The 140,860-nt window shown below is 42.0% G+C and overlaps 2 protein-coding genes across 7 annotated transcripts; both read left to right on the forward strand.

Annotated features, from left to right (window-relative positions):
* The first annotated feature begins 30,590 nt into the window (after positions 1 to 30,590).
* On the forward strand, positions 30,591 to 104,322 carry LOC130683411 (uncharacterized). Of its 4 annotated transcripts, XM_057500634.1 has the most exons (5): positions 30,591 to 30,878; positions 71,232 to 71,266; positions 96,885 to 97,019; positions 99,557 to 99,648; positions 104,104 to 104,322. In XM_057500634.1, exon 5 carries the CDS (start codon positions 104,116 to 104,118, stop codon positions 104,320 to 104,322), a length of 207 nt encoding a protein of 68 aa, XP_057356617.1. In that variant the 5' UTR covers positions 30,591 to 30,878; positions 71,232 to 71,266; positions 96,885 to 97,019; positions 99,557 to 99,648; positions 104,104 to 104,115. The 4 variants fall into 4 exon arrangements, with proteins under 4 accessions (XP_057356617.1, XP_057356615.1, XP_057356616.1 ...); XM_057500632.1 differs by lacking the exon at positions 71,232 to 71,266; XM_057500633.1 differs by lacking the exons at positions 30,591 to 30,878; positions 71,232 to 71,266 and adding an exon at positions 71,276 to 71,342.
* On the forward strand, positions 104,226 to 118,397 carry BCL9 (BCL9 transcription coactivator). 3 transcript variants are annotated; one of them, XM_057500628.1, is made up of 7 exons: positions 104,226 to 104,416; positions 105,415 to 105,731; positions 106,907 to 107,096; positions 108,126 to 108,225; positions 110,830 to 113,071; positions 114,447 to 114,707; positions 116,028 to 118,397. In XM_057500628.1, exons 1-7 carry the CDS (start codon positions 104,364 to 104,366, stop codon positions 117,143 to 117,145), a joined length of 4,281 nt encoding a protein of 1,426 aa, XP_057356611.1. In that variant the 5' UTR covers positions 104,226 to 104,363; the 3' UTR covers positions 117,146 to 118,397. The 3 variants fall into 3 exon arrangements, with proteins under 3 accessions (XP_057356611.1, XP_057356612.1, XP_057356613.1); XM_057500629.1 differs by having other exon boundaries at positions 116,064 to 118,397; XM_057500630.1 differs by having other exon boundaries at positions 105,415 to 105,509.
* The last annotated feature ends 22,463 nt before the right edge of the window (positions 118,398 to 140,860 follow it).

Raw genomic sequence — 140,860 nt, forward strand, 5'->3', positions numbered from 1 at the left:
AATAGCCTCTTGCTTTTACCCACTCCAGAAACTTTGGGAGAAAGGATATCTTGACCAGAGGTCCTCCTGGCCACAGAGAAGTTGATTTGGATAGGAAGAGAATGCTGAAAGAGTTTTAAAGCAAACTCTCAATCACTGGATTACAGAAGAGAGAGGTTGAAATGGATATGAGAAAAGGGAGGAAGAGAGAAACAAAGAGTATATGTGAGTTGTCAGGTGAGCAGGGGAGTGATCAATCCTCCTAAGTCATCCTCTGTTCCCTTGACAACAGCCCATCCCACCAAAGCAGGATGTCATATCTGGACAGCTCCGAACAGAGCTGGGTGTCCCATTCTCATCCAGTGTTACTTACTCAAGACATATATTTGATCTTTTATGGTTTAATTTGGAAATAGGGTTGCTTATTCAGAACCATTCCTGAGCTTAGAGGCCAAAATCGGGGATAGTCTCAAGGGATTTAAAAAAAATGTCTTAAATCACCTCTAGGGGTATGTTGTGGGAAAGTCAATCACTATTTCAGCTGGTGGTTTCAAATTATAAAACAACCACACTCAGAACAGTAAAAACCTCACTGGTTCCTTCATGTAAGGGGAGGGTATAGAAATGTCCTCTTCTCCACTTCAACACCCCTTCTTTAGACTAACATCCTTTGGTACTTCTTGAAAAGGTCCCTGCATATTCAAGAACCTGAAGTTACCCGTATAATCAGAAGGAGAAAGCACTTAATGTGATCTATGTTGAGCCCTCCATACCAGGAATGGACTAGCTTTTATGCTATAGAGGATTGCTTATCCAGAAGGTAAAACCCTGGAAGCATCACTGTGCCTATACTAAGTTTTATTTTTTTTAATTGTTCCATTCATCTGGATTTAACATATGTAACCTTCAAACTAAGTGCTGGTTGGATGCTCCCAGTGAACGTTCCTCCCTTACATTCACCTGAATGCAGGCACCTTCCCCTCCTCTCCGTATGACTCTCTTTCTCTACTCTGCTCTCCCTCCCTCTGGCCTCCCTGTGCAGAGCCTCTTTCCAACAGGCAACCCCCGTCCTAGGCCCAGAAGCAGCATTGCTTGTATGATACTTAGGGTGCTAATCTTACCTGCACTTTGTCTCTGTTTTTACTGTGCAATTTGAGGAAGTGACAGAACTGTCATAATGTGTATGTTTAAGTCTCTGAATTTTAAATTCAACAGAGAGGAAAAGGAGGGAGCTCAAAAAGATGAGAAGGGTAACAGACAGACACATTTTATAATTTTTCAAGATATTAGTCCTACAGGCTCATTTATTTCAACCCCCGAAAATCCTTGCATGACAACTAGATCAAATGATGAGCAGTGACACCTTGGAAGGCAGCCAGTCTAACAGTATTAGAGAGATAATACAATTTTAGAACTGAAGAGGGCCTCAGACCTGATTTAGTCCAGCCTCTCATGTTAAGATAAGGGCATGGGGCCCAGGGAGGTGTTGTGACTTGCTCAAGGTCACATAGGGAGTTTGGTCTAGAACCAGCCCTCTGGACACCCAAGGCTACACTATCCAGACTCTGACAGGGCTTGAGTAGCAACAGGAGGGGGACAACGGTAAAGAAAGTAAGGGTACAGGGTGCTGGGGAGAAAAAAAGTCAAGAAAAGTCACAGAATAAGATGCTTAGAAGCACAGTTCCAAACTGAATAGTCAAGCTGGAGACATCTGGGCATGAGAGGTACCAGATGGGCCTGAAATGGACAGCAATCAGGCACTAGGAAACTCACTGGGAGTCAAGGCAACCGGAAGGCGCGGAGTCCAAGGGGCTGTTTGCAAACAGCACAGGGCTCTGCATACAAAAGCCACAGCTGCAAACTCAAGGACAGCATTTAGATTTGTGGAATGTGGATAGGACTCTTGGTCAGCAGTCACCTCAGCCAGGCCTGGGAATCACAGCCAGATCTAGATGAGCTGTATTCTTGACCATGATAATAGGAGGGTGAATGGTGGCTGCGATTGCCTATACTACACTCAACCTTTCACACAGCGAGGGATTTTGATCTGGCTAGCCTTTGGGCCAGATAATGATGACCCAGACACACAGTGATCACTGTGAAAAGAAGCAGCTTCAAAGACAAAGCGCATGCTGCACAGCCCTGTGATTGAGGCGCCCACTTTGTCAGGGGTCAGAGCCCAGGGTGACACAGACTTTAGTGGGCAGGGGTAGGGAGCAGAGCAGAGAGCTGGAGAATGGAGAGAACGAAGTAAACTATTTTCATCTCATTGATTCAGAAGGTATCAGTGGGCCAGTAGCAAAATATTGATGCCACTGATACTCAAATGGCAAACCTCTAAACAATTTCCCTGCCAGTATATTCAGAAGATTTTGGCACAAATCTTGAGTAAGTCATGTCACTTTGCTATGTGCCACACTAAATCAACACAATGCAAAAAACACATCTGGTTGAAAACGAAATGCCTCTTTTCAGTTGTCTGGGTGTTTTGTCTACCTGGCATCAAACAGCTGGTCTCTTGTAAACATTTGGAAGATGCACTGAATTTTTCATTTCTCATTCAGATCACAAAATTGTAAACTCCAGCTTGGCAGTAACTTAAAGGTCATCTAATCCGTGATATTTGGCATAGCCTCAAATGACCTATTTTGTATTATTGTGCAAATCAAACACTAAGATATGGGTATGTGTTATGTCTAATTATACATATTGTATCTTATTTAAATACATGTTTACTTTAACATTTTGTTCTCTTTGGCTGTTTAATTGAATTGTAAATGAATCATTTACAGGGTAAACTAAGATTATTATGTGTATGAAAACACAATGAAATCCCATAATTAGCCTAGACATGATTTAGAAAAAAAAAAATTCTGCAGGTGTGTAAATGTGCGTGAACCTTGGTGCTCTCAGCACAGAGCCAAGAGGCTGCGTGAGTTCCCTTCGCTCCTAGAGCTACCTGTTTAGCTCCATAAGGAGAGCAGTTTGCAGAGAAGTTTGCTTCACCCCTTTTTCTCTTGCTTACTTATGTCTGCCCTTTAATGAGCTCATACCAGGTAGCTTTTGGCAAACAGAGAATGAAGCAAAGTACAGTCAAAGGACTGCGAAATTCATTAACTCAAGGATCTGTTTCAGCATCTAAATCCTTCTCATCCAGATGGCCGAGGCTTCAAGCCACCCCAAACCCCCTCTGTATTCAGAGAATTCCTTTCAAAACATTCAACCCAAATACAGCTTCACAGAGAAGATGAGCTAAGGAAGCTTTCTCTCCCATAGATTCAGCTTCTGGTCTAAAGTATGTGTTTCATTTCTCTGACAGTCTGCATGGAGCTTTTCGTTTTTTACAAGTGGTTCTTTGAGCCATTGCTCATTTACACTGGTAAGCTCCATAGAAATGGGTACAGCCAAATTAAGATATAAGAGCAAATGGGAAACATTTTCCAAAACTAAATAATGTGTGCCCTGAGTTAAAATGATAGTCTGGAGAGAAAACGAAGTTAGAAGGTCCAGGAAAAGGAAGAAAGGGTGAAATGAGATGGTGAGGCAGTGAGGCAGGGAGATCTAGGAAGACTGTTCTGGATGGCAGGAGATGTAGATCTAGAGGTTCTTATAGTTGCAGTGATGAAAGCTTATAATAAGATGGATGGTAAGTGGTAGTAAACCAGTCAGTCAGTCAGCCAGCAGCATTTGCTGGGTACCCACCATGCACAGAAGCATTCTCAGCACTAATAATGGCCAGGAGTTAGCCAGGCTCTAAAAGACATTCCAAGATGAGCTTGAAAACTGGTGGAAGAGACCACCACAGAAAAACAGCACTTCTGCAAACTTATAAGCAAATAGAATCATACTGAATCATGAAGATAGCTGTAACCTAAGCAAGCAGCAATACAACCTCATACACAACACAATAGCTCAAGCAATCTAGATAGTATAGATTCAGTACATATGTATGTCAGAGTTAACATTTAATGAGTGCTTACTATGCAGCAGAAATTGTATTAAGCACTTTATACACATTACATCTTATATATGGGAAGTGTGGACAAGGCTAGGAAATCTAAACATCAAGTAATATGCTCATTCATTTTAGTATGAAATTAAATAAATGAAAGGATACGCAAGTTGAGGTGTAGGAACAGGCTTCAGCATGTAAGGATTTGATATAACTAGTCGTGACTATTCATAGGCATCCCTAAAAGAGTAGGACATGGATTAATTTGTCATTTTCTCAGATATGAGGATGACTTATCGTGGGCAATGAATCTCTCAGCTTTTGGGAGAAAATTGTTCACTGCCCACTGTCTACATCTCTGCTCTCTCTGTTTCGGTGAGTTTGTCATCATTCTTTTGAAATGATGCTTTAGTGTACTTTATGGGGCATAGAATAAACTATTGTTTTAACTGAGAGTTTGAAGACTTGCAAAGATCTTAAGAAGTATACTTCACAAAGGAAAAGGTTCTCCTGACTTAGAGAGTTGTAGAAATAGCCCACTGCATGTGGGTAAATTCTCCATTGTCTCCCTGTTACCTAGTTCTAGGGTAGGGTGGTAGTGGAGTCAGAAGGGTCTGGATCTGAAGGTATGTTAGAGCTGTTGCACAGGCAGCTATGTCCTTCTTAAATCTCCTGGGGAGTGACATCTCAGTGTTACTCAGGGTTGTGGAATGGAGAATTATAAGATGTGTTTTGGATAGGCCAATCTTCTCTTGGCTTCTTCCTCCCATCTCCTGCTGTGCTGAGGGGAAAAAGTCCTGGGCTGTTCCTTGAATGAGGACAACCATGTTTTCTACCACAGAGCTTGTTCTCTGCCCTCTGATCAGATGCATAGTCAACTCCTTGTATAAAGGCAGCTAATCCGTTTTGTCAAGTAGCCCCAGTAGTGCGCAAAGTTCTGCAGCAACAGAAGTGATGATTAAACAGGGCAATAAGATTCTTTCAGGAATTTAAACAGGGAAACCCAAAAAAAGAATCAATCAGTACCATGAGAAGCATCCAGAAGATGAACACAGATGAGTAGCTTGAGAATAGCCTGGTCATGCTTGTGATGAACAATACAGAGCTGAAGGCCCACCTCTGGGGTCAGATACTCCCAGTGCCCAGATGACACTTCATTCACTGTGTGGCCTCTATTGTCAGATGCTCTGTGATGTGTCCCTCTTCACAAGTATACTCTGGAAACCCCATTGACTGAGGTAGGCAGAGGGAGGGTGGGTTTCTGGAAAACAAAAAATCTCAGGCCTGTCAGAGCTAGTCAGGGATCATCTAGACCGCGCTACTCAAAGCATGGCCCAAGGACCTGTGGACCCATCACTGCTGCTCCAGCGCAGAGGAACTAAAACAGAAACTGAAAGTAAGCACTGAAAACTTTAAGTGGAATTTGACCTTGCTCCAACATCCAGTCATATGTCTGTTGAATTCATAATGAAAATTTGAGCTTGCATTTTTATAAATCTGTGGGTTTATTTTCACTCCATTTTTCTAGTAATTTATTTTTACTGTGTTTTACAAGATTATCAGTATATGAAGGACTGGAAATTGTAAAAGGACTTAAAATTGATCCTTCACAACAGATAGCTTGAGGAGCAGTGACCTAGTCCCCTGTTTGCAAACTGTGAATCTTTAGTCTATGAGTGGTGGCAACCCATTAATGGATGGTGAAATCCATCTGTGCAGATACTAGCATTAACAACAGAAGAGAAGAGAAAATATCAGGGTACAATGCATATACTCAGGATAAGTACTGTTTTACAAAATTTTTATTTTTATAAGTGTATGTACACACACACACCAGGGAGAGGAAGTACACTCACGTGTTTGTCAAGAGTGCCTCTGCTTGGTTTAGGAAAAATTTTGAACATCGCTGAAAAACTATGTGTTGTCTATAGCGCAATGTTTTGTGTCTTCTGATTTCGATTCTATGAGAGCTACTTTATAACTCTGCAAATTGTAGATAACTGATAGCATGGCAAAGGAATTCTTGTCTATAGACATGCCATCTTGCCAATGGGTTTCAGCCCCAGGCAAGTTCGCTATGGATTCACTGTGACCACAGAAATGATAGTAGAATGTTCTTGGGGCGAAAGGGTTTAATGCCCGGCTTGTTCTCCCTGTGATAGGTCGAGCACTAGAGTTACGTCTGCACCCAACAGTCTGCAGGTCTGTGATCCTCCATTGTCTCAGTCTCCACCCAAAACAATGGGCTGAGCTCTCTATATAGTGACTCAGTCAATAATAGCTTATTGCCTACAGGTGTGGAAGCAATGACCTAAGAACAGGCCTGTTACATCATCAGGTGGTTTAGGTTTAGTGAGGATCCTAGTCATAGGAACCCCAACTTCCCCATACATGCAAATTCTGTCCCTTCTGGTAAAGGTTTAAGTGACTCCCAAGCCCCTGTGAAAGAAGCCATTTTGCCTCTTTTTGCACATTCATTGCAATATTCCTGATCTAGAAATGGGCCTATTTGTTCACTTTTAGGTTCTCTTTTGAATGAGCTGTAACAACACCTGCCTAGTTCCTCATACATTGAATTATAATTTCTAAGGTGTGTTCATTTTAAATCTGAGAGTCATGATTCTACCTTTTCTTGAGAACGATCTTTTAACAGATGTCCCAGGAGAGCCTTTATACGACCACCAGGTTGCGGTGTTCACTCAAACTCGGGTGAGTTCTGATGAGATGGGATCCCTCCACAGGAAGCAGGCTTGGTCCCCAGTGAGGCAGAGGGGCCTCCTCCTGGGTTAACTTCCTGCAGCTGCCATAACAGCAAGCAAAAGGCATCTCAGTTGTGAAAGATCTTTCATTGTGAAAGACCACAAGCTGTCAATAATTTTGATTGCAGCTCTATAATCTCTCTCCTACACCTTATTCCCATATTTTAAAGTCCAGGACTCTTCCACTGAAGTTCAGAAAAATCTGAAGATACAGTTTAATACAGACTAGGCAAATTAGAAGTATAAGGTCTCAGATACAGCAAGAAGGAACACTGGCCTGAAACATCAAAAATCTAGATTTTTGGCCCAGCTTGATCCCTAATTAGCTGATGATCTTAAACTCTGTGGGCCTCAGATTCCTTACATGTACATTGACCTAATAGCTTATATTTGTTTGTTTTGGTACAAGTCTTTTAAAAAGAAAGTTTGTACATAGTCCCAGTTTGCAAAACAGCAACACTGTTTATTTAGTAGGGTCTCTGCTTGGTTCCGGCTTCCCACATTATGGCTGCCTCTGATTGTGGGGGCCTTCCAGGACTCTGAGGATTCCATGATAGCACAGTCTGAGAGGCATGGAGCTCCAGAGCACTAAAGTGTTATGTTTATACTTCCTAATGCTACAGTGTTATATCAATTATTTTGTCTCTGTGTTAAGAGTATTAAAAATCTTTTCCAAGGTGTTCCACCCTTTCCTTTCTTGCCCCACCCCCTTGACTACCTCCGATTTTAGTTCTGACCTTTGGAGCCATCTCCCACCCTCAGTTCCTGCAGCCCCTGGGACCCACCCCATAGCTTCAGTTCAAAACATATCCATGGTGTTTTAAGAATCTGTTTAATTATCTGCCTCCCCCACCAGACTGCAAGTTCCCTGAGAGCGCAAGTCCCATCTTCTCACTTTTGTTCCTGAGCCCAGCACAGTGCCTGACCCTCTTCTCCTTTCCCAGCGAACACCCCCGGCTTCTCTCCCCCAGCATGTCTTGGGCTCAGATCTCTCTCCTGAACTTCAGGCTCACATATACAACTACACGCCAGACAATTCCACTGTGATTATCTCATAGGTTCTTCAAAAGCAACATACGTGGAAGTGGAAATAGCTTCCATCCAGAGTCCTCACCTCCTCCTCAGTTCCCATTTCATCAAAGGCTGCTGTACCCCACCTGCCACCCAAACCAGAAATTCTTGACAACTCTCTACTTTCCGACATCCAACCAGTCAGCATGTGCCTTCAATTCCACTCTTCAATTCCCACTACCGTTGCCCTACTTCAGACACATGTATTAAAACAGATAGTTTTGAGGGTGCCAGGTGTTGTAAAATAAATAACAAAATCCTCTTCATATATCAGCTCCTTTGCTGTTTATGCCTGCTCTGGGAGGTGAGTACTGCTAGTTGTCCCATTTTACAGTTCAGGAAACTGAAGCTTAGACTAAATAAACTTGCCCAATCTGGGAAGTGTTGCAGCTGGAACTTAAACTTCTATCTTTCTCATGCTAATACTCTAACCCTTAACCATTATTTCAAAACAAATATTGACTGGCATGTGTCCCTACCATCAGCCTTGCTCTTTGAAGTTCTTTCTCCATTCCACAACCCAGGAATTGCTTTTTAAAAGTAAGTCTTACTATGTTGTCTGGCCAGTGGGTTTCAGCCCCAGGTAAGTTCACTACGGATTCAATGACTGAAAAATGACAATGAAACATTCTTGGGGTGAAAGGGTTTATACCCATCTTTATTCCCATGGTGGCAGGTCAGTCACTAGAATCCCGTCCACTCAGAGCGAGTCTGCGTGCAGCAAGCCAGTCTCTGCCTCTGGGCCCCACCACCCCACAGCCGTCTCAGCCTCTGTCCTCGGCGCTACCACTCCAGCCTCTGCTCTTCTGCAGCCCAGAGCACTAGGTGGAGCTCTCTATATAGAGTCAATAGGAAGGTATTGCCCACATGTGTATAGTGCGTGAGCAGACCAGGGCCAGGTGAGAATCTTAGCCATAGGAACCTTCACTTTATCACACCACTTAAAACTGTTTTTCCTTTGCCCTGAATACAATACAAACTTGTATTTGCTCATGAGGTCTTTCATAATCTGGACCACATTAACCTCTTTAGTCTCTCTTCTTGCCACTGTCTTACCTGGTTTCAGTCACACTGAATCATTTGCTATTTTGAAGATGTACCCTGCAGTGGTGTCTCCCATTTGCACCTCTATGCCTCCTTCCTCCTCCGCCTGGCAATTCTCCCCCAGTCTCTACCCAGCCAGCTGCTAGTCAGACTCCAGTTCTTAGGTCATAGACTTTCAACCCTAGGAGGCATTCTGTGACCAGTCCTATTGTCAGAGCACCACATATTTTCCAGTGATACCACCGTCACTCTCCACGGAAGTACCTGTTCATTTGTAGGTAACTGTCTTGCCAATGGGTTTCAGCCCCAGGCAAGTTCGCTATGGATTCAATGTGACCAAAGAAATAACAGTAAAACGTTCTTGGGGTGAAAACGTTATATCCAACTTTATTTATTTCCACGGTGGCAGTTCAGTCACTAGAGCCTCATTCACTCAGAGCGAGTCTGCATGCAGCAAGCTAGTCTCTGCCTCTGGGCCTCTCTGCCCGCACAGCCACCGTCTGGGCCTCTGTCCTCGGTGCTGCCACCACTCCAGCCTCTGCTCTCCTGCAGCCTTGCAACCGTACCACCGTATTGTGCAGAGCACTGGGTGGAGCTCTTTATATAGAGTCAATAGCAACATATTGCCCACACGTGTGTAGTGAGCTAGACGACCACGGCCAGGTGAGAATCCTGGCCACAGGAACTTTGATTTTATCCACAGTAACCCCCACCAAAACAAGCTCCCAGAGGGTGGCCACATCTTTTTTATTCAGCATTGCTCTTTGCCATAGTTGGGTTCCTCAGAAGCAGAGCCTGAGGTGAAGATTCTCCTGCCAGTGATTTATTCAGGGAGTACTTTCAGGTGAAGTATCTAAGGAGGGAAACAGTAGGGTAAGGGGAAGTCAGCTGTGGGGCAGCTGAAGTAAAGCTTCATGCTGGGATCTTGACGCTACCACAGAGTTGTCCCACCTTGGGGCAAGGCGGCTAAGCTTTTATCTCCACCCCCAACAACTGCTTGTTGGCTGCTGGATGCCCCCAGGAGTATGTGTGGGGTGGGGTGGGGCTGAACCTAGCAAGCATCACTGGAGGGTGTGCTTCCCACCTGCAGGTCTCCAGGAAGGGGTGTGTGGCTGGCTGATGGAGAGACCCTCTGGTTAACAGGGCTTTACTATACACCCCAGCAGTTGCAACCTATCCTGTCACCTCACATTCAGTAAATGTCTAGGGAATAAATGACAACTTTTTTCTTCATCTATTTCTCATTTATTCCTGGCTTAAAATTTTTTCTAGTGAATTAAATCGCCTGATTTTTTTTTAAAGCTTTCCAATTTGTTTCAACCTTCCCTGAACTCAAACCACTATACAGTGTTCCCAAACTTGGGTAACTCTAGTTTCTCACTTAATGTGTTTTGTTAAGTACTAAGCAAACAGTGCATGAGTGTTAATATTTCTATGACTTAATTAGCTGTCAAAGGCCTGACTGGTCTCCAGCTGGAATGTACCATCTTCTCAAATCAAGTAGGATTTGTGGGGAGCTTTCTTCATACAAGCAATTGTGGGTAAATTTGATTTTTAAATCATTTGTCTAGAACAAGTCATTCCAGAATATCTACATATATCTTAGTTGGGATTCTATCTATATACGTCTGTCAATTCTCCATAATTTGTATATGCATCATCCAGGCTTGGGGGCCTTTACCTAGTAGTGAGCTGTTGCCCAATCAGATAGCTCGACATTAGCAGCCCCTCCTGGGAAGCTAGGGAAACACCCGTGCAGGGAAGGAGAGTTATTCCCACAGGAAGGTTCCCTTTTGCCCAGGTGGGCTACAACCCTGACTTTGTTCCTAAAGGCATTTTTGTCTGGGAGAAGTTTCAGAAGTCTGTCTGAGACTTATGACCCAGCCAAAAGTTAGGAGCCTTAAAGACAGAAACTAGGTCTTATTCATCTTTACATAAAAACTAATAATATTTCACACTCTGCTGTTTAAAAATACTTCTATATATAGTATCTCACTGACTCCTCAGTGAGCCAAGAATTATTATCCCCATTTTACATATGAAGAAACTTAGACATCTGGAGGTCAAATGACTCACCTAAGGTCACAGAGCTATTAAGTGGCAGAACTGCAGTTCAAACTTAGGATTGCTGATGGCAAATATGATGATCTTTTCAGAGCCTCCTGCATAACATGAAGCCTGGCGTGCCATATGCCCTCACTCGCTGTTTGTTGTGTTGAATTACCTATTTCTATTATTATTATTCATGTCCAATGCTCCCCTTCTTTTTTTTATTGAAGTAACATTGATGTACAATCTTATATTGGTTTCACGTATACAACACAGTTTCAACAGTGACCCATATTATTAAACCCTCCTCCCCGCCCAGTGCAGTTACTATCTGTCAACATAGGAAGATGTTACAGAATCATTGGCTGTATTCTCCATGCTGTTCTACTATCCAGTGACCAATTTATATTATGGTTGAGAATTTTTGTGCCCCTTTATCCCCCTCCCCCTCCCCACCCTTTCACAACACCCCCTCCCCCATAGTAACCACTTCACTTCTCAGTGTCTAGGCAGTGCTCCTCTTCTTTTGTATAGATAACAAGCGGGGCATCATGGGCCAGTCTGTGTCAGCTATAGAATTGTGCTAATGAGGGTCAAGGTCATTGGTTCAGTTCTCAAAAGACCAGTTACCTTTATTGCAAAAAAGTAGCAATCTTAGTTCCAGCAATACAGGCCACACTCCTAATCAGCCATTTTGCCTATGAGTGCTATGCTCTACAGCAAGGAGGGGGCAAAGGAATTTTTAAAGAGCAGGACAAATCCATCTGATTCCACAGAGCATGGGAAAGAAGATCTTATTTTCATCTTTTCCCAGGAGAAAGGATAGAGAATCGCTGGAGTAACCCACAGAAGGCTCTGCATCAGTATTCAGTGACTTAAGTGGATAGAGCCCCAAAAGGCTCTACGGAGGAGGGGATGAGCCAGGTGCAAGGGCACGAGAGGAGATGACCAGCTTGGACATCCAGTCCAGTATATGTCAAGCCTTCAAAGAGAAAGTGACAGGGACATTTTCTGTTAGAGATACACTTGAAGACTTCGAAGAGTAGGAAAGTATGATGGTTCCAGGGGGTAAATTTAAAATCTGGAACTCCAAACAAAACCTTCACCCAAGTTCACTTTTTCTATCCCTACAACTTAGCCTATGGTGCCAACAAAGCACAAACGCTGTCAAACAAATGCTTGAAAACTGCAGAGCTCTTATTGCTAATAATGTTTCTACCATTGAGTTCAGTGAACACCAGCTGACAGGCCTGTTTTACGTCCACTACTCCATAAGGCCCTAAGAGTGGGATGCATGAAGTCTTTGCCCTTAAGTTATCATCTAAGGAGTGACAGCTTTATAGTATAGAACACAAATCAAGCAAAAGTTAGGTGCTAATTAGTGATGTGCTCTAGGAAATGACAGGGAAAGCTGACTGTGACCTGACTCCTTCGGGAAATCACCATGAGGGAGGACTGGACAAAACTTTGCAGGGTTATTGGGATCTGAATCTGAAGGCAGAGGGGAGCAGAAAGACAATCCATCTTCTGAATCCAATGTGCCACAACGTTCTCTGGGCCCACTGTACTATGTCAGCCATTTCTGCAGCAAGCAGCTTCAAGCAAGGGGAATCTGGCGGTGCGGGCAGCTTCAGGCGCACTGAGCAGCAATCGCTTTCTGCTCCTGGCTTCCCTGCCCAGCAGGAGCCTGCTGAGCTGTTCCGATACATGTGCACGTGTGTGGAAGGTAACCCCCAACCAACAACCCCTGATCAACAGGATGCAGAAGCGGGCACACTAGTACTGCCCTCTTCCAGCCTTCGGGCTGCCAAGTCTGAAATGCATTGGACAAGGGCTCTTCGGAGGGTCCTCAGCAGGACTGAACTCTGTTGGGTGGGCCCCTGTGATGATCAGATTGACAAAGTCATCATGGCTTTTCTTTCTTTCTGGTTTCATTGTTCATAGACCCCCAAATTCCCCAACCTATTCCTTAGCATCATTTCCCAAAATTAACCACCTGCACACAAGCCCCTGTCTTGGAAAGAATCTGGACTAAGGTTAAGAATGAGTTTGTTGCTTCTTCTCCACATGTCTGAGAAGCAGCCCTTCCAGGCAGGAGCAGTGTGATGCAATAGCATACAGGGCGTGCTGGTTCTCTCTACCACACCTCCCAGGCCTCTGACCGACTCCCCTTTTCTGGGTTAGTCCCACAGGGACTTTGCTTAGAGCCACCAGGGGTCCTCAGAGAGCAACCTGAGGCCTGAGTGATGGGGACTCCCACCTCTGAGTGCTTCAGGACACTTCCCTGAGGGGAAAGCAGCCAAGCCCCCTGCCCTGCCCTCCCCTCAGACAACTGTGAAAGTTGAAAGGGGTTCTTGTATTTCCGGGCCCAGAATCACGAGGAGAGAAGAAAGCTGAACCTCAGCCTGCCTACCATACCCTTTGTGAGACTCCTGGACACACCTCCCTTTCCAAGTCCCCAGCTCTCCACACTTGGGAAGAAAGGCTGAGAACTTCCCGGGACCTCCAGCCCATCCCCAGACTGGCTCTTGCTCAGGCTGCAGTCAGGGTCCCCAGACCACTCAGACCCATTGTCCCCAGGAGAAAGCATGCTCAGAAGCGCCATCAGGCAGCTCACTCCGATCTTGGCAATAGGCCCGATTCTTTCTGAATGTAGACTGTGTTGAGTTTTGTGCCCCACAAGTGAAGTGTGGTAATAAGAACTTGGAAAGGATCTTACAGGGATATGAGTTTGAGAAACAGATCCAGGCTGAATGCCTAGAGGAGCAGGGGTGATTTAACTTAGTGCAAAGGAAAGTTGTGCAGGGCTGCTGGCTGCCCCCGGGTCTCAGGCAGACTGATGCAGACCAGAGAAGAGGGGCATTGTACAAGAGACTGAGGTCAGGCAGAAAGTCCCCCTTGTAGGGACTGTGACTGTGAAGATCTTGAATTTGATGAGAAGATTGTCAAGGAGACTGAAGAGACGAGGGTCATTAAACAGTGTTTCTGGTAACTATTCCTTAGCATCATTTCCCAAAATTAACCACCTGCACACAAAGAGTTGAGGCATTTCAGGATGAGGAAAGCCACACCCAGAGTCACTGGCGGTGGTGGGCTTCTCCCCCTCAGCAGTCTCTCTGGCCCTGAGTGCCTCCATTAGGGCTAAATTTGACCATGTGCACTTAAAGGTGCAAGAAAGTGCTCAGGAAAGGTGAAAGGGAGAGAGGATGGTGGGAAAGGAAAAGTGAAGGAAAGACATCAACAGTTGCTGATGGGTCCACAGGTGGCCCACCGCCAGCAATCCTTACAAGGTCTGCTGGGGGCTTTAAGATGGAATCCGTCCAGGAAAGCAGTGCGGCGTGGGGTTAAGAACACTGGAGTCAGACCAAGGGTCCCAGCACTGTTTTACACACACAGGCTGAGCCACCCTCACTCACCAGCTTCTCTCCAGCCTCAGCTTCATCTAGCACGGAAAACCCATGGAGACAGGGCCTTTGCCTTATTCACTGTAATATCCCTAGAGCCTCATAGGGCACCCAGCAATACATATTTTCTGAATTAATAATAAATCTATAAAATGGGAATAATGTTAACACTACTCCATAGACAACAAAACAGTAATAAAGGACACGGAAAGTAGAGCCAGACTCCCTTCACCTGAATTCAGACCCAGACACTTCTACCCCTTCCAGCACTGCGACTTTAGCAGGTTAATGAATTTCTCTATGCTTCTCTGTACCTCAGTCTCCTCATCTGTAAAATGAGGATAATACTAGTATATTTTCCTCAACAGGTCATGATGCAGCTTAAAACAAGTTAATATACGTGAAATGTATAACAGTGCCTGGCTATATATTTGTTAGCTGTTATTATTGCTCTGAGGATTCATTGGTAAAATCCAGAAAAATGCCCACCATTTAGTGTTTTTTTTCTATCTACTCCTGAATGACTCAGCTCTCTTATGATGAAATGTGGTCAGATACTGTTAGTACATTTTTTTAATATAAAAATAGTTTTAAGCAGTTAGCTCATCATCTACCACACTGCAGTCTCTCACTAAATGTTGGGCTGTATTGCTGATGTTCTCACTGTTAGTGTTACAAGAAAGTCATTCTGATCTTACCAGATCTGCAGGCTGATGATTAAGGCCAAAGGTTTATCCTCAGGGCCAACTTGGAACAGGAGCAGCAATGGCTCTGAAGAAAGATCCCCAGGAAACCTGCTATTGGCACAGAATAGGATGCGAGCAGTGGGAACTGGGAACATAGCTAGTTGGTTGTAATGTTTAGCCGTGGGCTAGAATAAAAGACTTGAACAAGAGTAGAGCAGGAGAAAACAGTGACGTGAAGAAGCACAGACACTGGGTAGAACTTGTAACACACCAGGCCAATTTCTTCTTCTGTACAGTTTGTTACTCCCATTACTAGTCAGAAAGTCTGGTTCAATTCCTCAAGAAGTATTTGCAAAATTTGTACTATTTTTTTCAGCACTGTGTTTGGGGTTGGAAAATAGAAGAGCTGCATAAGGCAGACTTTGCTCTTGGGTTTAAAGTCTCTCACAGAGAGAATACATTAGACCAAAAACAAGATCATATAGGAATACATCCCAAAGTGGACAAAACAGGTAACTGCTACAATAAGTTAAGACCAGGGAGACATGGATTCATTTGTTCATTCCTGCTTACATTTACTGACTCATTATTTGGTAGACACTTACTGAGCCTCCACAGTGCTGAAGGCCGTAAGGGATAGGGAGCTCAGGAAGCTCTTGCCTGCCCTCAGGGAATCTGCACTTTAATGAGGAATTGGAGGTGATCTGTTTACGAGCAGCTCTAATAAGAGGGCAGAACATGATCATGCTTAAGAGGCTTGCTTGTTGTCAGCATTATGAGAAGCACTTAGTAGAGTAGTCTCGTGGGGCTTTCTGAGGATGGTGAGACTTGATTTGATTTGAAGGCTTGGTGTGATCTAAACATATGGGAGCAGGGGATGGCATGCCAGGCAGGAATACGCTAGTAGGAAACTCACTGAGAAGCAGAGATGAATATGGCTTTTATTTTATTGCTTCATTAATGCACTGGACAAACTTTTTTGGAAATATCTATTATGTGCATGAAAGATAAATAAGACATGCTTTCTTCAAACAGTTTATAGTCTAATGGGAGAGGCCGACACAAAAAGAAAAAAAGGCATATAGTATATGTATGTAACAATTGAGGTACATGTATGTAAAGTAGCATGCAGAAGGGTGTCATTCTCCCAGTCAGTGGGGGGGGTATCCAATGGGTGACAAAGGAGCCAGGACATTGGGACAGGGATAACATGTGCAAAGGCTCTTTGGAAAGCACATTGGGTGACAGTGTATAAGGGCCAGAGGAGAGTGATGGGAACCAAGGTAGGCAGGTAGCGATCAGACCATCAAGGCACGTAGAGGACAGTCTATGGAATTTGGGATTTGGAGGACTGGGCAATCAGTGAAAGTCTTCAGGGGAAAGGATGTACCACACTCACATTTTTGAAAAAATAATGATTAACAAAGTCTACATTATTTAGGGCCAACTGTGGTTTATAAACCCCAACCTCACAATAACCTTTATCATTCCAGAGAGATGTGCAAACTTGCCCAAGGTCACTAAGTGGTAAGGAGCACAGAGGATTTCCTGTTTCTCAAGGCCAAACTCTTAATCCCCACACCAGGCTACCTCTCCGACTGCAGTGTGGGTGGATGGGGCGAGATGGGGAAGGGCTGGCATGGGAAGAGGCAGAGCTGAGTGAGACAGAGTAAGACCAGAATTAACGCAGTGGGGTGGCCATATAGAGAAAGAGCTAGAGTCTAAAAATATTTAGGAAGGAAGCTCTGCTGGCCATTGTGATGGAGGAGATGCGGGGAGAGGAGGGGAGGAGGAACCGGAACGACTCCCAAGTTCCTGCCCCTGTGATGCGCACACATCTCACCGGCAGAGAGAGGGGCCACGGGAAGTGAGGCAGGCAGGCGCAGGGACAGCGGGTGAGGTAGCTGCCTGGGGGACAGGCCCAGCAGGAGCTCAGGAGCCCGGGCTGGGCTGGAGGAAGAGACTGGGAGGTCTGACAGGCTGCCTAGGATGAGTGGGGCTCGTGCCATCCAGGGTGCCAAGCTGACAGGATGACCTATGGCCTTGAGTTTGAAGACAGTAAGGAGATGCTGAGGCCCTTTGACCAGGGAAGCAACACAGTCAGTAACAGTGTCTTAAATGTAAACCCTCACCCCAAATATCTAAGAACTAAGACAAAACTATATCTCTAGCCCCCATTCCATTCTGTGGTGAAAACAGCATTCAATGAGGATAGATCAGCACCTCCATGCTCAGGGTCGAGACCAAGTTCTGTGGGGCTGAGCAAGCACTGGGGAAGGGACCTGGTCCCCGGCCATTGTCACCCTCCCTGCCAACACCCCTGAGACATGCTCGGTCCCGAGGTCTGCAGGCCTGCTCCACGAGGGTCCCAGAGATATGCACCTTGTCAGGACGGGGAGGGCTCTCCTGGGCTGCGGTGGCGAAAGGCCTCAGGAGTCCTAGCATGCCTCTTCGTTTCTCTTGTCCCTCATACCACCCGGTGACTGAAAAGTAAAGGATGTAAAGAAAGGTTGGGAGATGAAATATTATCCTGCCACATAATAAGACTCATATTTGGGGAAAAGCAGTTTACAACACTGGGCAGGGTTTAATAAGGTGAGCAGAGAGGAGGAACAGGGAGACCAGTTAAAAGGCCACTGTGGGAGCAGGTGTTGTATGACTGTACAATCTGTGGTGGACTTTTACCTCCCCTTTGATTCTCACAGTGATTGTCAGTTGCTCTTATTATCCCCATTTTACAGTTAAGACAACTGCGAGAAGTTAAACAAATTAGACAAAATACCTGGCTAGCAAAGAGAAGAACTCAGGCTTAAAACCTTGGTTTTCTGATGAAAATCTTTGAGAAAAAAAGAATCCCTAGTGTGTTCATCACCCATACACATCCTGAAACCAGCTGTCCCTCCAGGAATAAAGTGCTCTAAACATCAGAAGGTAAAGGGGCGCGTGGAGACTCTGTCTTGAGAGATGATCCCGCTGGGACAGAGGCGGAGCCGCCTTGGCTGTGGAGCCTTCCTGCGGCCTCGGAGGGGACGTCCCACAGAGCTGTCCCAGCACTCAGCCCTCCGCGGGCTTGACGCTGGCTCTGGCAGCCACCCTCTGATCCGTGCCCAACGGAACCCTGGTGCACGCTGTCAGAATCTGAGAGGCAGGTGCGGCTCCCCCTGACGCTTCCAGTAGGAACTTGTTCAGATCGCGTAGCCTCTCTAGGAACAGGTTTTCAAAGGAGGGGTTTATAATTTCTTGTCTGTAGCGGGAGCAAGGGCTGGACTCGCGGGGAGGGAAGAGGAGGTACTGATAGGGGAGGCAGAGAAAGAGACACCACCCTGGGCCGGAGCAGCGCAGGTCAAAGGAGAGGGCGATCCTGGCTTCTGGAGATGAGAGGCTGGGGAAAGCGCCTGTGAAGGTAAAGGAGAGAAGGAAATGGGATGTGGTAGGTGGAGCCCCCTCTTCAGCGAGCACCGGAAGACACTTCTATTTCCCCACAGGACGGCTGGTATTCAAGGCTCGCTGGCCCCACGCTCACCCTCTGCCAAGACCTGGACTTGAGCCAGGCCGCGGCTCCCGGTCCCCACCCCCGGCGTCCCCCACAGCACCTTCTCTCTCCGCCCTTTCCTACCCCTATGCATCCCCTCACCGGGTTTCCCTTCTGGCATCACCCTTTCCCCTTTGCTCTAATCTCATTGATCAGCATCAAATTTAAACACCAAATGCCTCAGGAGTTTGACCTGACTCTCCAGCCCCAGTGGTCCCCATTGCCTGCACCAATGGTTCTCAGACTCTGGCCTGCATGAGAATTACCTGGAAGACGTTTACCTGGCTGGGACCCCCAGTTTCTGACTCAGAAGGCCGAGTTGGGCCTGAGAATTTATATTGCTAACAAATTCCTTAGTGGTGCTGATGCTGTGGTCTGAGAACCTCTTATCCGTATCCTTCATTTGGCCTTCATCATGCACTGCCCTGTATTGATACTGAATCGAGTGTGCGCATCCTGGTTCCCAGGTCAAAACTGAGCACTTCAAAGGCAGTGATGTGGTAAGTACTTGGCTGCATCCCGCACAGAACCTGGATGGCCTGTACACAGCAGGGACCCAAACTCAGTGCAATTTATTCATTGGTGTGAAGGGTTAGTATTGCTTTTAGGTAAAATTATGAAATAGGCAGTTTGCCCACAGGAAGCTCCCATTTTCCTCTCCTCTCCTCTACCAATTCTGGTGCCACTTACTCTTCTTCTTCCAGGCTGCTGTCTGGCCTCCACTAAAAACATATGCCCACCCTAACAACCTGGAGCTCTCTTGTCCGCCCCTCAGAGTTTTATACGCAATTCTTATAAGAAGCTTGATTGAGAAGGAGAAAGGGGGGTGAGGCAGGAGCTTGAGGGGGTTACAGGCCCAGGAGGTGTTTTATTTATTTTTTTTAAGATGAGGGAAACTTGAGCTTATTTGAACACTGATGGAAAGAGCCCACAGAGCAGGACGGGCGGTAGCCTGGAAAGAGGTGCAGTGATAGAGGGAGGGCTTTGAGAAGGAGGGTGGGTTGGATCCAGAGATGGGCCGGGGGAGGATTAGCTTAGACAGGAGCAGGACACCTCTCCCATTGCACCAGGAAAAAGGAAAGAATGGTTTCAGATGCAGGAACAATGAGGCTTTAGACTCTAGGTGAGTCCCAGCTCTGACATCTTTTGATTCCATGAAATTAAATCATTATGGTGTCAATTGGTTAATGTGTCACCTCTTGTAAGTAATGTGGCAAAACTTTAACCCAAAGAAATGAATCTTTCATGAGAGACTCTCAGGCTATGGGAGACAAGCCCATAGCCACAAGTGGGGCAGTGGGGCCTTCACAGTGGCCTCAGATACCCACCATCCTGCTACACAAAGTAGAATTTCAAAAACAGGACAGACATAGCCAACTATGACAATGTAAGGTCTACAGCAAGGTCACAGCGCCAATAAGGAAGGGCTGGAACCAGATTTAGAGCACTTCACCTGACCCTAGCAGCCATCTAGTCCACCCATCCATACTCATTCTTTCTCCAACCACCTAAAATTGTAAGAAAGTTGGGGAAGTGTTAAGGACAGCTTCTCTCTAGCCCTTGCAATGGAGACTTGAGATGCCATGTTCCATCCCAGGTCCCCACAGCTCCAGTCCATCTGTGGGACTTTGAGAAACACCTGAGGGGATAGGAATAATAGCAGCAATAATGACAAGTTATCAAATGCCTCCTCAATTAAATTAGCATGCAAAGTGCCTGCTACATTGTACCAATACCTGGATCATCCGAAGAGGTCAATAAATATAAGTTGTTATCATTACCTACTTCCTCCTACTACTTATCATCATCATGTCACTGTGTGCCCAGGCACCATGTTATGTATTTACATATATTTTAAGTATATGTTTTTCCTAATTATAAAAGTAATACCCAGTGTTCAAAAGTTCTAATGAGAAATGCACAACCTAAAAAGTGGAAAGCACTGGATTCAGACTGCCTGTATTTACATTATGGTTCTACTGATACTGTGGGATTATGGACATGTTGTTTAACTCTTCTGTGGCCCAGTTTCCTCATTTGTTAAATAAGGGCAATAATATTTCTTATATCATAGGGTTCTTGGGAAATTTAAATAAGGTGGTACATACATAAAGCACTGAGCACAGTGCGTGGCACATAGTAAACAGTCAGTATAAGGTGGTTATTATTGATATTATAAATGTTGCTGTTTTATAAAAAAGGTTCCCCACAATTCATATCTCATAAGTAATCAATAGTGAGAGCTCTTTGCATGTTTTTTCAGGTTTTTTTCTTTCTATATCTATGTCTCTCTATCTCTCAATATAAGATAGGATCCAGAATATGTATACTATTTCACATTTCTTTGTTCGCTTGATAAGTATCATGAATGATTATCAAAACAACCCTACACAGTACATATTGATACAGCATTTTCTATATAAATGGATATTTGATATATCCTCTCTGAAGGTGGTATCTTCACATCCCAAATATTCAAAGGAAACCTCTGTAGGCTGAAGTATAAGGCATTGGTCAGTGACCTTTATCTGCAAAGGGCCAGACAAAAATAGTTTAGGCATTGCAGACCATATGGTTTCTGCTGCAACTACTCAACTGAGTGGCTATAGTGTGAAAGCAACTGTAGACAATACATCAGGACATGAGGGTGACTGTTCCAATAACACTTTATTTATGGAGACCAAATTTGAATTTCATATAATTTTCACATGTCATGAAATATTAATCTTCTTTTTGTCTTTTTCCAGCCATTATTTAAAGATGTAAAACCCATTCTTAGATTGCAGGGCGGTCTGTACAAAAATGCAGCAGGCTGGATTCGGCTCCCAGGCCATAGGGAACAATGCTAGCCTGCCCTTCTGGAGCCTGCCTGAAAATTAGAGAGGCAGCAAAGTGTAGAAGTAATATCTTAATAGAATCTCCTGGCCTTCTCAGCAGGAAGCACCTTTTCCTCTGCTTGAAATGTGTTATTTTACCAAATCTGCTAAAATTATGCTCAAGGTTTAGATCACATGCCACATCCTCTGTGAAACCTTCCCCAAATTTCCCTGAAGAAATAAATGTTGTTCTTACCTCAGGTTCTCTTAGCACTTCTTTTACAGTATGCATACTATACTTCCTTCCCCTACCAGAATCCCTATAAGGCCTCAAACTCCCAGTGAATCCAATTTGTTTGGTGCACATGCAGAACTAGTACGGCGCTTGGCCCCTGACAAAAGTTAACTGTTACTGAGCTTTGCTCTCACTCTGGTGGGTACAAGAAAAAGACACCATTAGAACTAGCCTATGGGGTCGGGGGAGAGAAAGGGGGTTACTGAGGATCAGGAACATTAAGGAACCTATGTTCAGGCAGCCTTCACCAAGCTAGAGCCATGATGTCCAAAGCTGACAGCCAAGGAGCACTCTTTCCCCCTCTCCTTCCCTCTCCCCATCTCTCTCTCCCTCTCTCTCTCCCTCTCCCCATCTCCCTCTCTCTCTCCCTCTCCCCATCTCTCTCTCTCAGGCCACATGGACTCTCATCTCTACCTCTCTGAATAGGTTGATTTCATTACTTTTTTTTTTCTTAATCTCAGCAGTCTCTCAATTCAAGAGCTAATAGAGATCAACTAGCTTCTATGAGTCCTAATCTTAAATTTCTGGGAGAGGGAATCTTGCTGGCCAAGGGAACTGGTTGCATGATATGAATGTAAGAGCCAAAGCTGTCTGGGGGTTATTCCCCAAGAACCGAGGGAATGTGTTGAGCTGACCCCTCAAAATGCCTGTAATCCTTGCTGGCTTCATTTATCTCATGATGGCTTGTGTTGTGGTAACTTGCACACATCTCTCTCTTTTTCACTGTCTAGATGGTGTGTGCCTTTAGAACAGGGACAGAGTCTACTCATTTTGGTGTCTCCAAAAGGTCCTACACAGAGCTTTGTACACAACAGGTAATAGGAAATGCTTACTGAATTAAATTGAAAACACCACCTTCTATTCAGTCTTTAATGCATCTTTCATCGTTATGAAAGGTACACATTCCATTGCTGGGCAAAAGACATACAGCATAAAAGATAAATTTCTTTTTCCTGACTTCAGTATTTTTTTTTCTTAAATTGTCTTTAGCTCAAATCATTGCATTATTTCCACTGCAAGCTTCCAGAGGTCAAATAACCTCAGGTCCAGATGTACTATGAATGTAACTATAATAGTTGCAGAGCAATTATCTCCTTCCAGCTCCTCAGGGCAGAACAACTCGAACTCTGGAGGCAGGCTAGTAAGAAATCCTTTTATATGTACCCCTCTCCGAGTCAGCCCAAAGTGAACTCAAGGCCACTTCGAGCAGAGAATTATTTAGCTGTGGAGAGTGGCGTAGGGAGCTGCTGCCTATGCTAGCTTCTAGGTAGACCTAGGAACGACTGAGTGCCCCAGATCACACCTGAATGCCTCTGCCCATTAACCAAAGCCGAAGGCTCAGCCTCTGCAGCTGCCAAGGTCAGTCAGGAGAGGCAGTCCTTTCCCGACTTCCTCTGTGCCTGCTGGAGACTTTCTCTCCACCGTTTATTACATCTTCTCTGATCTGCTCCCTTGGGGGAGAAGTTGGCTCATTGTTTACCCAAACCAGTTGTTCCCACTGGTAACTCGGTGCCTCTTTCTGCTGATGAGCTGCGAGCTTCACGCGGAAGCAGGTATCGGGAGGGGCCTTACAAACAGTGCCCAGGACAAGCACTCTGTTTTGCGTTTGTGCCTTCCTTGTCTTGGCCGACAGGACTCCTGAAGCTTTTCTCCGGGTCTCTAAGCTCCCTTCCACATCCTGATTAGAAGACGGGGAGATAGGACAAAGTGGCAAATATAATAGTTGTATTATTACACACAGGCTTTGTTCATAATAGACAGTCTATGACTTTCAGTTGAGGTACTTAATGTAGATCAAGGCTGATCTTCCTCCCAAGATGACTGTGTGTGTGCACATACGTACGTGCAACCTCTCCTCGTGAAATGCATAGAACTCCAATTTATCATTAGTTAAACTAATGACAATTATAAATATGAGTCAAAACCATATGAACTCAAGCAAATCTCTGATCATCCTTTACCATTTAATCAGCACCCTTTAAAAGCATTCATAGGTCTTTCACAACAGTTAGAGCTTTTTCAGAAAGTTACTTGGAAAAAAAAAATTTAAGTAACTGTGCTTAAAAAATTGTTGTGTTAAGGCCTTGGAGTATTTAATTGTTGGCCACTTCCAGAATGGTTTTCCTCTCAACCAGCTCACATAGGAGCCCATTCTTCTGACTTACTGTAGTTTAAAAGAATAAAGAAGCTATATTATTTTATGCTGAAGGTGAGGGGAATTCCTATTTCTCACTACAGTGATGGTCTCTTTTCACCTGCCATCTCTCACTGGAGTTCAATAATTCAAATCTCCTGTTAATACATACTTTTAAACTTAGCTGTGTTCCCTTAAAGTATTATCTTGTCTGTAAAACTTGGAGTTCTGTATTTTTCCCCATCTCTTGAAGTTTAGGGGGGGAAGCATATTACAGTTTGTAGATTACCTGGACCCCTTGTTCTTTCTTCTGCAGGGTTAGTAGCCTTTGCCCGCTTAATGCTCTTTATTGACCTGAAGCTTGGTTGAGAAAAATAAGATGAAATTTAAACTAATAATATTTTAGTTTTAAAACCAGTGCTTTTCTCAGATGCTTGACCTCTACCTTGGATTACTTTGAGGGATCTTTTCAAGTAGTGTTTTCCAGTGATAACGTCATTTTTGTAAGATGGTCTGTATGGAAAATATTTTCTAATAGTGTTTATATTTCCAGACTAACAGTTCTAGTGGGAAGCTAATAAAGGTTGTCCTTTCAATTACCTGTGGTTCAGAAAAATCAATGACAAGATAGGCAATATAAAAGAGCAGTAAACAGCTGGTGTTGGCAAAACTAGACAGCTACATGTAAGAGAATGAAACTGGATCACTGTCTAACCCCATACACAAAACTAAATTCCAAATGCATCAAAGACCTGAATGTAAGTCATGAAACCATAAAACTCTTAGAAAAAAACATAGGCAAAAATATCTTGGACATAAACATGAACAACTTCTTCATGAACATATCTCCCTGAGCAAGGGAAACAAAATAAAAAATGAACAAGTGGGACTATATCAAGCTGAAAAGCTTCTGTACAGCAAAGGACACCACCAATGGAAGAAAAAGGCATCCTACAGTATGGGAGAATATATTCATAAATGACAGATCTGATAAAGGGTTGACATCCAATAAAGAGCTCACACATCTCAACAAACAAAAAGCAAATAATCCAATAAAAAAATGGGCAGAGAAGCTGAACAGACAGTTCTCCAAAGAAGAAATTCAGATGGCCAACAGACACATGAAAAGATGCTCCACATCGCTTGTCATCAGAGAAATGCATATTAAAACCACAATGAGATATCACCTCACACCAGTTAGGATGGCCACCATTCAAAAGACAAACAACAACAAATGTTGGCGAGGTTGTGGAAAAAAGGGAACCCTCCTACACTGCTGGTGGGAATGTAAATTAGTTCAACCATTGTGGAAAGCAGTATGGAGGTTCCTCAAAAAACTCAAAATAGAAATACTATTTGACCCAGGAATTCCACTCCTAGGAATTTACCCTAAGAATGCAGCAGCCCAGTTTGAAAAAGACATATGCACCCCTATGTTTATTGCAGCACTGTTTACAATAGCCAAGAAATGGAAGCAACCTAAGTGTCCATCAGTAGATGAATGGATAAAGAAGATGTGGTACATATACACAATGGAATATTATTCAGCTATAAGAAGAAAACAAATCCTACCATTTGCAACAACATGGGTGGAGCTAGAGGGTATTATGCTCAGTGAAATAAGCCAGGTGGAGAAAGACAAGTATCAAATGATTTCATTCATCTGTGGAGTATAAGAACAAAGAAAAAGCTGAAGGAGCAAAACAGCAGCAGAATCACAGAACCCAATAATGGACTAACAGTTACCAAAGGGAAAGGGACTGGGGAGGATGGGTGGGAAGGGGGGATAAGGGCGGGGAAAAAGAAAGGGGGCCTTACGATTAGAATGTATAATGTGGGCGGGGGCACGGGGAGGGCTGTGCAACACAGAGAAGACAAGTAGTGATTCTACAGCATCTTACTACGCTGATAGACAGTGACTGTAATGGGGTTTGTGGGGGGAACTTGGTGATGGGGAGAGCCTAGTAAACATAATGTCCCTCATGTAATTGTAGATTAATGATACCAAAAGAAAGAAAAAAAGGGAGACCTGCACATAAAGAAAAGACTGAAAGTAAATCTATAAAATGTATTTGTAGTTTTATGTTGAGATTATTGGTTGGTTTTCCTCCATTTACTTTTTGGTGGTATCATATTTTATTGATGGGAATATTTTACTTTAATGATGGAAATAAAAGTTTTTGAAAGAAAGAAAAAAAAAAGGAGCAGTAAATAGCAGGGGCTTTGGTTCAAATAGAACCAGATTTGGGTCCCTTATATTTATGAGCTGTGTGACCTTGGGCAAAACACTTAATCTTACCAAGTCTGTAAAATGAGAACAAATTTAACATCTAACATTTGTTGACAACCTTTTATGTGCTGGGCACTATGCTAATTATGTCACATGCATTCATTATCAGATTTCATACTCAAAATAATCCCCTGAGGAAGGTACTATTACTATCCTCATTTTATAAATGAAGAAACTGAAACTCAGAAAGGTTGAGTAATTCGTCCAAAATCACAAAGGGGCAGAGCCTGTGACCCAATACCATGTCTGTCCGGCTCGAGAGCCACAAACCTAAACACCACATTATGTAGTGTCTCTGTAGTGGCACTCTTCTTGTAGGGCAAGTCGTGAAAATTAAATGAGACAAGGCATGTAAAGACAATGCCTAGCATTTAGTACTCTTTTTCTTATTACATGTTATTACATATTACCACTGAAACTTTGTACAGCACTTTATTGTTTAAGAAGTCCATTGACATAGTAACATGAAAGTATCATGGAATTGTAGCTCTGAAAGGTTAAAAGACATGGCCAAAGCCATTTAGCTTTGGGTGCACTGATTTCAGAACTCAGATCTTTTAATTTCAGAACCCAGTAACTTCACCCTGCCTTTTAATCATTGAGGGGTGGCTGTATTTTTATATAATTTATTTAATTTATTATTAGAAAAGGTAGCTATTTTCAGATCAGGTGAGTTCAATCTTGCCTGCCTTTAAATTTCTGCTTTATCTTGGTAAATCTTGAAACTTGTTTCTCTATTTTCTGCTTGACTCTCTCCTTTGTGTCAGCCAATTCATCTTCCAGATATGTGGAGGAAAAAGAAGCCCCTTTTGTCTGACTCCCACATTTTTCCCCACAGTTACATATACACAGGTAGAGACCAAATTGTGAATGGGCTGGGTTTTTTAACATTAATTTGTAAGTTGGTTGATTGGGAAGCTGAGCATTTTCTCTCATAAAAACCATATTTAAATGGAACCTAAGCCCCATAATGACCCCATATCAGAGCATGTGCCAGATTCAGAGAAATAAGGAGAGAGAGTGAGGAGGGAGATGAAGCAAGGACCCTTCTTTAATTCCAGGCTTGCTCAGGTAACGCTTCAAGCTCTTTACCTTTAGTATTTCTTCACCTTCTCATAGTTTATGTCACCTCTTAATGCCTCTGATCTTCTCTTGCTCTGTGCAACTCCTAAAATAGGCCTGCCTTACACCAAGTGTCTTTTAGATTCCAAAGCTATATACCTGCTCCCCCTAGTCTTTCCACCTTTTCCTCTAATCTAAATGGCTATTTGAAATGAACTGGTGCTGGGAGGGAAGTACCCTAATGAAATAATTCACACTAAAGTATGAAAGGCTGATTCTCCTTATCTCATCTAGAAGTGTTTGCTTTTTAAAAGGATTATGAATTTTGCAAGTGGAATTGTAACTAAATTCTAGCAGTGAAACAAAATAGAGAGAAAAATAGCTAGTATGTAAGAGGTATTTTGGAAGAGGTATGTCATAAAAATATGGGTTGACCAGCCCACCAAGGGTCTTTCTCGATCTATCCCTTTGTGTCACCACCTTCTCCGGTACTCATATGCACACAGGTACCCAAACACACATCTCATTGGCTACCTTGGCTTCTAAATCCTTTCCTCATCAACTGGATAATTACTCAAATAATAGCATTTCAGAACTGGAGAGGTTCTGCCATTAGCTAACGTTATTAGTTCATTTTATAATTGAGGAAACAAAGCTCAGACAGGGCCTAAGTCACCCAGGCAAGCAGGAGAACCAGTGCTGGAATCTAGGTCTTCTGCCCATGAATCTAGGGCATTTTCTTTTACACTCCATGCTTGGCATTCAGAAGTCTGGTAAGATAAACTTAGAAACACTCATGCATTGACCTTGTTCCCTTACGCATGTGGATCTTCTCTCTCTTTGAAGTTGGCAAGTGGAAGCCATCAGTACCAGAGGTAAGATAGTCCAACCAGGTGTTCCTACCAACATGTCCTGACCCAAAAGCTGGGGATTTTCTGTCCTTGGCTAGGTAGGACTGTCGAGGAATTGGAAAACTGGGGCTGTTTGAGGGCCCTGGCACATGCTTTATTTGTTAGTTACTCATAGAGATACCATGTGAAGCTGTTAGGATTGTTATTGCCTCTCTCCTCTTATTGCTACTTTTGTTGAACATTTAGATTGTCACTCTAATAATTGGAACCACTCTTCACTCCCTTGACAGTAGAGCACAGGGGTGGTATCATTCTGTCTGGAGAGGCAGGCTGCCTGGGGCCATATCCAGCCAGCGCTTTCTGGCTTAGTGAACTTAGCATGTACTGAGTCTCTGTGCCTCAGCTTCTTCACCTAGAAAATGGGGGCAGGAATAGTTTATACCTTATGGGGCCGTTTAATATATATACATGCTTAATAAATGTTAGCTGTTGTCATCATTATCATCAACAACTTGTAGGTGTTTTTCCTTTGCTTTTCTAATTTTTTTCAGGAAGGGAAGCCTTCCTGGTCTTAGCTGCCTTCCTACATTGCTAGGCAATCTGTAAATCGTGCAGTCATTAAAGGTTAAGTTGACCCTTTATGCAATTCTTTTCTGGGAGGCCTCATTGTGTATAGTGAGTCACCACCACTGAGAAGTAGACGGTGAGTCAGTAACCATTAAGGGGAGGTCAGAAGGTCTCCTGGCTCCAAGTGAGAGGTTCCAAATTCAGCCCCTGGGGTGCAGAAAGCAGCAGTGCTCTTCTATGGCTGAGTGAATTTGAGGTACTATGGAGAACATGGGCTACTCTGGTCAGAGGGCATAAAGAGGTGGATAAATGCTGTGGCTTCAGAATCACACAGACCTGAGTCTGATTTCAGCTCTGCCTCTATTTTCTGTGTGACCTCAGGCAAGTTAATTAACTTCTCTGTGTCTCATTTTTTTATCATCTGTAAATGCAGATGATCATAACAGAAATGACTTCATGGCATAAATGTTTGGGAAAATGCTGAGAATCAAGTAAATACTCAATCAAAAGTAATTCTTAAAGTCATTATCATCATGAATAGCAATCAGGACAGACAGCTCCAGAGATCAGCCATAACAGAGAAGCAAACTAAGGGGAAAAGGTAGCAGGAACAAGGATGTGTGAGTTTAGGTAGTGACAAGCTATTCATCTAGTATTAAATACAAAAAGTCATAATTTATTCCTTACTGTATCGCTATGAAGGAATGAATGATGTGTACTCACATAATTTGCATTTTGTAAAGGAAGATTCTGAGGCATTGAGTATAAGCAACCTTCTTACAAAAATCAGATGTGGTCTAGCTCCTCTTGGAGCTGAGCTTCCATTCAGATCCTGATTGTAGAGGGCTAACCATCCTGGCCTAGGCAGAGAAGACCTTGTCAGGTCTGTGACTCTATAGTGCACTGACATATGAATGTCACATAACTACCTATGGTTCTTCCTGATCTCAGCTGGCCCTCCTGGTTTCATGCCATCTGCAAACGGGCACCTTCCAGTGCTTCTTCCTGCTCACGCTTTCTGCCCCCTCTGCTGCCTCATTCACTCCGAGTGCCCCGCTATCTGGGCTTCCATTTTTCTTCCTTTTTAATGCAGTGTTTTGTTTCTCTCTTTCTCTTTCTTCCTTTACACCCCCATCTCCCTCCTTCCTCCACACCAATCAAATTCCACCTTGCTTCTTGCTGTATTCATTATCCTACCTCATTCCCCCTCATTCCTAGAAAACAGCTCACAGAGGCTCACCCTCCCCCTTCCAACTCACAGTGCCCACCCTCCATGAATTCCAGCAGCCTGGCAATCAGTAACTTTAGCATCACACCGCACAGCTCTCAGAGTTTACGCTACTTGTTACTACGCTCCTTGCTACTGCTCTCCAGGGTTTCTGCTTTAAAAAATCCACTTCAAAAATATCGTTGGTACAAGTTGAACCCACAGTTAAGTTTACTGACACATTAACACATTTCATGGTTTTATTTAATTAGTAGCTCAGGTCTATGCTCAATTATGCAGTGAAGAAAGACTAGATCCCTAAGAGACACATTTATTTTCTACTATAAAGAAGAAAACCACCTAAACATTTAACAGAAACTCCAGCCCTGAGTCCATCCACTCCTTTATCTCCCCACTCCTCCCACCCCAAGCTGATGGGACACTGCATTTTCCTTTGTGGAGTCATTTATTTCACTCTTCCTGGAGCTCAGACCGCTTCCCAGTGTGTGCGTGCATGCACACGTGTGTGGCCACTGCTGTTTTTGCAAAGGGCTTACCTCTCTTCTGCCATTTTACCAGGACACAGGAGGCAGCTCTCCCTCTCTTTCTCTCCCTGCCCCCAACTCAGCCTGGGCTTTTTCCTGTCCTTAACTCCACCAGTGCAGCAGCAACTAGCTGAGCTGCTTTCGTGCGTGCGTGCGTGCGTGCGTGCGTGTGTGTGTGTGTGTGTGTGCATGTGCAGCTAGGCCAAGCCTTCGAGTCTGCCTGTCATTGGAGAGTTTTAGTTTGCATTCAGAAGAAAGGAGGAGGAGAGACAAGGGGGGAGGAGGAAAGGTGGAGGGGGACGGTGTGGGGGGGCACGGAGAAGGGAGGGAGAATGTCTTGTTTGTGGCTTGTCAGCAATTGCTTGAGACAAGCTTCCATGTGTGAAAGCTACTTGGCATGAATGCCTGGGCCGTACCAAGTGTCACCGCAGCAAGAGGGGGAGTCAGAAGAAAAACAGATCAGACCAGAGCAGACAATAGGCCCCTAAAGTGTTCCCCCTAAGTTGCTTTGATGTTGTCCTAGTGTCTTGATACAAGGAGGCCAGGGATTGCAGGAAAAGGGTCTTTTTTGTCTTCATTCACTTTCCCCCCTCAGTTTCTGAAATGATTCTCCAGAATTTTTCCTCATAAAAAAGGTAAGAGCCCTAACGATTCCTTCTGGGGCAGGCTTGTTCGCCCGTGCCGGGAAGTGGGGTTCTCATTCCTGCGCCGCCCGGGAGGAGCGCTGGGGTCCTGCGATTGGAGCTCTCGCCTTGTCCCTGGAAGTCTTTCCCGGCGCTCGGCGCTGGGGATGGCCCCTCTTTCTCGGGAACCCCAGTAACACGATCTGTGCCTCTGGGTTGGTGGGGGAGAAGGGGTGGATGGAGATGGGCGGGAAGAGGGTGTGAGGGCAGAGGGTGTGAGGGGAAGAAAAGAGAGAGAGAGAGGAGCCTGAAAGGGGGCGAGAAGGGCAGAGCCCTGGTGTTGAGCGGCCCCAGCCCGGAGCCCGAGGAGGCCTTGCAGGCTTGGAGCCGAGCGCCTCGGGCTGAGAGAGGGCTGCCTGGGGCTCTGCTGAGCGCCTGCAGAGATTGCGTCGCGCTTTGTGTGTGCGTGTGCCGCTGGGTCTGTGCGTGTGTGTGAGTGTGTGTGTGTGTGTGTGTGTGTGGACTTGCCATACACTGCCCTGGAATGCCTCGTGTGCAGGGGAGGTACCCCGATCCTCATCACCCGGGCCCAGACTCTCCGCGGGAGAGCGGCGTGGCGGACAGGAAGGGAGAGCAGAACTCTGCTGCCACACAAGCCAGAAAACTTTTCCAGTCTCAGGGATTTCTCTGGTGGCAGATGCTGTAAAGGAGTTGTGAGGCACCTTGTGCCTCAGTCTCCTCATCTGCGAAATCCAGAGAGCTGGCCGGGAAGGCTGCACGCCTTCCAGGGATTTGGTGAAGCAGAATAGATCATTACGTCTAAGAGGCGTGGAGAAATCTTCAAGCTAGAAATGCTGTGGAATCACAAAGTAGAAGGGTTATCATTATCCTTGATCATCATCGTCATGATAATAAAAACCTTCATCAAAGACACCCCGAGACAAGTAGACCCGGGAACACAGATCAAATATCCGAGCATTTCTAAGGAAACAAAAAGCCTTTTTCCACCTGTTGGCTTCTGTCCTTTTCTCTTGTGTCTTTTCGTTAGATTTATTGGGCTATTTGTACATATAGAACGGGGTGGAAGGCGCTGGGCTTTTCCCTTCCCTCCTCCCTTGTACATATTTTTATTCTTAAAGTCGGTCAGTGTAAGATGTTTGAAGAGAAAATATGCCTTCTGTCGTTCATTTAAGACCTGGTTGCTGGCAGGGTATGCAGACACATCGGTAAACCCTACCTTGGAGGTTAAAGATTTTTACTGTGGCTTTTAGAGACTAAATGAGATTTATTTACAGTTGCAGTTTATCAGAGAATAAATATCACTCTGAGTTTGTGAGAGTAAGGATGTGAAGGCTGTTTACTGATGGTTTTGTGGATAAAACCTTTGGCTTTTTGAAATGACATTTGGAGAGATGGGAGTAAAAGGCTAAAATCAGTGCCTAATATTCATCTTTAAATTTCTTTAAAGAAAAATGGTATCTGCTTGTTTTCTTGAATTGTGGATATCCTTTCTTCTCTTCTTACCTGGTGATTGTTTGAAAGCTCTCAGTTGTGGCTCTCTTTGAATTCTCCGGGGGAAATTTCACTCTCTTACCTAATCCTAAGCTTTCTGTGACTCTGCTACTTGTCCAGAAAAATCTGTGAAAGTCTGGGAGGCGCTGCCTCCTTCCATTCTCGCTGCAAATGTTTATCAGACTGACTCCCTGTGATAGCTAGAGATTGAAGCAAAGGGCCAGTCCTGGTTGAGAATATTTATGTTCTTACTATAGAGGCCTGGAGAACCTGACTTCTGGTGCGGGAAAGTATGAGGGAGAGATATTAATTGGTCTAGACCTGGCAAGAAGCACCCTCCCATATAATGTTTCCCTGGAATAGAACTAAACATATGTGAAAGCTTAATTGTTTTCCACTTTGTTAAGCAGAAGGTCTTACCATGGTTTGTCTCTTGCAAGGTTTCAAGGGTCAATATCTTCATAAAATGTTAGAATTTCAGATGTGCATGGGAAAAGAGAGGTTATTCATCACGTTTTAAATGAGGACACTTAAAGCCCAGGGAAGATCAGCAATAATCTGAGGGGGCTTGATGAAGTTCTGCTAGCATCTGGACTGCACCCTGGAGTTCAGAGTGTCCTGAGGGTCATCATGCCAGCCACTCTAACATGTCCTTCACATTTGATTTTGTATGGTTTGCACTTGGGCCAGCCAAAGATAGGCACCCTTTGGGATTCTGCTGGCTGTGCCGGATTATAGCAGCACACTCAGGCTTGCTCATGGTGCATGGCACAAACATGGCAACTGCATCACAACATGAGTTTGCATAAATTCATTCATCTATTCATTTGTTTATTCGACTCGTATTTTAGGGGTGTTTGCCTTGCTCAGGCACCTTGCTGGGCACTGAGGACATAGGAAAGAACAAGGCATATGTGCCCTTGTTCTCAGGGAACTTGCAGTCTTGATGTGTTATAATCAACATTAACCACCTCATCAAACAAATTAGTGATTATGATATTGATAATCTATATTGAACAGCATGCAGATACTATAATGCAGGGTATAAAATTGTATAAGTAATCAACCTGAAGTTTGTAAATAGACACTTTTCTCTTTGTGGCTGAGTTCTTGTCCCAGACAACTCCTATTCCACTGGTGGCATTCCTACTCACACAGAGTTCAGCATTTCCTCTCTTTTTTCCTCTCTCCCCACACGATGCAACAGAGATACAAATAATATCTGCTGATGCTTTACAGGTGTGCTATTAAAACTTCACACTCACTGTACACCAGCCTACCTAACAGTCATTATCTGGGTGATTCACATCAGCCTCTACATGCTGTTAAAACCCTAATGGGCGCTGGAGAAGACATGTTAGTGAGGCTCTTGTCTCACTTTATTTATTCCATAGTTTTTCCAGCTGATACTAAAACCTTAGCTGCAGGAAACTCCGCCATTATCACTGATATGTTGGAATTCCAAAAACAATAGTATAACGAAGGGGCTTTTCTCATCCCTCCCAATAAGGACACATATCTCTGAAAGGAGAAAATGTTTAAAAACCTCTTTAATGGGTCCCATTTGGGTTGGGTTATTAAAATTTTACTGGTTTGATGAGATCAAAGGTAGGAGCATCACCCACCCTCTATTTATGGTCTTACTTGGAGAGAATATATAGTTGAAATGCCAGTCATTTCCATGAAGGCAGATCTGTGTTGATGCTTATATCCCCATTTTCTACATTGTGTCTTTCTGTGTCCTTTCACTCAAAGGAGTACTGTGTTCAGTGTTATCAATCCAACATTTTAGATTAATTTAGTAGTTTGAAAGGAAGACAGACATGCACACCCACACATAAATCATAGGTTTATGTGCCTATACTTTGGGAACCCACACTGGTTGTGTGATTAAGTCGAGCGATGAGCAAAATAATAGTCATTTCTATGCGTTCAAGGTTGTTAGGCAGTGAACGTAGTGAAGTACCCAGCTCACCTTGTAGTGACAGCCTGCCCAGAGCTTGCCATCCTCATCTGCGTTTGGCACCCGGGGTGGTTGCCTTCTCCGGTGAGCTGTACGGCTTCATTGACAAGTCTCTGATCACTTCCAACACTCCCCCCACTCAGTTTGTCACTCACTGGGGAGCTGCCTCTGGAGGAGGCAGCAACTGAATGGGCCTTGGAAGAGTGATCCAGGGAGAAGGAGCCTGTGTGCAGAGCTAAGATGCAGAAAAAACACGGATCTGGTTGGTGGAAGGATTTAACAGAACTGGGGAGCCAGACAGCAGTGACTCAGGTCATCCTTGACTCCAGGGGAATAAAAATGAAGACATGATGACATTTAAAAAGATGCAATGTGTGGGGACTGTGTATAAATAGAAGTTCCAGAGCCTTTAGTCCTATTGCAGGTAAAACCCACACAACATGCAGGACATTCCCCAAACTCCTTGGTTAAAAATACTGCTTGTGCATGTAATTTTACTGAAGGGAATTTTGTGGATTTTCTCCCTGCATGAGACATAAATATAAGATGTAAAATGGAAAAAAATCCCCATTTCTTTTAAGCCTTGACATTTTAATGTACTTTAAAATGATATCTGCTTAGTCCTTTCTTATAATAGCCCTATGAATTAAGTAATATTGTTATATTTGTGTAAGGTTATGTGACTCACCCAAGGAGTCACCAAAAATAAGGCGTGAGATGGCTAGCTGATTAAATCTCCCCATTAGGTCAAATCTCTTCAAGAAAAGAGAAGCAAAGAAGTGAATCAAGCACCATAATATTCTGGTCAAAGGTACTGTGTTGATGTGGTAAAGTAATTGCCATAGTTTTGACATCTTTTTTTAAACACTAAGATTTAGAGTGTTGATCAAAAAAGAGGGACCCCATTCTAATCCAGTAATTATGTATTTTTTTATAAAGTACATTGGACCAGTTTCTGGCTTGGGTTTTGCCAGTCTATGATCTAGGCATCCCCATTCTATTTCTCTGGATCTGGACCTCTTTTAGAAAGGGGATTAGACTAAGTCATAAACAAGGTTCTTCCCAGTTCTGTTATTTAGTATTTGTCTGATTCCATGAATAGGACCTTCCATGAATCTAGTCTTTTTGGTCACCTTATATACAAGGTACAGTTCAAGAACTATGGTAACCAAAGGGAAAATGTGAGTTTTGTGGATGTATGAGATTCATTCCTGTATGTCCAAACTATGCTGACATTTGGAAGAGAAAAGCAAATAGGAAAAAGTGGAATTTTAACTTCTGGATTTTAAGAGAATTTGCCAGTCAGCATGCCAGGCACATGTGCAAGGAGACTAAAGAACCATTTTCAAAAGAATAGGCTATTTTGAATGCATGTCTTTGTGTTAATAAGAATGAATTTAAAATGGATGGGCACTGGGAACATCTTTTAGCTTCACCATCCTCACTGCTTTTTCATAGAAATTGTGTTGTTCCTTTTTGTATTATGCTTGCATATTGTTTTGAGGATGCAAAGGACTAGTTTAAGCAATCATAGCACTGAGGATACATGCTCTGCTTAACACTATGCATTTGGGGGTGACAGAACTATTGACAATCCTTATGACATACATCTCCTGAAGGATATTGCTGAAGACATGCTGATATGGTGTCATATATAATATAAATATACACACATATATTACATACCTTTATAATATTTTAAATATATATATATTATGTACCTTTAGGATGTGAGTAATAAATTGCTTCTGAAATGCGGCCAAGAGTGGGCCAGACAGGGTAGAAAGTGAATGATATTTTCATTAATCATGTTTTCTATAAGCAATTCCAAACACCAGTCATTTAAAATTTGTTAAATCTTTGAAAAGACACAATTTAAAAATTGTACATGGTAACTCTTAATGCAATTTTTAGAACCCCAGAGGAAGTTCTACCATGTTTTAGGAATATCATCTTAGGCAAAGGAGACCAGTTCAAGACTGATTTGATGATTCGTAAACCACTGACTCTTTGAACTGGTCTTTTTTTTCAAGAGTTAAGGAGCAAAGAAGTGTCTTAAAAAAGAAAACACTATGTAAAACATCATTACTTTCTAACTGGGGAAGAGAATTTTGAAGATCACATATAATGATTTTTTTTACTCTTATGTCCCTTATTCTTGCTTGCTTAAAATTCCTAATATTAGATATTTTGCTGAACTTCATAAAAATCCTAAGTAAATACATGACAGAAATGTATTACTGACTTAAAGATAGGAAAACAGGAATAGGTTTGTGAAATGGTATACCAGCAAACTTTTTAGAATGTAGAATATAGTCTGCAGAAATATGTGAAATATTTTGTTATTGATAAATGCTGAACTATAAAGGAAAATAAAAGCATATTCCATATATTATTGTTGCCAATCTAATTTTTAATGATCTAAGTAACTCTCAAAAGTATTTTTATGTTACTCACTTAAAGATTCAAAATGCCTCCAATCTAAAGCTTTGGAGAACTTTATGATTTCCATATGAACCATAGTCTCTCTTTATCTTGAAAAATAAGCTCAAAATTAATAGTTATTACAGTTGAAAGAAGCCAAGCCATCTTTTGCTCAGAGGAGAAGATTGTGGACTTTGAGGTAACTTTATCTTACCTAATACTAGATCTATTTGACTTTCTATTATCCTTGGGGCTTATTTAATTAGTATATGTTTGAGGAGAAAATTTTTGCTGAAGGTCTGTGAACAAGTTCACCTTTCTGAACTTGGGTCAAAGGCATACTTGCTCTAAGGATGTCTGGATTGGCAGTTTATTGTATAAAAGTCCATGACGTACTGGGATGTTTAAGGCAACCACAGTCTGAAGAATGAAGGATTTTAGCTCCTGTGCCAATGCCCAGGCTGCTCCCTCTCTCTCTGGAACATCCTTCTGACTTGTCTTTTCCAAGCTAACTCCCACTGCTCCTTCAAGTCTCATCCTGGGCATTTCTTCTGGGAAGCTTCTTAGACCCATACCATCCTATCTCAGCTCCACTGCCTCCTGGGCTGGGTGCACCCTTCTGTGTGGCCCTGGAATCATCTGCATCCTGTTCTGCGTTGTGGCCCTCTTGAGGGCTGGAATTGTCTTTAGTCTTTGTATCCCTAATGCCTAGCACAGGGTGAAACAGAGCAGGTGGTCAATAAAGGCTGTTGAATGAACAAACAGTTCGCATTGAAACATAGCTTATTTTATTGAAACATTGAAATATAGCTTATTAAGAATATGGCTTATTAACATGGCTTATTAATAAGTTTAAATACAAAAGAATGACAGGTAAAAATCTTCTATCATTCAACCTTATGTTCCACATATAAAAGGACAGTTCTTATATTAGGGTATTCATCCTTCTTCCCCTTTGCAAAGAATAAAGTATACATTTATAACTATTTTGTGTATCCCTGAATCCTCCCTTTTCTTATGCCCAGCATTTCTCTCCTAAAGCTTGTTTGTGATGTTTCCCATTCTTGGGTTTTGTGGTTTGCTTACCTGAGAGTTTATTTTTTATGTCAAATAATCAGAGGATAAATGAGTTGGTAAAATTTGCCTTGATATTTAGGTAATAGTAGAGAGGTTTCTTCTATTTCAGAAACAGAGAACACAGAGAGATCTTTGAGGATGTCTGGACAATAGAGGATAGTAAGGTGAATGCTTGGCTCCCGGGAATCTGCAGTTTTGACCCATCTGGACAAAGGGGGAGACAATACAATTTAACTTCCATCTTTTAGGAAAGGTTGTAAGTGTCAAACCCTCTAGATAAGTTGTAGTTGCCAATAACTGACTCCCTGAAGTTTCAGCAAGAAAAGGGAGATTCACTGTGAGGGTGTGCACAGATGGAACCTGAAATCAGAACCAGAACTCCTTCAGCTACTGAGGCAGCTCTAGGGGCCACCTTGTCTCCTCTATCCATCTTCTTCTCCCACTGTGTTCACTTTCCTTGGACTCCTTTTGCTACCTGCTTTTGGTCTTGTGGCTGTAATTCTGAGTAACCACTCTCAATCTCATAGCTTTTGCTTACACCTAACTGTTGCTTCTTTGATTTACCAAGACACCCATGTCCAAAACTCTACCCTCTCTACTATGCCCCCTTTATGGCTTCTTCCTCATGGCTTCTTTCCTTATATTCTTTCATTTGTAGTTTCCCTTAACAGTTGCTTCATTCTCTCAGCATTCCCCAATTCCAATTCCAAGAAAGAATCCAACTAACCTAACTCACCTTTTTATTGCCCTAATAGGTCCCTAACCAGCATTGCCCAAGGGTCAGAAGTGCACCTCTTTGTCCAGGATGCTGTGGTAAAGGGAGGTGGGTAGGGGAAGAGGGGTTGTCACTTGGTATAAAACTAGATTGCCTTTTAGTAGGAACTACCGAAGGATTATCATTCCTCCCATGTTGCTGGCAACACATGTATTTGACATAGCCAATATAAATCCATTATAGAAGTCTAAGAAATTAAGGATAACCAGGTTATTAAAAATTAAAATGTTTCGTGATGACAGTTAGTATAACTGAGATAAGAAGACCATGGGAACAAATAGCAAATTTATAACCAGAGAAGAAATTAGGAGAAGGAAGTATATTAGAGTTAGTTCTTTTTTAAAAAATTTATTATTATTATTATTATTATTTTTAATTTTAGTATCATTAATCTACAATTACATGAAAGACATTATGTTTACTAGGCTCCCCCCTTCACCAAGTCCCCCCCACATACCCCTTCACAGTCACTGTCCATCAGTGTAGTAAGATGCTGTAAAATCACTACTTGTCTTCTCTGTGTTGCACAGCCTTCCCCGCCCTTATCCCTCCCTTCCCACCCAAAAGACAAACAACAACAAATGTTGGCAAAGTTGTCCAGAAAGGGGAACCCTCCTACACTGCTGGTGGAAATGTAAATTAGTTCAACCATTGTGGAAAGCAGTATGGAGGTTCCTCAAAAAGCTCAAAATAGAAATACCATTTGACCCAGGAATTCCACTTCTAAGAATTTACCCTAAGAATGCAGCACTCCAGTTTGAAAAAGACATATGCACCCCTATGTTTATCGCTGCACTATTTACAATAGCCAAGATATGGAAGCAACCTAAGTGTCCATCAGTAGATGAATGGATAAAGAAGATGTGGTACATATACACAATGGAATATTACTCAGCTGTAAGAAAAAAACAGATCCTACCATTTGCAACAACATGGATGGAGCTAGAGGGTATTATGCTCAGTGAAATAAGCCAGGCGGAGAAAGACAAGTACCAAATGATTTCACTCATATGTGGAGTATAAGAAAAAAATAGAGTTAGTTCTTAGATGAGTGATATCATTTCATACATTTATTAAAAAGCAAGAGTGGGTGAATAATGAAAACGAGAAATATTGATATGGATCCAGAGGTTAGTTTGAAAAGCAAACAAACTTGGAATTGGGGACCAGGCTGAGGAGGACAAATAGGAATACTAAACTTTCTAGGGAGTTCCTGCGTGTACCTTCTTACTGTGTTTCCTTTCTCTATTTCCCTGTTCTGTGCTTGATCCCTCTTACATTAATTTCTGGAACAATCTGTCACGAACCAATGATATAACCTTGGCCTGATTTTTATTATCTCTGAAATTTAATTTACTCATCTGTAAAACAAGGAAAATTGTTATTTCAATAGTTTGTTATAAGAATTAAATTAGATGGCATATATTTAAAGAGATTGATTCATATTACCTAGGATGTAGTAGGTACTCAGTCAATTGTAGGAATTATTCTGGCACACAGGAGGGAAAGAAACATTGATGAAACAATGTCCTGGGTAAAATTTTGCTTGTTGTATAATTTATTCCTTATAACAATCCTGAGGGGCTATATTATTATTTCTACTTTATGAATGAGGATATAATGACAATAATTGAGTATTTGCTATGTGCAAAGCACTAAGCTGAACCCTTTTATGTGTTGCCTTATTTAAACTAAGGTAGGTGCTATTAATGGCTCCCTTCTCATATTTGGGGAAAAACTGAAGTCTAGAGAGTTTAACTTCCCCAAAGTTGTACACTAGTAAGTGACCAGCAGAGCTTGTGTGTACGTCTGTCTGAACTAAGGTTAGTCTAATTCCAGCATTTTCCAGAGTCACGTAGTTGATGAATGTGAGTGTGACTGAGTCCAGATTCAGGTCTTATTTAGGGCAGTACTTCTGCATTTATCTACCAGAGATACATGATGACTGAATGAAGGTAATGGTTGGCGCACACACACTTATGCTACACCTGAATCCAAGTGTGATGGCAAATTTTAGAAAGCCTACAAAGGAAAAAAATTTTTTTAATTATCAAACTATGGTCTCTTAGACCTGAAGAAACGATTTAACAAACATACATTGAATGTTTATTGTGTGTCAGGCAATGAAAGATGAGCTTGTCATTGTGGGGATGCAAAATGAGTATGGCTGAATATCTTTAAGGTGCTTTTATTCTGGTTGGGGGAGTTAGATCTCACACAACTAATTGTAAAGCATATAGCAATGGATCGAAGAACTGTGGTAGTCAAGGGAGAGAACAATTACTTTGGTGGTAGAAAGCAGCAGCAGAAGCAGCTGGGGAGGCTTCATGCAGGAGATGGCATTTGCAATGGTCTTTGAGAGGATGGATACAGAAGTACTAGAAACCTGTTAAAGTTTCCAATTTCTTAGCATCATTGATTTTTAAAATGGGTAGTATAAGGTAGCTAACTACTGTGGTAATATATTGACAGACAATAGTGTTTTCAAAGATTAGGTTCTTTGACTAAAAGTGGGGAGTATCTACTCATTAATCATAAGAATATATTGGCATTTTCCTATTCTGTACTTACACATATTTCTAATGAAAGAGTAAAAAAATGGACTCCTGTGTTCTAATCATTCTAGGTTGGGGATCCATAGCTGTCCGGCAGTCCCACAAAGCCTACACATCCCTCAAGTGTCTAGATGGTACAGCAGTATCAGCTCTTAGCTACGTTGTATGGTGTTGAGTAGTACTAAGGTATTGGCAGGTGGGTCATTTATCCATCTACACTTGGATTGGAGACTTTAGTCTGTAGTTCAGAGTCCCCAATTTTCACTACACAGAATACCAGGCTTTCTGAATGTTTATTTTGGACACAGTTCTAATTTAAATATTCTATGTTTTCCCACAAGTACATTCATGATTGGTAGCCTGTGTGTTCTGATTGTTATTTCAGGTTGTTAATTAAGTTGAGTTTCCACATCCTAATCCTGTTAAAAGAGGGCCAAGCAGACATCTTCTACACATAGACTTTATCCATATGCAGGGAGAATGCACACACTTGTCTTTATGCTATAAGGCAGAAACCCAACTAAGAGCTCTTGTTTTAGTTTGGTTTGGTTCTTTACTCAAGTTCCCTTTTCCCAAACTCTGTCAATGGACATTATGCTCATCCTTTCTTAAAGGCCTGGTTCAAATGTCACTTTCTTCATAAAGTCTTTCTCAGTTTCTAGAGACTCAGGAATCTCTCCAGCCCCACAGTGTCCGTGTTATCTTGTACTTTTCTTGGAACGATCATAATAGTTGTATGTGTTCACTATTATAAATCCCTTAGCAGACAATAAACAGAGGCAGGGCTTTAGGCTCTACTCACTTATATATCCCTTAAAACACCCAACAGAGTCCCTGCCTTTCAAGTGGTTGGTGCTCAGAGATGTTTATTGAACTCAATTGAATTGAATTCTTGGCTTTGGGTATGATAACATTGATGTCTGAGCCCCAGTTCTCTTTTGAAAAAGAAACATTGCTTTAGAAAAAAGCATCTTAACTGATTTTAGAATGAAAGAAACCGCATAATACAAACAGAAATTGTAATTATTATTAATAAGCTTCATTAAAATAGCAGGAACTGATAGAATTATTTCCTTTGCTTGCTTTTGCAGGTAGAGTGGGCAAGCTCGATAAACTAACTGGTCTTTTCCATCTCTAATGTCTATGATTCTTTGAAATTTTATGCAGACAAGTGCAAGCTAATGTACACTGGAAGGGACAATTCAAACAGCTCATACTCACTGATGGGCTCTGAATTACTCTACTTATAAGTGCTCAGGAAAACGATCTCAGATTCATTGTGGATTGCTCAATGGAGACATCTGCTTGCTGTGCAGTGGCAGTCAGAAGAATGAATGAGATATAATAGGCTACATTAACTTTGAGAATGGGATAAAGAATAATGCAGAAAATAATATAGTGCACATAATTTGTCATTGACTATTTCTGTAATTACAACAAAACATTTTAATGATATACATTGATGTTATGACTTCACCTTAAAATCAGAATTCGGCATTGGGTCCTTTCGTTGCAAAGAAAACAAAGCAGAAATACAAAGGATCTAGAGAAAAACAACAGATTGCCTCCAAGATATATAAAGGATTTGCCTGTAATGAGAAACTGAAAAGACAAGAACATTTTAATCTGGCTAAAGGGAAAAAAAGTGATATTGTACAAATTTATTTAAAATTAATGAAAGTTTCAGAAAATTGCTAAAGGTATCTTCGGATTATCCTTGGTAATGGAAGTCAGAGATAGGCAGGATAATTGAAATCCCCAATAATCTCCAACCCTCATTTTAGCTTTTAGTTGCAACATCCTGTCCCTATGAACAGTTTTCACAAAATAACAAATTCAGGAAGACGTTGCAGGCCAGGGTTTGTGAACTGAACAGCCCATTAGAAAGGCAGCCTGGGGTGTTGGGAAGCACCCAGAATTTGGAAACGGCTAACAAGGATTCTAGGCCCTATGCTGTTTATCATCTTTACAAACTTGAGTGATATGCTGAACTTCTATGAGACCCAGTTCCCTCACTGTAAAGTGGAGATAACAGTAGTAGTGATTTTAATGGATTTGTTGAACTAAATTAAGTAATTGGAAGTTTTTGGTGAGCTGATGTATTATGTTGAGTGCTGGTTGTTAACAGTGCCTGCCTACTCATTTGGCTTGCTGGTCTCAAGAGCAGACATAGCTCCAGGTACCAGGGGGCTTACACCACACCTTCCCTTCTCTTGAATATTCTACTGCTGATGTTCATGGCAGGAGATTTTAGAAAGATGCATGCAACATTTCTTTCACATCCACAGTCATTCACAGCATGCCTACTCCCTTGCTCCCAGAAAGCCTTAAGATATGTTGCATATGTTTTTATTAACGCATGATTATTTAAAGGTCATCTCCCATAATTTTTACAATAACCCTTTGAGGTATACACTCCAATTATCCTCATATTCCAGATGCAGAAACTGAGGCACAGACAGCTTGCTTAAGGACACACAGTAATGGCTGAATAAAGTCAAATCTGTGCTCTCTTGCCTCTTGGTTGATTTACAAAGTTTAGAAAACTGACTTAGGTGACTCTACCCATCCCTCCCCTGAGGACTGACTGGCTTTCCTTATTCCCCAGGAACTCCTACTCTATCCTTTGGCTCACATGTCAGGACTCACCTCCTCCATGAAGCTGATTCTAAGCCCTCTCTTCCTCTGGAAGAAGTCATCTTGTCTGCCTTAGGACTTGGCATTGTAGCTGTTAACATGTTATTATGCTAACAATAATAGAGACCCTTACTCTCTATTCAATTAATAGTTGGTGATTTTGTCAAACAGGTTAGTTAAAGCAGGAATCATACACAATGATGGAATCATTCCTGAAGCCATTTTTCCAACCTAAAGCATCCCTCAAGTTTTGATGTGGGGTCAAGTCCTCATCTTTTGAGTTTAGGGCCTCCCATTAGAGTTCTGTGTCCTATTTCTTGCATAAGACACACCTCTGAGGCTTTTTGTTTGTTTGTTTAGCCTGCCAAATCTTTTTTTTTTTTGGTATCATAAATATAAAATCACATGAGCAACATTGTGGTTAATAGATTCCCCCCATTATCAAGTCCCTACCACATACCCCATTATAGTCACTGTACATCAGTGTAGTAAGATGCTACAGAGTCACTACTTGTCTTCTCTGTGCTATACGGCCTTCCCTGTGCCCCCACCCCACATTATGTGGCTAATCGTAATGCCCCTTATTCCCCTTATCCCTCCCTTACCACCCATCCTTCCCAGTCCCTTTCTGCTTGGTAACTGTTAGTCCATTCTTGGGTTCTGTGGGTCTACCGCTGTTTTGTTTCATCAGTTTTTGCTTTGTTCTTATGCCCCACAGATGAGTGAAATCATTTGGTACTTGTCTTTCTCCGCCTGGCTTATTTCACTGAGCATAATACCCTCTAGCTCCATCCATGTTGTTGCAAATGGTAGGATTTATTTTCTTCTTATGGCTGAATAATATTCCATTGTGTATATGTACCACATCTTTATCCATACATCTACTGATGGACACTTAGGTTGCTTCCATTTCTTGGCTATTGTAAATAGTTCTACGATAAACATAGGGGTGCATATGTCTTTCTGAAACTGGGATCCTACATTCTTAGGGTAAATTCCTAGGAGTGGAATTCCTGGGTAAAATAATACTTCCATTTGTAGTTTTTTGAGGAACTTCCATACTGCTTTCCACAATGGTTGAACTAGTTTACATTCCCACCAGCAGTGTAGGAGGGTTCCCCTTTCTCTGCATCCTCACCAGCATTTGTTGTTCCTAGTCTTTTCTATGTCAGCCATCCTAACTGGTGTGAGGCGATATCTCATTGTGGTTTTAATTTGCATTTGTCTGATGATTAGTGATGTGGAGCATCTTTTCATGTGCCTGTTGGCCATCTGAATTTCTTCTTTGGAGAAGTGTCTGTTCATATCCTCTGCCCATTTTTTAACAGGGTTATTTGCTTTTTGGGTGTTGAGGCATGTGAGTTCTTTATATATTTTGGATGTTAACCCCTTGTTGGATACGTCATTTATGAATATATTCTCCCATACTGTAGGATGCCTTTTTGTGCTGCTGATGGTGCTCTTTGCTGTACAGAAGCTTTTTAGCATGATGTAGTCCCATTTGTTCATTTTTTATTTTGTTTCCCTTGCCCAAGGAGATGTGTCCAGAGAAAAAGTTGCTCATGTTTATATTCAAGAGGTTTTTGCCTATGTTTTCTTCTAAGAGTTTTATGATTTCATGACTTACATTCAGGTCTTTGATCCATGGTGAGCTTACTTTCATGTATGGGGTTAGACAATAATCCAGTTTCATTCTCTTGCATGTAACTGTCCAGTTTTGCCCACACCAGTTGTTGAAGAGGCTTTCATTTCTCCATTGTATGTCCATGGTTCCTTTATCATATATCAATTGACCATTTTTAGTTGGGTTTATATCAGGGCTCTCTAGTCTCTTCCATTGGTCTATGGGTCTGTTCTTGTGCCAGTACCAAACTGTCTTGATTACTGTGGCTTTGTACTAGAGCTTGAAGTTGGGGAGCATAATCCCCCCAGCTTTATTCTTCCTTCTCAGGATTGCTTTGGCTATTCGGGGTCTTTTGTGATTTCATATGAATTTTAGAACTATTTGCTCTAGTTCGTTGAAGAATGTTGTTGGTATTTTGATAGGGATTGCATTGAATCTGTAGATTGCTTTGGGCAGGATGGCCATTTTGACAATATTAATTCTTCCTATCCATGAGCACAGGATGTGTTTCCATTTCATTGGTATCTTCTTGCCTCTTAGGCTTTTGCAATCGTTTTGTCTTGGTTACTTTAGAGTGGAGCAACATCTTAAAAACATTTTGTGAGTCAATAGATTTTTCTGGACTTAATGATGTTTTACAGTTGGCTCTCCTACACCTAAGTTGACAGCACATTTTTTTTAGTAATTCACCTTTAATGAACCTTTCTGAAACATTCAACTTAGATCTTGTAGGAACAAGTTAGCTCTTTTACTTTCATATTTCATTACTTTAAGTAAGTTTAATCAAATTGTGTAATTACAATGATAGAAAGAACCAGCATAAATAGGTTTGGGAACAAATACGCTGACTTCTGGTAAGCAGACAACACCACTGGTGGGAATGGCAGTGTGCAGGCATCCTAGGGTAGCCCATGCCTTGCTGTGATCACTCAGTGTGTCATGGGCCTTATGTTTTACATCATGAATGGAGACCACAGATTAATCAGCTCAGGGTCAGTCATTTAAGAGAGCCCCTGTTCAGTATGGCTTCTGTTCCATGTCTGGTCTAGAAGATGAATGCCTTGAAGGTCTAGCATTTATCTTTCTAGTTAGTTAGTCCCAGAATCTAGCACAGTGATGGGTATATATAGTGGGCCTTCAATAAACATTGACTAACTAGCTACTTGAGCATACCAGCGAAAACCAAACAGCTTTGCCACTGCACATCTTCATGGTGGGGATACTATGCAAAAATTCATCATCTAGAAGTTGGATTTAGGTATAGACAGAAAATGCTAGAAAATGAATTTCTGGCATTACTGTAAGGTAAGATGATATATACCATTAAATAGACAGATGTAAGGCAGGTATAAAGAAGTGGGTTTTGTGTAATATGTAACTAACCTAGATAACTCACTAACACAAAATAACAGTGAGAAAACAAAGGATAACATTTTACAGAAGATTAGATATGTTCTTACATGAGGAAAAATCCACATTTACAACCACAGTATCTGACTACAAAAAGCTGCTCTGGGCCAGCCGGGTCATGAAAAAATTTCCCTTACTGATATGTCCTTGAAGCCTTGAGTTTATTATATGTTTCTTGTGACAAAGTAAAGCATCTTGAGTTGAGCACTAGGAGAGAAAAGAAGTCAGATCTGAAGAATATTGAACTTGACAAAGACATTCTGTGGTAGGAGATTGGTTTGGGAGGTGGGGGTAGGGTGTTGGTGAAGGCAGGGATAGCCTCTTAAGATAAAGCAGGCAAAAAATGTTTAACTTTATGCTCAATAAATGTTTGAAACAAAATATATTAACCAAGCAAAGTTGGAAAATTACAGAAGTTTATATGACCACAGGCAATAGGATGAGAATGAATATATATATATAATATTAAAAATACATATTATATATTCTCTGTCTATATATGTATATACACTATATAATATATATATGTAATATGCGTGTGTGCACGTGTGTATAGAAATAATCTTCCATAGGCTCTAGCATGGACACTCTCATTAATTTTCTATATCGAAGTCTGCAGTTCCAATTATTGATTCTTGAAGACTTCCCTATTCCTCAAAGGCTGCAGAGTTGCTGTCTGAAAAAGGAAGAAAGGAATTAGTATTGTATTGTGCATTCATTGTGTTCCAGTCTTTTTGCTCACATGTTTAATATTATGTTAGATATCCCTTAAATATAAACTGCCATTGATTTTTCAAAGACCCACATTACTTATGTGCCCCTAAGAAGAACATCCTCCCACCATTAAACTGTGGCACACCATCAGTGTTAAAATGCATGATTTTAGAGCTCTTAAACTGTGAAAAAATATGCATCTTAAAAATCAGTGGGATAGATTCAGGCCAAGATGTTGGCGTGAGTAGGGCAGTGGAATTCTCCTCCCAAAACCATATATATTTTTGAAAATACAACAAATACAACTATGCCTAACAGAGACACGAGAGGATACAGTACACCAGCCAGGCTACATCTACATCTGCGAGAACTCAGCACCTGATGAAAGGGGTAAAATACAAGCAGCAACCCAGTGGGACCCGAGCGCTCCCCCAATTCAAGCTCACCAGCGGGAGGAAAGGAGTTGGAGCAGGGAGGGAGTGGAAACACAGGACTGCTAAATACCCAGCCGTAGTAATCTGCACCGAGAGTGCAGACACACATTGCATGGTGTGCTGGACATTAGGGAAATGGAAAAGCAAAATCTGTGAGCGGGTCGCGGGTCCCCACAGCCAGCTCCCCTGAGACAAAAGAAAAGCAAGTGCTTTTTGAAAGTCTTAAAGGGACAGGGACCCCACAGCTGGATGGAATTGTCCTGGCACACTCAGCCCTCCCAGCAACTGGGAACCCCGGGGAACCTCAGGCACCATAACCCCCTGGGTGGTAATGCAGCTTTGAAGCCCCTCATTGCAATACATAGCCTGCTGTTCATTCCCACCCCTGGCGTGACACCTGACATAGCAGCAGAGCAGCCGAGCCCACAGCAGCTGCCCAGAGACCCCTCCCAGCACACAGCAGCCTGGACCAGACCCAGGGGCTGCTGCCAGTGTGCAGCTGCTTGGTGCAGGCAGAGGAGGCCGGGGAAAGGCGTGGAGGGGCACTGTTCTCACAGGAGAGCACACCCGGCATGCCTGCCACTCCCTGCAGGGCTCTGGGCTGCCCCGACAGCTGCTCCCAGTGTGCGGGTAACCGACATAGGCAGCAGAGAGGAGCAGAGTGACCAGCAAGCAGGAAGGGACTTTGTTCTCCCAGCTAACACACATGCTACCTGCCTACGACTACATCTATCGCCATGAAAAGGCAGAAGAATTTGGTCCAGTCCAGAATCACCCAGACAACACATGAGAGAGGGCCTGGGAAGACAGATATAACCAATATTCCTGAAAAAGAATTCAGAATAAAGGTCATAACCATGCTGATGGACCTGCAGAGAAATATGCAAGAGCTAAAGGATCAAGTTGGGAGGGAAAATACAGAAATAAAACAATCTCTGGAAGGACTTAAGAGCAGACTGGATGAGGTGCGAGAGGCCATTAATGGAACAGAAATCAGAGAACAGGAATACAGAGAAGCTGAGGCAGAGAGAGATAAAAGGATCTCCAGGAATGAAAGAATATTAAGAGAACTGTGCGACCAATCCAAATGGAACAATATTTGCATTATAGGCATACCAGAAGAAGAAAAGAGAGAGAAAGGGATAGAAAGTGTCTTTGAAGGAATAATTGCTGAAAACTTCCCCTAACTGGGGGAGGAAATAGTCACTCAGACCATCAAAGCCCACAGATCTCCCAACACAAGGGACCCAAGGAGGACAGAACCAAGAGATATAATAAATAAGTGGCAACGATCAAAGACAAGGACAGAGTATTAAAGGCAGCCAGAGAGAGAAAAAAGGTCACCTACAAAGGAAAACCCATCAGGCTATCATCAGACTTCTCAACAAAAACCTAACAGGCCAGAAGAGAATGGCATGATATATTTAATGCAATGAAACAGAAGGGCCTTGAACCAAGAATACTTTATCCAGCATGATTATCATTTAAATATGAAGGAGGGATTAAACAATTCCCAGACAAGCAAAAGTTGAGGGAATTTGCCTCCCACAAACCAGCTCTACAGGTATTGTAAAGAGACTGCTCTAGATGGGAGCACTCCTAAGGCTAAATAGATGTCACCAGAGAAAATAAAATCACAGAAAGAAAGCAGACCAACCAAACACTAACTAAAGGCAAAAAATAAAACCAACTATGCACAAAAGCAGTCAAAGGGAACACAAAAGAGTACAGATTAAAACACCTAACATATAAAGAACAGAGGAGGACGAATAAGAAGGGAAAGAAATAAAGAATCATCAGACTGTGTTTATAATAGTTAATAAGCGAGTTAAGTTAGACAGATAGTAAAGAACCTACCCTTGAACCTTTGGTAACCACGAATCTAAAGCCTGCAATGGCAATAAGTACATATCTTTCAATAATCACCCTAAATGTAAATGGACTGAATGCACCAATCAAAAGACACAGAGTAATAGAATGGTTAAAAAAGCAAGACCCATCTATACACTGCTTACAAGAGACTCATCTCAAGCCCAAAGACACACACAAACTAAAAGTCAAGGGATGGAAAAAGATATTTCATGCAAACAATATGGAGAAAAAAGCAGGTGTTGCAGTACTTATATCTGGCAAAATAGATTTCAAAACAAAGAAAGTAACAAGAGATAAAGAAGGGCATTACATAATGAGAAAGAGGTCAGCCCAACAAGAGGATATAACCATTATAAATATATATGCACCCAATACAGGAGCACCAACATATGTGAAACAAATACTAACAGAATTAAAGTAGAAAATAGAATGCAATGCATTCATTCTAGGAGACTTCAAACACACTACTCACTCCAAAGGACAGATCAACCAGACAGAAAATAAGTAAGGAGACAGAGGCACTGAACAACACACTAGAACAGAGGGACCTAACAGACATCTACAGAACTCTACACCCAAAAGCAGCAGAATACACATTCTTCTAAAGTGCACATGGCACATTTTCCAGAATAGACCACATACTAGGCCACAAAAAGAGTCTCACTAAATTCCAAAAGATTGAAATTCTACCAACCAACTTCTCCGACTACTAAGGTATAAAACTAGAAATAAATTATACAAAGAAAACAAAAAGGCTCACCAACACATGGAGGCTTAACAACGTGCTCCTAAATAATCAATGGATCAATGACCAAATTAAAATAGAGATCAAGCAATATATGGAGACAAATGACATCAACAGCACAAAGCCCCAACTTCTGTGGGATGCAGCGAAGGCAGTTCTAAGAGGAAAGTATGTAGCAATCCAGGCCTATTTAAAGAAGGAAGACCAATTCCAAATGAATAGTCTGAAGTCACAATTATTGAGATTGGAAAAAGAAGAACACATGAGGCGCAAAGTCAGCAGAAGGAGGAATAATAAAGATCAGAGAAGAAATAAATAAAATTGAGAAGAATGAAACAATAGAAAAAAATCAATGAAACCAAGAGCTGGTTCTTTGAGAAAATAAACGAAATAGATAAGCCCCTAGCCAGACTTATTAAGAGAAAAAGAGAATCTACACACATAAACAGAATCAGAAATGAGAAAGGAAAAATCACGATGGAGCCCACAGAAATACAAAGAATTATTAGAGAATACTATAAGAATCTATATGCTAACAAACAGGAAAACCTAGAAGAAATGGGCAACTTTCTAGAAAAATACAACCTTCCAAGACTGACCAAGGAAGAAACAGAAACTCTAAACAGACCAATTACCAGCAACAAAATTGAATCGGTAATCAAAAAACTACCCAAGAACAAACATCCGGGCAAGATGGACTTACCGTGGAGTTTTATCAGACATATAGAAAAGACATAATACCCATGCTCCTTAAAGTTTTCCAAACAATAGAAGAGGAAGGGATACTTCCAAACTCATCCTATGAAGCCAGCATCACTCTAATACCAAAACCGGGCAGAGACCCCACCAAAAAAGCATATTACAGACCAATATCCCTGATGAACATAGATGCAAAAATACTCAACAAAATATTAGCAAACTGAATTCAAAAATTCATGAAGAGGATCATCTCCCATGCTGAAGTGGGATTCATCTCAGGGATCCAAGGATGGTACAACATTAACATCATCCACCACATCAACAAAAAGAAGGACAAAAACCACATGATCATCTGTTGTCCATATTGTCCAAACATGCTGAAAAAACATTCAAAAAAATTCAACATCCATTCATGATAAAAACTCTCAACAAAATGGGTATCGAGGGCAAGTAACTCAATACAATAAAGGCCATATATGACAAACCCACAGCCAACATCACACTGAACAGCGAGAAGCTGAAAGCTTTTCCTCTGAGATCAGGAACAAGACAGGGATGCCCACCCTCCCCACTGTTACTCAACAAAATACTGGAAGTCCTAGCCATGGCAATCAGACAAAAAAAAAAGAAATACAAGGCATCCAGATTGGTAAAGAAGAAATAAAACTGTCACTATTTGCATGTGACATGACATTGTACATAAAAAACCCTAAAGACTCCATTCCAATACTACTAAAACAAATACCTGAATTCAGCAAAGTTGCAGGATACAAAATTAATACACAGAAATCTGTTGCTTTCCTATACACTAACAATGAACTAGCAGAAAGAGAAATCAGGAGAACAACTCCATTCACAATTGCATCAAAAAGAATAAAATACCCAGGAATAAACCTAACCAAGGAAGTGAAAAACCTATACCCTGAAAACTACAAGACACTCTTAAGAGAAATTAAAGAGGATACTAACAAATGGAAACTCATCCCATGCTCATGGCTAGGAAGAATTAATTATGTTAAAATGGCCAGCCTGCCTAAAGCAATTTACAGATTCAATGCAATCCCTATCAAAATACCAACAGCATTCTTCAACGAACTGGAACAAATAGTTTTAAAATTCATATGGAACCACAAAAGACCCCAAATTGCCAAAGCAATCCTGAGATGGAAGAATAAAGTAGGGGGGATCTCGCTTCCCAACTTCAAATTCTACTACAAAGCCATAGTAATCAAGACAATTTGGTACTGGCACAAGAACAGACCCACAGAGCAGTGGAACAGAATAGAGAGTCCAGATATTAACCCAAACATATATGGTCAATTAATATACGAGAAAGGAGCCATGGACACACAATGGGGAAATGACAGCCTCTTCAACAGTTGGTGCTGGCAAAATTGGACAGCTACACTAAGAGAATGAAACTGGATCATTGTCTAACCCCATACACAAAAGTAAATTTGAAATGGATCAAAGACCTGAATGTAAGTCATGAAACCATAAAACTCTTAGAAAAAAACATAGGCAAAAATCTCTTGGACATAAACATGAGCAACTTCTTCATGAATGGATCTCCCCAGGCAAGGGAAAAAAAAGCAAAAATGAACATTTTTTAAACCTAGCTATGTAGGCAACCTGGACTTTTGTACTTTACATATTGGACTTAATTGTTTCTGCTTTGATCAATTTTAAAATTCATTTTATTAGAATTTCATCTATATCAAGCTGAAAACTTCTGTACAGAAAAGGACATCATCATTACAACAGAAAGGCATCCTACAATATGGGAGAATATATTCATAAATGACAGATCCGATAAAGGGTTGACATCCAAAATATATAAAGAGCTCACGCACCTCAACAAACAAAAAGCAAATAATCCAATAAAAAAATGGTCAGAGGAGCTGAACAGACAGTTCTCCAAAGAAGAAATTCAGAAGGCCAACAGACACATGAGAAGATGATCCACATTGCTAGTCATCAGAGATATGCAAATTAAAACCACAATGAGATATCACCTCACACCAGTAAGGATTGCCACCATCCAAAAGACAAACAACAACAAATGTTGGTGAGGTTGAGGAGAAAGGGGAACCCTCCTACACTGCTGGTGGGAATGTAATTTAGTTCATCCATTGTAGAAAGCAGTATGGAGGTTCCTCAAAAAGCTCAAAATAGAAATACCATTTCACCCAGGAATTCCACTCCTAGGAATTTACCCTTAGAATTCAGCAGCCCAGTTTGAAAAAGACACATGCATCCCTATGTTTATTGCTGCACTATTTACAATAGCCAAGAAATGGAAGCAGCCTAAATGTCCATCAGTAGATGAATGGATAAAGAAGAGGTGGTACATATACACAGTGGAATATTATTCAGCCATAAGAAGAAAATAGATCCTACCATTCGCAATAACAGGAATGAAGCTAGAGGGTATTATGCTCAGTGAAATAAGCCAGGTGGAGAAAGACAAGTATCAAATGATTTCACTCATCTGTGGAGTATAAGAACAAAGAAAAAAACTGAAGGAGCAAAACAGCAGCCGACTCATAGAACCCAAGAATGGACTAACAGTTACCAAAGGGAAAGGGACTGGGGAGGATGGGTGGGAAGTGAGGGATAAGGGGGGCGGGAAGAAAGGGGGCATGTATAATGTGGAGGGTGCAAGGGGAGGGCTGTACAACACAGAGAAGACAGGTAGTGACTCTATAGAGTCTTACTATGCTGATGGACAGAGACTGTAGTGGGGTATGTGGGGGGAAGTTGGTGATGGGGTAGTCTAGTAAACATAATGTTCCTCATGTAATTGTAGATTAATGATACCAAAAAAATCAGTGGGATATGTATGGTATCTCATTTAATTCTCCTAACGACCTTTAAACTAAGCATCAATAATACCAGATTTTAGAAAGCACGACTCAGAGAAATCAAGTAATTTGTTCACAGTCAAAAAGCTGGTGTCACCTAATGTAGGGGGGGCCATGGAGAAGGCAGTAATAGCACAGAGAAGACAAGCAGTGACTGTATAGCATCTTACTATGCCGATGGAGAGTGACTGTAATGGGGTATGTGGTGGGGACTTCATAATAGGGAGAATGTAATAACCACAATGTTGCTCATGTGAAACCTTCATAAGATTGTATATCAATGATACCTTAAAAAAAAAAAAAGCTGGTGTCAGAGCTAGAATTTGACCCAAATTAGTGTCTCCAAATCCAGTACCCTTTCCATAGTACTATGCTGTTGATTGAAATCAGTGTTTGTCCAGAATACAGAGATCTTTAAAAATAAAAAATGAAAACATTGTATTCTACTGAAAGCACTTACTTTTGGATCTATCTCCCAAAGACATTTACTCAAAGGAAAACTGTAAGTGGCACTGGGGTCAATGACAGCCATGGATTTCTAAAGGTGAAAGGAAAATGTGAGTTCAGACAAATGGTTCCAGTCTCCCATCTGGTGCCTGAACCACCGGTAACACTCCCCCGAGGAGCCATGTGACCTCTGGGAAGCACCAGCAGGACAGAGCCTCTCAGGCTGCATGGCACACGTGTTTTGAGCTTTGCTTTCATCTACTTGCTAGTCCTGGTTCTATCTGGGCTTAGAGTTGGCTTCACTGTCTTAACACCATGTAGTCCTTCTCATATTTGAAGCAGCTATGAGTGTCCATTCTAAGGCTTCTTTTCTCCAAGTTGAACATTCTGTGTTCTTTATAGGACACAGTATAGAACTCTATATCTGGATGTTATAAAGAATACACTTCAGTTTGTATTCCTTTTAAAAAGAGGCATTGGAAACTGATAATTTTGCTCCACATAGAATGTAGAACTATTACCTCCCTCGTTTCAGGTACCATACTTCTCTTGTGAGCACATTTGATTTTTCCAGCATCGTGCCACAGAAGTGTGAGCTCCTCCTTCTCCGACTCCTTTTCCTTCTTTACTCTTTCTCTCCTTTTTTTTTTAAACAAATTTTTAAACCTAACTATGTAGGCAACCTGGACTTTTGTACTTTACATATTGGATTTAATTGTTTCTGCTTTGATCACTTTTAAAATTCATTTTGTTAGAATTGACATTTTGAGGACTTTTTACTTTGGATTTTTATTTTTTTGCATTTGATTGTCATCTCTCCCAATTTTGTAACATCCATAAATGAGATTTTAAAATTGTTTTCTATAGTTTTAACTAAATCATTGCTATACAAATAAAGCAGGACAGGGCCAAATACAGAGACCCTTGGGAGGCCATAGAAAATCTTTTAGTTATTCAGTTACCAATTCCCCAGTTCTTCTGTCATACCCCCGTATTTCTCTATCTTGTCTATAAGAATATCAGATGCTTCACATATGCCATCCTGTTTTACCTGGGCAAATCTCTGTATACCAGATTTTATTGTTCCTGTTTTATAGTTTAGAAAACTGAGCTTCTGTCAAGTGAAATGGCTTGTCCAGGATTACCTATTTGTTAGAATCAGAATTTGCTTCCAAGTTTCGCATTCCCTCTAATCTGCCATAGCTGTACCCTTGTGAATTACTTTGCTGGAACCCAGAAACGGTGTTTTCATATCATTTTCCTGACCTACAGGAGAGTACTTCTGGTTCCAAGGAGCCAAATATCTTACTTGAAATGCACTCCCTTTCCCCTTCCCTCAGAGAGGCAGGGCCCAGGGGCCTCATTCCTCTCTGAGGAGAGGACTCACCCCTCACCTTCCCACTGACCTCTCTGAGAAACAAATACAAAAACAGTGTTTGAAAGGGAAGATTTCCTGGATCCCCTGAGCAACTGAACAGTAGTTGTATCCTGAAGGCCAAGAACTATGTCCAGAAAAAACAGAGATTTTAAAAAGCTAATAAAGAGCTGGTTACCTAAACTCTTGGATGTAAATTATCTCTCTCTCTCTCTCTCTCTCTCTCACACACAACACACACACACACACACACACACACACATTCATACTGTCATGCACACACTCTAGAAACCAGAATTAGAAAACCTCCCTCAGGACATGCTATGAGGACTTCATATTTTAGAATAAATTGCCAATATAGAGTTTAAAGAGAAAAAAAATCAGCATAAATGACACAGGAAACCATCCTGCTGCTTGAATCGCAACTGGTGTCCAGCTTGTTGGTGGGCAAGGAGGTGTGTGTCGGCATGGATGGGACTCATGGGGGACGTCAGTCCAGGGCAAGGTAAGTCACACCGAGAAAGCCTGCACTGCTGCGTTTCATGCTCGCTGAGGGACTGATTTAGTGGATCCCTAATCTTCCAGGAGCCCTTTTAACTAGTACGAAGTGATACTCCCATTACTTCATGGGAGCTTCATAATCCTCGAACATAATTAATAACAGATGGTTTGTAGCAAAGTGATGTACTAACAATATGTATAATTTAAATAACAACAGGGACACCTAGTTATCCTCCTTCATAAAGAGAGGCAAGGTCAGTGTATGAAGCAAGACAGCAGTGAGGAAAGGGTGCTGTTACTCTTTCCCAAGCAAATGCTGTGAACATTTCTATGTGAACAGCGGCCTTTGCTCCATGAGGGCCTTCATTCAGTACTTTTCTACCAAAGCCGAGTCACTCAAGATAAATGAGCCACCAACACAATTGATTGAGGAAAACCCCAACACACTGATTTGGTCTTTCTGGAATGCTAATATAGCACAGTGAAGAATTAGGGAATTAACTGAAACTTTTATCTTCTTATTCTGAAAAGGAACTGTTCAACTCAAAATTAACTGCTGAGGGAAATGGTTCTACTTCCCATAAATGCTCTTTTTTGCTAAATAAATGCTCTTTAGTCAAAAAGAGCTCCCAAAATGGCTCTATTTCCCATAAACCCACCTTGGGGATTGAAGGACTGTGGGTAGTGGGGAGCCCCAGACATGGAATCTGTGTCCTAAGGCATTGTTAACACAGTGCATAATTTTCAGCAACTCCCAAGTGACTTTTTCTGACATCCATTCCATGTAAAACAATGGAAACCTATTTCCATGCTTATTTGTGTTTCCCAGGAGCCCTTAAATGCCATGGTGAAGTTTAAAGGGCTAGACCCTTCTTATTCCCTCTTATGATTATTCATAATTTTCTAAAATCATCCTATTGAGCAATGCTGCCTAAAGATGAAGTTTCGGTCTGTCTATTTATTCATTTGTTCACTCATTTACTTAATAAATATTTATGAAGCACTGCTCTGCCAGGGACTAACAAGCATAAAAAGTGAGTTTGATTCAGTCATCATCCTCAAGGAGCTAATAATTTAGTAGAGGAGTAAGACATGTACACAGATAACCATAATATGAAGAACAATACAATAAATGCCTTTAAAAGGTTCAGACAAAATCCTGGGGGAGGTTCACCTTTAGTCAAAAAGAGCAGAAAAAACATTATGGAGATTATATCATTTGACTTCAGGATTGAGCAGTATAGGATCTCAACAGATGTAACTGGAGGAAGCATTGATATAGACCCAGGAAGCAGCATAAGTAAAAGCAGGTCACATTCTGAGAAGTCCAAGTGGGCCAGTTTGGCCAGAGCAAAGGATGTATGTAGGCAAGTATGGAGAGAACAGCATTTCAGAACACATGGTGGGGATCTTAAACACTGGGATAGAGAATTACTATTTAGTTTCTTGGGCAGTGGGGAGCCATTGAAAATTCTCTAGCAGAAAAGTGACATAGTCAGATGTTTACTTTTGTAAGATTTATCTGGCAGTGGCAGGTGGGGTGGATTGCAGAAGGGTGAGACGAGTCTGGAAGAGCAGTTGGAGAGCTACAAAGTAACTGGTAAGAAGTGGTGAGCACTTAAATTAGGGTGATAGCAGTGGAAATGCAAAGGAGGGGTTGAGCTTCAGAAACACTCAAGGCAGGCTTCAAAAGATTTGGCAACAGATTGAGTGGGAGTGGGGAGAAACTCAAACATGACACAACTGACAATATGATGCTCAAGAGAAACTGGGTATGTGTCCTTGTGCACTTACACTTATATGTTTGGGCAAAGGGATGGCAGGATTAGAAGTAATCTTTTTAAAAGGCAAATCAGATCTCATTGCTTCTCTGCTTAATAATGTCCAAATGGCCTTCCACTGCATTTAGAATGAAACCTCAACTCCTTCCCACGGCCTAGCTTAAGTGCTACATGATCTGGCCCCTGGTATACTCTGACCACATCTCTTACCACTCTCCTCTGCTTCAGTTTCAGCCACACTGGCTACCTATCAGTCCCTCAAATGCAGCAAACTCATTTCTGCCTCAGGGCCTTTGCATTTACTGTATCCTCTGCTCACAACCTCTGCCCTCAAATCCTTAAATGACTGGCCTGTTCTTATCATTCAGGTCTCAGCTTAAATGCTCATCCTCAGAGAGGCCTTTCCTAACCAGTACATTATCATACCCTTTATCCACAGCCACTCTTTATCACATCATCCTGTTTTATATTTTTCACAGAACTAACCATAATCTGAAATGATCTTGTTTAGTTTGTTTATTCCCCTCTACCAAAAGTAAGCTCTAAGAATGTGTCTTGTTCACAGCTGTACCCTGATTATTAGAAACAATCCTAGCACACACAACATGCTTCATAAATGTTCACTGAATTAATTAATTAGTTAATGAGTTCTATTTAGGGGAATGTTGGCTTTCTATATAGGTGTCACATTCAGGCAGAAATGGGCAAAAAGGATTTTGATATGTGGGATTAGAGCTCAAAAGAAGGCAGGTTTGACATCTGTCTTATAGGAGACGAAAAGTCAGAAGTATTATAGCTCCTGGGCCTTTTTAACCAAAGGTGTCAGTTTTCTTCTGCCTCAAATCACTGATCCTAAATTTACAGTCTCTAACTTAACCTATTGTGTCCAAGTGAGTGTCTTTTGTCCTCCAGAGATTGTCCCCTTGGTAGACTTTAGCAAATTGCTGCCTTGTCCGACATAGTTTTTGGAATTCCTGATTTAGAATTGCCTGCATAATCTGCAGTGCCTTAATAATACTGTAAAATATTAGTAACAAGTGTTCACAAACCTTAATCATATACAGGATTCTATTACTTGTTTCCTGTCCCATAATGAAGTTAGGCAGGAAGAAGGATTGGAGGTGGTACTGCCTGTGAAAGGAACTGGAGAAGTGAAGTGTCAGGAGTGTTTTCACACATTATCTCATTGAATCCACCTCCAAACCTTGTGAAGTAGGTTAGAAGATCCCTCAACTTTGTGGTTGAGGAAACAGACTCAGAAACATTAAATCCCATGGCCAGTGTCCGATCTGAGGCTCAAATTCAGTGTGAGTGCTGCTGGTGCACATGATGGCTTTGCAGCGCCCTCTGTGATGAGGTGAGTGTGTGGGGAGAGGCTTGTGGGGAGGGGGTGGGAAAGCCTCTCTTCCTTTGAAAATGAATGTGACTTTTGGAAACAGCAGTTGCTGTAGAACCGTGTCCTGTTTGTGCCATTTGATAGGTGTGTGATCTCAGTCTAGTAACTTTCTCAAAAATAAAATGCTGCTGAGATTGCTCCTCACAGAATTATTCTATCAACTATAATCTGTGAAACACCTGGCACGTGGTGGGACTTAATTGTTCACTTCTTCCCTTTTCTCATAAGAGACACAACTAAAATCTTGATTCTTTCAGGGTTTGATGATCTACTTGGTGGATTATTGAGTCCCTTGCTTTTCCCCGTCCTGCCTATTCTTAATCATATTCAGGATTCTATTACTTGTTTCCTCTCCCATAATGAAGTTAGGCAGGAAGAAGGATTGGAGGTGGTACTGCCTGTGAAAGGAACTGGAGAAGTGAAGTCTGAAGGGCTTGTTCAGATTACTGGCTCATCACTGTTTGAAGTCTGTGACCTTGGGCAGGCATCGAGTCTCAATTTCCTCATCTGTAACATGAGATAGTATTACCTTCTTGTACATCACAGGGTTGTGAATATAGCCATGGTAGAACTTTGGAGAGCATAAACTTATAAATAAATTGCAAGGTACTATTATTATTACACAATGAGTCCATCCCTCTTTTCAGAAGGTGTAAAACAATAATAGCGCTGGTTGTCAATTGCCTAAATTAAGCTCATGCCTTCCTTTATTCTTCAACTGAAACAATTCTCAAACCACTCTCTTTTTCTTTTATCTTTATATTTACAGTTCTGGCTTAAATGAAGTTGATATCTGCTCTGTCCAATATGGTAGCCAATATTCAGATGAGACCATTTACATTTAAGTTAATAAAAACCAAATAAAAAAAAAATCAGTTCTTTAGTCACACTAACTTCACTTCAAGAACTCAGTAGACACATATAGCTAACGGCCACCTTATTGGACAGTGCAGACAGAACGTTTCTGTCTTTGCAGAAAGTTCTATTGCACAGCACTTCCTGCGTTTCGTTCACCATGCCTTCTCATATCCCTATAGCCACGATAAAACCAAGTTAGTTGTCCTTCAGAAGAGGAAGTTGAGACCCAATGTACTTGCCAAGGACTGAATGATAGAATATCAAGAATCCAAAAGTGTTAGCCATTGCCTATTCCAACTTCCTAATTTTACACATGAGAAAATTTGAGCTTAAAGAGATGAGATCACTTGCTTGAGCCCACACAACTCTTCAATGGATTTCCACTGCTCTTTTTACAGTGTAATGGAGAACACATGAGTAATAGAGTAGGCCTATACTCCTCTTGCAGGGCTGTTAACCCCATCCATCTCAGTAGACAGTATGCCTAAAACAGAATTTATAAGTTGCTTGCTATTGTCATTTGGCATCCTTCTCCTGCCTGGCCAAGTGGTGCTGCCTAGCCCTCACTATGTCACAGTGAGGATATGCTGGAAGCTGGAGAGCTTACCATACCACGGCTGCCTCTAGTAAGTTACAGATGCCCCAGAAGGCTGGCTGCCTGGAGAGCTACAGTATACTCCACCATTCAGAATTTGAATAAATTCCCCAGACCAGCTCAGATTCCCTAAGATTGGCCTTACTTCCTCTTTACATTCATTTCAATCATGAGATATTGGGTCTTTAAGCAAACTGCTAGGGGATTTAGAATAGGGATTGTTGTTCCCCAGAGTTATATGCAATATGCTTGTAAAACACAAAACAGCCCTTGGTACGTAGTAGGTGCCTAGCAAATGTAAAATTCCCTTCTCTACAGCTCTGCCCACTTCCACTCACCAGGTGCCAGCCCTTTCCTAGATAACCAGCACACTGGCAATTCTCAAGTTACTAGAATCCAACACTACTGTTTTTTAAAATTCTTACCTGTTTGATTAATCTTCACTGAGAGCCTACAATCAAGGGCCCAGTATATTAACAGTTTGTGGAGGTATGCATGGGGTGGGGCACATATTTTTAAAACTTATCATCAAGGCAAAGGATCTGGTTGGTATAAACAGGGTACATTTGAAGTAGGAAGGATGCCAGAAAGTTTGCACTGTGTAGTTGCTCTATCTTTCCATGTATGTGTGTGGACTGAGCAAATGTGTGGCCCATTCTTCAGGTGAAATGGCTATTAGGGCTTTACTTGGAAAGGAGTTAGTTGGGTACTTGAGAATAAAGTATATGTATAGGCAAAGGTGTGTCCTGGTTTTGTGGAGCCTGAAGCTTATTCACTTTGGGGGGCCCCCTGAGGAAGAGAATATTCAAAATTACTTAGGCATAAGACCTTGGAAGGAAGCTGTGAAAGTGAGGGGCCCTGCCGCTAAAGCTTCATTGGCTTTTGTCTTGGTGTGTAGGTTGCGGCCTAACTGGGGGTGTTTCTTTATGCTTAAGACAACAAACGTGGGAGGTGTAGGGGGTGTGCTAGGTGGGTGCTAACCATAGGAAGATTTTGGATATGTGAGGTTATTGCATCCAGCAACTTTTATTAACTAATCTTTTATGAAAGCTAGAAAAAAAGGTTGTATCAGACCCTGTGGGAAACAGAGTCATGGTTAGGAAGCCTAAGGGGGGGGACTGGAACCTCTTCCAACAGGGAAAGGGAGTTCCACTCCAGTACTAACATTGTCTGCAGTTTTACTTGACTCAATGAAGTGACATTGTGTACTTTTTGTCCTCTCTTGTTTTCTCAAAAAAGCAGCCTCTTCCCAACCCTCCCTGTCTTGACATATACACATGCACAATTCCAAAAAGCAGATTTTACAAACCTATTGGCTTTGATAGTGATTTCTTAAATTCATAGACTGTAGAGAAGGTGGGAAATCAAGCTAAGTTTTTCAGAAGAGATTTTTTTTAACTCCTTAACCTGATACTCTTAGAATAGCAATATCATCAGGAAGTTTAGGAAAAGAATTCTACTCTGGCCTGCTTTTCAAGTCATAGATAACTTATTTTCAAAATATTCAAATTGAGCTGATGTTGCACATATACTTAGAATATGTCTAAGGGAAATTTAGGAGGGAAAAACAAAATGGAATCTAGTCATTAATTTTATTTTGTTTTTAGTGGTTTATTTTTACTGAAGTATGGTTGATATGCAATATTATATTAGTTTCAAGTATGCAATATAGTGATTCAACCATTATGTACATTATTAAATCCTCACCCCAACTAGTGTAGTCACTATCTGTCAACACAGAAAGATGCTACAGAACTATTGACTATAGTCTCAATGCTGTACATTCATCCCCATCCAGTTATTTATTTTTGAACCAAATGAAAGCAAGGAGAAAATATTTCATTTTAAAAAACCAGATATGCTCAACAATTAACGGTACAAAAATCAACTTTTAAAGCACCAAACTTGGCATGTAATTGCCCCTTAGTAAGAAATAATGCCTAAATCTGTTGAATTAAAATATTCGAGGAAATAATTAATGAGACTATAAGAAGTGAAAGCAAGTAGTGTTCCTACATAATGAAGCCTAAATCCGCCCTTGGTCTAAGACCCCCACCCCAACTCCACTCTCAGGAGCCAACTCTCCTTTCTTCTAATGCAGAAATCCCCTTATCTACTTTGAGGGTAGCATTGCTAGTGACCCAGCAGGTCTGACTGCCTTTCTGTTCAACTGCTGGCTATCTATTTCAAATTTTATGTTCCATTTCAGCTCTAATAATCACACTTTCAAATGGCTTACATACTGCGCTGCAACTCACTTGCACACAAAAACACTAGCAAACCCCTTATAATCTCCCTGACAAAGTCTCCTTTCTCAGGGAAGCCCTTGCTTACCAAGCTTTAGATATGCTAATGAGTCTACCTACCTTTGTAGCCAATGCCTTATCTTTTTTGATGTCCGGCCTGCCCTCTCATCCCAGGAAAGTTCTAATCATGTTTCTTCTCCCAGTAGAGCTCTGTCGTAGGGTTGAAGTGTTTTAGGGCAAAACTGGTCAAATGATCTCATAAGAGATGTAGTTCCACAGCCTTGCGAGGTTTTAAAAACTCAGAGAGCAAATTCTTCCTAACAAATGCCCGGTTGACTAATACAACCTAGAAGGCTGAACTTCATGGCATCACAAAGTTTCAGAGTTGTAAGAAATCAGTGTGTACCATTCAGTCCAACTTGTAACTTAATGCTTAAATCTCTTCTCTCATTAAATTTCATACCTGAGCAATGCTGACCCAGAGGAGATTGTTGGGGGAAAAAAAGCAAAAACAAACCAGTTTCTTAGTCATTTCTCTTGGATCCAAACAGAACAAAATGAATAGTTTGTGATTTGTATTACCATCTGAACCTTTTACTTTTTTTCCAAATATAGAAAGGGATCAGATGAAATAAGACGGCAAATTGAAGAGGACTTCTCCTACTTCCCTCCTTCCTACAGATCTTCCTAAAATCATAGTGTCTGAAATAATTAGACCTGAGGATATTTTTGAAGAAAGGTCACCTTCTGCCTAGGCACAGAGCAGTGGCATTCCAAGAGTAGGTGCATTTCTTTGTGTGTATTGTTATATGTGCTTACATTTTCCCTGTGGCTTTTTTGTATGTTGTCCTGTTTCTCCCACCATTCTCATTCATTCATTTATTTATTCAGTCATTCCCTGAGTATCTACCACTGTATTAGGTGCTAAGAATCCCTAGAAATCATAAAATTAATGTCTTCCCTTCAGGGAGTATACTGTGCCATGTTGTGATGAATAAACAGTCCAATATAAAGTGGCAAAAATTATTAAAAGAAGCTTAGAGGACCACCAGGCACCTGGGGGAATAGAGGGAAGGAAAAAACTCTTAGACTGAACTTCACAGGTCTAGAGGAACCTTCTGGGTGAACAAATGGGGAAGGGAGGCAAGTGGAAGAAGGGCACCCAGTAAGAGTGAACAGAATGTGCAAGGTCATGGAGACCATTCAAGAACCAAGCCTTCTTAGTTAATAATTATTTTCTTGAAAAGGATTTTTTTTTTCTTTGAGAGAGTAGGACATGAGCCAGGAGCCAGAAGAGGAATGATCTTGTCTCATGATGAGAATTTGAACTTTATCCTGTAAGATCATTCCGGCAGTATTTTGGAATAGGGCAAGAATACAGCTAGATATTAACTAGCAGGCTATTACAGCGAAACAAAGAGGTGGTGAGGGCCATTGGCAGTGAGAAAGAGGAGGAAGGGGTGTTATTTAAAACATTTTGGAGGTAGAATCTACAAGACAATATGGGGGTCAAGTAGAAAACACCTAGGATGACTCTGGGTCATCTTAGACTCCTAGGTATTAGCGGTACCACTTTCTGAATGGAAAAAAGAAAAGGTTAAAAAGGAGGATCATCCATAGGGGTCAGTGCTGTTCATGGTGCATCTGAAGACTCTGTGGGACATCCAGATGGTGATGCCCAATGACTGAAAAAACTAGAACTCAGTTCATTTCAGCTGACTAATGTTTATTGTATACTTTCATACGCCAATTATTGTATTCAATAGATTGCTAGGCTAGGTATATTGGTTTGAGAGCCATCTGTTTATCAGTGGCAGTTGAAGCTATGGAAAATCACCCAGGAAGAGCACGTCAAATGAGAAGAGAAGTCTTGGGATGGAACTCCAGGGATCCCCAATACTGAATGAAAAGGCAGAAGAAAGCTGAGAAGTGAGAGTCGCGAGAAGTAGGAAGGTGGTGCCACAGAAGCCATGTCGGGGAGAGAGCTGCTAGAGGCATCTAGGAGCCAACAGTGAAAATCCCACAAAGATCTAACTAAGCAGGATGTAGGCTGCCAAGTGCCATCTGCATTTGACAATTTGAAGCCATTTGTGATGGAGGCGAAAGCAATTTCTTTGAGTGGGGCAGGTGAGGGCTCTGCACAGTCTCCTTAGGGGTGGGGATCATGTTTTCAAGTTCTTTTATATTTAAGCTCTACCTTCTGCTCCTCTTCCTCATTCTCTCCCTTTGCCCAACCCTCCCTGCTCTCCCTAATACACAATACACAAAAAGCATTGGTGACTGATTGGTTTCCTGAATTCCAGATGTATTTTCAACTATCCATGGACACTTCAACCTGGATCTTCCATGGGTACCTTGAGCAAAATGAAACATACTCACTTTCATCTAAAAAGCCTGAATCTCCTCCTATATTCCCTTTCCTGCTTAAATAATACTACTTTTCATCCAGTCCCCTAAGCTAGAAACCTGCATTCATTGAGTTATTTCTCTCCCTTACCTTCTACATCCAAATAGTCATAAGGCACTATTGCCTCTACCTTAAAAAGTTCTCCCAATTCAGCATTTTCTTTCTCCATCTAGCATTGTGTACATACTTTTAGGATTTATTTCATCTCATAATTTTGTGAGTGTGTATGTCTCCTCCTCTAAATCCTGAGATCCTTGAGAATAAGGTTGTTCCCTTACTGAAATTTCATTACCCCACCCCAGTGCCTGGTACCTGGCTGATGCCCAGCATATATTTGTTGAATGAATGAATGAACAAGAAAGATCTTTTCATATTTGACATTTGCTTTACCACCAAGAAGCTAGGCATATGGCCTGTGGTTTCTGCCCTTTCTGCTCTCTGATTTGCCCACCAACCTATCTCCTTCATTTTAGCTCTAGTTAGGTGACATGTGACCTTTGCCTGAAGATTAGATGCATTAAACCAACAGTGATGAATTTGCCCCTCTGTACCCCTCCAATGAAGGAAAATATCTCTCAGATAAGAAGAGTGGTGGATAATCTAGTCTTCAGTGGGTAGAGAGATGTGGGCAATTAATAGAAAGTGATTACTCCTTCATGGTAGGGATACTGTCTTCCCAAAGCTACCTAATATGCAGCCTAGAATAGGAACCCAGTAAGTGCCAGTTGAACAAATGAATAAATGAATGAGCAAAAGCTTGAATTCAGAGAAATGTCAATCAGACTCCCAAGTTTTCTACCATCAGAGAAGATTAGCTTTAAAGACTTATAGGAAAACCCATTTTTAAAGTTGGGCCTCATGGGGAGGTTCTTACCTAGGGAGTTTCTAGCCCTTCAGCCTCCAAATGCTATCATATTCTTCTTAAAAGATACTTGACATAACAGCAGATAACACTCTCAGGGCAGGCACAATCCTTAAAGGGGCTGCTGGATGGACTTAAACAGTTGTGAAGAAACCGGCTCCATTTGGGGCTTATCCTGGCCAAATGGGGTAAAAGAACAGAGAGAATGTGGACTCCCTGACACCACTGCCTCAGGCAACTTCCTGTTCCTCTGTCCCTGTAGGAGTCAGTCCTGGGTGCTCAGAGTCCCATACTCACTGGGCCATTTCTCTGATGCCTTTAAATGGGAGGCCTTGTGTTTTGGCAACTTCATTGACTTTTTGCCTCAACAGCAACAAATGTAAAATGTTTGCTTTTCTTTTGCCTCAAATGAGGAAAGCTGGCATATTTTCTCAGGCAAATGTCCCAACATGCTATCTTCAGAGGGGCACAGCTGTGTGAATGTGGGCACATCATATCCCCATTCTGGGCCACAGTTTTCTCATTGTCAAATGAAGGGGTTTATTGACTTACCCAAACACTCCCTCAGACCTGCTGTGACCTGTAGGTTTGGGATACTTCTGCCCCCACTGTAGCTAGAGACCCTCATCTCTCTGTTTGGCATGCCCTAGTAGCCCAAGAAGCTGAGTTGTCTCATCTGTATGAAGAAAACAAAAATGGCATATTGAAACTCTGTATTCACACAAACGACAAAATTAGGAGAATGGCACAACGATTCCTCTTATAAAATGTCCCTTCATTTTGCCAAAACATTTATTTATTCATTAATATGTTTGTTCATTTTTCATCCTCTTTAATCAGTCACCTGTTATGTTTTTAAGGCTCTTGCTAAGAGGCAAGTTCCTGCTCTCTTTCAGGATTCCTTAAAAGTGTATTCTTCTAATATGCCAAACTGGGGTTCCCTGTGACCAAGTGCCTTTCCCTGAGTAGCCAGGGATGCCTGTGCTCTCTGCAATGGAAAGGAACCAATCCTTGTGACCAGCGGAAAATGAGGAAGGAATCATTAGGTCCCATAGGTCTTCATCCATATAAGTCCATTCGCAGCAAAGTGAGAGAGGGAGGCCAGGAATACCGTATGTGCATTATCTGCGGTTTAGGCAGAAAACTCTTGAGCCGCCCTGCCAGACAAGCAGCCAGAACCGATCTCCAGTAAGGACCAGGCAGGTACTTGGTCTCAGAGCACATGCCTGTGCCTCTCCCTTCCACCAGGTTGTACACCCCTGAGGATGCAGTGGGTCCCAAACATTCCTAGGCATGTCCCATCATGATTAGAGACGATCTGTGGGTAAGAGGTAATTACTGTTAGATGGTGTTTGCAGTTGTGGCCTTCCTTATCTTCTGTGGTCCTCCCAACTCTGAAGTGGGTAGGATCGCTCTTATTATCCCCATTGTACATTGGAAGAAAGTGAGGCTGCTTACTTTGAGACTTGAGGTTTCCGATTCCAAATCTACTGTTCCTTCCTTCTTGTGCTTTCTGATCAACCATCAATGATGCTCCTACCCTACAGATAAGGGACCAACTTGTCACCACCCCTGGGCAGTATATTTCAGGCAGAGGCAAGAGTGGTTCAGTGTTTTTCAAACTCCAAAGGATTTCCTGCAGAGGAGAGCCTCTTTTCCATTAAAGCCAAGCCCCTGTTGGGAGGAGCTCAGTGAGCTGAGTATTTGGGCCGGTACCACCAGCCCCTCCCCAGGGTGATGTTGAGGTGTCTGGGTTCTTCCTCAACAGGTGAAAAACCACCCTCTTTCCTGCCTTCTGCTCTGATTTTCCTCCAAAGAGAGGTCCTGGGGTGACGGGAATTAGGCCCAGGGACTGCTTTCACCACAGGGCAAGGCTGTGGGCAGCCTTCTGGACAGAGGAGTCAAAGAGCCACTGAGGATCACTTCCCGAGGAGATGGCCCAGTAGCACACGCCAAAGGGGAGGGAAGATGCACTTTCTCCAACCCCCACATGCCTGAAGAGGTGCATGAGCTGCCCTGGCTTTGCACCAGACTACTGCACTGGAACCCAGCACTCTGTTCATTTGCTCCACACACATTTATTGGACATCTACTATATGGTAGGCCCTGTTCTGGGTACTTGAGGTGAAAAATCATACAAAACAATTCCATCCTCCTGGAGTTTACATGCTAGTGAGGTATAGACTGAGGCCAGGTTTAGCACAGGCTTTTCTGCAAAGGCTCCTATGAGTCTGGTGACCAATGTGTTTCCATTCCAACCTCTTCCGGCATCAGGAGAAATCACTCTGGGATAGACTGCAGCTCAAGTGGCTGTCTGGACCTGAGCTAACCACAGGTGACCAGCCAATATTGCATTTTGATCCCCTCAACACCTCTTTAGAAGAAAAGATCCATGAGTTGAAGGTTTCAATCTTCTGTAATATTTAAGAACAGAGGTTTGGGCTTTGTTTATTGGTTTTTGTTTCCTCTTGATAGAATGGGATAATCTAGCAGAAAATATTGGTGTGTGTGTGTGCCCACATATTTGTGGAGTATTCTAGTAGACTCTGAGGATAGAGAGAACAAGAGAGTCCCCAGAACTTTTTTCTTAGGGAAAATAAGAGGCCTAATTGCTAGAGCCCAGAGAATATGGTGTAAGTGAGGATTTTCCCCAAACTGAAAGTTAGTTCCATTGTCGTGAAAAGAGTTTAAAGATGTAATTCTGATCAGGACAAATGTCATAATGTAGGAATTCTAAGGCAGTTAGTCTAATAGATATAAGTTGGTTGTGGTATTTGTGTTATGGGGGAAGGAGCATCTTATCTCCTAGAACAGAGCATATATTAGATATTCAATAAAGACTTCTTAATTGATGAGGATTGCTGGCTAAGAAAAAGGTGAGAGGTTTACTCTGTAAGACAACCACAGACCCTCAGAGCCAAAAGGGACCTTGGAGATGTCTTTCTAGTTCCTTCAGTCACAGATAGGAAGGGGGAAAGACATTCAGTGTGACAGTGGTTAAGCAGACAGGCTCTGGAGTGAGACCTGTGTTCAGTTCCTGACCTTGTCATTTAATGGCAGTGAGGGATTTGGGTTTTTTTGGGGTTTCTTTGAAAATTACTTATTTACTTAGGTCTCAGTTTCTTCATCTCTAAAATGGGGAGTATTGCCATAAAGGTTAGGTCAGAAAATTTCTGTAAGACAGTCCACACAGTGCCTGGCTCAGTGCATGCAGTGAATGCCGTTATTTTCCAGGAAGAAGTGACTTGCTCAAGTCACACAGCTAGTTAGAGAGAAATCCGAAAAGAACTGGGTTTCCTAATTCCCTACCATGTGCTTTTTCCACTACCACTGCACTATGCCAGACAAGAGGAGCAAGACAAGGAAGTGAGTGTGGTGCCTTGAAATAAAAAAATTTCCTCTTACTTATTGAGGACTATTATATGCCAAGCGCTATCCTGCATTCCACATATGCTATCTTTTTGATCCTCACAGAAACACTACATGGCATTATTATTATCCCCATGCCAAAGATGGAAAACCAAAGCTTAGGTGGAATAAATAACTAAAACGCAAATCTGTCTAACCAACCGCCAAACCCAGGCCTAACTCTGTGCCCTGAAGACTATGGCAAGAATACGGAGACCGAGTAAATGTAAGTGCAAGGCCAAAGGACCTCTGAACACGGCTGTTGGTGGATCACTCTTCACTGCTGTCGCTGCTCCCAGTGGCTTGCACCTTCCCGAGACTGAGCTTGTCATTTGTAGAAGGACACAGTATGACTTGAGTGGACGGTGTTTTTCTAGTATTACTTTCACTGCATAGGAGGACCTGTGTAGACAAATGAAGATCCTACTGCCGTCTGGGACCAGAATTCCAGAGGAACAATCTATCTGTGCACCCTGATGGCAGGGGATGGTGTTTTATTTTCAGAGTGAAATGCCAAATAGTCCAGGAATGATAAAATCACCCTAGTTTTTCTTATGAACTCCTAGAAGTCATCTTTGTTGGTATAAATGAGATCATTTAGCCTAATTAGTTCCAAGCTTAATTAGCAGTAATTATTCCAACATGGGAGTAATATCCAAGCAGGAAGTGCCGAGTCCTCGATTAGATAGATCTCTAATTGATGTTACAATATTGTAATTAAAGCGTGTTTGTACGCCTCTGCTGCAGCACACGATTTGTTTCATGTCTGATTAAACAGGGAGAGCCAGCAGACTTTGAGGGGGCCAGGAGCTTAGATATGACTCATAGGACATGTTAACCCTGTGACAAAAAGGATCTGGGGACCTGTCTCTGTGGTCATAATGAGCATGTAGCCCTGAACCACGGGCATTCCTGCTGAGAGGGTGTGTACTTGGTCTACTCATCCCTTGCACTCTTGTGTAGCATGTGCAACAGAACATACCTATTTGGCTGAAAGTCATTTTTTTAAGTGTTCTGCTTTTGAGGGCTGCCTTCCAGAGGAGACTATACAAAAGAACAAATAATAGCTATCATTTTGAGCATTTACTATGGGTCAGATGCTACACTAAATGCTTTAAACGTCAAAATGCATTATATCTTCAGAGACAACGTCTGAGATAGCTATTATAATCTCTGTTTTACAGACAAGGACCTGAAGATGAGGGACTTGCTTCACCAGGTCAGTTCCAAGGTCATCCCTTCAGGTCTCACTGAATGTCACTCCTCCAGAAGTCTGCCTCTGGCCCCTGTGCCAGGTTAGCTCCCCCTGCCATTTTCCCTCACACACTGTATTATAATTTTATTGTCCATCTTCTCTGTCAAATGATAAACTCTTTGCTGCTTTGTTCACTGCTCTATGCCCAAGCCCCAGCACTTAGTAAAGTGCCCCAGTGTGGCAGGTGTTTAACAAATAAGAGCTAAATGAATTGTAAGAAGTCACCCAACTAATACATCGGTTGATTCAAGCCCGGGTCTGTGTGTGTCTGTAGTCTGTGTGTTTTCCATTGTGTCATGCCTCTTTTTGTAGTTTTTAAAATTCAGAAGTTAAGTTTTTAGGTAGTACAGGTACAATGAATATGTACTTTGGGGAGGGATTGGGGAATAGATTTTCTTCCCTCTCATTTCAAAATGCTACGTTAGAATTTTGCAATAGATCCCTTAACCATTTACCATATTTCTCCATTTACTGCTTTAATCTTATGTTACAGTTTAGAGATTTTTGCTCATACTCACATAATCGGATTGAATAAGCCCAAGAAAATTAGAGTAAGCCAGATAGAATTGATGTGCTTTTATATATCATTGGTTTCTGCAAATTTTTAAAAAATTGTAACTAGCCACTCTCAGAATCCATTTCAGTGATTCCCAGCTATGGTTTTGGCACACCCCAAGAATATCTAGTTATTCTGAACAGTGACACAAAATTCTCATAAATTTATTTTCAAATTAACTTTCGTGGATGTTTAAAAGAAAATGTGGAACGTGATACTTGGTGGAAGACAAGAAGACAGGCTAGATCAGAATGGAGTCAATGTCTTTAAAACTTGGGAAATCAACTGCTATTTAATTTTGGTCACTGATGAAACATATTTAGGGATTAAGAAGCTTAACAAAAATATTTGTGGAATAATGAATAAACATTAAAAAGTTTTAACATTTTTTAAATGAGATGACACTTACATAAAAAATAAACTTCACAGAAAGGTATAAATGAAAAGGTCTTCTCCTACTTGGTCTTGTCCCTCAGCCACTTAAGAGATAACTAGTTTTGCATATATCTTTATGGAGATACTCTATGCATATGCAAATATACATTTTAGAAGATACTATATCTTGATAAAACACCAGAATATACCCTGAATCATAACGGTGAATTAGCTCACTTCTTTGTCTAGGCAAAGACAGGAAGTAAGAACAAGAAATTTAATACCTAGAAACTAAAAGCACAAAGGTCTGTAAATCTATTTCCTTACAAAACTATTACTAAATGCCTTGTCTTATACTGAAATTCAAAATATGGTACTAATGAATGAAAAGTGCTGCTTGACTTACAACAATAATGACATCATCAAGTGTGAGTCCTGATCTTCCCAGGTCTATCTGTTCTGACTAACTCTTAGGATGATGTTTCTGTAAGACTGTATGTTTATTTAATACTAGCATAATGAGGCAGCAGTGATAGGTTCCCATCACTGTTAGCAACTTACCTTCCTGGTGGTCTCTGTCACTGTAGGAGTTAGGAGAGAAAGGGAGGATGAATTCATGCAAATCTAGTACCATCAAAAAAACAAAAGTCTATTTATATAAAGGACATCATCATTACATTGTTTTGTGTAGACAGGGATTGATGCATTGCATATCTTGGATGACTATTTTAGTGCAAGAGTAATCCACAAAGCTTCCTGCAGTTATTACACTAACATTTGAAGATTTGGGGGGCTTTTTAATAGGCAGAAATGATCTAACCATGACATTAAAATAATTGGATTTGCACTTATACAAGTAACAGATAAACCAGGTTAAAATGTTGCAGTATGAGCATCTTATGATACCCAAGAAACTTACTAGCCAAGGTCATTATTAACTTACTATATATTTAGAATTTATTGAGACCTGCACATGTTGGGCCATGTAGACAACCTAGTTCTCTGGGAACTGAAAGTCTTTTAAGTTATATGTCATTTCATTTTATTCATAAAAGATTCTCCTATAGTCCCTATGGCTTTTCTTTTCACCAAGAGCTCACCTTGGATGGAGATAGACTCTGATGCTTCTTTAATAACTGGAAAGCTCTCGTAACTCTGAGCAGAGTGTGATTCTCTTCTGAAACATGCATTTAGCAAACAAAAAGACTGATGCAGTGGAATGTTCTGGAAACATCATCTTGTACCACAGTAAACTTTTGTCTTTAATTTAAATATTCTGTTCCGTTATGTCTATAAAAACACTTGTATTTTATGTCCCAATTTTTAATTTGGGGCTCAACCCTTTTTGCTTCCTTAGTGAAAGGGTAAGTTTTTACTTTGTTTCTCTCTACCTTGATCTTTCTTTTTTGTAATGAGCTGTTGGACCAGTTGATCTCTACGGTCCCTTTTGTCTTGGGCATTTTACCAGTATGACATTGGGAACAATGCTTCCAAAGGTTTTCTACCAACTGTCTTTTTTTTTTTTTGTGGGTTTTATAAAAAACATCTTCATGATATCAAGCTCTGAATGAATATGACAATCAATATGACAAATCAAGATATTGTGCTTGTAAGAACAAACTTCAAATATTTTGGAAATATAAGTTGTTTCTGTTTTACCCAGCCTAAATTTAGAGAGCCTTCCCCCTCTGTGAAACCTCAATACAATTTGAGTTCTCCCTTTAAAGGTATATTCCCACATGGTTCCTGGCCAGCTTTTCTTTGCTATCACAATATTCCCAGGGATCTGCCTTTCTCTTCCTGCTGGCTAATAACTGTGTGATTTACTTTGGTTCTTCCCCTTTTGCCATTAATAAATTTAGCTAGTACTGCTATCTTTTAAGGCAGGGACCATGTGATATTAATCTTATTGAGCCTCCTCTCTATGCCAAGTGCTTTGTACATATTAGGCACTCAGAAAATGGTTGTTGAATTAAACTGAATTTCTGACAGTTCCTACCCATCACATATTTCAGACCTTACTCCAAGAAACGTCTCAACTGTGTTTGATGGTAAAGTTTGCTTTACGCTGCTTCTCCTTAAAATCTGGTTTTAGAAGTATTTCAGCCACAGATGCCACAAACCTGGAAGTAAGATTTTAAACCTGGCTCTGCCGCTTGTTACCAGATGACCCTGGACAAATTGTTTGACCCTTCTATGTCTTATATGGCACATCTTGACTGGTATGACAATTGCTTAGAGAATGTTGGGGAAAGTCTCCTTATTGGCTTATTAGAATTAGATGAAGTTCAGACTTTGCATTCCCCTAATTTGCATTCCATAATACTTCTGTACACATGGTTTGTATCAATATTAACTTGTGTAGTTATTTGTTCTAGTTACTCCTTTTGAAGTATAAGAGAAGGGTACCCAGATTTGGAGTTAGGAAACTTGGCTTTTGTCTCTGCTAATTTACTAGTTGAGTGACCAAGGACAGGCATTCAACCTCCCTAGGTTTTAAAATTCTTTAAGCTAAAAGATGGAGGAAGGGAAAGAGAAAGGATGAATCAAATGATTCTAGCCTCAGATTTCTGACTTTTGGCATATTAGTTCCCTAACAAGATTATAAACTTCAAAAAGGTGAAGAATTTCATCTTTCTACAATATGTAATAGAGAAAGTGCTTGACACAGATGGTGCTTAACAAATTCTTCCTTAGAAAATGACTGCTATTCTACCCCTTCTGGCAAGAAAGTTAAACCAAGAGTGCCCCTCTCATATCATAGCCCATGACCTGAAGGGGCCAATGGATCCACTCTGGGAAATGCTATTCTGGACTCAGACATGAGTAGCTAAGACCGGCACACAGTGTTAGTCATGAAGTTAAGGGGTACACCTAACAGCTTTGTCTTTTTAAGCAAATGTGTTTATGGTTTGTGCTGCTTTCCTCAGTAAGATCATTTCCTTACAAGTAATGAGAGCTGTGTCTGATATGGTTGAAATCCTGTCCCTCGTCCGGGATGTAGAACTCACATCCCGAGTGGGGCCCATTATCCCAACAGCACTCACAGGAATGCTAAGTCTGGCAAATATTAACTTGGGAACCACAGCAGCAGTTAGGAGACAGCAGTCTGCCGACCTTCCTAAACCTACCATTTTTGGAGTATTTTCTGATTTTCTTTTCCTTGGCTTGAGCACTGCATTTATTTCCCCTTTTATTCATTCTTCTTTCTCCTTTCTTAAAAACAAAACAAAAGACATTCTATTACTTCCATTTGTTTCCAGCTGGAAACCCTGATGTTCTCATTCATTTCAGAGCAGAAAGCTTTTCCTCTTTTGCCTAAGTGATAATATACAGTACGTTTATTCATCCTCTCTGCCTCAAGCCACAGGCCTGGGCATTGGAAGAACTGTGGATCTTCGAGAGGTCTCTGGGAACAGACTCTTAGGCAGGCAGTTATGGATAGAATAGATGGGTTGTGAGAGCAGCTCCAAACCATTCCTGTGTGCTGGAGAAGCTTTCCTTGGAGGAAGAGAAGCATGTGATATTTTTCCATATGGCAGAGAAGGGAGTGACATATTAGGTGGGAGAGGCTAACACACATCTGAATGTATGTAAAGAAAAGACATCACTGAAAGGGAGGAGTTGTGGTTTAGGTTAAAACCACAAAGGAAGTGAAGAACGTTACCACCTTCCTCTTTGTGGGCAGATGATTCTCCTTTGGCTCATCTCATGGGCTCAGTGAGCCTGGATCTTCCTATAGAAATATGTTTATTGCTCCTACCCTTGTAAAAATGCACCACACCCAGTGGTTTGTGGTCTTAACTTAGACTTGATTTTTAAAGCATAAATATGCCACAAAGTACCCCTATTTCCAGACCTGTTGTCCAAGCATGCTTCCTTTATCTTAAATAGAAAAGCAAGGAATTAAAGCTGTCTGGGAAATGAAGGAAAGGAAAACTTTTCCTAAGTTACCCAAGCAATTTCCTGGCTTTAATTCTCCTGTTTTCTTGGCAGAGACCTTCTGACTCGGCTCAACTGTGACTTAGCAAAGAAAATTATTAGTAGTTGTGTTCTTCTATTAACAACCATTTATTTAGGACTTACTCTGCACCAGGTACTTTCCTTATATTACTTCTGAACTTCCAGAAGTTCTGAGAGATGAGGTTTTGTATTTGAATCTTTGTAGGTGAGAAAACTGAAGCTAAGAAAAATCAACTCATACTATGATCCTGAACCTTGAACTCAAGTGTGTTTGATGGAACTCAAGTGTGTTTGATGGTAAAGCTTGCTTTACCCTGCTTCTCCTTAAAATCTTGTTTTAGAAGTATTTCAGCCATGGATGCCACAAACCTGGAAGTAAGATTTTAAAACTGGCTCTGCCCCATGTTATCCAGATGACCCTGGACAGTTTGATCCTTCTATGCCTTATATGGCACATATGACAATTCCTCAAAGAATGTTGGGAAAAGTCCCCTTATTGGCTTCTTATTAGAATTAGATGAAGTAACCAGTATAAAGGCATAGCCTATCAGGCAACATACTGTAAACTCCCCACAAGATGGTCATACACTAATTGTATATAGTTCAGATTCTAGAACACACTGTGAAATGTTGAAATTTGTTTGAGGGAACCTTCCATTTCCTTAAACTGCCCTAACTCCTCTCACTTTCTCTTTCTGGCAAAAGATGCATCCAGGTATAAATGTCTTCATTAACATTTGGAGGAGAAAACTATACCTCTTCAACAATAAAACAAAAGAAGCAAGCCCTAGTTTTAAATTTCTGTCCTTTTAATACTTGAGACAACTGTTGTTTTCTCGTTTATTGTTTTGGGAAGGTGGAGGTGTTGGGAGGGCAGGAGAAAGAAGCCACTGGAGTGTCCCCCAAGCCACACTATGCACATAGACCTAAGGCAGTCCTTTAATCTCATGCTTCTTTTTCTGTATATACTCAGTGTAGGGTCAGTCATAGATTCCAGGTCTCAGCTGCTTTTGATCAGAACTTTTTTTTTCCTCCTATGGTGATTTTGCATGAATTTTAAACCCTTGTGACTTTCAGTTGCTTGGATCTGTTTTTCATTGCAGATTTTGTCAAGATTTTACATTGGGGTTGCACTGGAAAGGCTTTTCTTTTTTCTTTATTTGTGTTCTGTATGAACTTCACATTCTGGATTTTCTTACTGGTTTATTTTATTTTAAATATAATATTAGTATATTTTCTTAATTGCAAAAGTAGTAACTTTTCATTGTAGAGATTTAGAACAAAAGAATAAAGAAAAATTAATTATCCATAAAGCCAGCATCCAGGGCACTATTCACATTTTAATATGTTTCCTTCAGTCTTTTCTCTAAGCATATGTTTCTGTCTATAGGAGTTGTATGTACATATGTTTTGCAAAATTAGAATATATACATTTTGTAACCTTTTTTCACATAATTTTATATCATAAGCATTTTTTGCATGTCCTATATTTTTGTGAAAGATTCATGTCTGCATAATATTTCACCATATAAATGTACCAGGGTGGATTTAACCATTACCATTCTGCTAGATGTTTGGATGTTTTTTTTGTATAAATTCTTGAGTTTCCACAGTTCCTTCTTCCTTACAAATAATTCCTAGAAAGGGAATTAGTAGGACCATTAAGGACAAGAGTACTTTTTTATTTAAAAAAGTATTTGTACCTGATTATTTTAATACTGACAAGCCTGTGCGTGGCCTTTTTAAAGGTATATTGATACAGAGTGCCAAACTGATTTCCAGAAATGTTGCTCTGGACAGGGCAAACTATGACCCAATAGGGCCAAATCTGTTCCATGGCTTGTTTTTGTATAGCCCATGTGTTAAGAGTGGGTTTTACATGTTTAAATGGTTGGAAAAAAAATCAAAAGAATTTATGACACATTAAAATTATATGGAATTCATATTTCAGTTTCCATAAATAATGTATCTTTGGAACGGTCATATTGTTTTATTTACATATTGTCTGTGGCTGCTTTCACCCTACAATGGCAGAGCTGAGTAGCTGCAACAGAAATTGTATGGCTCACAAACTCAAAAATATTTACTGTCTGCCCTTTACAGAATAGTTTGCTGACCTGCTTTACTACGTAATCCTACAAGGTGCATATGAGAGTGCTCATTTGGTCACATACCGAACGTTGGAATTTTCTATTCTTTGTTCATTTGAACAAGTCAATAAATATTTGCAAGTGTTTACTATGTACCAAGCCTTCACAGAAAATGTAATTTACTTATGATTTCTTTGATTACTAGTTAGAATGAATGTTTTTATAAGTTCAAGTGATTTTCTTCTCTTTTTAGTGTGTCTGTGCAATCTTAAATTTCAACTCAGGTATTTATGTTTTTCATATTGCTTTGTATGAGTTCATTACATGCTACGAATATTAACTTCTTTTCAGTCACATTTGTTGAAGTCCTATTTTTTGGAAATATTTTGTTTCCATTAGCTTGTTAGCTTTTTAGTTTTATTTTTTTTTACATACAGCATTTTACATTTTTATGTAGTCAAATCTATCAAATTACTTTTTTTCCTCTGATTTTATTCTAAGAATATCTTTCCCTGTCTCCAAGGTTAAATATTCATCTATATTTTCTTCTAGTTTTTTTGTGTTTTTTTAACTGGTTCACTTTTATATCATCTCTTTAATCTTCTGGAATTTTTTATTATATCAGAGGAGGATCTTAATTTTTTTCCAAACAGAAGAACAATTATTCCAACATTATTTCTTGAATAATCTTTCCTTTCCTTACTTATCTGGGATATCACCCTTACTAAACTCTTACATATCCTGGGATATGTTCGTGGCCCCTTTCAGTTCTCTTTAATGGCATGTGTGTGCTTGAGGGTGTATTTCATTGTTGATTACTTGTGGATGTCCACTTTGTCGTTCGGGATTAGGCCTGTACAGTATATAGATCCTGGCTGGATTTTCACATATATTTTTTTTTCTTCCTTCAGTGTACTCCTTCACAATTGTACATTTCAGTAACATCACCCCTTCTCATGGTCAGTTTGTTAGGAATACAGTATAAGCTTATCTCCTAAAAGTACACAAATGGTAAGGAGCCTTCCTACCAAACAGGAGATAAAGCCAGGGCCAGGTCTCACACATATGTGACCTGTGAACTGCAGTACTCACTCATAACCACTCCAGGTGACAAAGGCTTCAGCATTTGTAAGCTAGGAGGTTGGAGGATTTCTGGCTGAATAGTATCAACTGGCATAAAAAGAGCAAATCTCTGGAAGGAGTCCCCAGAAGAGCTGTTACCTGATGCACAGCCCCTAACCTTCTGTTAACAGCTCACCCCAACCAACCTTGGTTCACAGTGGAGTTATTTCATTTACCAGGTGTGAAAATTGGATTTTACCACAGAGGAGGGGAGCTATTACCTATCAGGCCTGCTCTTTAGAGGAGCAGAGATTGTGCTGGGATTTATTAAGAGATTTGCTATGCATGGAACATATAATTAGAGATGGGTTCCTTTAAAGCAGATTTGCTATTTTTTTCTTTCAGTTATTCTGACAGCCTTCTTTCCCATGTAGGTTGCACACAACTTACCTAGGATCTGAATATTTTATATGGCACCATTCTTCCAAGAGAGGGACCTCAGGAGTTTGACAAAGGGTACAGCTTAGGGGATGGTGGGAATGCCATGCTGATACTAGTCACACACTAATACTAAGAATGGGAGAGGGGATGATAAAATAATTTTCATGTTGATTAAGTGCTGTCTGGTCCAGGCCGTGGTCTGATGGAGGTATTAGAGTCCCTCAGACTCTCTAATGAAGGATTTCTTTAGAGGAGCAGAGATTGTGCTGGGATTTATTAAGAGATTTGCTATGCATGGAACATATAATTCTTGAAAATCAAGAATTTAGATTTAATTATCTGTTGTAGAGGCTATATAGACAGCCTCAAAGTTAATATCTAGTTAACCACATCTGTTTTAAAAAGACACCTTGTTTACTATCATGGCAAAGGAGGTGGCTGAATTTATTATTGTTTAGCATTTCTAGCACACTTTGTTCTTGATGGGTGCCTTAAAAGTTATGTATGTATGTATATTGGTTGCTCTTCACAGCACTTCCATGAGATGAGTGGGTGATAAGTTTTATTATCACCTGCTTTTCCAACGAGGAAACGGGAAATCCTGAGAAGAGAAGGCACTCACTTGGGTTTACAGCTCAGAGTTTCCATCACCTTGTTAGGGGATCCTCAACAAAACCGTGACAAAGGCAGCTGGTGCAGGCTGCCTCTGCCCCCTTCCAGGCCTGTGTGCCACCTGGGCCTCATCCTGTATTCTACAAGCTGCGTAGGTGCTCCTTCAAGATAAAAAGCATCACCCTTCTCCGCCTTTGACTCTGTGTGGACACAACATGCAAACACGTGGCCTCCTCACAAGACCGCCTACCCCCCACTGCTTTACCTTTAAGGCTCTGCTATTTTCTTCCTTGCCCAGCTCAAATCCCTGGAGTCATCTGTGACTCAGCCCCTCCACCCACTTCAGTTGCCCAGTGAGCCATGTAGATTGTCACCCAAATATCTTTACATCTGTCCCTTCCTTCCTGTTCCCCCTGCCATAATTCAGTACCGCATTTCTCCCTACCTGGACTATCGTCCTAGTCCTTACCTGGGTCCCCACACAGTCCATCCTAAACTCTTCTGTTCTGCAAATCTTCCTTAATGCATGGCCCAGAAAAAAACCGCTCTTCCTGTGGGGCCCATTCGCAGGATCTCCCCAGGGTCTTCCGATTGAACTGGCAGGGTCTTACCAGCACGCAAAGCCTACCTCCCTTTTTAGCCTTCTCTCCTCCTCAGCCACACTTCATTGCGCACCAAGATCACCTGCGGAGCGTGGTCTGCCGCGCCACCCAGGAGAGCCTCGGCCCTGGCGGTACCTAGGCGCCCCGCCCGCACGCCGCCCCCGAGTGCGCCTCGCGCCGCGCTCTCGGGACCACGCACCACCCCAGCTCGGTTCTGACCAAACTGTGCGCTCTCCGCCCCGGTGCCTGGCTGTGCTGTTCCTTTGGCCTGAAACACTCCCTCTCCCAGAACCATCTCCACCTGTTGAAATTGTTCTCATGCTTTAAGGCCCAACTCAAGTATCTCCTCCTTTATGAAGCCTTTTCCGATCGTTCCAAAAGTATAGGATGCAAACTCCAAAGCATTAAATCTAAGATCCGTCCACAGTACAGCCTCGTTTCACAATTCCAGTCCCATCTCCTGCCTGGCTCCTCCACTATCCCTAAGTTCCCACTTAAACGTATTCTCAAAGCAGGCCCTTTACACATACCTCTGCCAGGAATGCGGCGCCCCTCCCCACTCCCCTCCCCCATCTCTCTTTTTAAAAAAACTTATCCTACTAGACTCAGCTCATATGTCACTTCCTCCATGCCACATTCATCACAACCAACAGTCTTTCTAGACTCTCCCCGCCCCCACCGGGGCCCTAAAGTCTCTTGCTCCTCTGCTTTCCCGGCCCTCTTCTACCTAATGGAGAACTCAACTACTGTAGCTTACTTCGTAGTTTACCTAAGTCAGCCCTAGGTAGTGAACTTGGCTGAAGTTGTATTCTGTGGCCCCAGCACAGGGCTGGCACAGAATCGGCAGTCGGTCCTGGAATGCATACAATGAAGGAGTCTCTCCCCACCGAGGAAACAATCCCCCGTTCGAATGGGCTTGGCTCCCTGCCTGTTTCTGTACCATTTCTCTAACCCTGTCTTTTCTGCACTTGTTTTATTACTCCTACTAGATTGCTAGCACCTTGGAAGAGAGAAACCTTGGGGGATTTCCCTCTCTATCCCCCAGCCTAGTTCCTTACCCATGGCAGGAGCTCAATAAATGTTTGTTTAATTGAATTGTAGGGTATTGTGCTCAGCTAGCTGCTAAAAACCCCATTTAAGGGGTTAACAAATAACACTCGGCCCAGTTCTTCTCCTTTGGGGGCATTTGCATTTTAATGGAAATCTTAAAAACCCGAAGGAAATGTTCTCTAATGGTTGGATTGCAGGCATTGTAAGGAGACTCAGTTTGGTGGTGCCAGATGGGGACTGTGCAGTTTTTCCAGCCCGGAAGACCTTCAACTGTTTGTGTGGTGGACCCTCTTGGGTAGTTTGGTGAAGCCTAGGGACAGAATAATGATTTTATGTACATAAGTACATAGTGTTACAAAAATAGTTACAATGAAATATAATATTAAAAGCATCAAATTTGATACAATATTGTGTTTCTTCATTAGAATATCAATAAAAAGGTCTACTGACAGATCTAATAACTGCTGTAATTTTGTTGTGATGAGTGTAAGCAATATATGGGATATCTGCCACAACTGTAAGGTGATATGAAAATATCTAATTCTATTGGTGAAAAAGTCAGGGGTTGCTCATACTAACTTGATTTATTGCCTATGCTCATATTTGAAGGAAATGTTAAATTTCAGTTAGAATTTAGTGAAAGTAAAGGTATGTTTTTTCCTTCATCCAAATTCTAGCCTTAGACTCCATGTAGCCCCAGCATTAAGAGACCCAGCTTAGCTGACCCCCCTGTTTTGATGTGGGTGGTGGGTGGACCTAAAGCCAGTGTTGTTCTGACCCTGGGCTTCCTTTTCTATACTCCACTACCTCTGTCTTAGGCACCCTGATTCTTTTTTTTCTTTAGGTATTCTTACCCTTTATTTCACAACCAAGGACAGTTTCCTTTACGCCAGAAATGCGAAAGGAGAAGCAAAAAGCATTGTCAGGACTTCCGGGAGGGAGGGGACTTTTAGTCCCTAGGCTGGAAAGGTCCCCTCCCTGAAATTCTAAGCATGGGGAGGGGCAGGAGGAGGAGGGGTCTCCTCATTCTGAGGTGCGAAAGCAGTTACAGTTTATCTGAATCTCTGCTGGCTCCTTCTAAGTTCCAAAGTCAATATTGGGGCCAAAAAGCCGATTCCAGGGGTGGTCCAGAATAATATCCATCCTCCTTGGTGGTGAGTGATTGGGTGAAATACCAGTGCTCTTGAAACACCACACTCCCTAACGCTGAAGTTATTACTAATTTGGGTTAAAGTATTGGAGCAGTTTCCTTTTTAGCATCAAAATACAGGGAACAGAGGCCATTTTGAGTTATCTTTGTGTAATTTAGTCACTTAGAGGCAATTTCCCCCCCAGAGGTGTTTACTCTACTGTTGGCCATGCCTTGGGGCACAGTCTTCTGCTCTAAGGGCCTGTGAGCTTAGAATACAAGTCAATTTTAATGTGAGTGGGAAAAATTGCTACGGGGTTGAACACCATATTAGCCCAGACAAACCATCATCCCTGCCCTAATGGCAGTGACACCAAAGGTCTTACCTTTGACAAAGTCCTTTTCTCTTTCTCTCGTGTGCCTTTTCCTTTCATGAGCTCATTCATTGTTGCTGCTTCATCTCTCACCTAAGCACCTTCAGCCTGCCCTCTCACCTGGTGATACATCATTTCAGTGTCCAGTGGTCACCTGTAATTCTAAAACTTAACTTTCTTCCTTCAAAAACCAGCTTCAGTTTCCAAAAAAAAAAAAAAAAAGCTTTATTGGGAGATAATTTACATACTATAAATTATAGCAATACTTTCTTTTTGTTGCTGGATAACTCCATTGTATGGATGTACCACCTTTTATTTATCCATTCATCAATTGATAGACATTTGGATTATTTCTGCTTTTTGCTGTTAAGAATCATGCTGCTATAGAATATTCACATGCAAGTCTTTGTGTAGAAATGTTTTTATTTCTCTTAGGTAGGCATGTAGGAGTGGAATTGCTGGGTCACATGGTAAACTTACATTTAACATTTTAGGAAACTACAAAACTGTTCTCAAAGGTGGCTACACCATTTTACATTCCCACCAGCAATATATGAGAGCTACCAGTGTCATTTCTGTACTACTCTTATTTCTGACCAAAGTGCTCCCTTTTCACCCATTTTATGGCTAGAAACCAAACTTCAGCTGTTCTTCCTTCCTCTTATATTTACATGTCATGTTGCAGAAGTAAGCTGCCCCACCCTTCCTCAGAAAGCGCCTGGACTTGCCACCTCTTCATTCCCACTCACACTACCCTCCCTGGGGCTGCGTCATCTCACACCTGAATTCTGCCGTCTTCCAGCTGCTCGCCTTGCCTGTTTTAGTTCTTTCTTCAACTCTTCCTTTCCATAGCTGCAGATTAACTGTTAGAACATGATACTAAAAGAGCATGATTGGATGTGGAACCAGTAGATCTGTGCTTCAGTCCTGCAATCACATTCATTGTCACATGCCTTGAATTAGTTCTGTAACTTAATCTGAGTCCAGCCCCCTTCATTAAGTTATTTAACTTTTCTGAACCCCAGCTTCCTCATGCACAAGGTAAGGATAATAAAAGAGCCTATCTTGTAGAGTTGTTATAAGCCAACTATACAATCCCTGTACAGCTGTTAGGACAGTGCCAGGTGTAGGGGGAACACTCAGTCATGCTGCCTGATATTATTATTTTAATGATGATGATGATGATGATGATGATGATGATGATGATTCATTATGATGGAGGTATCTTCTAAACCTATCACGTAGTTACCACAAGGATCAGATGCTGGCTGTGAATGTGAAATGCTTTGAAGACCACATGTAAATTGCAGCAAGGTTATTCTTACCTGTTTTCCCCTTGCTCAAAGAGAGAGGCAGTGCAGGATAACAGCAAGAACACAGACCTTGCCTCCAGTCTAGCATTCAAATCCGGACTGTGCTGTTTAACTATTGTGAGGCTTGAACAAGTCATTTAACCTCTCCATCTTGATTTTCTCATCTGTAAAATGGGTATAATTATAAGTCACATTCAGGGTGATACTGTAAGGAAGGTGCCTGTTCCATAAGCAGTGTTTGGTAACCTCACAGTGTATCAGTCTCATATGCTATCTCTAAATTATATTCTGTGTAATGAATTTCCACCTTATTTATCTAACTACATTTGCCACTGCATCCCAACACCCCCACTGAATAGAGGCTCTAGTGTGGAAGGATAAGAACTTTCACCACAGACTGACTTGGGTGTTAATCTCAGCTCCCACTTAGCTGCATGATTTCAGGACTGTTCTTTACCTAGACCCTCAACTGTAAAACTGGAACAACAGTTCACACCTCATGCGGTTATTGTGTGTATTAAATGACACAATATAAATACAGTACTAAGAATAGTGCTTGGCACATGCACATACTAAATACTTAATAACCATCAGCTGTCATTATGATTGTTTGTAATCACTGTTACTATTATTTCCTGGCCACACGTATGCTGCTCTGCTTTCAGTCTCTGGCTTGTCTCCTTCTCTCTCCCTACTGGGTCATCCTCCTGGAATTTCCCAAATCCTATTCCTCAAGGCCCAGTTCAACTTCCAGTCCTTCAAATGATTACTCACTACTCCAGACTCTTCTCATTGCTGTTTTTTCCTTGAAGTCAGAGTTTGTGCCATGTCTGTCCTGTCTATAATAAAATTTAGAAATTAACTGTTATTAAATGTTTCTTGTTGGTTTCCTCAAGTGATTGTAAAATTCCTAACAAGAACTATTTTGTCAGCTTCTGATGAAATCATCACTCTATTTAATATGGCACTAGATACATATTAGTTGCTTCTTAATTTTTTATTGATAAACAATCAGTAAGAAAACAAACTTGTAGAAGTCAGATGAAAATTTAAATCTAGGGGTTTCTTGATCACCTTCAAAAAACTGTATAGTCTCCTTCATTAATATCATTCAAGACTGACCCTGAGCAAAATTATTAATTTCCAAAACACAGCACAGACTAGAGAAAGGGGCAGTGGAAGCATCCCCAGATTAAGGTCAGTGCTGCTAAAGTTAGTAAAGCTTGTCTTTTCTGACACAAACGACCTTGTTTTTGTTTTCCTCATCACTTCTTGGCATCTCTCTCCAATCTTAACCCTTCCTCCAATCCCAGAGGATCTGCTGCCCTCAGAAAGCCCTCTGAGAATCTGCTTCTAAGCTTGAATTTCTGGGGGAGGTTCTCTAAACTTCAGAATTAGCCTTTTCTCTCTTCTCCACAATATTCCCTTAACGTAGTTAGCATTTAAGGAGGGTAGAGGTCTGGCTAGATAAATTATTAAAATTTTAAAAAGGCTAACCCTTTATTGTGTTACCCTTCCCAAGAGTCTGGGAAAGTGACATCTTAAATCTGAAGGTATGAATTTCCAATGGCAGAATTTAAAGGTGTGTAGTAGGAGAGTTGAAGAAATACAAGTGAGGGAGATTTGGTGTGAGAATAAGTGAAGTATTGAGGTGGTAGGCTTTTCAGTGCTCCTAAAATCTCCCCTAAGGCCAATCCCATTGTAGATAATCCAGAAACAACCAAATGTAATAAAATGTAATAATAATAACCAACATTTATTGGGCACTTACTATGTGCCAGGCACATTCCTACATGTCCACATGGAGTCACTCATTTATTCCTCACCCTACCCCTGTGAAGAAATTATTATCATTTCCCCTCTTTGTGGAAGAAAAACTGAACTCTAGCAAGGTTAGATAATTTTCCTAAGGTCACACAGCCCTCCCATGGCAGAGCTGGGATTCAAAGCTAAGCACTCTGCTTGAGAGCCCCTCTGTTGTTGTAAGCATTCTGGGAAAATGGACAAGCGGACTTCATGAGAAAAACCTAGGTATCATCATCACCATCATCACCACAGCAGACTAGCTGATGTGCCGTTGTGTGCAGGGCACTATGAAGACAAAGAGGCATCTGACCCCTGACCTTTCAGATTGCCTCAAATACCTCTACTTCCATGAAGCAGTTTCTGCTTACCTAACCCAGCCCCCAAAAATGTATCTCCCCTGATTGCCATTTTACTTTTGCCTCTGCTCTGTCACTTATTTATTACTTTCTATGTTGCATTATGGTTATTTACATACATTGTCACATGGCTGAGCCTTTGCACATTGCTGAGTCCTTTGCCTGGCTGACTCCTACACATTTGCTAAGATTCTGCTCAGGTCTTATTGCATTCCCTGACTCTCTTGTCTGGATTGGATACCTCTCTTCTGTGTGCCCCAAACACCTGGTATTTATCTATAGCATAGCATTTACAGTAATTGATTATAAATGTTTACTTATCAGTATTCTTAACTACATAGATCCTGGATTCCAACATCAGGGAAATATGTCTTATACTTATTTGAATTGTCAGTAGTTTGCACAATACCTCGCACAAATGAGGCACTTACTAACCTCTTTTTTTTTTTTTAGTGAATTTGCCATATAAGTCTGATTATACATGGAGGACAAAATTGGATGTCTAATTCATACTTTGTACCTCCCAAAATGCCATGTACTTAATACTCAATAAATATAGCAATGACTACATGACTACAAAACACAGAGATGTAAGGTTCTGCCCTCAGTATATGGAGGAAGACTGGGAACTATAATAAAAGATAGATGATATTAAAAGTTTGTATATATAGGCTATGTTCTAAAACCGGGGGACATAAACATCTACTACTGAAATGAATGAGAAAGAAAATAACATTGTTTTCCTTTCTTCTGAAGTTACTTGGCTTGTAAAATGCAGTTCAATATTCAAACCCAGGTCTAGGTGACTCTAAAGCCCACATTGCTCCTGTAATACTACATTGTTGAGATCTTAGGGTAGAGAGACCCTAGTTGGGTCCAGAAGAACCAGTAAGGCTTAAGTAGTTAGAGAGGAATGAGCAGTGTACGAACTAGTATGTACACACACACATAAAGACACATCTTTTAGTATAATCTATCTGGAAAGAGCTTGGAGAACTCTGCAGAGGAGAGAGGCTGGAGGCAGCAATATCTATTTGGAGACTATTCCAGCAGTTCCAACTTGGAAATAGAAAACAAGAAATTGATTTAAAGAGGAATTGTGGACACTGGTAACTGAGAAGATATATAGACAGATGGAGTTTTTGAATCAGGATTATTCCAAAGTTTTGAGCCTAAGTAAAAGGCAGTGAATTCGGAGGTGAAACTTAATTTGAGAAATGTTGAGTTTGGTTTTTGACATGTTAAGTTGATTTCTAGGTGGTCAAGCTGAGTAGATAGAAATGCAGGATTTAAGTTCAAAAGAGGTCTATAGATACATTGGTTATCTGTAAAGAGATAATGGCTCAAGTGTTTTATATGTTTATGTATATATACATATATGTACACATATATACATACATATACATATACATATGTTAGAATATTAATTCAACCATAATAGGAGGGAATCCTGTCATTTTCAATAACATGGATGAAACTTGAGGAAACTATATTAAGTGAAATAAGTGAAATAGTAAAAGACAATACTATGTCATCTCACTTACATGGAATCTGAAAAAACCAAACTCACAGAAGCAGAGAACAGATTGGGGATTACTAAAGGGTAGAGGGTAGAGGGAAATAGGTGAAGACATTCAAAGGTTCAAAAGTCCAGTTATAAGATAAATAGTTTCTGGGGATGTAATGTACAGCATGGGGACTGTAGTCAACAGTACTGAATTATATATTTGGAAGTTGCTAAGAGAATAGATCTTAAAAGTTCTCATCACACACACAAAATTGTAACTGTGTAAGGTGATGGATGTTAACTAAACTTAGTGTGGTAATCATTTGCAATATACACATATATCAAGTTATGTTGTATACCTAAAAGTGTACAATGTTATCTGTCAATTATATCTCAATAAAATTATGCAGGGGGGGGGAGGGGAGAAGACAGAACCAGAATATCATTGTACTTAGAAATTAAAGTGTAAGAGATTCAAAGGAAAATATATTCATTGGATGGATTTCACAGTTAGGTCTGGCCATATTTGAGAGAGAATTTTGCTAGAATGGCTGGGTTAATTACAGAGGAGGAAAAGGAATTGTGGTGACAAAGAATGTAGGTTACTTTTGGATAAATAGTGAGTAAAAGAAAGAGGAAAAAGGGTATTGGGATAAGAAAGATTTTACTGAAGATACTATTTTACTGAGATAACTAAGCAAAACCCTTCAGAGGTGGAATGAGATGACAAGGTTGGTCTTGCAATATAGAAGTAGTAGACAAAATTTGGAATAATTTCTGTGGGAAATGATCTAAGAGGCAATGGGGATACATAAAAGGATTAAAAAGTAAAGAGCAGTAACATTTAGTTGAGGTTTTATTGCTTGAATTTTGGTTGGGATCCATTTTCTTGACTTTATATTCTTTTTTTCCAAGTAATGTCTAGCAGCCAAGAGTGGAAACAAAAATGTGGGTACATTTCATCCCTAAGAACTTATATTGCTAGAATGATGGATGGTCAAAGATTGCCAAAAAGGTAATGTGGTTAGTGAGCACAACCTGGATGGAAACCATGGAGGTGAGGTCAAAGCTACAGTGGTTGGGTAGCAGTACCAGAGGAGCTGAGAGGAGGTTGATTGTGGGAATTGGAAGAGTCCAGCAGTGAAGGAAGAATCCAGAAAAAATAAGAGGCTTATCTGAAGGGCACAATTCTTAGAGAAATATCAAGAGAAGAAAATAAAATATAGTAGAAATACACAGAATTATTGGTGGGAAAGAGGTTAAGAAATGAGTAAATTTGATAATTAGTAAATTAGTAGAAATTGAAGAGGATAATGGGTGTGGGACTACAAGGACATGTGAAGAACTGGCATGAAGATCAAGAAACTTAGCGGCAAATGGTTAGAGTGAATGGAGCACATAGGCTGTTCCTTCGCAAGCCGTGATGGATAGGGTGACACTGGAACACTGGGGAAGGGGGATCAGCATATATACAGCAATCATTTAGGGCTCAGTAAATGGCAGGCTGAAAGTCACAAAACTTGATTTTTAGAAGGCAGACAAGGAGGGTAGGGGACACAACTATATAGATTTGAGTATGAAAATAAAGGGGAAATATTGGTGGAAACTTCTCAAGGGATCTGAGTAGCACAGCACAGATCTGTCAGAGCTTTCACAGTTTTAGTTCCTAAAAATGGGCACAATTTTAAATACCTATGTCTTAGACTTCTCATCTGTCAAGTAGGAGGGGGCTTCTTCCAACCCTAAAATTTAGGTTTAAGTTTATCAAGAGTTGAGCGGAAAAAAAGCATTTTGAAAGTGGAGTTTACAGGTACAGAAGATGGAGGCAAACTTAAATAGCAGATGCTGTAATTAGTTCAAGAACTAAGCCAAACTTACATTATCCATATTTGCATCACAGAGTGTGATTTTCATCATGATATGAAAAGCAAATTTCAGAAAATAAAAAATCAAACCCAGATCTCTTTAGTGTCAAAAGGCTGTATTTTTTACAGTTGTACCATTTGAATTAAAAAGGCGACTTATCTTAGGATATATAGGGTAGCAGGATGCTTTCAAAGATGATTTCATCATTATCTTTAGTATTTATGGAGTGCCTGTGTATATACAATGTGCTCGATCCCTATATAGCAAAATAGAATTCTTTCTTAAGTGAGATGAAAATAAATGGAAGCTAGAAAATTCTGGGGACAAAAATTCTAGTGAAATAGATTAACTATTTCACTAAACTAAACTAAATAAATAATGTTTTAAAAATGCATTTTAAATCCCATGTGCAATGTTGCTAAATTAGCATCACTACGGAGACTCTATTAGACTTCTTGACTTTTAGCATGCTTAAATTCTCAATATTATTGCTTATTTGCCCTAGTATTGCACATTTATTATTGATTTACATTTTTCTCCTGGTTCAGTAAATAATTTTGAACTTTAAACATATCAGTGAGTGATGGTGTAATGCCACGTAAAACGGTTAAGACATCTTTGCATATGTATTATTATTATAGTGAGCTTGTTTTTGAGCTTTCTGAATAGAGGTGATCTGGTCTGGAACACCCCAGCTCAGAGCTTATTTTAATAGCGGTTTTCTTGTAGAGATACAGTCTGAATCCCTTCTTTCCACCTACATTAGCAATCCCAAATGTTGTTTGCTTATTCCAGGGTTTAGTTGTCTTTTCTGAGTTCATACTTATTTCCTCCTGCCCTTTTCAGAGGTTTTTTTTTTTTTTTTTTTTTTACCTATGTTACATCAAATATTCTATTGCCAAAACTTGACAGAAAAGTATTTTAATTATTTTCCATTTGTAAAGCTTCAATTGATCTTAGACTTACATTGTTTATACTTAATATTGTCTTTTTCTTTATTTATAATCTCAGTCATAATGGAAGACAAAGAGAAAACATCTTGCTATGGAAAAACAGGTTCTTATAGGATCTAAGCGGGGAGACATGGTATAGAAACTTACATGACCAGGCGTTTTAAATGGTTATGAAAGGTTTATCATTTAGGGTTCTCCTGTACCATCCTTTACAACAAGCACCATTCCTTAAAAGGTTGCCCCAAGGAAGGTTGCCTATTTTATAGACAGAGAAACTAACACAGAAATAAGTGTCCTGGTTATAACCACCAGTGATAGCAGCAAAAGCAGAAAAAAATTTATCTACTTCTCTTGGCCATATTGCTTCCATCTATCTTCGGGGACAATATGCAGTATGTTATAACATAGGCAGGCTCCACTTAACTGATTCAGAGAAGCTGTGGAGTCAGTGCACATAGTTGCAGAAACATTTTAGATCAGGACTCCAAAGCACCAACACACAGATATAACAACAGTGAGTTCTGGGAGGATTGTGGGGCAGACAGGTCAGGGGAGCCACAGGGGCCACAAAGATAAAACAGGAGGAGCCTGAATCTGAGTTTACTCAGCAACAAGCGCTCACCATGATGCCGTCACTTTTCCTTTTGCGAAAAAGTGCAATCTAATGGATTACCCTCTCACTTCAGAGGGCATGGTGCCTGGATCCCAAGGTTTTGAGCTCTCCAAAGCAGGGGCCAACGGAAAATTAGGGGAGCTATACTGCGATTAAAAAGCGGTTGTGAAACGATTCAAGGATCTGGCCAGAACGTCCTCTTTGGGGATGCGTGGGCAGGCCTGTGCTGCGCCTGAGATGGAAGGAGAGACCCTGCACCAGCCGCCGTGTCTGCAGGACCTTGGCGAGAAGCTGTTTGGGAGAGAGTGGAGGACACTGCAACCCGGAGAGGGGCCAGCTCCCTTGGGAGGAGAGAAATTGGGCAACAGCAAAGGCAGTGCAGACTGAGGGATGAAGACAAGGGGGTTGGTAGTGTGGTTGCACCCTAGAGGTGTGTGGGGGCAGCTTTGAAGATTGAGCTTTAGGCCGGGACCAGGGCAGCAGGGAAGTGTGAGAAAAAGACCCTTTCCTTCGGCAGCTCCCAATTCGTTTCTGTCAAAGATGGCCAAATTCCACGATGCCCTTCCCCCTCCACTCTTTTTCTAGTCCCCTTGGATTGCTCCCCAGCGCTGCGGGAGGCGGTGGGGAGGTCCGAGTATGTGCGTGGGGAGGAAGGTGCGGGAAAGAAGAGCCCCTCCCTGGCTGCACCTTCTACCCCGCCGGCCCTCCGGGAGGTTCCATTAGTTCAGAAAGAGGGCTCTGCCTCTTTAAGGTGGGGAGGAGGCGTCACCTCTGGCCGGGTGACTAACGGGGAGGGGACCTAGTGGGCGTGCCCATGCAAAGCAGGAGGTGGGACCGGAGGTAGGAGTCCCCGTAGTAAAATAGTGGAGGGGCGGGGCCCAGGAGGCGGGCTACTCGGTGGGCACTGCACGGGGGGCGGTGCCTCCGGGAAGGCGGGGGAGTGGGAGGAGGAAGCTGCGGGGTTGGCACCACTCCGCGCGTTCCGGGAGGGGGACGATTGACATTCCCTTGGAGGAGGCGGGCCCTTCCCGGCGGCGGGCCCGGCGCTAAGGCGGGAGGGGCAGTCCCCACGCCCCCTCCGGGTGGGACGTCGGGCCTGGGGGAGGGGCACTTCTCCGCTCGCGTCCGAGGCGGGGCCGGCAGTACCTTTCGTGGCGCGGTGCGGCTGGGGGAGGGCTGAGGGGAGGGAAGGGGCGGTCCCGGGAGGGGGGGGAGCCGGAAAGGGGGAGGTGCCCGCGGACAATGGAGCCTATGTGTGCCTACGGGAGTGGGACGGCGCCGCCGCCGCTGCTGCCGCCGGGGGGAGACGCTGCGCCGCCGCTGCCGCTGGTCCGAGCCCCGGCCCCCCGGGGCTGAGAGCCGCCCCGACCCGAAGCTCCCTCCCCTACTCCACTCCTCCTCTGCCCTCCCCCCACTCCTGCCTCGGGGTAAGTGGCACCTGGGGGGGAGGGGAAACACCAGAGCGGGGGTTGGGGGGACCGGGTCCGCGTCCGTGTGTTTTGAGCCGGTCTGGGGGCAGGAGCAGCCAGAGCCGTGGAGAGCCGAAGCGAGGGTGGGGAGGAGGGAAGAAAAGGGGGGGGGGGTCGAGGTTGCTGATACAGTGAATTGAGCCTGGAGAAACCTGCGGGGGGAGGTGGTCGGGGTGGGGGTCGTCCTCTGCTTACCGCTCACAGAGCGGTGGGGAGAGACCAAGGCATCTCAGTTCTTTGGAAGGTTGTGTCCCAAGCAGTGCTTGGAAAGGCTAAATGAGGAAACGGGACGGTCCCAGGGTCCCAGTGGAAGGGCGAGATGGAGATCTAAAGGGAATTCGGATGGAGTTTGATGGGGTCTGTAAGACCCTGGAGGTGGATAGAGAGGTAATAGGGACTTTGCAGGCCAATGACTTGTTGAAGGGTGAGGGGAAGTGAAAGCTAAGGAGGGCGTGTGAGTAGTAAAGGACTCCAGCAGGTGAGGTGATGATGTCTAGGTCACGGAGTCATTGTGGGGGTCGTAGACACCAGTGATTTCCAAAGTGGAGCCCTAGTCACTGACCTTAGAAAGTTGCAGACTATTAAGATGTCACTGGTTAGTGTTGGGTGAGCTGGGTGAAATGGGGATATCCTAAGGAAAACAACAGCAGGACTGGTTATGTTCAGAGGAAAGGGCCGAAGGCCTGTAACGGTGTTGCTGGGGACCTTCTAAGAGGGCTCCCAAGCCTGAAGAAGGCCTGAAATCTCTCCTCCAAGAGCCCTGGTCTGTGGTAGAGAGGAGTGACTTTGAGCTTAAATTGCAGCCCTGTTGGGAACTAATAAAGTTATTCGACAAGATAAAGAGATGGACTTAACTATCACTTGGCGGAGAGAGAATCTAAAGTAGGATAGAATTGGTGCAAAGTTAGACTTTGGTTAAGGCAAACGTGAATAAATCCCTCGCAGTGGGGAAATGATTGAGTGGCTATGTAAAGAGTTACTTTTTGATCAATGGTGTGTGATGTAGTATTTGTTAGCTTTTGAAATACTCAAGAATTAAGTGTACATTCTTAGACCAGAGATCTGGACTCTTGTGCACTGAGCACAAAGTGATTGATGAGCATTACCAGGTGGAAGGATGTAAGTAGTGAAACAGTTGAGAGATGGAAGTGAGGAGGCAGAAGGATATTGGTGGGTAAGACTCCTGTGGGTTAAGAACCTTTGGCTCTTTCTGGAGATTGTGCAACATGGTTGTCCTGTTGATTTTTTTTTTTTTTTGCCTGGATACTAGTGATTTGGGAAGTTTTGCCAAGGAATTAGTGCTGGTGTGAATAATGTTATGGCCCTAAAGACAGATTTAAGAAAGGCCTCCTAACTGTTGAAAAAGACCCAAGTTATTAAAGACAGATGAGTTAATAAAAGGAGAAGTTAGATGGCATAAAAATGTTTTGAGGAATGAGGATTTCACTGACTGGTGGTTTGGATAAGAAGAGAAAATTTAATACAAAGTTGAGATGGGGTGACATTTTATTGTTTTAGGACCTAGGGTCTAATAGTGTTGAACCATTAGAGTATTACTTTGTACTAACAGGTTGAATGTAAGATGGTAGTAGTTCCAGAGGATATTGTAGGTAGATAAGGAAGTGATTGACTAAAAAAATGAAGAAACAATTTGCATACTGTTCTCCTCCTATAAAGCAAGTTGTATGTAACTTGGCTTTTGAGCAAAGGATTCTTGACCTGGATTCTTAGATGACTAATAAGTGAAAAAGTACTTACGTACATTGGAATATATTCTATGGGATATTTTCCCCATAGCCTTCCAAAGTGTCTGTTCCTGTGAATCAAAAGAAATGCTCTTTGGCTGGTAGGTAAAAATAAAAGTCCAGAAGTTCCACAAGCGTAATCATAAATATTTGACCATGGCAACTTGGTATAGTGGTCAGAGCCTTGAACTTGGAATCAGAAAGCTGGCTCTCCCATTGACTAATGTGTGACTAAACAAATCTTTCATACTTATTCTCCAGGTTTGCCATTTATGAAGTGATACCACTGCCCTGACCACTCATAACACATTGCAGCACTGAACAAGTTAATGTCTATCTGCAAAGTGCTTTGGACAGTTCTGAAAATGAAGCCCAACTTTTTTCTCACTTCTGAAAAACTAGTATCTCAGGAACAGACCAATTTCAGCTTTTAACAATTATAGCAGCATACTTGATCAAGGAACAAAAAGGAGTACCTTATACATCTGTCTTGTTCCATTGACTGGGCTTTGGTTTTATATTAGTTTAGAAAGGCTGTTGCCTCTTCCCCATTTAGTGGCAAGACAGTACTAGTGATAGTTGTAGAAATGTAAGCAAAGGTCCCCATGGGAGAGTGGGAATGTAAATGCTGTGAGTGATGCCAACTCCAAATTTGTTTGACCTTGGATGTGTTACTTGGCTTCCTGGTGGCTTAACTTTCTTCAACTGTGAAATGTCAGTGGAATAACTTACTTGTCTGCCTTGGTGACTGTGATGTTCAGAAACTTTGTTCTAGATCAGGGGTTCTTAACCTTCTATGTCCCTCATATTCCTTGTACTTAGCAATCTAATGAAGCGTGTTTTTTAAGTGCATAAAATAAAATACATAGAATTACAGATGACATGAAAACAGTTGTCAAAAGTTAAACAGCTGAAATACAGTAATTTATATGCTTTGCTTCTTTACCACATATTAAATAACAAAATGTAGCTGCAGGTCTAACCATACTGTAATTCTGAAGTAGTAATGAATGTAAATGATATCTTGAAATGTGTACAACCGTAACGTGATGTGAAGGTGTCTTTTGGTTTCTCTTGGTGACTTAGTCAGGATTGCTATACTACCATGGGTTGTTACCTACAGTCACAATTGAAGGCATTGTTAACTTTTACTTTAAGAGGTTAGTGAGGCTGAAATGAAGTTGTAAGTTTTCCTCAGCAAGTTCACAGCCATGCCTCCCCCACCACCGTAAGTCCCTTCACAGACCCTCTGGGAGGCAGTGGATTCCAGGTTAAAAACTGCTGTAGACCAAATGGTTTTTTGAAAGTTAAGTTATCTTATGGCCAGTGCATTTTAGAGTTTGCAATATTTTCTCAGTATCTCTACCATGCTAAGAGCAAGGGCATAAAGAAGATTTGAAGTAAAAGTTATTTTGCAACCTATGGTAACTCTTCTTGGTTGTGGAGAAAGTTAAAAACAACCATTAGAATGAGGCTTTTGGATCTGGTAGATTTTGCTTCGGTCCCCAGTCTTCAGTGGGATGGATTGGGGCTTTTAAGTTTTAGTGGTTTTGCCTTTCCCATTTTTGACCTAATTATTTTCTTCCTATTCCTTCTAAATATTGTTTTGGCCACAGAGCACTGGGGAAGGGAATGGGTAGTTTTCTTTGCGATTGGTATGAATTGGGGTATGAACTTTTCCATTTTTCTCATCCCTGTAGGACTGAATGTGGGAGTAGTTGGTGTCACTCCACTTTGACCTAAAAAGTCCCTTCTGTTTGAGAGGCAGAGATCACTCTTGAAATGTTCCTCTGTGTCCTGATGTAGAAGAGAAAGCAAATTGGACATCTTGAAAGGTAAAGAACCTGATGATGGGCACATAACTTAAGTGATTCAATCTGAGCAGTTTGGATTTTATTTCTGTTCCTGTGGAATCTCTTGTAAGTTAAAACTCCATTTGTTCATTATTGTCACAGTTCCCAAGGCAAAGGTCATCAGAATAAATGCCAGTGAAGACTATAAATGCTGTTACCTTATACTTTTCTGGGGATGTAGACTTCTGCAATAACTCACCTTATAGGACAGGCAGGTGGTGAGAAGTTAAACAGGTATTTATCATGTCTTCATTGGTCTGTGTGAATGTGAGGCAAGGGTAGCAAAACACAAGCCCAAGATCATTGTAATCTACAGATCACCCTCCTTACTGAGCTGTTCTTGGGTGTTGGGTGCTCCAATGACAACCCTTTCCTCAAGGAGTTCCCCGTCTACATGTAACAGGCATACAGTTTTACTAGTGTTATAGTAGTGTTGTGAAGACAATGCCATGGGGCCATGGAGAGCTTTCTCAGGGATAGCTGGTAGTCAAGGAGAATTTCATGAAGAAGGGATATTTGTGCTGAAATTTTACTTTGGGTAGCAATTATTCTAAATAATAGTTGAAATTCATTTTTGAATGCTGAAATTTTGTCAGAACTCTCTAGCTTGAAAGAAGTTTTTATTTGCTTAAAGTTGGTTAGCTTGAAGGACAGTAGATGCATTTTTACTCTTTAAGATGAAAGCATGTATTTGTATTTTGTTTGGACCGAGATTTTCTGGACATGTCTATTGTATCATTTTTCGTTCCCACATGTCAGGGAAAGATTGGTTCTTCCTATTGTGTATACTTTTTCCAAGAGGAAACTTTTTAGTAGTTGGCATGCCAGAAATTAAGAATAAGCTAGGAATGGAATCCTGGGGCCTTTTAGTTCCACATTCTAAGTTTGATACTATGCCTTTTATGGACTGGTGGTCATAGCATAGAAATGAAATTTGTTAAACATGACATGGTTATAATAAACTTGACTTCTTAGAGCAGGAAAGTGGAAAAGGATCATTGGAAGAGTTGAAATTGGAATTGTGGAGGTGATTCTGAGCTTGGTCAGATTCATCTGTGAATTTATTTACAACTTTGGGGCAATTTTATAGTCTTCTTTTAAAGATTCCTAAATGATTTGGCCTTGTGACTATCTGGAACTCAGTTCTTCCTTGCAATTTCAAAACTATAAATTCTGGGCAAAGGGGAAGGCTCAATGTGATAATTCTGTTTTATAAGGACCAATGTTGGAAATGGTTCTGCTTGACTTTCATTGACTTATCTAACTCAATTTAATATAGTGTTTTATATGTAGTAGACAATCAAAGGAAATCATCTGGGCAGGTTGTTCAGTCTCAGGTTTCCTCAAAAATATGTAAAAATTAATTTTCTGCTGAATGCTTGCCATGTGGGGTTACAGTTGAGAGTTGGGAGGGATGGTGAAAGATCTTCACTTTGAGGATTCAAAAGCATATCTAGAATTGTGTCTCTTTCACCTGTACAGTCAGTTCTCAGTTCAGTATACTAATAAGGAATGGGCAGAAGCAAAAATGTTGAGGGTTTTTTTTCCCTACTAAATGACCAGAAATTTAAAAAGTAGAAAAATTAATTTTATTTGCTTTTAGTATTTCTCATCTCTGAAAATAAAATGTGTAGCTGGGAAGGAGGAAAATTCACAAGGGCCTTGAAATATCTACAGATTGAATAATAGACCCTTTAATTATTAGAAGTTGATTTTGTTCACATGTGAGATGACAACTGCCTCTTAAATTAATATTCTAGAATAAATAGGAAATTTGTTCTTAAGATACTCAGTAAAGAAATGATGATGTTCTTACAACACTAAACTATGTTTTCTACCTTTATCTTGTATCTACCTACCACTTCAGCATTTTATTAAAAATAATAATAATAAAGAGAGAAATGTGGTATCCACATATAAATCAAGTATAAAAATCAAATGAGTATTCATATTTGAACTGACTGTTTATAGTTCATAATGCATGAGCAAAACCGAAAGCTTCTGTGATGACTGCCCTTGTACTGTTCACCATGTAACTTATTCACTATGTAAGAATTTGTTCTCCATGTAAGAACTTGTTCATTATGCTTCAGAAGATTGGAGACTGACGAAAATTAGGCTTGGGGTGGATTAATGATTGTGCATTGAGCATTGACTCCCCTATACAGAATTTTATTGTTGTTAACAACCATTTGATCAATAAATATGAGAGATGCCCTCACACACACACACACAGACACAAAAACACTTCCAATTGTAAAATAAATAAGTAACCGGGATGTAATGTATAGCACAAGGAATATAGTCAAAATATTGTAACAACTTGGTATGGTGATAGCTGGTACCTAGAATTATCATGTATATAAATGTTGAATCACTGTGTTGTACACCTGAAACTAATGTAATACTGTGTGTCAACTACCCTTCAATAAAAAATAATTATCTAAAAAAAAAAAATGATCATGTTGCTTTTTTAAGTTCACTTAGGAAATTGTCTTCTTTACTTTATCCTCATCCAGGTGAGGGTCGCCTTTGAGAGAGGGGCTCCTGGGCTCCTTGAGCTCCTCCCTTCCAGAATGAGCACTGCAGTACCGTGACCCTTGGGGTTCTGGTGAGTAGCCTGATAGGTGATAGCACTAGAGAGCATGCCTGCTTAGAAAGATGACCTTGGGGTAAAGCCTCAACTTTGATTCAGCAAATATTTTTTTAAGCAAGTACCATAATGTGCCAGGCCCTATAGTAAGCTCTAGGAATATGGGGATAAACAAATCAGTCTTGGTCCCTGCCTTCTGTGAGCCTAGTGAGAGAGATGAATGCTACACAAATACATATAATTATAAACATAATAGAAAACATGAAAAGTTCTGTGAAGGAAAAACATAGGATGTTATGAAGAGCACAGTGGAGAATGTCATGTAGTGGATTGGTAGCATTAAGGTATCCTTCCTCTGAAGAAGAAACACTGAACCTAAGATTTCATTTATTCAGTGAAGATATTCAAACTAAATGCTGGAGGGTTGGGATGAGGGAGATGATGTCAAGAATGACCCCCAAATTTCCAGCATCAACAGCTGGGTATATGGAGATGCCATTTACTAAAATGTGCAAGACTGAAGGAAAAGTACTTTGGAGAGGGAGGCTATATAGAGATGAAGAATTCATCTTTGATCTTGTTAAGTTTGAGACATCTAGGGAAATGTCAAGTTGGCAGTTGTGTATAAAGTCTGCAGAGCAGAATCTGAGCTGGCGATGTGAAATCGGGAGTTATTGGCATGGAGACCACTTACAGAATGAAGTGGGAAGGGTGGAGTCCTGAGGAACTCTAAATTGTTGAGTAGAGAAGGGGCCAGCAGAGGAAGCAGATAAAGAATGACTGGGGAGGTAGGAGGAAAACTAGGAAAGTGTGGTGTTATGGAAACCCAAGAGAGGAGAGATTTAAGAAGAAAGTGATCAACTGGCCAAATCTAAGAGAAGGAGTAAGATGAAGTTAGAAAGTGGCCAGTGGTGACCTTAGGCAATACAGTGGATTCTTTGATCTGGGGGTAGAAGTTGGTTTAAAATGGCTTAAGGGTGCATGGCAAACAAGGAGGTGACGACTGTGTGTCTTGTCAACTGTGGGGAAACTAGGCTCTGAAGGGGAATCGAATGCTAGAGCTGGGCTTCTTTTGCTTTATTATTAAATATATTTTTAAGCTGAAAGATACCACAGCATGTCCAAATGCTGATTGGAAATATCCAGGAGATGCAGAGCTTGAGGCAATGGCCAAAGGAGAGAGTGGGAGTGCTCAGCTGGAAGGGTTGGGGCCTGACCACCAGCAGTGGGGCTGACCTTTGGGGAAAAGTGGGCTTCTTTTCTCTATTTCAGTAATAGAGGAGAAAGAGGGGAGAGGTACTAATGAAATGAAGTTTGCAGAGTTGGTGGTGAGGGCATTCTGCCTGGTGACTTCTTGTCTCCCTGTTAAGTCCTGGGCAAGACCAGGCACTCTGAGAGATGGGAGGGAGAAAAGGAAAGTGATAGTTGGGGGTGGAGAAGGTATGAAACGACATCAGCAGGATAGGCGAGTGCTCCCCTACAGAACGGTAGTAGTCCTAGTACTGTTAACTGAATGCTCACCCTGGGCCGCTAAGCACTGTAGGCACACCAGCTCCCTGTGCAGCCTGGCCCCGATTTCCCAGGCACTGTAACGACGACGGAGCACAGCCAGTGGGCCTGGCTGAGTTCCCGCTGTGCCACTTCCCAGGAATGGCTGGCTAGGGTACCACCCAGCTTACTTGGGCAAATTATTTAGCACTTCAGAGCCTGTTTCTTTGTCTCTAAAATAGGTCTAGTAGTAGTACCTTCGGGGGGTTGTGAGTGAGTTAATATGTGTGAACAGTGCTCAGAAGAATGCCGGACAGCTAGTTAGTAACAATATTAAGATTATTTAAGAAGAAAAGAGAGAAACGTTGTGTAAGTAGATCTTAGAGCTGGGAAATTTAGTTATACTCAGGGAAAGAAAATCTTTCTCTGGCTGGAATTAACCATTCTGTGGAGGTTCTTTTCCAGTCCTTAAAGGTGAACAGTTGAGCTCAGACCTGCAGATGTAGGAGCTGAAGAGCCTGATTTTATTCTTTGGAGCTATATGATTAAATGCTTGGCAGATTTTTTGCTTGGTTATTTTTAGTGTTAGAAAGGCTAAAGTGAGGGTGACTTATTTCAACAACTCCCATGGATCAGGGGTTGAAAAACCTTGATTTTGTTCCACATCATTAGGTGAGCCCACATGCTTATTTCAGTGTCCTGTGCTTTCTGCCCACCCATAAAGTAATGGTAATGAGATGGCTTAGAGGAAGGAGTTTGGTCAGAGAGCACGGAGTGGAAACCTGGGAGAAGCCACGCCCATGTGCATGCTCCGCCCATTCATCTGTAAAATGCCTATTGATCAAAGTTGGGTGAATCAGCAGGGGCCTGCTGTGGGGTCCAGGCAAAGGGTCTGCCCCGGCTGGCCAGGTCTCTCGGCCTCAGCGCCTGTCTCCTAATGGACCTGCCTCCCTCCCTTGAATGGCCATACTTGTGGGGAGGGAGTCCGTGAAAAATTAGAAACTGTATTTAGAGCTACTTTAAAAGTAAAAGTGTTCAATGCTCCCAGAAGTAGTATTAGAAATAATCTTTGCTACCAGCTCATCAAAAATGCCTGGCAGATTGAGGTGATTTAGTATTCATAATATGTTCTGAGTTCTTTGGAAGAAGAGTACAACACAAATGCCAGGTGTTTCTGCTCTGAGGCAGCTGAATAAGTCACTGAGGGTTCAACCATAGTCTTAATATATCATGCTTTAGTGTCAGAGAAAAACCAAAGAACTTTAGAATAAGGTTCTTGTCTTCAAAGAACATAGTCTTATAGGGAAATAAAATATACACATAGGATTATTCAATACAACATATGATTGAGGCTAGAATGTGTGATGCAGACAGAAAGTACTAGAAGTTACAGAAGGGGACTATATAGGTGGTAACTTCTCTTCCTTTCCTGGGGTAAATGTTTTCTGATGGCTTTGTCCAGGCAAGATTCATTTGCTATTTCTTCTTCACCAGTGAATCCTGATGCTTAGTGAGAGGTCACAAAATGGTTTATGATTGTGTGTGGTGAACTTGACAACCACAATCAATTTTATAGTCTAAACGGAAAGAAAAAAAAAAAGCTGAAGGTGGTGGGGTATAAAAATACAACCTTAAATATAATCTAGACTAAAATGGTTTCTTAGGCTGCTTTCTCCTAAGGTCGACATAGAAACACTCTGTAAGGTTTATTCTAGTTCTTTTTCCTGACTCCTTCATTTAATAAGAAAAGAATGTAATCGTCTGTACTCACAACTTCCATGAAGTCCTTTCACGTCTCAGGTAAAGTAGCTGGGACTACTGCAGATATCTAAATGAAGAAATAGACGTTTAACACTTGACAATGATCATACTCAGTGCGAATACCTAGAATACAATGATACTCCTCATTTTAGTCCAGCTCTTAAGTCTCTCAAAGTTTATGAAAGCTGTAACACCTGAGCTACTTCTAACTCGCTTTCACTCTTTAATCACTAGTCCTGCATCTGATAGCCTCCTCTTCAGTCCTATAACCCATTGGTAAGATACAGGAAGGTAAGGAGGGAGGTGAGGGTTAAGGGGTTAGAATACAACCCCTTCGTGCCACCCTGGAAGGAGCAGTGACTGGAAGTGTATCTTGGTTTTCTCTGAGCTCCTCTAGACTTCTCTCAATAAAGACCTTCCTCATTTGTTCTCTGGCTAGGTTGGGGAGTATTGTCTTGACTGTTAGGCTTCAAATTAGCCTTGCAAATTGGCTCAAAAACTATCTTAGCCTTCAGAGATGTTCTTTTACCTTCAACATTATGGATCATTCCCATGCTTACCCATGCCTAAGGTCCCTGTCATTAAGTCGTGAGAACACAAGATACATACTCAGCATAATTTAATAGAAAGGTCATAGAAGTCAGGGGACAGAACTGATTGTATCTGGCATTGGCGCAATAGCTGATTTCAGAAGTACCTCTTTAATGTCTCCCCACCCTGAGGCCCTGAGAATATAAACACAGATTAATTTGTTTCACAGTTTGAAATTGGGACGGGCTTGCTACATCTCAGTGCCATTGTTTGCCACCAGAGGGGAAACACCAGATTGTTGCTATGGACTTGGAGTACCCAGTGGTTTCAAAGCATTGTTTTGTGAAAAGGAAAACGCAGGTTTTCAGAGGGTTTTGTATTCTGAAATAGAGAAATGTAAGGGAGACTATATGGCTAAAGATAAGTGTTTTTCTCATCTGCTTATGAACACCTAGTACGTGATACTTGGGTGGGAGGCTTGGCAGAAAGTCTTAGTCAGTCTTCAGCTGCTTTAGCACCAGAGCCTTTTGGCCAGAATGTGAGCATCGCCCTTCCCTTTAACCCTGGTGGAAGCTGGGAATGATCAGCCGCTGCGTTCCATGCTGGCTAGTGCTTTCACGTTGATCCTGTTGTAAGGGTGTTTTATGTCTTTGTTTTTGCTCCCAACTTCTTTTGGGTGGCCTTTTCCCATAGAGTGCCCTGGAGATGCGAGATTTTCCTTTGGCAGCAGGAGGCACACACCCGGAGGATGCTGGACCTGCAAGGGGAAAGGACCTACTTCCACAGCAGAGAAAAACAAAGAGGAAAAAGGCATACAGGTGGCCAGCACTAAGGGACGCACCCAGCAAGCAGTGGCCCACTGCTGCTGCCTTCAGCAGCAATTTCTGCTGCAGCCTGAGAGGAACTCGGTGAGCCTGTCCCTGTTTGTGACTGCAAGCTCAGGATTTCAATCAATGCATTCCAGTAATCCTAAAGTGAGGAGCTCTCCATCAGGAAACACACAGAGGTAACTAATAGGGCTGGTGCCTACCCCAGCTGCCCCGTGGGGATGTCACAGGTAGACCACAAACGCCCTTTGGTGAATGATATTTTGAATTAGAAGCTGATGAAACCCAGATGGGGAAAGGAAGAGACCACAGACAAGTAAATAGTGATAGTGCAGCAAACAAGCCACAGCGCAGAGTTTCTTTTAAGAGTTTTCCTTTGTGGTTTTTTTGTCCATCATTCTCCCGACTGCTCCTCTTTACCACCTCTGCCCCTCACCAAAGCACAAAGAAAAAGGCCTTAAAGACCACCCAGTACAATGTGCTATATTTGGCAAAGAAGAAGATGAGGCCCAGAATGGTGAGGATGCCTAAGGTCTTATAACTAAAACAGTACCCCCCAGACTCCTACTGTGAACCTTTTTCCTCTGTTCCACAGTACTTAACTCTGTACTTTAAAAGAATTTCTCCCTCACCCCTGGGGGTACTGGTTCATGTACCTGCTGTGGTGTGATACTGCTTGATGGGGTTTTTTTTTATCCAGTAGGGTTTCCCTAACCTGCCAGTCATCAGCTGGCTTCCTCACTCTCCTGGACCTGCTAGTATTTTCCAGCAGGGAAGTTAGGCTCTCATCACAGCTGTTCCTTGTCATCAGCCATGGGGGTGGGCAGTATTTTGATCTTAACGATGCCTGTTTATTCTGAGCTAGTCTTAGTGTGAGAGTCATTTCTCTATGTACATAGAAACCATTGTCCTTTATTGACAGAAGCCCTAGAGATGGGCCCCCTGTGACTCTGGGGATCCTGAGAGCCGGCAGGCTGCTCTGCTTGGTCAGCCTATCTGTGGATAGTTCCGAGATGAGAGCAGGGGTAGAGGGAACAAGCAAGTAGCTGAGGTAAAGGTGGGGTACTTACTTAGTCCTTCACGTCTGCTTGACCCAGGGTAGAAACTGCTTCTCCCTGATGTGTGCTGACCAGCTATATTCAGTGTCTGATTTCCCACTGTTCTTTATCTCTTCTAGTAGCCCTAAGTCAAAGCAGGAGGTGATGGTCCGTCCCCCTACAGTGATGTCCCCATCTGGAAACCCCCAGCTGGATTCCAAATTCTCCAATCAGGGTAAACAGGGGGGCTCAGCCAGCCAGTCCCAGCCATCCCCCTGTGACTCCAAGAGTGGGGGCCATACCCCTAAAGCACTCCCTGGCCCAGGTGGGAGCATGGGGCTGAAGAATGGGGCTGGAAATGGTGCCAAGGGCAAGGGGAAAAGGGAGAGAAGTATTTCCGCCGACTCCTTTGATCAGAGGGATCCTGGGACTCCAAACGATGACTCTGACATTAAAGGTATGTCTATAAGATCTTTGAGACTCAGGGAAGTAGGAATTCTGAGGGAAGGCCTCCGATGTTCGTGGGTGTCGGAGAACCTAAGAGCAGCAAGTGGGGGCAGTAGGCATCAGGTTTAAGATCTGTGTAGTTCAAGATGGAACTAAGAGTTAAGATGGAACTCTTCTCCCATCTATCTGCTAACTGAAGGGTAGTTTGGGATCACCTTGCTGAGGCATACTTGCTCTTGAGGAGGCAGGAGTTCCAGGGGTGACGGTGGGGAGTTCCGTGGCCCTCCCCATGCTCTGAGAGAGATTGTTGCTGGCCTCTACACTGTGTGTGCCTCAGTATTGAGCCCATAGCTCCAGCTGGTTCATGCCAGTGGCCCCTCCAGGGTGGTGGTTCTGGCATCTCCTCCTCTTCTCCACCAGATTAACTCTCCAAGACTTGGTTTTATGCCGGAGTTGTAGATACAAGATGTGGCACTAGGCTTGTGAGAGCCAATTCCAGTGTGGCAGGAATGAGTGGCTACAGGTGATAAGAGACTGGGTAGGTGCTAAAATGGAGCAAGCCAGGGAGTATGGGACCAACCGTTGGGCTTTTAGGCTTTTTTCTTCCCAGTCTAAAAACTGTGGGCCAGAACATGAAGTTGGTACTCAAGGAGTGGAAGCATGATTCACCAACCCAAATTAGAAATGAAAACTTGGGTGATCATTCCCTGTCTATCCTTCCTTCCCACAGGTGTTTGTGGGAGGTCCGTTATGGGTGCTGGGGGTGCCAGGGTCAGCGAGACAGACAGAGTTGCTGTCCTCATGGATTTGAGTGCACCCAGGCAGCAGATCATTAAACAGTTAACAATAAAATGTGATGAATGCTGAAATATGAGAAATGGGGAGCTATGGGTTGAACCAGCAAGGCCATCCAGTCCAATCTATGAGGCTCCAAAAAGGTTTCCAGGAAGGAGGGACATGTCTGAGGGATGGGTACTAGAGAAGTAAGGAGTTGGGGGAAGAGTGGTTTATAATTAGTTATTTAGGGAGAAGCATATTTGTATTTTTATGAGTAGAAGCTTCCTCTTATCAAGGTACTTCCTCCTTGAACTTCTCAAGGTGGGTTTGTGTTAACAATGCTGTAAATGCTGGCAGAAGAAAGAGAGTTTTTTTCTTTCTATGACATGAGTCTTTTCATTCTTTCAGAATGTAATTCTGCTGACCACATAAAGTCCCAGGATTCCCAGCACACACCACACTCAATGACCCCATCAAACACTACAGCCCCCAGGTCTTCCACCCCCTCCCATGGCCAGACTACTGCCCCTGAGCCCACACCTGCTCAGAAGACTCCTGCCAAAGTGGTGTATGTGTTTTCTACTGACATGGCCAATAAGTAAGTTGACAGCTGTATCTTGCCATTAGCATGGCTTTGGTGTTTGGGCACCTAAGTTCTTACTCACGTTGAAGATTAATCCTTTTTTTGCTGGCTTATGTTATTAGCACTTAAAGATAGTACAAAAGAGGTAAAATTAAATATAAAAAAACTCATCCCCACTTCCAAGAGGCAACCATCGATGATGCTTCTTTGGCTTTTCTTCCAGAAAACATTTGTGCTTATACAAATACATATACACTTTGTTAAAACATAAGAGGGATTGATTGCACAATATATACTTTTCTGCAACTTAGTATTCCTTTTTAAATGATAAAAGTAACGTCTATTTTGAGTAATTGGAAAACGTAGATATAAAAAGACAAAAATCTCTGGAATTCAATGATATAACTATTATGAACAAATTGGCACATATGTTTCTGGTGGATGGATGGATCATTGTATTTTAGGAAGAGTTGTCTTTGTTGTATTTTCAAAAATATATATGGTTTTGGGAGGAGATTTCCACTGCTCTACTCAACGTGCCATCTTGGCTCCGCCCCCTGGATCATTGTATTTTTATTTAATATAAAAAATGGGAATATGCCCTACTTAACAGTTTTATGACATTTCTTTTTCACTTAAGATTTTTAAATTAAGATACAAAGTGAATTTTGACAGCCTTGGATTATCATTAGGTGTTGTAAGATTTCATGTTCTCCCTTCTCAGGTTGGTATTTTGGGCCAGTATTCTCTATTAAACACACACCACAGTGGATTGGTTTGGGGGAGAATATCTCAGTTTTATTTTAATGCCTCTTTTGAGATTTGCTAATTGCTATCTTTTCATTTCAGAAGTTTGATGGTAAATGATAGGCATAAATCATGAAAACCTGTTGCTCTTGATTTCCTCTCATTCAACATTTCTTGTAGTTTTTTAAACTTTCCCTTCCACTCTCTTTCAGTTTAGTCTGGGGTTAAAGTGTCTTGGCATTACAGTTAGTGAAAAAGAAACAAGTTCGAGTGTGTGCATCTCTTTTGTCTTTGCAGAGCAGCAGAAGCTGTGTTGAAGGGCCAGGTTGAAACTATTGTCTCTTTCCACATCCAGAACATCTCTAACAGCAAGACAGAGAGAAGCACAGCCCCCCTGGTATGTCATTTTGGAAATGGTATAATGGTTAAAAGGTTTTACAGTGCCAGTAGAGGTGGGATTGCATGGTGAATTTCATTGATATGGGTATTTTACCTGATTGTGGTGGTGCATGGTTTTTAGATATATACTGCACTTGCTTTTTCTACTTGCATGTTGGTGTATGATGAATTACTAGGAGGGAGAAGGTGCAAAATATAAAGGGAGTTTGTATAGATGCAACATCTTAGGATTTCCTTCATGCAGACATCTCTGGGAGAATCTGAATTCAAGCCCTGTGTACAGAGCAGATTTTTAAAAAATTAATACTTAAGTTTGTTGAAGAACAGAAAAATACAACATCTAAAACCACAATACTGGAGTATATGCTGGTAATACTATAGATTGATTCTTGGTGACTTCAATGTGATTCATATTTATTTCAAATTGAAAGGACCACTGAATGCCTTTAATTGCTTAATATTTCCAAAATTGTAGTAAACATTAGTCTGTTCCCTGTCTGGAACTTAAGTGTCTATAACTTGCATTATAGACCAAAAGATAATGGTCTATATCTTGGTCCAGAGTGAACCAAAAGATATTTCTTGTGTCCAGGATTATCAGGCATTACTCCGAATGCTATGGGGACACCAAGAGTTTCAATATACAGGCCCTGTTTATTGAAGGGAGGCATAAAATCTAATGCTGGGAGGAGTCTTAAACATGGGGGAAGTTAGATGACAGGAAGTGACTCAAGTGGCAATTCAAGATGAAATAGATGATGTTCTGTCTATGTTAAATATCAACCAAGTCTCTCTCTGTTGACATAGCAGAGCTTGGGTTGTCCTACACCTAGAAGAGGAATTTCATATTCCAAAGGCATCTCCACTACTCAAGAGTAGATGATAGATACATATATAAATATTTGAAATGTATGTGTATTTTAATTTATACTTTAAAAAATATATATATATTTAAAATTTATATTGTCCTGGAATGCACAGGTTACATTGCAGTTCAAACCAACATTTTCTTGAGTTAATGACAGATCTTGCTACACTTTCACCTCCACTTTCTCCACTACTAAAATGAAACCAGAAAGGAGCTAAGGAAGGTATTGGAAATAGTCAAATCACCATTGCTCCAAACATAAAATGAAAAGGGTGGCTCTAAACTGTTTCTTCCATCATGGTCACCTTATGTAATATAAGTCAGTGCTTTTCCCCAACAAGCAAATCAAACCTGACCAACAAAAACAAACCTAAAGTGGCACTGGAAGGAAAAGTAAGGTGACCGTCACATGCCAGTTAAGGAGCCAGGGACGTGGAAGACACTTTGATCATGCATACCCTCAGACATATGTGCATGGATACCTGCAAGTGAAACACTGTATACACACTCCCAGAATGTGGACACTCACAGATACCTCTCTGTGTTTATGGAACACAAACTGTTCATATGCAGAAATATACATAATGATTTGTGTACGAATTTGCACACAGGGAACATTCCAGAGAACAGGTGGGGAGGTAAGTAAGAGCCTTAGGGGTTTGCAAATACAGACTGGATTAAGTGAAACATGTAGGAGCAAATGAACATCCAAAAGGATCATGTGGCTCCCTGGAGGCTGGCGAAGGATCCCTGAGATAATCATAGGCTGGGACCCTCTCTTCTTCAGTACCCTCCCTTCTTCAGTACTTTCAGCAGGGCCAAGGCTTAGACTGAGAACATAAACACATGCCTCTTCTAAACACTTAACTGCACCTGTGCCACCTATTGCAGGTGAGTGTGCTTCACCCAGGACTCAGTATAGCATTGGTCCTTAATAAATAATAATACGCAGTCAGCCTATGAAAAGGGCAATCTATCTTTTGGAAAGAACAGATCAAGAGACACCATGAGCTAGATAGCCTCAGATTTCTCCATGGACACTTCCTGCCTATAGATTGTCTTACTCCAGTTAATGTACAAATTCTTATCAAATACGGAATCAGTGATCACCAACTGCAAATAGAAACCAGAGATGTCAGAGTCACAGGAAACTCAAGGAGAAGAGCACTTTGGTGGTCACCATGCCAGAGGAGACACTGAAATGGAGCAGCCTCCCTGGCTTCCTCTGGCTGGTCGAGTGTGGAGCTGGAAGTGACAGGTGCTTTCTCTTTGATTTCAAAGCATCAGACCTTTTGACTGGCAATGAGAAGTCTACATACCCAGTTGTACTTTCGGGGAAAAGAAAAAGGTGTTAGGTACCGCCTCCCACATACCAAGAAACTAACCTCCCCTTGCTTGAATCAGAGACACACAGTAGACATGTGATGTCAAACCTGTTCCTCGAAGTAGATACTCAGATGTATTCACTTGGGCAAAGTGGCTCTCCCCTGGCATGCTTATAAAGTTTTTTCAACCTAATCTTCAGCATGGGGAAGAAGATGCCATTTGACTGTAAAATGGAAGAAAAACATCAGAATGTCTCCATGTCCAAAGTGGGGTTGTACATGAGTAGTTTCTACAGCAAGTGTCTATAGATTTTTGTGACTGGTACAAGTCCTTTGTAACATATCTTGCTCTTTTAATTGCCCTTCTGTTCAGTTTACCAATTATTTTTAAAATCTCATTTATCTTCAGAACACACAGATATCTTCCCTTCGGAGTGACCCAAAACCTCTCCCACCACAGCCCCCAGCTCCAGCCAACCAGGACCAGAATTCTTCCCAGAATGCGAGACTGCAGCCAACTCCACCCATTCCGGCACCAGCACCCAAGCCTGCTGCGCCCCCGCGTCCCCTGGACCGGGAGAGTCCTGTAGTAGAAAATAAACCGATTCCTTCTGTAGGCAGTCCTGCCAGCTCCACTCCACTGCCCCCAGATGGGACTGGGCCAAACTCAACACCCAATAACCGAGCAGTGACCCCTGTCTCCCAGGGGAGCAATAGCTCTTCAGCAGATCCCAAAGCCCCCCCACCTCCACCAGCGTCTGGCGGAGAGCCCCCCACACTGGGGGAGAACCCTGATGGACTATCTCAGGAGCAGCTGGAGCACCGTGAGCGCTCCTTACAGACGCTCAGAGACATCCAACGTATGCTTTTCCCTGATGAGAAAGAATTCACAGGAGGACAAAGTGGGGGACCCCAGCAGAATACTGGGGTATTAGATGGACCTCAGAAAAAACCAGAAGGGCCCATACAGGCCATGCTGGCTCAATCCCAAAGCCTCGGTAAGGGACCTGGGCCCCGGACAGACGTGGGCGCTCCATTTGGCCCTCAAGGACATAGAGATGTGCCCTTTTCTCCAGATGAAATGGTTCCACCTTCCATGAACTCCCAGTCTGGGCCCATAGGACCCGAACACCTGGATCATATGACCCCTGAGCAGATAGCTTGGCTGAAACTGCAGCAGGAGTTTTATGAGGAGAAGAGGAGGAAGCAGGAACAAGTCGTGGTGCAACAGTGCTCCCTCCAGGACGTGATGGTGCATCAGCATGGGCCTCGGGGGGTGGTCCGAGGGCCTCCCCCTCCCTACCAAATGACCCCCAGCGAAGGCTGGGGGCCTGGGGGTGCAGAGCCATTTGCTGATGGGATCAACATGCCGCATTCGCTGCCCCCAAGGGGCATGGCTCCCCACCCTAACATGCCAGGGAGCCAGATGCGCCTCCCTGGATTTGCAGGAATGATAAACTCTGAAATGGAGGGGCCAAATGTCCCCAACCCAGCATCTAGACCCGGGCTTTCTGGAGTCAGTTGGCCAGACGATGTGCCAAAAATCCCAGATGGTAGAAACTTCCCACCTGGCCAGGGTGTCTTTAGTGGTCCTGGCCGAGGGGAACGCTTCCCAAACCCCCAGGGACTGTCTGAAGAGATGTTCCAACAGCAGCTGGCAGAGAAACAGCTGGGTCTCCCCCCGGGAATGAGCCTGGAAGGCATCCGGCCCAGCGTGGAGATGAGTAGGTTGGTCCCCAGCTCCCAGCGGCACATGGAGCCTGGGACTGATCCCATTTTCCCTCGAATACCAGTTGAGGGTCCTCTGAGTCCTTCCAGGGGTGACTTCCCAAAGGGAATGCCCCCACCCATGGGCTCCAGTCGGGAACTGGAGTTTGGGATGGTTCCTGCTGGGATGAAGGGAGACGTCAGTCTAAACGTCAGCATGGGAGCCAGCTCTCAGATGATACCTCAGAAGATGAGAGAGGCCGGGGTGGGCCCCGGGGAAATGATGAAATTACGTCCAGGTGGCGCAGACATGCTGCCCGCTCAGCAGAAGATGGTGCCCCTGCCGTTCGGAGAGCACCCTCAGCAAGAGTACAGCATGGGCCCCAGGCCATTCCTTCCCATGTCTCAGGGTCCAGGCAGCAACAGTGGCTTGCGGAATCTCAGAGAACCAATTGGGCCCGACCAAAGGACTAACAGCCGGCTCAGTCATATGCCACCACTACCTCTCAACCCTTCCAGTAACCCTGCCAGCCTCAGCACGGCTCCTCCAGTTCAGCGCGGCCTGGGGCGGAAGCCCTTGGATATGTCTGTGGCAGGCAGCCAGGTACATTCCCCAGGCATTAACCCTCTGAAATCTCCCACGATGCGCCAAGTCCAGTCACCAATGCTGGGCTCACCCTCGGGGAACCTCAAGTCCCCCCAGACTCCATCGCAGCTGGCAGGCATGCTGGCGGGCCCAGCTGCGGCTGCTTCCATTAAGTCCCCCCCTGTCTTGGGGTCCGCTGCTGCTTCGCCTGTTCACCTCAAGTCTCCATCACTTCCTGCCCCGTCACCTGGATGGACCTCCTCTCCAAAACCTCCCCTTCAGAGTCCCGGGATCCCTCCAAATCATAAAGCACCCCTCACCATGGCCTCCCCAGCCATGATGGGAAGTGTAGAGTCAGGTCAGTATGTTTGCACCTTCACTGTTGCACCTTGTAGCCAGAGATTGCAAAAGCCTGATTTATTTAAGAAAACTGGTATCCTAACTTGATTATGCAACCAGAGGAAGGAGGCAGTTCCAAAATCTCCTTGGTAGACGCTGTTCTCACAGATCAGCTACAATTCATTAGTGTTTTCTTCCTAGGAGGAGTTCTCACTGATGACAGTGGTTTTATGACTAAGACCAGAGTGGTCAGTGGAAGGTGAACACTGTTGTGTGAATACTAGGTCCTTTGCCGAGATGGACAGTGATTATTTGTGGTATAATCAGTGCTCCCATGGGATTATGCACAAGTGTCTGATCCTAGCAAAGGTATATGGGCTGTTAGTACAGAATCTGTCAGATAGGACTGTTCAGAGGAGGAGGGAAAATGGGAAATACTTCATAGAATAATTGGCATTTGCACAGTGAGCACATGTTGGTGACATAAAATGTCTTAACAGTGGATAAATGTGGCTCCTTTATATACTAGACTCATCCACTCTTTGCTGCCCCTGTGCCCAAAGAGATTCTGCATGTAATCCTTAGCAAAGAAGAGGCTGCAAAGAGGCCTAAGTGGTTCTCATAAATACACGTTGACCACAGAAGGTTCCAAAATCTTCTCCTTGGTAGACACTGTTTCTCACAGATCAGCTACAGTTTATTAGTATTTTCTTCCAGGAAGAGTTCTCCTTGATGATGGTGGTTTTATGAATGAGACCAGTGGTCAGTGGAAGATGAGCCCTGAGGTGTAAATACTAGGTCCATTTTGTCTCCACTTGAGAAAGACTAGAATCAGAATAAGATAGGAGATTTATCCTAATGAGCTAATGTGTTTCTCCTTTGGGTAGCAGTTCACAAAAGCAGTGTACTGGGACAGCCCTCTCAGACTTTCTTTAGTTCAGACATCTTGGTTGTGGAAATTAATCAAGAGCATGTGTAGGGTGATGCGGTGAATACCTGGGGTTGGATCGCTAGTCTGGCTTCATAGCATATAATACCTGAGTCAATTCTGCCAATTGTGATTGGCAACAGGAAGATCCACTTATTCCACATTCTTTTGAGTGAAATCGTCTGTAAACCATGTTTTTCCCAAGCTTGCACTAATATTTCTAATGCATCCTTGGTATGTTTGTCCTCCCATCTGCTGATCCGTCACTTTCGCATCATACCGTCACCCTCTGCACACACACACAGCCTGACTGGAAGATTGATGATTCGTGTCCTGGGTCTAATAACACTCTCCTGTTCACCTGTCTCATTCCTGGCCTTGCTAGTTCATAATCATAGGCCCAGTAGCCTTCAAGAGGAATCTAATTCCCTGCCCATTTTTGTTTTATTTTGCTTTCTTCTCCTAGGTGGCCCCCCACCTCCTCCAGCCAGCCAGTCGGCCTCTGTGAATATCCCTGGAAATCTTCCCTCTAGTACACCTTATACCATGCCTCCAGAGCCAACCCTTTCCCAGAACCCACTGTCTATTATGATGTCTCGAATGTCCAAGTTTGCAATGCCCAGTTCTACCCCATTATACCATGATGCCATCAAGACTGTGGCCAGCTCAGATGACGACTCCCCTCCAGCTCGTTCTCCCAACTTGCCATCAATGAATAATATGCCAGGTAAGAAATCTAGAAGACAGGCTATGAAGAGAGTGGTAGACAAGAGAAACTTCCTGCATGTTTTCTCCATGACTGTAGGTCTCAGTTGATGGAAGTTCAACAAATTGAAAAGCTGTACCATCTAAGTTCATTTAAGTAGGATTAGTGTCTCGACTAGAGGAAGATAATAACAATTTTTATTAGTTTGATCCAGTATCTGTTTATAAGAAAGCAGGTTTCTTTATATTTCTTACAGTTTCCTTAAAGAAGTTCTGATGGTTCTGCATACCTGGGTGGTTTTTTGGTTTTGTTTTTTGGTGCATTGGGTGGGATGGGGCTGGGTATCCTCTTGGAGCAATACTAAAAGCAGTTTCTCTTTAACATGCTGATTGGAATGTCTTTCATTCTTAAGTACTTTCCTGGAAGGGCAGCCTCAAACCACAAGTAGCCACAGGATTTCAGACAGTGGAAAGCCCCAGTTTCCTAGAGAAGCACTTCCTTTAGGACTAAAGCGTAATAGTTTCTCCCTTCCTTACTCATTCTTTACTCCTTTACTTTACACCCCTTGGCCCCCAGAGCTCACTTACTAGGAAATAACCTGGGATGGTGAAGGTGATCAGTAAAGAGTTCATGACTTTTTAGCCATGGGTTTCTGGTTCCAATCCCTTTCTGATTGTTAGAAATGCTCTTTATTTATCAGCAATAATAATCAGGTTAGGACCAGCACCATCCTTACCGTACCCAGTGATAATTCCAGAGAGACAAAATATTTAAATGTCCATAGACTAGTAGAAACTTGTGTTTTCCTTTTCTGTTAAAAGCTATTTAACATTTCACATAACCTAGAGTTTGAAATGCACTCTCTGTAGGCCAATATAAAAGAATAATGCCAAGTGTTGATTGCTAAAGACCTGTTTGGTTTCCTTCTTGTCATTATTTCTGATTTTTGGACTGATTAACCCTTTTTCTCCAAAAAGGGCTATGCATAAGTCATTCAAACAAATTGTTTTCTTCTATTTCAAATGTCCCCAATGAAGAAGACTGTACTCATTTGCATACTAATTTGTAACTTTTCACATAGGAGACTTCTTCGTAGCTGTCTCCTACATACTCGGTGTCACACAATTTCAAACTCAATATATTTTCTTGTGGAGCTGTTGGTTTGTGTGCCCCAAAATGTACTGTAATCTTATGAAGGGAAGGGGTTATGTGTTACATGTTTTCCTAGCAGTGTACCATGCACATTTGATGCACAATAATTGTTTTGTTAATTTGGTTTATTATAGTTTTTCTGAGTTGCTTTCAGTTAAGTTGATTCCTTTGGTATCTTTATTTTTCTAGGAATGGGCATTAATACACAGAATCCTCGAATTTCAGGTCCAAACCCCATGGTTCCGATGCCAACCCTCAGCCCAATGGGAATGACCCAGCCACTTTCTCACTCCAATCAGATGCCCTCTCCGAATGCCATGGGACCCAACATACCTCCTCATGGGGTTCCAATGGGGCCTGGCTTGATGTCACATAATCCTATCATGGGGCATGGGTCCCAGGAGCCTCCAATGGTACCTCAAGGACGGATGGGTTTCCCCCAGGGCTTCCCACCAGTACAATCTCCTCCACAGCAGGTTCCATTCCCTCACAATGGCCCCAGTGGGGGGCAGGGCAACTTCCCAGGAGGTATGGGTTTCCCAGGAGAAGGCCCCCTTGGCCGCCCCAGCAACCTGCCCCAAAGCTCAGCAGATGCAGCACTTTGCAAGCCTGGAGGCCCAGGGGGTCCCGACTCCTTTGCTGTCCTGGGGAACAGCATGCCTTCAGTGTTTACAGACCCAGATCTGCAGGAGGTCATCCGACCTGGAGCCACCGGAATACCCGAGTTTGATCTGTCTCGCATTATTCCATCTGAGAAGCCTAGCCAGACACTGCAGTATTTCCCTCGAGGGGAAGTTCCAGGTCGTAAACAGCCCCAGGGTCCTGGACCTGGATTTTCACACATGCAGGGGATGATGGGCGAACAAGCCCCCAGAATGGGACTAGCATTACCTGGCATGGGAGGTCCAGGGCCAGTGGGAACTCCAGACATCCCTCTTGGTACAGCTCCATCCATGCCAGGCCACAACCCAATGAGACCACCAGCCTTTCTCCAGCAAGGCATGATGGGACCTCACCATCGGATGATGTCACCAGCACAATCTACAATGCCCGGCCAGCCCACCCTGATGAGCAATCCAGCTGCTGCCGTGGGCATGATTCCTGGCAAGGATCGGGGGCCTGCTGGGCTCTACACCCACCCTGGGCCTGTGGGCTCTCCGGGCATGATGATGTCCATGCAGGGCATGATGGGACCCCAACAGAACATCATGATCCCCCCACAGATGAGGCCCAGGGGCATGGCTGCTGATGTGGCCATGGGTGGGTTTAGCCAAGGACCTGGCAACCCGGGAAACATGATGTTTTAAGCTGCTAAGATTGGATGAGCCCATCCTTGTCAAGATGAGATTCCAGGTCCTGAGAGCTGCTTTGAGGGAGTTCCAGGAGGACTGTTGGTCCTACAATAGGAGAACAGAGACGAGAGGACTGCTGTAGGGGAGGGGGGGAACTTGAGAATGTAAGAATTTACCTGAAAACAAATTATTCATTTAATCAACAGGTGTGTTTTTTTTAAGATTTATTTTTTAAAAATTATTTTTGTGGACTTGGGTATCCCATGATGGCACCTACTTTTGGGACTGTAACCGTGCTTTGAGAATTGCCATCGGTCATGTGTTGCACCGTTCTCTGTATGTTTACGTCCTTTGGACTGGTTTCTCCCAGGATTCTTTTCTGGTTTTGTTTTTTGCTTTGGGCTTTATTTTTTTGTGTACTGTACTATATTGTAAAAGGGATTTTAGCAGAGACTTTAGTCTTTGGGACAAGAGGAGAACAGGAATGCTGGGCTGTTTACTTTAGGTGGAGAATCCATCTTCAGACCTTTGGACTATTTTCTTTCAACTCCAGTGTATAGAAAAACCAAACTACGACCTCAGAGCAGAGTTATTAATGAAAAGCACAAAAAAAGGAACTAAATTCAGCGAGGGGTGAGGGAGGGGGGAAATTTTTCTTTTTAAAAAAGTAATGAAGCTTAGGACATCGGTTTTCCAGTTCAAGTGCTCTTCAGCACTGTCTCCCCCAATCTGCAAACCCACCTTCACATTTTTCTCTTGTTTTTCCTCCCACCTCCTTCCCCATCTTCTCGGTTGTGTTGCCTCCCCTTGTGCCTGCCCCCCACTGTGACCCCTGCTTCCCCCACCTCTCTTCTTCCCTTTGGCAGCTGCAATACAACATGTTAATTTGGGGAAATAAATCTAATGAAGCCTCGCCTTCCATGCCCGGCGTCTCTAGGCTCCTGGAGGGAGAGGCCTGTCCTTGGGATGCTCCACGGTCTTCTTTTCCCCTCGTCTTTTCTTCCCCAACATGGCCTTCCCTGCCCACCTTGTTTTCTGTTCTCCTTTTCTTAGGAATTCCCAAGTGAATTTTATTAATGTGGGAGTGGAACAGATGCTAAAAGCTATCCAGGATTTTGTTTTTGTTCTTAATTTTGTGGTTCCTTCCTTTTCTTCCCCCTCCCATGCGTAAAACGTTCTGTGTAACCTCCATTAAATTTGGTACAAAACCACTCACCAGAGCTGTGGTGTCAGAAAAATAAAATATATTGTTTCTTACAAAATTGAACTGCCTTTTTTTGCTCATTTGATTCCTGTTTGTTTAGTCTTGGGCATAGTAGTTGCCATGTAACCTTAGAAGCACAGCATCTTCCTATTGGAGTGATTCAGTGGGGTGAAGTTTGCGGGAAGTGTATAAAAGTGCCTCATAGATGAAGCATCTTCCTTGCTAATGAGGAGTAACTACTCTAGATTTATCCTATACTGTTCCTATCTCAGCCATGAAATCCTAGCTGTACACAGAAGAGCAACCTTGGTCCCCATTGCTGGACTTGACCCCTGGAGACAATTAATAGCCTTTACTGGGAATTTTTGTGAGAGCCAATTTAATGGTGTGAAGTAATTAAGAAGGACAAGGTATATTTTTAGTCATTCGAACAAGCTATGAAATGTCTCTGGATCTTGTTAAAATATTATTACCACATCTGCAAGTCACAGGTTTGCCCAGTCGGTGGCTTTCTGTGGTCTGCTCCGTCTCCCCACCTTGCTGCTTGCCCAGCATCCCCTCTGCCGCCCCATTCAGTCTGTATACAGTTTACTTCCCACCACACACACAAGCGTGCATCCTGCAAGGTTCATGTCTAAGAGGCTAGCTATCTGTTTCTGGGCAGTTAGATTTGTTCTGGTGTGCGTATTTGAGTTGTAGGTGTTTTTAGCTGAGTGAGTATGCATGTTTGTTCGCGGTGAGAGAATCTTAAGTGAGGAGTGGCAGGTGCAGATTCATCTGCAGACAATCTTGTACAAATTGGGCTCTGCTGGTGTCCCAGTCTGAGTTGTACCTGTGAATGTTTCTCTCCAAGAAGTGTTTTTGAGAGTTGTTTTGCTTCTACCTCCAGCAGCCCTGTCTTGTCTTAACACAGGAGCCTCAAGACAACAAAACCAAGATGACCAGTTGGAACACCTCTTATCAGTCACTATGTGTATTCTCTTGCTAATTTTTGAGGGTCCTTATGAAGTAGGTGGTAATTACCTCGTTTGCAGATGAGAAAACTGAGCCCACTAGTTTAAGAATTCTGACACAGACCTATTCAGGTAGTCCTGGGTGGTGAAAATTTTATGCTGTGGAGAGTAACATGATGATTTGTTTCATGAATTTAGCTGTATTCCTAAGTTCTCAGGCTTTCAAGTATATGGAGAACAGGGAAATAGCTACACACAGGGGGCAGGAGATGAGAACTCTAATTTAGGAAGGTTAGGACCTGGTATTTGTCCACTGGTCTTGTTTGGGCAGCCTCACTCCCTCTGGCCCTGGAAAACGATGTCACTAATGGTCTGTGGTCTGACTGTTCTCCCACGGAGGGAGCCGGGCAGGTTGGTGGGCCAGGCCCCTGGGGACAGACTGGGGATGCGGCAGGCCTGGAGCCCTGCCCCCTGCTGGAGAACTTGCAGTCATGCAGGTCAGCTTACCTATTTAAACGTGGTTCAGTTTTGAAAGACCACTTTATAAATCTTCATTTACAGTGTCAACATATACCAACAACATTTCATCACGGTGATATCTGGTGAACAGAGTTCACTTGGGGTTTAAATATAACAATTTCTCATTTACTAAGATTGCTATGAAATAAAATCACATTTGAGAGACTGGATACAATTTCATGGAGAACTGATGATACAAGATACTAAAAAATCAGCAGGGGGTGATAAAGATGTTTCATGTTGATATAATCCTGCAAAAGGCGAGCCAGCCTCTCCCCACCGCCACCCTTCCCCAAATATTGGAATTGAATGGAGAAAATGCAATAATGATGTGTTACTTCATTTCAGGGGTAAGTGGTGGGGTGTGGATCATAGCATTACTTCTTAAAGACTAACGAGGAGTATGTGGTATTTTCCCTAAAACAATGTAAAGTAACTTTTTAAAAGAATCTGTACTTAAAAATTAAACACAAATTACAATTGTAGGGATCTTATGAAGAGTGGTGTGTGAAAAACCAAATCTTAAAATAACAAATCTACATATTTTAAAGCTACTCTTCAAAAAAAACGGATCCAAAATTTCTCCCAGCCTCCCTCTCTCCTACTGCCACTCAGGCTGGGTTCGTGGGTGTGTGACCGATGCACTTAAACAGGGCCCTGGCTTGCTTTAATGCTCTGATGCCACCTTTTGAAATCCTTAATCTTTGAATAAGCGACCCCACATTTCCATTTTGTACTGGGCCCCACAAATTACGGGGCGGGTCCCTGTGAACAAGAGAAATAAAGCAGCTCCACCGTGGTGCTGGGATCCTGGTCACAATTTTATTTTGTCCTCAGTGGCTGGGTTGGGGGTGGGGGAGTGCCCAGGCAGAGGGAGAGATGTGTTTAAACTGTACACTTTAGTCATTTCCTTTTCCTTTTCTGAATACTTTCAAAGTGCTGAGAGGACCAGGAAGCTGTATTTAACACAAGGACTCATTTCTTCAACTATTTAGGGAGCACCTACTATGTATCAATCAACAGCACTAAGGCCGGCACCAGGAAATAGGTGCTTAAATCGATCGTTACAATTCCCTATGATTATTATTACTATGGTGAAAGGGCGGACAGAGTGCCACAGGCCCGAGAGGAAGTACCCTGAGGCCTCAACAAGAAGGTGATTTTTGAGTTTACTCTTAAACGGGAGAGCATTTTCCGGGTGGAGGTGGTGGTGGGCATTTTGACAGAGGAAGTAGGTGTAGCAAAGGCCTGTCTGGTGAGAGTGGATGGGTTCTGTAAGGGAGGCGGAGGTTAAGAAGTGAGCTGGGAGAGAGGGCCGGTCACAGACTACCCGACATAGCCTGCTACATAGTTTGAACTTTAAAATTTTAAGCAAGGGAATCAGGTGATACGCTTGGCTCTTCAGGAAGATGAGCGCCCCAGGATGTGGAAGACCGGCTGGGGCGGGGTTAGGGAACACAGGAAGGTCACGTGCACCAATCTGCTTGTTCTACAAAATCCGCTCACAGACTCATCAAATTGAATTGTATTTCTCATCTCTTGTGCCTTAAAAAACATCAAACTGAATCATACTGAGACTTTTCTCAAACTCAGACCACTGAATTTTTTTTTCAAAGTCACAAATCCTTATATTTAAGACAAGTCATGGAATCTTAATTTGGCAATATAAAAATTCAATGACACATTTTAAGGCAAACAGTTTATAAAACAAAACACCAGTTTGTGGCCAAACATTTTGTATAGGAGACAGTTTTAAAAAAGCCTAGGTTAAAAAGAAGGTTCGCTGTGAGGATAGTATAAATAAAAATTGTCTCTTTAGCGTGGCTCCTTATCTAGATTACTGTAACAAGACTCCATCTGTTTTCTGCCTATAGGTGACCACATTTCAACTGTTAACTTTCTGGCTCAGTGCTTACTTGTGCTTGGCAACCAACCTTGCCAGAGGAAGAAGGTGAGTATGCGATCATGGAGAAGATAAAGAGAAGATTCAGAAATAATTTCCTCACTTACTGAAAGCATGGAAAAATTCAATTACTTCACCAAACACACAAGATCTCAGTCTTCCCTTGCAAAATGCTCCCTCAGAGCCCAAAGCAATTATGAGGAACTCTAGGGTCCCAAAGATCAGGTTAGAAAAAGCCCAGCCCTAGGGGAACGCAGGTCTTTGATGTGGCAGGAAGTGGGGAACAGGACTGGGTTGATGTGTGGCTGGGGAGTTGTGGTCCTTTGTACTGTGTAACCTGCCTACAGCTCCGTGCTAGCCACTCTCTTCCTTTCTCCACTGTCTGGAGCTAGGGTCAAGGGCAGAAAGTACTTAACAAATCTCAACGGTATATGGTGTCTAATTAATTAGTGTTGGGAGTGGATTTCGTTTTCAAGATTTTTTCCCCCACAATCTGTTCTTTCTGTTACAGTCTCCCGAGAGCCTGTGTTTATTTCTCATCCTTACCAAGCTTCAGGACCTTTCATTCTCACCGCTTCCCACATAGAAAGCCTGCAGTACCTCTGAGAGCTGCTTTCCCCAGGAGCCCCGCCCACCCCCACGCCTGGTCTGATGTGAGCACTCAGCTCCTGCTGTGCTTGGAGCGCTGGCCTCTCGGAGCTCTCCTCTCAGTGTCAGGCTGGGCCCAGCACCACGCTGGAGGCTGTTATCACTATTGCATCCGGTCAAAATGTATTTGTTTACAGAGGATAATAGATTAACTGTGGTTTATTTTGTTCTCCAAACAGCAAAATGTCTCTTAGGCTTTGGTGAAGTTCTCTATTCTAGCTGTCAGTAGTTGAGCTATTAAAAAATTTTATACACACACACAAATTTATTTATACAAGTGTATATGTACCTTTAATATACCAAGGTATGTAAATAATTAAATACCAGTTTTGAAATGTCAACACACTGCTGTGAAGATTGGCTTGTTTGTTCCTCATCAGTGAAGCTGAAGAACCCTAGAATTGTCTTCATTCCTATTGTTCTTAGTGCCTGCAAGTCCTTTAAAATATAATTATTGTTACTCAAAAGTAAAATAATGCCAACTCACAATTAATGAAACTAGAAAAAGAAGAACAAATGAGGCCCACAGTCAGTAGAAGGAGGGACATAATAAAGATTAAAGCAGAAAGAAATAAAATTGAGAAGAATAAAACAATAGAAAGAATCAATGAAAGCAGGAGCTGGTTCTTCGAGAAAATAAACATAATAGATAAACCCCTAGCCAGACTAATCAAGAAAAGAGAGTCTACACATATAAACAGAATCAAAAATGAGAAAGGAAAAATCACCATGGACACCACAGAAATACAAAGAATTATGAGAGAATACTACGAAAAATTATATGGTAACAAACTGGATAACCTAGAAGAAATGGACAACTTTCTAGAAAAATACAACCCTCCAAAGCTGACCCAGAAGGAAACATAAAATCTGAATAGACCAGCAAAGAAACTGAATTGACCAGCAAAGAAACTGAATTGGTAATCAAAAACCTACCTAAGAACAAAACTTCTGGAACCCATGGTTTCACTGCTGAATTTTATCAAACATTTAGTGAAGACCTAATACCCATCCTCCTTAAAGTTTTCCAAAAAGTAGAAGAGGAGGGAATACTCCCAAACTCATTCTACGAGGCCAACATCACTCTAATACCAAAACCAGACAAAGACACCACAAAAAAAGAAAATTACAGACCAATATCCCTGATGACCATAGATGCAAAAATACTCAACAAAATATTAGCGAACTGAATTCAAAAATACATCAAAAAGATCATCCATCATGATCAAGTGGGATTCATCCCAGGGATGCAAAGATGGTACAACATTCGAAAATTCACCAACATCATCCACTACATCAACAAAAAGAAGGACAAAACCACATGATCATCTCCATAGATGCTGAAAAAGCATTTGACAAAATTCAACATCCATTCATGATGAAAACTCTCAACAAATGGGTATAGAGGCCAAGTACCTCAACATAATAAAGGCCATATATGATAAACCCACAGCCAAAATTACAGTTAACAGTGAGAAGCTGACAGCTTTTCCTTTAAGATCAGGAACAAGACAAGGATGCCCACTCTCCCCACTTTTATTCAACATAGTTCTGGAGGTCCTAGCCAAGGCAATCAGACAAAACAAAGAAATAAAAGGCATCCAGATTGGGAAAGAAGAAGTCAAACTTTCCCTGTTTGCAGATGACATGATATTGTACATAAAAAAGCCTAAAGACTCCACTCCAAAACTAGATCTAATATCTGAATTCAGCAAAGTTGCAGGATACAAAATTAACACACACAAGTCTGTTGCATTCCGATACACTAATGATGAACTAACAGAAAGAGAAATCAGGAAAACAATTCCATTCACAATTGCATCAAAAAGAATAAAACACCTAGGAATAAACCTAATCAAGGAAGTGAAAGACCTATATACCCCAAAAACTACAGAACACTCTTAAAAGAAATTAAAAAGGACATTAATAAATGGAAATTCATCCCATGCTCTTGGCTAGGAAGAATTAATATGGTCAAAATGGCCATCCTGCCTAAAGCAATCTACAGATTCAATGCAATCCCCATCAAAATACCTACAGGATTCTTCAAGGAACTAGAGCAAATAGTTCTAAAATTCATATGGAACCACAAAAGACTCTGAATAGCCAAAGCAATCCTGAGAAGGAAGAATAAAGCAGGGGGAATTACACTCCCTGACTTCAAGCTCTACTAAAAGCCACAGTAATCAAGACAATTTGGTACTGGCACAAGAACAGACCCATAGACCAATGGAACAGAAGAGAGAGCCCAGATATAAACCCAAGCATATATGGTCAATTAATATATGATAAAGGAGCCATGGATATACAGTGGGAAGATGACAGCCTCTTCAACAGCTGGTGTTGGCAAAACTGGACAGCTACACATAAGTGAATGAAACTGGATTATTGTCTAACCCTGTATACAAAAGTAAACTCAAAATGGATTAAAGACCTGAATGTAAGTCATGAAACTATAAAACTCTTAGAAAAAAAAATAGGCAAAAATCTCTTGGACATAAACATGATAAACTTCTTCATGAACATATCTTCCTGGGAAAGGGAAACAAAAGCAAAAATGAACAAGTGGGACTATATCAAACTAAAAAGCTTCTGTACATCAAAGGATACAATCAGTAGAATAAAAAGACATCCTACATTATGGGAGAATATATTCATAAATGACAGATCTGATAAAGGCTTGACATCCAAAATATATACAGAGCTCGCACACCTCAACAAACAAAAAGCAAATAATCCAATTAAAAAATGGGCACAGAATCTGAACAGACAGTTCTCCAAAGAAGAAATTCAGATGGCCAACAGACACATGAAAAGATGCTCCACATCGCTAGTCATCAGGGAAATGCAAATTAAAACCACAATGAGATATCACCTCATACCCGTTAGGATGGCCACCATCCAAAAGACAAACAACAACAAATGTTGGCGAGGATGTGGAGTAAGGGGACCCCTCCTACACTGCTGGTGGGAATGTAAACTAGTTCAATCATTGTGGAAAGGTGGAAAGCAGTATGGAGGTTGCTCTAAAAACTAGAAGTAGAAATACCATTTTACCCAGGAATTCCACTCTTAGGAATTTACCCTAAGAATGCAGCAGCCCAGTTTGAAAAAGACATATGCACCCCTATGTTTATCGCTGCACTACTTACAATAGCCAAGAAATGGGAGCAACCTAAGTGTCCATCAGTAGATGAATGGATAAAGAAGATGTGGTACATATACACAATGGAATATTATTCAGCCATAAGAAGAAAACAGATCCTACCATTTGAACAACAGGAATGGAGCTAGAGGGCATTATGCTCAGTAAAATAAGCCACGCAGAGAAAGACAAGTACCAAATGATTTCACTCATCTGTGGAGTATAAGAACAAAGAAAAAACTGAAGGAACAAAACAGCAGCAGACTCACAGAACCCAAGAATGGACTAACAGTTACCAAAAGGAAAGGGACTGGGGAGGATAGGTGGGAAGGGAGGGATAAGGGGGTAAACGGGGCATTACGATTAGCTCACATAATGTAGAGGGGTGGGGACATGGGGAAGGCAGTATATACAGAGAAGACAAGTAGTGATTCTATAACATCTTACTATGCTGATGGACAGTGACTGTAATGGGGTATGGGGTGGGGACTTGATAATAGGGGGAGTCTAGTAACCATAATGTTGTTTAAGTAATTGTACATTAATGATATAAAGAAAAAAGTATAATAATGCCGATAAGGAAATACAAGGATCACATCCAGACAATGTATGAACCAGACGTCACTTGGCCCAGGAAAGGAATGCTCTTTAGTACTGTGCAACAGAATCCGTGGTTTTTCCAAGAGCTCATGTAAGGTCTTACCATCACTTAATAAAGAAACAATGAGCATCTGCTTTATATTATTCGTACACTGTGCTAGGCACGGTGGAGCATAAGGAAAGTTTAATAGCGTTCTATAAGGAACCTATATCTAACTGAAGAGATATGTACTAGCATTGACTGTGGAATATGACTACATTCTATTCTCAGCATTAGCGCATTCCATGCTCATATTCTCTACTGAAAACACTACTGAATTAGCTAGTGAAGACTGATGAGTGCCATAAAGAATGAAGTTATAGGTCTTGTGATCATACTTCCGACCCCCTTCCTGCATTATTAATCCCTCCCCTTCCTTTTAGGTCATTCATATCAGCATGCCCTCGGCTTGGTCCTAGGCCTTCTGTTTACTCTTCTAATTCATCCAGTCACCAATCCCTAAAAGTCATCTGTATGCTGATAGTTCTAGAACTGCTGTCTTCCTCTCAGCCTATTCATGGGAATGCTAGACTCGCATAAACAACTGGCACCTTGACACTCTGCCTTCTGAGTGTCCGTAAGGCATCTCAAATTTAACAAGTCCTAAACTTAACTCTGAATTCACCCAAGTCTAATTTCCTTACCCCACTTCCCAAACACAGTAGATAATATATGTCCATTCACCCAGTTTTCATGTCAGACACACAGGAGTCATTAGTAACTCTACTTCTCACATAAAACCGTCAGCAAATCCTTTAATGTCTATCTCCAAAGCATATATCTGTCTATCTACATTTCTCCCCCACTCTACTTCAAGTCACCATCTTTCACCTGGTCTATTACTTTAGTTTCTTAACTTCTACTTCCATTCTTGCTCTCCTTCAGTCTGTTCTCTACATAACAGCCAGGCTGATCTTAAAAAGAATAACTCACATATATCAATTCCTTTTTTAAAACTCTTTAATGGTTTCTCACTGTAATTCATATAAAATCTATTATCTTCAACATGACCTATGAGGCCCCAGGCACCTCTTGTTTCACTTTCCACCTGTTTGCTCTCCCTTGCTAGGCTCCAGCCAAACCATTTTCATTACAGTATCTCCATTAAGCCAAGCACTTCTTGCCCTGGGGCACTTACACACACTGGTTCCTTGGACTAGCATACTCTTGACCCCAGCCCTTCCCATGGCTGACTCCTTCACACCCTTTAGGGCTCAGCTTATTTGTTACCACCTCAGAAAGGCCTTATCTGATCATCCTTTCAATGCCCTTCCATATCCAACACATACACACACACATCATCATTTTTTATCACAACATCCTTTTGTGTCCCTTAGAGCAATTGTTTGTAGCAGTTGTTTATTCCATCTCACCCATTCCGTGATAGAACTGGACATTCAGCAGAATGTTTTCTTGCTCATCACATGCTTACCAGCATCTAGCATAGTGACTTCATTCTAAGAGGGATCAGTAAATATTTGTTTAGTGAATGAGATGAAGGAAGGAAAAGTGTGAGTCCTTCCTATAATAAAACTGGGGCTGGCGGACCCACAGAGCAACAACACAAATGAGGGAATGGAAGTGGGAATGGCCAAGTGAAGACAGTCAGGCCAGTTGACATTGAAGGGAGCAGCTTAACCAACGTGGCTGATGGAGCAACAGAAGGTGAAACTGAAAACAGGGGGAAAGAAGAGTGACCCCAAAAGCCAAGAACAGAAACTCCATCCTGACACAGGAGCAGTGGGAAGCCACTCTTTTGTCTTGATCAGGGGAATTACATGGTAAGCATTTCCTAAAATGAGTGCGACAGGGGCCTGCAGAATGGATCAAACAAGCCCAGCCCAAAAGCTGGAGGAGCTGACTGGCAGCATCCAGGGCTGAGGAGGTGAGGCTGCTGGCAGTGATGGGGGAGCCAAGGAGGCTGTGAGGGAGGCACCCCAAGGACCCCAGTAGATACAGGGGGGAAAGAAGTGGGCAGGCATCATGCCGAGGGTTTCAAAATGAGAGACAGAAAGACAGACAGAATCATGGCATTGGAAAGGTCCAAGCGGACTGTTCTACACTATTCCTGACAGGGGGCCAGCTAGGAATGGGAGGCCATTCTGCTGAATGTCCAGTTCTAATTTTTCAAAAATTCTGCCACAAAATGACTCAGTCTTCTTTTAGCTTTTTGGTCTAATCCCATTCCTGCCCTTAGGAGTAAATACATAATAGGGCCATCCCCATGTCACATACCAGCCTTTCAGATACTGAAAACTGTTATTATGTCCCAACTAATTTTCTTTTTTCCCAGACTAAAACCCCTAGTTCTCAATCGAGACCCAGGAAAGCTGGCTGTAAGCTCCCTAACAGCTCCCATAGTTTTACCTTGTGTTGTCACAGCTCGTAAACTCCTAGAAAGTACACTACCAAGAACTGAAGGCAGTGTTAAGGCTCCTAGTATTGTCTGATCAGTACAGAGCACAGGGAGACTGTTACCTCCTTTTAGATGAATGCAGTTCTAATAGGTGAAAGTTTATTTATTTTTTTCCTGCTATGGGGTTACTTTGGAATTTTAGGAAATGAAAACCCCAAGATCTTTTTCATGCAAAAATAAGTCATTGTTCCTAATCCTATATGTTTTTGCATTATTTTTCTTTAATTAAGGTTTCATTGATATACAATCTAATGAAGGTTTCACATGAGCAACATTGCGGTTCAACATTTACCCATATTATCAAATCCCCCTCCAACCCACTGCAGTCACTGTCCATTAGCGTAAGATGCTATAGAGTCATTACTTGTCTTCTCCATGCTATACTGCCTTCCCTGTGACCTACCTATATTGTGAGTGCTAATTATAATGTTCCTTAACCCCCTTCTCCCTCCCTCCCCACCCATCCTCCCCAGTCCCTTCCCTGTGGTAAGCGCTAGTCGCTTCCGGGAGTCTGAGAGTCTGCTGCTGTTTTGTTTCTTCTGTTATGCTTTGTTGTTATACTCCACAAATGAGTTAAATTATTTGGTACTTGTCTTTCTCTGCCTGGCTTATTTCACTAAGCAAAACACCCTCTAGTTCCATCCATGTTGTTGCAAAGGGTAGGATTTTTTTTTTATGGCTGAATAATATTCCATTGTGTATATGTACCACCTCCTCTTTACCCATTCATCTACTGATGAACACCTAGGTTGCTTCCATATCTTGGCTATTGTAAATAGTGCTGCTATAAACATAGGGGTGCATATGTCTTTTTGAATCTGGGATCTTGTTTTCTTCAGGTAAATTCCTAGGAATGGAATTACCGGGTCAAATGGTGTTCCTATTTTTAGTTTTTTGAGGAACCTCCATATTGCTTTCCACAATGGTTGAACTAATTTACATTGCCACCAACAGTGTAGGAGGGTTCCCCTTTCTCCGCATCCTTGCCAGCATTTGTTGTTTCTTGTCTTTTGGATGTTGGCCATCCTAACTGATGTGAGGTGAAATCTCATTGTGGTTTTAATTTGTATTTCCCTGATAATTAGCAATTGGAGCATCTTTTCATGTACCTATTGGCTATCTGAATTTCTTCTTTGGAGAAGTGTTTGTTCATATTCTCTGCCCAATTTTTAATCAGGTTATTTGTTTTTTAAGTGTTGAGGCATGTGAGCTCATTATATATTTTGGATGTTAACCCCTTATCAGATAAGTCATTTATAAATATATTCTCCCATACTGTAGGATGCCTGTTTGTTATGCTGATGGTGTCCTTTGCTGTACAGAAACTTTTTAGTTTGAAGTAGCATTTTTGGCTTATTTTTATCCTGAATTCAGAATTTTACCATTATTCTCCTTTAATTTCAATATTGGTTGTGATCTATTATTCTAGAATCTTAAAGTCCTTAGAAACTTGTCCTGACATTCTTTGTATTGGTTCTAATTTTTGTATCAAAAGCAAAGCTATTAAGGTTTTCACCCAAGTGATGAAAGGGGCCAGAGTCAAGTCCTGAAGCTCACAATTAGAACTACTCTTTTTTAAAAATACATTTCTTTGTACTGTGGTAAATAAAAAAACACATAAAATTTACATTTTAATTATTTTTAAGTGTATAGTTCTGTGGCATTAAGTACCATCACTACCGTCCATCTTCAGGACTCTTCATCTTATAAAACTAAAACTCTGTGCCCAATAAACAATAACTCCCCATGCCCCATTGCCTCCAGGCCCTGGCAATCACTATTCTGCTCTCTGTCTCTAAGAATTTGACTACTGGAGTTACCTCATGTAAGAAGAATTAAGTATTTGTCCTTCAGTCACTGGTTTATTTCATTTAGCATAATGTCCTCAAGGCCCATCCATGTTCTAGCATGGATCAGAATTTCCTTCCTTTTTAAGGCTATATGATAGTCCTTTTCATGTATATATTCTATTTTGTTTCTTCAATCCTCTGTCTATGGACACTTGGGTTACTTTTACCTTTTGGCCATTGTGAATAATGCTGTTATGAACATATATTACAAATATCTGAGTCCCTGCTTTAACTTCTTTTCTTTTTAATCTTTTTTTGTGTATGTGCTTTAATTTCTTTGAGCCTGTTTAATTTCTTTCCTCTTTTAATGTTTTTAACAGTATAAGGAATTGCTGGATATCAGTTATGTGGTAATTGTTCTAAGCTTAAGTTTTTGAGAAATTGCCATGCATTTTCCTCAGTGGCTGTACTGTTTGACATTTCTACCAGGAATGTACAAAGGTTTTGATTTCTCCACATCCTTGACAACACTTGTTATTTTCTGGGATTTTAAAAGTGATAGTCATCATAATGGGTATGAAGTGGTATCTCACTGTGGTTTTGATTTTTACTTCCCTGATGACTAGTTTTGTTGGGTATTGTTTCATGTGTTTATGGGCCATTTGTATAACTTCTTTAGAGAAATGTCTATTCAAGCCCTTTGTCACTTTTTGGATTGGGTTATTTTCTGTGTGTGTGTTGAGTATAAGAGTTCTTTACATAGTCTGGATATCAATACCTTATTAGATACATGATTTGTAAATATTTTCTCTCATTCTGTGGACTGCCTTTTTTCTTTGTTGATAGTCTCCTTCTAAGCACAAAAGTATTAAAAATTTAATGAAGTCCAACTTATCTCTTTTCTTGTCTGTGCTTTTGGTGTCATATCCAAGAAACTGCTAAATCCAATGTTATGAATCTTTTCTCCTACGTTTTCTTCTAAGAGTTTTATAGTTAGAGCTAATCTTTAGAGTGACATTCATCCAGCCATTTAATTTTTAAATGTGCTTTTGCAATCACTTATAAATCTATTACCATCCAGCTTACTTTTTCCATTTACCCTTAGTGGTAATTAATTCTTTTATTCTTTTAATCAGCAACTACAAAGCTAGGAACTACAGTGGTGAACTGGGCAGGGATGGCCCCACCTTCCCCTCACTGAGCTCACAGTCTGTGGAAGAAGTCAGACACTGAGTGAGCACAAACACAGTTGTGACATAAAAGAAGAAAGGAAGCTGCCAACATGTAAGACTGAGAAACGTGAACTAACTAGAAAGATTTTATTAAACTTCTTGGGAATCTTTGATCTATTGGACTATTAACCCAAACAGAAAAGAAATAGTTCAGCTAACTACTAATTCCTAAAGGTTATTAGTGCTTTCTTTCCAAAATAATCATTCTAGACTCTATGGGGAACCAAGGAGCTCTTGGTTTTCAGATCCTGGAGTCTACTATTTTATGGGCTTACAAAAACTAAGACCACATTCTCCTTTCTATTTTGGCTCTCTGAGACGGAAAGTCTGAGAATAGCTTGCCTTCTCACAGATTACTTTCTGAAACAACATCTATAACCTCTTTATATACCTGAAGGTATTATTCATCTGCACATGAAGATCTGAACTCATTAAAAGCAACTACATTCTGTGTACTCACCTTTCTAAGGCTTGATCTCTCCTAACAATGTTTAGCTTTTTTTTTTTTTTGGCTTGAAGATTTGGTTCCCTTGTTATAAAAGACTTATTAGGAAAAATAGGAAGATTTGGAATTAAATGGCTTCATTTTGTCCCTCTCTTCTATTAAATCCTTTTCACCAGATACTGGGCATATTTTGTACTTCTTCATTATTTTCTCAGAATACAGCTTAAAAGCCCTTAGCTTCCTCTCCCCACTCCACCTCACCCACGTGTCTGGTATCATGGGTGAAAACTGGGGAAGTCGGGTTGAAGTGCTTGTCAGGGGCTGAGGAAATGCTGAGCATGCCGCAGTGATGTGGCGTGAGTGTGGGCAATTGGAGGAAAGGGCAGGGGAATGAGCAGTTTGGACTAGCGATGGAGATGAGTATGGATTATCTTTCCACGGAAGTGAGAGAACAGACAGCCAAGTGGAGGGCCAAGAAGTCATGAAGGACTGGCACAGTCAGAAGTGGGGAAGAGGTTCTAGCAAAAGAAACTGAAATTCATAGACTAGAAAGAAAGCTTAGAAATGATCTAGCTACCTCTCTCGTGTACCATGACGAAATGGTAGTCCAGATAAAAAGAATCGGTCATCAGGGTAGCTATGAAAGCACAGAGCTGCATAAATCCTGAGGGTATACGAGACTGGCTTTCAAGAACTAGGAGGTGGTCCACAGGGTGAAATGCTACCGAGGAACCAAGGAAGGTGAGGAGGACACTAAGAACGGTTCTCAAAATTGATTGATTGATGCTTCCATCTCCCAGAGCACACATTTGGTAAAGTAGAAGAAATGGAAGCCAGATTGCAAGGGCAAGTATCAGGGGAAAGTGTTTGGATATGAAAGAGACAACGAGATTCTGGGTTATACACACTCAGTAAGTTTGGCAGTACTGGGCAAGAGAAATAGGATATGTAGAAGGAAAGCAGAAATTAAGCTTAAGAGAATGGAAGTATTACTATTTTAAGAAAGGAAGGAACCAATTGAGTGGGAGGGATTGAGGATATGAGAGAACTCCTGCCATACTTAGCAGGAAGATCACAGGAAGCAGGCAGGGAACCAGAGCACAGGTGGAAGTAAGCTTTGGAAGAAAGGAAGGTACTAAAGAGTGAAAGGGAAAAGGTACTGTATGTGATGAAGAAGACAAAGCAAAGGGAAAGCCACATCACAAAAGATAGATGTGGGGATATGGGGAAAAATCCACTCTGACCCCAAGGTCAAAGGTGGGAATCTGAGTCCGGGCTCTGCCTCTCCCTGGATTATTGACTTTGGTCTCTCTGAGTCAGCTGCTTTACAGCTTATGTCACAGTTTTTGAGACTGATATCAGGTAATATGTGCACACACCTAGTACAAACTGAGTTATCAGAGCATTTTTGAGATTCACCCCAGTGCTCGCAATCAAAGAGAAGATCTGAAATGGCTGCTTCAGTGAGTAAATTTGAAAGTTCACAGATATGCTGGTGGGGCTGTAAGAAGGTTCTAGCTGGAGCTGGAAATTGTGTTTCTTCTTTCAAAGGGAGACCCAGGGAGCCCTCTTGCTGCTCTCCTAGGCACTGGATGGTAGCACAGAAAAGCCTTCGAGGAAGGTGCACCAGGATGGAATTCCCAGTGTGGGATAGTGTAACAGCAGCAAGCTGTTTTGAAAAGCTACTATTCCCTGGAGTCTCAAAGCCCAACTGGCCCAAGGTAGCGGTGGTAACACTTTTAACAGGGTTAAACTGAGGTCACTAGATTCTCAAGCATTTTCCGTTTACTTCTTTGAAGTTCAGAAACATCAAATTAGAGGACCAGACTCTATCACTGACCACATGAAAAGCAAAATGAGGCCTGCCTCTGACTCAAGACGATCACAGAGAATGAAGGATGCTGTGGATCACAGAACCACAGATTGTCAGGGTGTGTAGAGACTCTAAAAGCCATTTATTCTAACTATCTGGCTGGTGTGTGACCCTTTACAATATTCTGACTAAATGCTAATCTAAGCTCAAACTCTGCCAGGGATAGGACCCCGCCAAGGCAGTCCGATGCAACCAGGGCCGGCTCTCATTATTTCAAAGATTTTCCTTATACTGAACTAAAGTCTGTATGCCCCTGTGGCTTACATACTGGTCTGAGTGTGGTCCTTCAGGGTCCACATAAATAAAATGTTTAATATGCCTCAGACCCTCCCCCAGACGGTGCTTCTCCAGCTGACATGTCTGTCTATCTCTGCTATGAAGTCTGGCTTCCAGACCTCAGCCTGGCTCTCTCCATGAGCCCTGAGCTGTGCAGGGTGGAACAGGACCATCATCTCCTTCACGAATGTCAGTACAAGTGCAGTCACAGCACATTTAGAATTCTGAGGAGCACATCATACTATTAATTTACACTGAACAAATTACTCACTTCAACCCTTATTCTATTGTGTGCAATTGATTTTGAGGTTGAGAACTCTGTATTATGTAAGGTAAGTTGTATCTGGTAATATTTGGCCCAGGATCCAAAAAAAGATATCAGTGTGGCCATATCTAACACATCTATCATTTATCCCCTCATTCAGTCATTCAATAATCTATTCCTCTTTTCCTTTATGTCTTTGGTAAATGTGACCAGCCTGCAGTCTGTATGTTTATTCCACTGTATTTTTATGCAAACCATTGAAAAGCATGTCCAAAAGGGCAGAGGCCTACCATACAACATGAAACACCTCCCTGAAGGATGACGGACTGCTGAATTACTTTATTAATTCAGCAAATCCATTTAATAAATATGTGATGAGGCCCTATTATGTGCCAGGTCATGATCTACATGCTAGAAAAAGATGAAATTTCTGCTGACTACAGAGGGGAGACAGAAGATAATAATTAAAAATAAACAACAACAATAATGGCTAACATTTATTCAGCCAGGCATTGTTCTGTGTACCGAGCAACATTCATATATTCTATGTTTATTCTTCACAAAATCATTCTATAGATTACGTTTTCTGAGGCACAGAGGAGTTAAGTTACTTGCTTAAGGACATACAGGTCTTAAAGGATGGAACATCAACCTACACTGTCTGGTTCGAGGGCCTGTGTGCTTAACTACTGGAGTTCCATAGTGGCTCTTCAAAAATAAACACTAAATTAAAAATACACATCCCATAAAAATACACATAAAGAAATATTCCCATATGAGAGAGAGTAACATTCAAGCTGAGGTCTGAATGACATGAAAAGCCAACATCTCAGTCTGAGGGGAGAGCAGGAGGTAGGGGATGAGGTTGGAGAGGTGGGCAGGGGCCGATCACGTGGGGGGCCTCATGGACTCGGTGACACTAGGGGTTTGGGCTATCCAAATTCAGCCACTTATGAATACACCTGATTGCCTCAAGATCAGCCTACACATACCCATCTTGTCCACAAATACACTGTGAATAATTTCCTTTCCTAATTTCTACACTTGATCAAAGCATATTCCCTTTACAGTCTAAGCAATTTCCTCTCCATTGTGACCATCAGTATTGTATGGCAAGACACACCCTGGATGCTTAATCAGGACTCAGAACCCATTACTTCTCCATCATGCTATGTGATCTTGGCCAAGTCACAGCCTCTCTGATCTTCAGTTTTGGGGGATTTTCCCCATTGCTCCATATTGTTACCTCACTCCTAGAACTAAACCACTAAAGTATTAAGCATTTGGGGATACTTTGGTTTAGGGAGCAATCACTCTTTCAACCTTTCCCCTTCCTGATCTCTTCCATCATTCTCTTCACCACGCTCAGGTAAGCTGTGTCTAACTTTATGCATCTGGCTTCAGTTACTAATAGCTCCTGGGACTGCACTCTCATTTCCCAGAAGCCCTGCTGGTTTGACCCCATCAAATTCTACTTACCCAAGTGTTATACAACCCTCCCCTTAATTACACACTCAATCAGTTCCTCCTGAGCTCAGCGATTCGTGTCTCTGGGCATCCACCGGATGCTTTTCTGAACATAGTCCTCAGGCTGGCCTTGGCAAGCCTCAGAAGCACTGACCGGGCTTCTAAGGCCACAGAGCCCAGAGCGGAGAGCCGTGCTGCTATCTCACACTCTGTTTCCTTCTAAGTTAATTCTCTGAGGAATACTGTCCTTTGCAATGATTCAGTGCAGACCATTTCCTTACACCTTTCCTTTGCCTTTGAGATTTTTCATCTCTCTCAAATCCAGATTTTCCTCTGTGGAAAGCTTGCCTCAGAGAATAATGCCCTGCTTTCCAACCAATAAAACAGCCCTCCCATCAGTGGCCCCAGCCCCCTGGCACACTTCCCTCACTGGTTCTAGGCCATACCTTTGCTTTCAAAGCATACACTTGGCTTTCTCTAAAGATCTCTGCACAGGGAGTGACTCAAATTTCTGGGCATATAATAAGCCACTCTCAGTTCTCATGTCTTTAAGCCCCAAATATATGAAGATGCAGAATCAAAGTTTGTACCTGAGCAGCTACCATTTCTAGACTCTTTCACATAGTTATTTGGTTTTATACTTTCTACCCTCACCCCCTCCTATACACAAATAGCATCACCAGCTTCTAAATATACAGATAGAGAGTCTGAAGTGTTAAGTGGGTTGCCCAAGGTCACAGGGCCCAGGAAAGCGGTAAAGCTGGAATTCAAATCCCTGGCTCTTTATTTAAAGGTAGGTGCTCCTGTCATCACCACATAAGTAGCTTAAGCACCCCTAAAATCACTAAGGTCTTATCACCACTGGCACATCATCCAGAACTGAGCGCCCCCTGCCCTAGCTGACTGAAGAACACTCAGAAGGAGCCACACAGAGGCTTTCCTGGCAATAACGCACGCAATGCCTTGTTTATGTAACGCTTTTCATATCTGAAGTGCTTTACATACATAATCTATGTGATCTTGGGATAATTCTGTGAGGGAGGCGCTGTATTAGAGTCTCATTTTACAAACAAGGTTATACAGGCTTTTTAACTTGGGCTTGCTCAGAGTCACCAGATAGCACTCAGAGGTGGCACTTGAACTCACAGCTCCTGACGCTAAGACCAGGGCGCTCTCAAGTTCTCAGACACCAGTTTGGATCTTTGCTTTAGAAATGGAGATTGTGGGCCATTCTACCCCACCCCTGAGCTCATCTGCCACTTTCAGGGAAGCGTACACTTCAAAAGCCAGGTAAAGAGAAAGGAGTCCTGGAAAGACCAGTTTTTCATTGTTTTTGTTTTGTTCTGTTTTGTTTTTCAGCTCTCTTTCCGCCTACCTTCACACAGGAACGAGGTTCCTACAGGCTGGCAGGGTGGACTGGGAGTGTCGGGAATGCAAGGCCGGTCTCCTCGGCCACTAGAGGGCGCAGTCTGACTAGCGCACACAGCCCTCTCCCGGGAGGATCCCCCAGCCCGCCAAGGGAACTCATACTTTCTTTCCCTCTCAGCCCCAGGGTGCACACGGAACGGCAGCCCTAGCCCCAAAGCCAAAGAATGATATTTCCCTGGCATACAGTAAGCAAAGTAGTTACTCTTAATCCCTTCCAGCCTCTGCAAGTAGATGGACAGGGCGCCAGAGGATTGCGGCTGAGAAGGGGTGCCAGGTCACACTTGCAAAGACCTGAGGTACTTAGCAATAAACAAACAGGTCAGCATCCCAGGTCTCAGTGCTCCGAGGACTGGGGGTGGGGTGAGATGGGAACCCTCTCTTCTTCCCTCTTTCCAGGTGGGCCCTTCAGAGTTTTGATTCCCTTGCTGTCCTTTTAAACAGTCTACATGGAACTATTAAAGGAGAGTCGGCCTTGTCTACTAAGTTGCTCCATTCCAGCGCTGCCAAGCCAAGAGCTCTGTGAATGAGGCAGCCCCGAGGCCCTCCGGAGCTCCTGACAGGGGCTTCCTGATGAACTCTATCTACCCAAACAAGCCCGGCTTGTTTGGGGGCAGAGGAGTGGCCACTTCACCTGGAAGGCCCTTTACTCTGCCATCCAAGGGTAAGACCCCCTCTGGAAATTTTTTTAACCTTAACAGCACTCATTTTAAAAGCATTAAGAGAAAGGAGTCAAGGCCAGGGGCAGGTAGGACTTTATGAAGTGCTTTTCATATCCATCCCCAGGACAGACTGTCATGCAGGCAAACATTAAACATCCTTGTTTTATAGTTGGGCAGACATAAGCTCAGAGCAGTTAAGTGACTTGCCCACAGTCACACAACTGGTACGCAAGGGGGCCGGGTTCCCCTGTGCACACAAGCACCTCCCCTTGGTAAGGGCAGGTAGAGACGCAGCACTGCCCGCAGAGAGGGCGGCTAGAAAGCGCATTCCCGAAGTTCCCCTACCAGTGAAGAAACCTGTCAGTTAAGAATCTAGTGGGAGAAATAGCAAAAGAGCAAAAAAGAACTTTTGCAGGCCCTTATACGTTTACTCAATTAATTCTCACAACAGTCCTAATTAGTAGGTAAATTAACGCCATTTTACATGAGAGGAAAACAGTCTAAGAAACCTCTGTCCAAGAACACAAACAAATACTAGGGTCAGAATTTGAACCCCGCAGAAGCCTGAGTGTTTTCCTTTACTCCATGCTTACCCCTGGTGGTGAGTGGGGGAGAAAGCACAGACGCCACCTTCGCGCCTGGCAAAAACAAGGAGAGGGAGAGTTTGGAATCCATTCAATAAATGTTGCTGAAGTAACACAGTATAGTAACACAATATAGACAAAACAGATAGCCCCATATTGAGGGACAAACAGAAACATGGGAGGCATCATGATGAGCAGGGATTAGGTGGGCAAAGGGAGTATGTGTCAGGGGTCAGGGGATGGAACAATGTGTGCCAAGGGTCAGAGAAGCAGGACTTCCTTCCCTTAAAACAATTCAGTCTGGCTAGGGGGTACCTAAGAAGGGAGTTATGAGGAATAACAATGGAGAGGTAAGCAGGGACCAGGTCTCAAAGGTTAACAGAAGACAAGAAAGGGTGTGACCCGTTAGGAAGCTACTAAGTAACCTAGGAAGATGTTACGGGCCTAGGAGAGTAGTGACAGAGGGGATGTGTTCACTCACTCAACAGACGTTTGAGCAATAGCAGGCACGAGGTACTATTCTTAGTGTTGAGGACACATCAGTAAACAAGATGAATTCTGTCTTTGTGGAGCTTACATTCTAGTCAGGGAGATAAATACACACATGCGTAATCTCAAGCATTGATAAATACAATGGAAGGAAGACAGGACAGGATGTATTGGTTTGAAAGGGATACCGTAACAAAATACTGCATATTGGTGGCTTAAACAACAGAAATGTATTCTAGAGGCTAGAAGTCGAAGTTCATGGTGTCAGTAGGGTTGGCTTCTTCTGAGATCTCTTTCCTTGGCTTATAGATGGACACCTCCTCCCTGTGACTTCACCAGGTCTTCCCTCTGCCGGTGTCCTCATCTCCTTTCTTTAAAGGACCCCAGTCACACTGGATTAGGGCCCATCCTTAAAAGGCTTACCTCTTTTTTACCTTAATTACCTCTTTAAAAGCCCTATCTCCAAATATAGTCACATCTGAGGTACAGGGGCTCAGGACTTCAACATATAAATTTTGAGAGGACATAATTCAGCCATAACACAAGGTGACAGCATATAACTAAGGCTAGAGGTAGAAGGAGGGTAAGGGCCTCTCTGAGGTAACACTGAGCTGACGTCTGAATGAGGAGAGGGAACTAACCATGCAAGGAGAGGGAGGGGCCTGTGCAAAGACCCTGAGGTGACAACACGACTCAGGGCTACTTGGCACAGAAGAACAGTAAGGCTAAAGCAGCTGGCATACAATGAGAAGAGATAGGTAGAAAAGGCTGTCATAAGGTAGGAGGCCAGGGGAGAATTTTGAACAGAAGAGTGATATGATCTGACTTATGTTTTATAAGCAACACGTGTATTGAGAATAAATTAGGGGAAGGGGAGAAATTGGCAGGAACAGGGAGACTTTGCGATAATCCAGGTAAGAGATGATGTTGGAACTGAGCCTGCTCCAATGGAAGTCTTGAGAAGTGGTCGATTCTGGACATAGTTTGAAAAAAGATACAACAGGGCTTACTGACGGATTAGACGTAGGACATAAGAAAAGAGAGGAGTCAGTATAATTTGAAAGTTCTTGGCCCAAGCAACTGGACAAATGGTTTACCTAGATGGGGAAGCCTCCGGTAGAAATAGGTTTGAAGAGGCATGACAATTGAGAGTTTACTGGGGACAATGGAAAGCTTAATATATATCAAATGTCTTAAATATCAATGTAGATGTTGTTGAGTAGACAGTTGGAAGTGAGACTAGAAAGGTCCAGACTGAAGGTATAAATTTAAGAGATGCTGTGTAAATAGTATTTTAAACTATGGTACTGCTTGAGCTCACCTAGGGAGTGCAAGAGAAAAGGTCCAAGGACTAAGCCCTGAAACACTCTGACGTGTAGAGATTAGAAAGAGGTAGATCCAGCAAAAATTGAGAATTTGAGAAGCTGGAAGAAAAACAAGAGAATATTTGTCATGGAAGCCAAATGAAGAAAACATCACAAGACTGCTGATGAGAAGCTGAGTAAGAAGACTGAAAACTGGCTACTGGATTTAGCACTCCGAGGTCATTGATGATTTTGACGAGGGTTGTTTCCATGGAGTGGTAAGAGTGAATACCTAATCACAGCTGGCTGAAGGAGAATGGGAAGCGAAGAATGAGTAATGGCAAGTGTAAACAACTCTTCTGAGAGGTTTTTCTGTAAAGGGTAAAGAAAAATAGCATAGTAGTTCAACAATGTGGAGAAAAGAATTTAAGATAGGAGATTTTACAGCAAATTTGTATGATAATGGGAATAACTGGTAGGAACAGAAATT

This window comes from Manis pentadactyla, chromosome 4 (genome assembly GCF_030020395.1).
Source record: "Manis pentadactyla isolate mManPen7 chromosome 4, mManPen7.hap1, whole genome shotgun sequence".
Taxonomy (NCBI): domain Eukaryota; kingdom Metazoa; phylum Chordata; class Mammalia; order Pholidota; family Manidae; genus Manis; species Manis pentadactyla.

Coding starts and splice junctions, on each gene's coding strand:
- BCL9 (XM_057500628.1), top strand. CDS start 104,364: ATGCATTCCAGTAATCCTAAAGTGAGGAGCTCTCCATCAGGAAACACA. Junction 107,097..108,125: donor TCTACTGACATGGCCAATAA/GTAAGTTGACAG, acceptor TTGTCTTTGCAG/AGCAGCAGAAGCTGTGTTGA. Junction 108,226..110,829: donor AGAGAAGCACAGCCCCCCTG/GTATGTCATTTT, acceptor ATTTATCTTCAG/AACACACAGATATCTTCCCT.
- LOC130683411 (XM_057500634.1), top strand. CDS start 104,116: ATGCGAGATTTTCCTTTGGCAGCAGGAGGCACACACCCGGAGGATGCT.